The sequence below is a fragment of the Macrotis lagotis genome, chromosome 1 (assembly GCF_037893015.1).
Source record: "Macrotis lagotis isolate mMagLag1 chromosome 1, bilby.v1.9.chrom.fasta, whole genome shotgun sequence".
NCBI lineage: Eukaryota > Metazoa > Chordata > Mammalia > Peramelemorphia > Peramelidae > Macrotis > Macrotis lagotis.
Genome location: NC_133658.1, coordinates 861,088,478 through 861,232,656, shown reverse-complemented (window position 1 = coordinate 861,232,656; position 144,179 = coordinate 861,088,478). Strand labels below are relative to the sequence as shown.

General features: G+C 39.4%; 1 long non-coding RNA gene and 1 pseudogene across 1 annotated transcript; one reads left to right on the top strand and one right to left on the bottom strand.

The window, feature by feature from the left end:
- Window positions 1-41,947: 41,947 nt before the first annotated feature.
- LOC141490993 (BCL2/adenovirus E1B 19 kDa protein-interacting protein 3-like) lies at window positions 41,948-42,596 on the bottom strand (annotated as a pseudogene).
- A 25,998-nt stretch (window positions 42,597-68,594) lies between these two features.
- On the top strand, window positions 68,595-136,658 carry LOC141490989 (uncharacterized). Its single transcript, XR_012469416.1, has 4 exons — window positions 68,595-68,779; window positions 71,972-72,036; window positions 76,837-76,961; window positions 136,452-136,658. It is a non-coding gene; the product is annotated as an uncharacterized LOC141490989 (long non-coding RNA).
- The last annotated feature ends 7,521 nt before the right edge of the window (window positions 136,659-144,179 follow it).

Genomic DNA, 144,179 nt, shown 5'->3' with positions numbered 1-144,179 from the left:
TGTCCCATAGGGATCCTAAACTTAAAACTTCCAAAATAGAACTTAATACCCTTTTCTGCAAACATACTTTCTCTTCCAATGTACTCTCTTATTGACAAGGGAGCTACCAACCTTCCTGACTCTCAAATTTTCAACCTCAATGTATAGATATCCTTCTCTCCACTCAAACATCCACAACCCTAGTTCAGACCTTCATTAATTCATGCTTACTGGTTGGGATCCCTATTTCAAGCTTTCTAACTATCCACCACATTCATCTGGCAAAGTGTTTTTCCTTAAGCCCAGGTCTAATCATAACAACCATTCCTCCCTCAAAGAACTCCCAATTAATTGCAGGATCAAATATAAAATCCTTTGATATGTCTCTTCTTCCTTTCCTAGGATTTTTATTACTTCTTCCCATGCATTTCCGATCCATTATCTATACTGATTTACTTGTTGTTTCTCACATAGAGCATTTATCTCTTGCCTTGGTGACTGGACTGGTCTCATGCTTGGAAGCCTCTTTTTCTCCTTCAGTACCAGAATCCCCGGGTTCCTAAAGAAATTACCTCAAATCTCAACTTCTGCAGCAGAAGTCTTGGCCCAATTCTCCTAACTGCAAGCATTTTCTACTCCAGAGTTCTCCAGTGTGTATGATAACCCTATTATTTTTCATGTCTCCCCAATTTGAATGTAAGGGTTAGTTCCCTACTTTTTCTGTATTCCAAGAACTTAGCACAGTACAAACATTTAACATTGATTATTGAGATGTATGGATGAAACCTATTGTTTCAACCCTATCAAGTTGATAGATCTTGGTTCTGAAAACCAATATATCAACTCTCCCTCCTTAGATTCATATCATCTCTAAATTTGTTTAGCATTCCTTCATTCAAGCCATTGATTGAAATACCAACTGATATGGAGTCCAAGAGACATTCCTGGGACTGCCCTAGAGACTCCTCTCCACAGAAAGGGCTCTGGGGCCACAATATGGTGGTCAGTGTGAGAATACAATTCCGGAAGCCTGGTCCTTCCCAGATTTTATTTTATTTACCTGGTTGGTTGGTTGGTTCTTGTTTTTTGTTATCAAAGAAGACCAAAATGACATCACTATGTTTGATACAAATTACATTGTGTCTGACTGTGACTTTAGAGACCAACATGAACTCAGAATGCTCTATCACAGATTGGGTACAATAGTTCATGTGAACACCTGGAGTGGCTACTCCAGAATTAGGTATCTTATGTTTCCTTTGCGCTATGCAATTCTGGCTTCCTCATAGAATGCAGCACCCTCACAAGAAACCTCAAATGAAGGGAGAGATTGGTGTCTTTATCAGATCTGCCATCTTGCTCTCACAGTTCAATTTCCTTGCTTCCCTTATTGTGGCAGCAGCCTCATTACTTCTCCTCTCCTTACAGTGCAGGGCTACTATTCCTTTCTCTTAGGATACTGAGTGCTGTGTAGACTTTGCCTCCAGATGCATCTTCAATTGCAATTGTGTTTATATTTCATTCCTGACACTACATCTGGTTTTTATTCAAATGACTAGCAGGGGGAGGAGGAAATTATGATCTATACAAAAGATGAGCTGTGCGAGGTGAGGCGTGTTTTTCCCCCTAAACTTTTCTGTCATCTCTTAAACGAAATGCAAGGTAATTAAATTTAACGTAGTTTTCTTTTTACACTTCAATAAATATCATCTATGAAAATCAATTGGCATTTTCTGTACTTAACGCATAATAACTAGTCTTATAAATCTAAATTATCCTCATAAATCTAAATTAAATGCCTAGGTTTAAATGTATTTAGGACATTAATTAATAAAGTGCTAGCACATAACCATTACTAATCTGTTTACTTCAAGCCCGACTTTCATTTCCAAAGGATTTATTTCTTTGCAGTGTGTGGGTGGCAGGAAAGAAGGTTGTGCCAGGGGTACCAACCAGTTCCACTACTGTTTTACTTAGCACAGACTGCCTCCTTATTCCTCTCCATGGCTTGGAGGGCTTCTTATTACTTGGGGGGAAATCATACACAGCTTGGAGAAAGAGAGAGATAACGAAAAGAACTTGGAATTTGAAGTCAGGGAACTTTGATTCTGCTACTTGTTCAGTGTGCCTACAGTGTGACCTTGAAGTCACTTGCCTCTCTGGACCTATATTTTCTTATCTGTGAAAGAAGAGGGTTGAATTCATTGATCTCATCTTTCTGTTGTGATCATTTAGCCTTCTTTGCTCTAGGCTTTCTCCCATCTCTAACATTCAATTCTCTTCCTTTACTCTCTTAGGATCTCTCTCTCTCTCTCTCTCTCTCTCTCTCTCTCTCTCTCTCTCTCTCAAAGTAATGGGGTTAAATGACTTTCCAGAGCTCTTATACGGAGTATATATCAAGTGTCTGAGATTGGATTTGAACTCAGGTTCTTCTCTCTCCAGAGCTGGTCGCTTATCCACTGCACTACCTAGCTACCCCAGGAGCTCTCATTTCCTCAAAAATTTAGGTTAAATGCAAGATATCCTTAGGAGCTCTTTTTCCATTCCATCACTCCCCTGTACCTCCCCCCCAACCCATCCTATCACCCTGTCTTTATTTTATATGTGTGTGTATTGTGTGTATACATAGTATGTGTAATTTATTATATATTATAAATATATGTATATATACACACACATGCATATATACATATATATATATATGCGTGTGTGTGTGTATGTGTGTGTGTGTGTGTGTGTGTGTGTGTGTGTGTATTTCAGTTTTACATATTGTCCTGACCATTAGAATGCAAGCTTTGGTAGGCAAGGACAATTTGAATTTTTATCTTTGGATCTCAGCACCTAGCCTAGCACCTTCTAAGTAGTTTCTTAAACATTATTAGTTGATATGATGGGCATGGCTCCTCTCAGCAGTTTATTGATCAAGGGCAATCCTGAAAGACTTGGGATGGATAATGCCATCTATATCTAGAGCAAAAAAGCTATGGAGCCCGAATGCACAGGAATTATGTTCATTTTTTAAAAATTTCTTTTATGTTTTTCCTTTTTTTCTCCTTAGTTCTAAGTCCTCTTTCACAACATGACCAATATGGAAATATGTTAAGCACGATTATACACGTGCAACCTATATAATATTGCTCACTGCCATGGGGATGGGGAGTGAAGGAAGGGTGATAGAAGAATGTGGAATTCAAAAGCTTGGAAAAGGATCAAAGTTGAACATTATCTTTGCATCTAATTTGAAAAAAATAAAGGAAAATGCAAGACTGATTGGAACATTCTTTGTTCTGATATTCACTGTTCTAAGCTCTCTTCTCTCTCACATTCTGTTTCAATGGTCTAACATTTGTCATTGCAGCATTCCTTTCTCTCAAATACCATCCAAATACAATCAAATACCATCAGCATTCTATTTTTTAATTCTAATATTCTATAGCAGTCTATACTCTAGGCTACCATACATCTAGTATTTAATGTCTTAGGGAGCATCCCTACTCTAAGATTCTGTGTTCTAACATTACAACCCAGTGAGGAGAGTGTTGGAACTAGAGTGGGGTTGGTCTGAGTTCATCATTCTACATCCTCCAGAACTAAAAAACCACAGAAAAGTCATTTGAAGCTCCCAAGCCTCAGTTTCCTCATCAGTGAACTAGTAATAGTAATACTCATAATATCTATCCTCCCAATATTATAGAGAGGCTCAAATGGGATAAAAGAGTCCTTAGAAGATTTTTCAAGGCACTAGATCAATGCCAGTTATGGTTATGTTTCCATTTTCCAAGGTCCTTGCTTAGATGTGGGCAGAAGGACCTCTCTTATTCTAGATATGGATGGGAAGTGATCAAATGTATTTGTTGAATACTTGTCTAAATCAGATAAGTATTTATCACTGGATATTACTAGACTTGATCCTGAATCAATGTAAGTTAGAGATCATTCAATCCAACCCCCTTATTTTGTAAAATTCGTCACTTGTAAGTGAGGAAAATGAGACATAGATGGTTTGAGTGACTTACCCAGGTTCATGTGGCTAAGAAGTAGCTGAAGTAGGATTTGAACTCAAGTCTTCTTGACATCAGTTCCAGTAGCTGAATTCACCCTATCAGATCAGGTTGCTTCAAGGAGTGAGCCTGAATCAAAGACTACAGAATGAGGGAGCTGAGAGGGCCAGATACATGGAGATACAGTGCCAGCAGGAGCATTTGCTCTTATTCTTTTCTGCCAGAGAAAGAGTTGGCCATAGAAGAAGGGGCTGGCACCCCTCCACTTACCCTCATCCCCCCACTGAGACTTATCATCTCCCTGGGTTCCAGCCCTGTATTTGTCTCCCTTGTTTGACACCCTCCTGATATTTTCTGTGATTGAGATAATTTATTTGCTCCCATGCTAACTTTTATTGCTTATTGATTTTCTCCAGCTTGCGGAGGAGGCCGAAGCATTGGCTTTTATCTGCTTAAAGCTGTAGAAATCACATAGTGGAAAGAGTAGGGTGTAAAATTCTACCACTATAAGAACTGGCCCCAGTCCATATTAATGGGACTGTGATGACTCTGGGTGTTTGATCACAGTTTGGCTGATTCTGCCATCACTTCTGCTGTCACAAGTCCTAAGGAAGGCAAGACATCAGGTCAGGGCCAACCAGGATGGGTTAGAACCAGGATTCCAGTTGGGTAATCTGGCAGACAAGAAGACCAGAGGTTATTTTTCAAAGAAATAAAGAAGCAGGAATATAAAAGGTTAATCAATAACAAAATTAATTAATTCAAGTTGAAAGGAGGTGAAGTTCATTTTTGGGAGCATCAGAACCTTCACTATTAGGAAAGAAACCAGCATTTGTATATCAAGAATTTACTCATATTTCATTTGATCTTCACAACAACCTTGAAAGGAAGTTGCTATTGTAATCCCCATTTTACAGTTGAAGAAACTTAGGCAGACAGATATTAAGTGACTTGTCTAGTTTCACACAATTAGTAAGTATTTGAGACAGGATTTGAACACAGGTCTTTCTAATTTCAAGCAATCTCTCCACTATACCACTTATGAAGAATAGGATATAACAAGATGAGCTCCAGACCTAGGACAGAAGCTGTTTTCTCTGGTCAGCTTTAGCTACTAAAACAGGTATGGATATCCTTGAGACCTCATTCATTCATTCATTCATTCAATATTCCTTGAATACTTACTATGTGCAAATCTATATCTTAGAACTAAACACATAAACTTGCACATAGTAGGTAGTCAGAGAATATTGAATGAATGCGTGAATGGATGAATGAGTGAATGAATACATGAGAACTTATGATGAGGCACTTTGGCAGGAGCTGGGAACAGAAAGACAAAAATGAAATAATTCTAGCCCTTGAAGAATGTGCATTCTAAATGGGGAGGAGAGAACAACAGAAATGGGTAAAGTGATAGAAACTTGTGCTCCCTAAATATTTGTTGAAATGATTTGACCCTTAAAGGACAGAGACTGGGACCTTGAGTAATTAGATTGGGTATTTTGGTTGGTTCATTAGAAGATGAAGAGGAAAAAACTCTGGGTTTGGAGCCAAAGAGCATGGGTTCAAATCCTACCTCTTCTAGCTTGACCATGGAGGAGTCATGTTCCCTCTCCTAGGCTCTGTTTCCTCTCCCTTACAATGAGAGGCTTTAACTAGATGACCTTTGAAGACTTTCCCCATCCTAAGTCTGATAGTCTGACTCGGGCCTCACCACTCAGCTCTGTCGCCCAGTAGACCCCACTGATCAGCTGTCATTTGTTTTACAGCAATATTGACCTTTTCTCACTAAGTGGCAATATTTTTCCTATTCCCTGAAACTCAAAATCACAAGTGCTGAGCTCAATAGACAAAGATAAATGCCAATGCCCTGGTTGCTCCACTCTGGGGTATAGCAGCTTAATTCTTACACAGCTCTCACATGGAGCATCAGCTGAGTCAGAAATGTCAGATCAGAGGTAGTCTTGCTCTACTGGGTTAGATGTGTGGCACAGTTCAAAGAATGTAAGCTTTGGGGACAGGATTTGAATCCAGGCCCTATCACTTATCACCTGTGTTGCCTTAGGAGTCACTTTATTTCTCTGGAACTTAGGTTACCCAACAGTAAATGAAAATATGGGTTTATATGACCTCTGAAATCCCTTTCAACTCAAAATCTATGATCCTATGATGCTTCTCTATGTCAGAACTAAGGTTTGGGCAATGGTAAGATGGGTCAGAGCATGGACCATAAGGGCTAGGCAGCAAAATGGAAGGGAAGAGCAAAGGAATCAGGTTTGAGAGTTGAAATACAGCCAGGAAGCGATTATTTTAGCTACAGTCCAAGGACATATGAATGCAAAGGTATATGGGAAGAGGGAAAGGAAGGGAATATGCATTTATTTATTCTGTGCTAAGGGTTTTATAAGTATTACTTTATTTGATCCTCATAAAAACCATGGCTTCTTATTATCCTTATTTTACTGTTGAGGAAACTGAGGCAGTAAGTGACTCAAGGTCAGGTATAGTGCAAGTGTCTGAGGCAGAATTCCAATTCAGGTCTTTCTGATTCTAGGGTTCCTATCCACTGAACCACCAAACTGCCTCAAACAGGAAACTTGACAGTCCTGTTCTTTGTTTGAAAAATGGACCAATGACATCCCAGTATTGGGGTAAAATAGTGGATAATAGGTGTGTCTTGAATTGCAAGTAAATTGGATTTAAGTGAGCCACAGTACCACAAAAATCATCAGCTTTACTTTCTCTTCCAGAGTTGTCCAAGTCCAGTAGAAAGACAGAGGTCAAGGTGACTGGTGATGACCCAGGATGCTGTGGTTGATCTTGGCTTCTTCGATGTGTGACCAATCTCTAACTTTCTAAGCAGGACAGCTAGGTGGCACAGTGGGTAGGCCATTATCCCTGGAGTCAGGAGGACCTGAGCTCAAATCTGACCTCAGACATTTACTAACAGTGTGACCCTGGGCAAATCACTTAACCCTGATTATACCAAATCCAGTCTTCTTGATTCATATCTGGCTACTAGACCCAGCTGACTCTGGAGGAGAAAGTGAGGCTGATGATTTAGCACAGCACCCTTTCTCTAATCCAATTCACTTGTTTGTCATTGGCAATACCTCCCTGATGTCATGGTCTTTTTTTGAGAATGAGGGACAAGCAACAACCACAAGCAACTGCTTCACCTGCCTTCACGGTTGTTGGAACAAACTGCCCCTTGGAATGTAAGCTATTTTGCAAGTAAGTATTGTTTCATTCATTGTATTTGTATTCCCAGGACCTAGCATTGTATCTTAAACACAATATATAGAATTCATTCCTTAACCTGGCTAATAGAGACCTGGTTCTTTAAAGCCCTAAAGGCTCTTGGGACCAGAGGGACATTAATTAGTTACCTAGACCCAACCACTGCTCCATCCCCAATCTTCTTGACTTTATTCCTGCTAGGCAATCATCCAGATATTGGAGAACTTCAGTAAAAAGGTCACTAGAGGCAACCTGATTCCATAGTTAGACTATTCTAATCTAATTCCTTAGATGGAGCCAAAACCTGCTTTTTTTTTGTAACATCTACCCATTAGTCCTAGTTTTGTCCTATGAGATCAAGTAGAATATATTTAATTTCTCTTCTATGCCACAGTCCTTCAAATACTTGAGGTCAAACTCCTCTCCACACAACCTCCTCTCCTCTCCTCATCTCTTTTCTCCATCCAGGTCTTCACTTTTCCTTTTTTAGGTACGAGGGAAGTCGGCTAGTCCAGGAACCAACTATTGCCATAGCATGAGCAGAAAAGGAAGCTCCCTGAATGATGCACAGTGCCAAGTAGGGGTGGGGGAGGCAGGGGGGCAGCAGCAGCAACATAGGCACACAGATGTGGAGCAGTAGCCTGGAGGATGTGGGAAAGCTGCCAAGATTAGCAAATCATCATGGGGTACAATTTTCTGGGCAGCTTTAGGGCTCAGAGGGAAGGGAATCCTGATTGCTGCATCAAACAGCTGTGGTCCTGTTCAATGCCCTTTAGCCTGGAAGCATCTGGGACAGCATCAGGGACCTTCCCTTTAGCATCCTGAGACAGGAGAGACTGTGGTGGCAAGGAACATCTCCACCTGGTGGGTTAAGCATTGCCCTCTCCTGGTATCTTCAAATCAATTGGAAATAGAGTGCAGGTTCGCCTCTACTGCTCTAATTGGATTAAATTGATGATGGGCCGATTGGGGCCATAGGGCCAATGAGGGAGTGGGGATGCAAGACAAACAGGAACTTAATTGGTTCCAGTCAGGGAAAATGCTGATATCCTGATTCTATTCTGGTTTGGAGAAAGATACAATTCAGTTCCAAATCTAAGCTGTGCCTGTGGAATAAAGTCGAAACTTCTTTGGTTGGCATGCAAAGTCCTTTATGACCTGACTCTGAGGACCATGGATCAGCTGAAACAACTGGGACTATATAGCTTAGTGAAGAGAAGGCCTTGAAGTATAGTGAATTCTAGATAGAAGGAATAACAGGAAACTTTTAGACACATCTCCTTTTACAGAAAAGGAAATGGAGTCCCTGGAGGGGGAAGTGACTTGACTATATCAGAGAAAGGATTTGAACCAGGATTTCTGATAACAAAACCCATCTCTTTGCAAGGACTGTGTTGCGGACATAGGAGTAATTGTTTGACTTTCATTCCTGAAGAAGACCATAACACCAGAGAGGTGATACTATGATATACAAGTGATCTGGATCTAAGTGAAGGAGGGTAGTGTTACATTCAACTTCAGAGTCATCTAGGTCCAGTGGCCAGATATGGATCAAGTTGACTGGAGATGGCCTTTGATGCAGTGGGACTTTGGTCTTTTTGAGCTAAGGCCTTTCCCAGGTCTCATTTTGCCTGAGGCAATGGCCATTCAATGATTAAGGCTAGGTAAAAATGAGACAAAGAATGGCTTATTTTACCTCATCAAAAACAAACAAATAAATGAATAAATGAATGAATGAATAAATAAATAAATGAGCAAACAAACAAGCAAATAAATAAAATAAATCTAAGGGGGGGGTAGACCTTCAGATTTCTGTCTGTTCTTACCACATGAAAGGCCCCATGCAAACCCCATAACTTAGCTCATACTGTTTATTAACACTTCAAATACTGTCCCCTTCTATTCCTCAGATACAATCCTACTTATCCCAAATTGCCCCAAATAAGTCCTTTTTCCTCAGCAAAGTCTTTTTTGATCACAGCGGTCCACACTGATCTCTCCTTGATCACATGTAGCTCGGACAGCTCACTGGTCACTCACTATGGACTTCTTTATGTTTTTATGTCTATTAAAGAAGCCCCAAACAGACTATGAACTCTATAAGGACAGGAACTGTGTTATAGTCTAATTCAGCTTTCCCAGTATTGATCACAGGGACGTTCACGTGGTTGGTGTTTAGTAAACATTTGTTTATTGACTAATTTGGGGATGGAGAGGATGGTGAAAATCTTTACAATTTATAAAACTTTATAATTCAACAAAAGAAAATTTTTCTCTCACCTAAATTCACATTACAATTTCTACTGTTCTCATAAAGTCTTATCATCCCTATCATAATTATAACTGCCACGATCATGTCTATCTCTGCCATTATTTCCATGGACATTCTTATACCTGATACAATCCATCTCTATTCCCATTCTTACTACAACTACTTCCATTGTCATAATCGTCATTGCTACCACCACCACAAACATCACCAGCATCAGAATCATGGCCCCCAAGAATAGTATTTCCATTTTCACCATCATCATTCAGATCATAACAACCACCACCATCCCTATCCCTACCATAACCATCAACATTCCTAAACACATCATCTCCACCAGCATTATCACCTCCACCACCATAGTTAACCTCAGGTTCATTATCATTGAGTCTGCATACTTCATTTAATGCTTTAAAGTCCAATTAGTGCTTTCTTCATAATATCTCTTTGAAGCAGGGAGAGCAAGTTATCATTGCCTTAGTTTATAAATGAGGTGATGTCTCATGAGGGAAAGTGTCTAGAACATAACTCTGAGTTTAGTGCTGTTTCTTTTAATTATATTTCATTGCCCCCATAATCATTAGCATTGCTATCATCATCCACCAGCACCATCACTACCAACACCATTCCTACCACCACCATCATAATCACTACTACCACCATCATCATCACCTCTCCCCTATATGATTAATTTCTATACTTAATCCATTTGTCACCAAATCTAAGTAATCCAGGGATATGTTTAAATATTTTCTTATTAATTAACAAAATTGCAAAGCCTCTTTGTCGTTAATTAATTAATTGGTTTGAATCTCTACCTCATTTTATTATTTATTACATAAATTGGATTAACCTGTTTTGAATGGTAATCATCTTCATATTAAATGCCTTAATTTCCTATAATTATATAACATTAAAATCACTAAATAGATATTTTATCATCAATGAACTGAAATAAATAAAAATAATATATTTTCTATTATTTTGGCTATGAAAAATATCAAGAAAAAGTTAAATACATTCTCTTAGGGAAGAAAATAGTTAGTTTTTTTCTTTTTCATATGTTTTGCCATCACAGTGAATTCAAAATGCATTATAAACTGTCAAATCTTCATCGGCTTTTCACAGAATTTTCCTTATATTTGTAGAAAGGACTGATATCCATATGTGGCATGGGGGTGTCATTGTGTGACTTAAAGAGAGATAGAATAGCCTCTCCTCCCTCCACCTTTTTTCAAGGTAGGCTAACTCCTTCCAGGAGAGGAAGCAATGGATTGGGACCAAACGCTTGGACACTTTTTCTCAGGTAGAGGGGGAAACTGGGCTAGAGGTATATCTATTAGCCCCCTTAAATATTATTGGTCCAGGCCAGGGAAGGATTCCTTTTTATTTCTTCCAAGGGCCATTTGGATATTTATATCATAATTCTAGATCTATATTTGGTCAAACATTTAATTAATTCACCCCTAAAAAGCTGCTAGCTCTATTGAATTTTGAGTTCTACCTGTGGCTGCCTTGTCAATGACACAACAAAATGATGTTTTTTTTTTCTTTTTTGCTTAAAGATAAACTTTATTTTTAATTTTTTGCAATTGTATGTAAAGATAGTTTTCAATGTTGCTTTTTTGTGTGAGATTTTGAGTTCCACATTTTTCTTTCCATGATAGTGAGGAATCTAATATCGGTTTTACATGAGCAACCATACTAAACTAATTTCTAAATTAGTCATGTTGTGAATGAAGAATCAGTGAAAAAGGGAAAAAATGAGAAAGAAAAAATACAATAAATTTTAAAAAGTGAAAATAGAATGTTCTGGTCTGCTTTCAGGTTTCATAGTCCTTTCTCTGGATGCTGTTTTCATTTTCCATCCTTTTCCATCTTTTAGAATTGTCTTTGCTCACTGTACTCCTAAGAAGAGGCAAGTCTATCATAGTTGATCATCACATACTGTTGCTGCTAAGGTATACAGTGATTTCTTGATTCTGCTGACTTCACTCAGCATCAGTTCATGTAAGTCTTTCCAGGTTTTTCTGATATCCACCTGATCATGATTTCTTACAGAACAATAGCATTCCATCACATTCATATACCATAATTATTTGTTCAGTCATTCCCTAATTGATATGCATAGGGGATATGATTTTCAAGGTTTCAGATAAGTTTCTTACTAATTAAGATTCTAATTAATTAATTAGAATTAATACTTAATTCTAATTAATTAATAAGTAAGTTCATTAATGGGGAAAGGAGGTTCCAAGCTATATGTCCAAAATGTGACCCCCCTTTTCCACCAGATCTCAATTTCACAATGAACACACATAGCAAGTAAAGAAAGGCATTTATCCAAGTTGATAGCAAATGCACATATTTCTGGGAAGAAATGAGAAAGTACATTTATCATAGATGCCAGATTAAAAGGGTTCTTAGAAAATGTACTGTTCGAGCTGGGAGGGACCTTAGAACAGAGTTTCAGAATTAGGACATAAAATATCAGATCTGGGAGGGTCCTTAAAACAGAGAATGTCAGAGTGGAGAACAGAAAATATCAGAAGTAGAAGGGATTTTTAAGGTTAAACATTTTATATCAGTGAAAGAGTCCCAAAGGAGTTAAATAGCTTAAGACCAGACAACTAGACAGTGGAAGAATCAGCTCCCAGTAAAAAGATTTTGGGGGGAATGTTATGATGGTTGGGAGGTGAGATGGGCTGTCCCAGGACATTGCCACATAGTTACAAGTATTTTCCTGTTATTGCTACAGCTTGTTACTGTTTCTGGCTGACTTCTTAGTTCCTGACTGTGACCTCAGGCCTAACCAACGATTGTCTTTTCAATGTCTACTTTGGATAGAGTATGTGTGGGAAGTTCACCTAGGGTATGACTAATAGGACTAATTATTCTTTTAAGTAAATCAAGCATAAACTCAGTTGTTTCTACTTGCAGGAGTACTAAAGCCATCTAAATGGGGGTCAATGTCTTTTGCAGACACCCTCGCTGGCTCCTGGTTAGGGCTTTAGTTTCCTTGGAGCTCTTGGATCACTCTTCATCACTGAGCCCTCTCCCTTCCCCTCTGGAGCCAACTAGGGTATCCCTACCCAGGCCTCTTCCCTTGTACCTCTGGGTTTCCTGGTCTTCAGGCTCCTCTTCCTGGCACTTCCATTCACTGTAAAATCTTGTGTCATTATTTTCTGTTAATAAAGTGGGACAAACTTAAGATGCTTAAGTGTTGATTAAAGGCTTTGATCTCAGCAAGTGAGATGAGAGTCCATCTGCTGAAAAGGTTCGCTTTGTGAAATGCATATTCTGAGTTTGCATAATCTCCCCTGTTAATGTGGTGTCAGAGCTGGTGTTTTATTAGTAGAACACGACTGCCTTCCCTCCCTGCTTGTCGGCTCTCTCTCTTGTTTTCTCTTGATCCGGGCCCTGCAGTCAGTATGGGTTATGGAAATCAGCTTGTGGCCTGCCTTGGATACTCATCATCAGGGCCTCTGTGACTCTCCAGTCTGGACCTTTTCCTTCCCTATTTATCTGATCGTGTGAAGCAAGTGCGACTAGATGTTTTGCACCACTGGCAGGAGCTGTGTGGGAGTGACAAAGACTGGAGCAAAAATGAATGCAAGGCCACAGAGGTGTCTGGGGAAGGCTGGACCTGGCTCAGGAAGGACCTAGAGAGCCAGTTCTAGGGGAAACAGTGGCTCAAGAAGGAGGTTGGAGACAGAAATGTCAGTGCCTTAGAATGTCAGAACAGGAGGGACCTTAGAACATGGAATGTCAGAGCTGGGAGGAGTCCTTAGAACACAAAATGTCAGAGCCAGGAGGATCCTTAGAACAGAGAATGTCAGAGCTGGGAGGGGTCTTAGAACAAGGAATGTCAGAGCTGGGAGGGGTCTTAGAACAAGGAATGTCAGAGCTGGGAGGAGTCTTAGAACAAGGAATGTCAGAGCTGGGAGGGGTCTTAGAACATGGAATGTTAGAGCGAATGGGACCCTAGAAAGAATGACAGAGCTAGTGGGACCTTAGAATATTAAACTATCAGAGCTGACCTTAGAGCACAGAATGTCATAACTGGTAGGACCTTAGATTATAGAATGAGGGGCCTTAGAACACAGAACATTAGAGCTGAAATGAACAGATCAATTCAGTTTTTTTTAAATCAATCCTATTTATAGTTAGTTTAATTAGTCTTATCACTGTCTAAGCCATGTTTTTTTAAATTTCTGAACTTCTTTCAGAAATTTTGCAAGTCTATAATGAGTTAAGTTTAGAACTACAGTATTCCTGATGACTATTCTATTCTTACCTCAAGGAAATCTGTTATCCTTGAGGATGCACTTGGATACCAGAGAGTATGGTCTAGTATATTTACCCCACCAAGCTATCCTTCAAGGATGTCTAGTTGGCTATCCAAAGAAGTCTGGTCTGCTAACCTTGCAGGTGGACTTACATGAAGGACATATTTTAGTCATTGGAGGGCAGGAGGGGGTTGTTACTAGCACCTTGATTCTCATCTTCCAGTCAATCATATTGTCCCCTATGCTTAAGCTCTGTAACCAATCATGCTGCTCTCACCATTCATGATGCTGAATTCTATCCAATAATAACTTTTCCTCACCTACAAAGTTCTGTTCTTTGTTCTGTACTAAAAGCTATAAAGGAAGCTATTCCCCCCTCTTTTGTAATCTTAGCTTTTCTGAGGCAGCTAAGCTCTTATTTATTGGTAAATTTGTGCTTTATTAATAATAAATTGATAGTGCTTAGAACTTTGTGCATCAATCTACCATAATTTGAATATTATAGTGCCAAGAGGGATCTTAGAAGCCAGACTGTTAGAGCTGGGAGAGTCCTTAGAACACAGCATGTCAGAACTGGTAGAGCCTTTAGAACATAGATTGTTGGAACTGGGAGGGATCCTGGAACACAAAATGTGAAATCTGAAAACTTTTAGACCATAGAATTTCAAATCTAGAAGGTCTCATCATTATATCATAGATTTAAAACCCAAAGGAAACTTAGAACTGGAAGGAATTTTAGAATATAATGTAGGCTCTGGCTTTCCTTTCCCAGAATTCTGCCATATTTAGTCCTTAGTGTTCTAGGTTCATCCTAAATATCTGGAGGAATTTCTTTTGTAATTAATTGACTGGATTCCAACCTCTCTAAGTAATGACTAAGTAGTGCCCCAGGTCCATATGATGACCTCACATCAAATAGCTTTTTCAAAGAAATATTTACTTTGATATAAAAGTGCAAGCATCCTTCCCTCTCTCCCCAGCATACACCCCAGGGCCATACTCCCCCTTATCCCTCCACAGTCATTTGAGAGAGTGAATTCATACATATCTAAATTCCTACATAGCATGGGTTCAATTAAGTTCACACTCAAATGTAATATCACTACTGGATGTACTTTGTCTCAACTGCCATTTTACTAAGACCAATGATCAGTCCTAACAGTTCAAACCATTGGTACTGGACTGGTTGCAAAACTGGGATTCCAGAGTTTGTTTTCCTGACCTTTTGAAAACTTTTAAAGCCAGAATTTCTAATCATTTCATGCAGAGGGGAAAAGAATAATGGCAGAGGCACCATTAGGCCTTAGAGAAAAGAAGGTCTATAGACTTTCTCCTTATAACTTTATCTCTCATTGATTGGTTGATTGGTTGTTGTCCTTTGTTGTTGAAGAGGACCAAAATAACATCACAATGTTGGAATTAAGGTACAGTGTGACCAAATATGACTGATCAGACCCATATAAGTTCAGAAGACATCACCACATATAAACATTTAGAGTGGAGATATCTCTAAATTTGTACATCTTCTGTTTCCTTTGAGTTCCTGCAATTCTTCTTTGCCCATGGAACTCAGTGCTTTCTTTGATGTGGACACACCATACTGGGCAGTCCTGTGCCAGTGTCTTCCATATCTCATAACTGATTCCAATATTCTTCAGAGAGATCTTGAAAGAGTCTTGTATTGCTTCTTTTGATCTCCTTATGAGCATTTACCTTGTCTGAGTTCTCCCTGTATTAGGCAAATATACATTTGGCATTTGAACAACATTGTCAGTTGGACACTGGCAGCAATGGAATCAAACTGAGAGAAAGCAGCCCAAGAGGATAATGATCAAAACTGTGGTCAAAGTTTAAGATGCCAATCTGAGCATAGTGGTTGGGGTAGTTTCATGTAGAAGTCCAGGAGGGGTGGGCAACAATTAGAACAGCATGGCCTTAAGGTAGATGCTTCTCTAGGCCAGTAAAACTGTTGGCAAGGCTGGGGAGGAGCTGGAGTGATAATAGGGAGAAATGATGTTCATGATCACACAATCCAACTTCCTCATTTCTCAGGTCAAGAAACTGTGGTTCAGAAAAGAAAATGATTTCTCCAGAATTATCTATGTAGTAAGTAGCAGAACCACAATTAGAATCCAGGCCTCCTGTCTTTCCATGAAATTCCTGTCTCTCAACCACCTTTTTTTTCAGACCTTAGTTTTTATGCAACTAGTTGGGCACATTGGTTAAAGTAAAGACTTGAACCTGAACTTGAATCCCGCTTCTTAACTTTGGGATCCTGGGTAATTCCTCTAAGCTCTCTCTGACTCAATTTCCTCATTTGTAAAATAGGGATAATAATTACATCTATCTCTCATAGAATTATTGTGAGAATCAAATGAGTTAGCTTCTTATAAGAAGTCTTTACTCACTCTAAATAAGTGCTAGCTATGATAATTAGTACCTTGTATGACTCTTCCTGATGGGCATACTACAAGTTTGGTCCCAATGTTCTGTCTCTGTCTCTTTCTCTATTTCTTCCAGCTCCTGGCCTTGTTGTGTCCTAGGCTGGCTTGAGGGTCTGGACTCTAGCAGCAACCCTGGCTCTCTTCCCACTTGGGGGCTTTTGGTCCCAAAGTTATTTCCTCAAAGGACTTGTCTCTGGATCAGGGTCCATTGGGGACTTTCCCTTGTGAGATCTTTTCCATTGGGGGTGGCAGGAACCCCATTATTGTGTAGAAAATAAAGAGTACCTTGGCAGCAGTTTGTAATTACTCTTCCCAAACCAATGGGCTATTAATTTCCACGGTTAGCTAAGGACCATAAAACAACAGGGTGGTTTTACACAGCTCTTGTCACCAGTTAAAATGGAGACATAACGTGAAATATAAGCAAGTTGGAAAAGAGAGGGGCTGGAGACAGGCTTGGAGAGGCTGTAAACCAGCTGCTAGTTGGAAAGAGGAAACAATAAGGGGTGAGGTTTAGTCCCAGAGAGCCCTTGTAGCAGACAGTGGTGCTGGGCAGGCTCAGGATTTGAAGTATTCAAATGGAATACCGATATGCAATCTTAGAGCAATCAGACAATAGATCAGGTTGTCTTGTGTTTTAGGTAGTGAGTCCTACATCAAAGATCAGGTGACTGTCTTTAGGGATGCTATTGGAGAGGTTGGTATGGTGAGAAAAGAAGTAGACTAGTGTTTGGGGATAATTCTTTGCCAGGAAGGATGTATGGGTAAGGGTGGAGGGAGGGAGGGAAGGCAAAATCTGAAGATAAACCCTTACTCAGATTTGATGTCTGATATACCTGTATGGGATTTTTTGAGAGAGAGAATGTTATAGTGAATAGAGAGTGAGACTTGGAGTCAAAAAGTCTTGAGTTTAAAACCTAGCTCTCATGCCAACTCACAGGAAAACCATAGATTATTACCCTATACTCTCTCACTGAGTTGTGATTAACATGGGTAGAAGGAATTTCCATCCTGGGAGTTACTTATAATGGTGATTCACAGAACTAGGTCACACACTGACAAAAACAGAACTTTTTATTATTTTTTAAAAGTGCTTTCATATAGGCATCATAGGTATCTTGGTGCCAGTCTCATCTTTCTGAGTCTGGTCAAGTCACTTAATCTCGTTTGTCTTAGTTTCCTTACCTGTCAAATGAGCTGGAGGAGAAAATTCCTGTATCTTTGCCAAGAAAATCCCAAATGGGATCACAAAGAGTCAGATACTATTGAACAACAAATTCATATATATACATATATATATATATATTTTCCTCACAACAATTTTCCAGGTATGGAAATCATCCATCAGATATTATTATGCCTATTTTATATATGAAGAAACTGAATCTCAGAGAAGTTAAATGACTTCTTCAGAGTACTGGGAATGATTAGTAGCAGAAGTGGGACTGAAATCCACTAGCATTTTAGTGTTATTTGGATTCCAGCATACCAATGCCCTTGTTGTGAGATCTTAGTTCCCAAGTAGTCATCCAATCTGAATATTGAATATTTCTAGTAATGAAGAGCTTACTACCCAGAATGCACAGTAGTCCCTTTCATTGTGGGATAGAGAGACACAATGCTTCCAATTTCCCCTTCTCCAATCTAACCCGCATATAGCTTCCAATTTGATATTCTGAAATACAGATAAGACCATTTTGTCCTGCTGTCCAAAAAATAATCTTCAATGGATCCCTAATACTTCTAAGCAAAAGTACATAATCCTTAGCTTGGTCTCTATGATCTCATTCTCAACTACTTTTTCCAGTTTATTTCATATTATTTCCCTTTATATGGTTTCCATTTTAGTCAAGCTGACCTGCTAACTGTTGTCTCTACTTATCATTCTGTTTCTTGACTAAGTTAAAATAGTTGTTCCTCAGTTATTTTCAGTCATGCCCAACTCTTTGTGATCCTTTTTGGAGTATTACTGTCAAAGATACTGGAGTGCTTTGCTATTTCCTTCTCCAACTCATTTTACAAATTAGGAAACTGAAGTAAACAGGGTTAAGTGACTTGCCCAGGGTCACATAGCTGGTAAATATCCTAAGGAAGAAGAGTTTTCCTGAACTCCACACCTGGCACTCTTCCCTCTATGAGTTGACTCAGTCCCTTTGCATAAGTGATCTTTAAAGTTTGGAATTAACTCCCTTTTCCCGTTAGCTTCACAGGATCCCTAACTTCTTTCAAAGTATTGTTCAGATTCCTTCTCCTACTTGGGTCTTTTCCAGACCTTTTTTTCCTTTGTACCAACTCCAGTCTTCCCTATTATATCAGTTTTCCTGAACATCTAGCATATGTATATATGCTATATACATACATATATATATATATATATATATATGTATACCTATGTAAATTTAATCTCTTGTAAGCTTCTGGATAGCAGGGACTGTTTCATTTTTGCTTTTGTATATCTCTAGTGCCTTGACTTAATAAATAGAAATAGTCCTTATGGAATGAAGATGATAGAATGTCTTAAATTTATACTAAATGAGGATAATTCAAAGGAACTGAAGCAATGAAGGAGAGAAGGTTCACAGAGATATAGCAGTTGTTTTTGTCTAGCTCAAAGACTGTCATTAGGGAAAGGAATTTAAACTGTGGTTGACCCCAGAGAACAGAACAATCGAATGAATAAAAGAAGGAATGAATGAAAAAACCCCATCAAGTATTTATTATGTGCCAAACACTAGGGATTCAAAGAAAAAAAGCAATAGTCCCTATTTTCAAAGAGATCGCATTGTAATTATGAGAGACAACATGTATTAAGGAGGGTTAGTTGCAGGTTGGATGGAAGAGTCTTAAATCCTAAGGCTTAGGAATACTCTGCAGGACAAATGGCAAGGTCCAGATTATTTTTTTAGCTTTTGCAAGGCAATGGGGTTAAGTGATTTGCCAAGGTCCAGATTTCTTTAGGGTGCATTGACAGTGCAATGTCAATGCCTGAGAGGGTGGTAAGAGGGTGAATGGTAAGACCTGTGTATCTTAGAACCTAGTGGGACAGATAATAAGGTACAGTTTATGGGAGGTTTTGTTGTAGGTGACTTCCTGATCATCTAAACAATGTGAACAGCCATGTCTACAGATAGGTAGGGAGAGGGGATGTGGCTGAAATAGTCTGGCCTGCCAACACTGGGAAGGAGAGACTGAGTACAGTGGCTGGAATGGGAATAAGGATCAGTATTTAGCCAGGATGTAAGGGAGATGTTTGAGTGGGAAAACTTTGTATCTGGGATGATAAGGAGGTTGATTGGGTTGTAAGAAGGGAACTCCATCCGTGGGTTCTAAAGGGTCCTCTGGATAAGCAAAAACAGCAATGGTTGAAATTGCAAAAAGATAAGTGGAGTAGAGCTTCATTGTATTCATTCTAGATAGAAGCACAATATCTGGGACAGATAAGTAAGCAATAAATAAAGGATTTTTCATTCCTTCATTCATTTGTTGGTTCATTTATTTATTCATTCACTCATTCAGTTATGGGTGAGGCTTTCCACAAACATTTGTTTGTGGATACCATTTTATTGATTTGTCAAGTCCCAGAACACTGCAGAGCTACCTAAATTATACTTTATAATCATTCAAAAGAATTTGGCCTCACTATCTCCATAGGACAAACCAAGTGGATAAAGAATTCATATTGTTCAGACAGTTAAATGCATTTGGATGGACAAGCTATAGAATTCATCCATCAGCACACGTAGCAAATGGACAATGAATTAGGGCTAGATTTTAATAGAGAAGAAAAGTGGACTGCTTTGCCTTTTGGAAATTGCCTGATAATTTCAATGCCCATCTTTTAATATCAATGTTCTTCAGTTATGGAACACACCAGGATCCTAGATAATAGAAGCTGATAGTCACTCAAAAGGAAGGAGAGACTCTCTTGATGAGAATGAGAAAGATGTGACAAAATACAAGTAAGTAAATGCATAGCAGAGGCATCTTTTAAAGGATTTTATTGTTCAAAATTTTGAGAAAAGGAAGGATTAGTACCTCCCCTACCTTTCTCCTCTCCACCTCCTATTCATTTTTTTTGTGTGTTATCTTTCCCCATTAGATTGTAAACTCCTTGAGGGCAGGGATTGTCTTTTTGTATTGGTATAATGTTTAATAACTGTTTATTGCCTTTGACTAGGATCAAATCAGCAAGACAAGTCAACCTATATTTAATAAATACCCACTCTATTTCAGGTACCAAAATACTTGTTAGATGTGTAATAGATAGGATTCATTTTCAGGAATGAGACTAGATGACTTCTGACATCCCTCCCAACTCTGAATTTCATTTTTTTTTAAGGTTTTCCCAAGGCCACACAGCTAGGTAATTATTAAGTGTCTGAGATCAGATTTGAACCCAGGTACTCCTGACTCCAGGGCTGGTGCTTTATCTACTGTGTCACCTAGCTGCCCCCCCAACTCTGAATTTCTATGAGTTATGATTTTGATGCTGAGAATCCCATTCTAATATTCAACTCTACAATCTAACCTGAGGTCAACTTTTTTTTAGTGATAAAAGTTGTGCCTGGTCCTTCAGATCTCTCAGTTATTTATGTTAGGAATTGAGACAATAGAAATCTGGGAAACAGAGGTTCCCTGTACCCTCATTCGCAATGACCAAGAAGTCATATAGAAGATGGAGACATGGTGCTGCCTCAAAGAGAAAGCCTGGAGTTGGAAGGTGGCAGATAGGAATAGGAAACTGAGATCTCTCTTAACAAAGCACAAGTACAACACTGGCATGTTGTAGATACTTAAGAAATATTTATTGATCGCTTCTTTCCTTTGCTCTTGGGAAAAATTTTCTCCAGAAAGGGATGGGGGAAAGGAACAGGGAGATAAGTTTACAATTCTGGCAAAAAGAGGTGTGAAGCCATGGTGTGTAGATTGACATTGCAGGCACCACTAATGGCACACCCCAGCTCATCCTCTATGTGTGACTTAATGAACTAGGAAGAATTTCCCAGGGTACCCAACCATGGAGCCCTGGTACAAGTACTGGAGCACAGACATAGTCTGCTACTATGATGGCAAGGATCAATGTCCAGCACTGGAATGGAGGTAGAAAACATCAACAGCACATGAGATGGAAGGAAGGAGAACAATTTTCTTTCTTCTTTTGTCTCTCTCTTTCTATGTCTGTATCTGTCTCTCTCTCTACCTTTGTCTCTTTCTCACTCTGTGTCTTTCTCTGATTATTTCTCTTTTCCTCTCCTCTCTGATATGTATCTGACTCTAAGACTCAGAAGGCTCACAGGCATACAGAATTTTCCCCCTCCCCAATTCTTCTCCAATGGTGGTTAAGCTAGGACAGCTCCATGGAAGAAGGCCTAAATTTTAGGAGATGATTGGAGACACTTTCCTGTGGTTTTCATTTTGTACAGAAAAAAAATGATGACATGACCAGGCAACACTGATCATCTGTTTTTTATGAATGTTGGGGTGGAGCTTGATTAAGAAGGAAAAATCACAGCTGTGGGGTGGGGGCATAGCAAGACAGAAATTTCCCTATACTTAGAAATTCTGGAATCATATGTCACCTACTCTAGATCAATTTCAAAACTAGGCAATGGTTTTCACTCTCCCATATCTACTCCAGGTTGCCCAGCTGGCTGCCTCACCCAGTAGGAGTAGAAAATACTGGGCAAAACCTCAGAGAAACCTTGACAAGACCATTGGATTAGTGCCATGAGTAGAGTCCCACCTAGTGGGCAAATTTTACATTCTACTGTCTCACTGTTCAGTTAATAAAATTACACTCTGTCTTCCCACAGGCTTAAGGAAGGACACACATGAGCTGGTGCAGACCATTCTCACTACTTCAGTTTTGCAAGGGTCACATGGGATACTTATGGAATGCATACAAATCCTACCCACCTGTCATGGTAGTTAACAACCAGCTGAGGATGTGTCTTTGAGCCCCCTAGTACCATACAGATAGACACACACCCACACAGACCTGCAAAGGACTTTACTCTTCTGGGAATGTGAAAGACAAGACTGATTTCCCTTGGATCAATGCCCAGGGTACCTGCCCAGAAAGAAAAACATAGACTCATAATATAGGAGGAAGGTATGGGACACCAGAAAAGAGTGTCCTTAGTTTAATGGATACAAACATTAGTGCCCCAGCTCTTTATCACTCAAAACACAGCTTTGCAATATTCTCTAGCAAGACTGGAGAACAGCCCAGCCAGATAACCTGTACAGGAAGAAGAGTACATTTTGCTGTGCTATCATTTATGAAAGGGAACAGGGACTTCCTTGCAGTCATTGGGCATGAATAGTCATTTTCCTGTCTGTTCTAAAATAGTGAGTCTTGTTTGACTAATCAGAGGCTACCAACCACTATGAGAATGTTAAACTCTTCTCCTGACAGTTCTGGCTAACCTGGCTTACCTGATCCTTCTCTAACCTTCCTTACTGGATTTAAACCCTTCCAAGGCCAAGCAGGGCTACTATTGGTCATCTCCCTACCTTTGAACAACACAACCTGTCTCTCCAGTGGGTTCATGATCTGATCCATGTGGGTTCTTCCTGCAACAAAGTGAATTCCAGTTCATCCATGCCTGCCCATTGCATGTGACTTTCATTCATATTTCACTGTAAGTTTCCCAAAGGGGACACATCTAACATTCCAGGCAATTTCCTCATATTCCCTTGACATTATATGAATACCAATGGAGCATTTAAGGTTTCTTTTATTTATTACTAAGCAATCAACCTTTTTTTCCCCCCTGAATCCTGCATTTCTCAGATGGAATCCTTTTCAATGCTTCTTTTGCATAACTCCTCATGTATAATGTGTTGCAGCCTGTCCATCCCCTCAAGAATATCTCTTGAATGATCCTCAATTTCTGTTCTTTGGAAACTACTACTTGTACAATATTACTAGCAGAATATTACCATGACAAAGATTGGCCTTTGTTTCATGAAGAAGACTGAGGGACATGAAAAGATCATTAGAATTTCCCAAAGGCATTCCAGTCTATTGCCATCCTTCAAATTCTGTTCTAGCTTATTAGTCACTTGTTATGTTCATCTAAGGTACTGTACTGATAAACTATTTGAGACAAAAATATCTTGAATCTATTGGTTGATCTAAATTTCTGGTTTGGAATCCAGAGCTTTCCTCCCTCTCCCTCTCCCCCATCCCCTTCCCAAAGTGTAGGTATATTACTGTTAACTATATCCACAAGAGTATGATGTCAGATGAAACAACATTAGTAGGTACAGCTAGTTCTAAAGGAAGTAAGATAAGTGGAGTAGAATTGGAGGTCCCTGGGTGGGGATGTTATAGTTGGAGCATAGCATGTTATGGTTGGGTGTTGTGACTTCAATATTTTAATACTCCCTGCATGGTTGGAGGAAGTACCCACACCAATGAAATCACAACAGCTTAAGGTATTTATACACTTTGTAATAACATCATTTGGGCAACACTATGTGGGCTGTATCTGTATTCTATTCTATAATTCAATCAGTGGCTTTAGGTTTGAAAGAGTTTACTTATAAGAGAGCAAACAAAGGAAATCGGTAGAACACCCATTTCTTCTCTGCCACCCCTGCACGTCATGCTAAAGATTACAATCATTAGCAAACAATTAAGATTGATGTTCCAGCTTTCTCTAACTTCACTCCAGCAAAAACAACAACAAAACCAAAAAAACCCACCAAAAAAACAAATATCATCTCCAGCTGTGGGAAGGGGGGGATGGGGTTCTGACAATGTAGAATGTCAGACTGACTCAAGAATTAATCTCATCAATTAACATTGATTGTTGTAAATTAAAACTAAAGAAAAATAATTGGTTGTATGTAGCCATTAGTGTTTAATGCAGATTAAAGAAATGAGATTTTTACAGATCAGAGATACGACAATTGTCTCTTTGAATGACTTGGCCACGTTCTCTCTTTTTGCCTTCCGATTACAGACTCTGCTTCCTGTGACTCATTTTGGCTGCAGATGATCTAGAGTTCTTGAAAGTTCTACCAGTGTGTTAAACAAAGAGATGGATTAATGGTCTTTGCAGGTCAAGGAACAGCTAGGCTAATCTCTTAGCTGACAGGTGAGGTTTAAAAGGCTCACCCTGAATTACACAGCTAGTAAATGGCTGAGAGGAGATTGGAACTTGGGTTTTCCTGATTCAGAGACCAACATCTCATCTACTAGGTCATGTTATACCTCAGCCCCTCTAAAGTTTAAGAAGCCCTGGCAAATCCTGTCAACCTAGAAAAGCTTTGGCTCAGCTCTTGATCATAGAATTTAGAACTGATTAGGCATTAACTACTCCATTCTTCTCACTTTACTGATGGAGAAATTGAAGCCCCCTGAGGAAGGAAACAAATATTCATCAAGAGCCCATTTACAAATGTTATTTTATTTTTCCCTCAAAACAACCCTGGGAAGAAGATACTATTCTAATAACCATTTTTATTGTTATGGAAACTTAGTCAGACAGAGATTAAGTAACTTGTCTAATTGGTGACTTAGGATGGATTTGAACTCAGATATGTCTGACTCCAGGTTTTGACCTCTACCCACTGTATCACCTTATTGCTTCTCAGGGTGGTGAAATGACTTGCCCACAGATGGTATAATGGCAGGTAGGAATTAACCTCACAGTTTGCTCTCAATCTTGCAAAGAGTTTACAATTTCCCACATGACTATGGTAAAGATGTGTGCACATGTGACTATGATTTCTTTTAGTTGGAGATAAATAAAATAAATAAGGAAGAGCTCCAGGCAAAGAACAAGAAGAAGTATTTTAATAAGGGTTAGGGAGAAGTCATGGAAGACTTCTTGAAAAAGATGGTTATGAGTTGGGCTTTGAAAGATACAAAGGACTTTAAAGCATAGAAATGTGATGTTTTGGGGGAGACCCTGACAGGCCTAGGGGAGCATTCAATCTATCAGTATTGATTAATCACCTAAGTGCAAGGCACTGTGCTTAGTTCAAAAAAGAGGTAAAAGGCAATCCTTGCCTCAAGGAACTCCCAATCTATTGGGGAAGACAATATACATACAACTATATGTGAACAAGCTATATACAGGATAAACAGGAAGTAATTAACAGACAGAAGGCACTAGAATTAAAATAGGTTGGGAAAGTCTTTCTGTAAAAGATGGGATTTTAGTTTGGGCTTCAAGGAAATCATGGAATATGAGAACAGAGATTTGGGGATGGAAGAAGACAGCATAGGAATGGACAAGAGTCAGAGAATAGACCGATCAACTAGAATATGTGAAAACATTCCTGACAGCCCTTCAGAAACCTGAAGAGATTAATCATATGTCTCACATCTTGTCTCCAAAATAAACATTCCTGTTGCTTTCAATTGGAACTTTCTTGGATTCTATCCCTTTCATGGATACTTTCCCGAGTTTATTTCATCAATGTTTCTCTTAAAATAAGGGACCTATATCTGAAGGCAGCAATCTTTATGTGGTTCACCTATGGCAGTGCTAGCATCTTTCTTGGGCAGATTTGTGGCATAGTGGATACATGGGCTTGGGGCCAGGAAGACTTGAGTTCAGATCCAGCCTCAGAGCTTAGCTGTGTGACCCTGGGCAAGTCACTTAACCCTGTTTGCCTCAGTTTCTGCATTTGTAAAATGAACTAGAGAAGGAAATGGCAAACTGCACTTAGCAGTGTCTGGCAAGAAAGCCCCAAATGAGGTCATGAAGAGTCGGACACGACTAAACAGTTACAGCTAGCTTCTCTCTCATTGTGGGCACTCTGACTATTTTTTCAGACTAAGAGAGCAGTAATTATTTTGGCTACCATGTCACCTTGTTGTTACAGGACACTAAAATGTATATATGGTCCTCTCACAAAGTGTTGTCTATCCATTTTGTCATCATGCAATTGATATTCTAAACCAAAGTGTAGTGATTTCATCTTATTAAATTTAGTCTATGGTGTGACTTTGTTAAAAATCCTTATGTCTTTCATACAGTAGATTAGATATCCCTCCAAGCCTTGCTGTCTTCAAGCTTGATAAGCATATCAGTCATGCCTCCATTCATGTCTAAGTTTAATGGCTAAGAATAATGTACCTTGCAATTCTGGGACATATTCCTTAGACTATCCCACCAGGATGACAGAGACTGGTGACTCTTTGCATCATCATTCAGCTAGTTCTGAACACATCTAACTGCTCTGCTTTGGTTGCTGTTACTACTACCTACAAGGTCTAAATAATTGTCCTGAGATAGTTTGTCCAAGGTTTTGCTGAAACCTAGTTCTGCCAGTTCCTTCTAGGTTACTTTACCTGTTCAAAAACTCAGCAACTAGGTGACAGAGTCCTGGACCTGAATTCAAAATCAATACCAATTAGATGTGTGATCCTGGAAAATTCACTTAACCTATACCTGCTTCAGTTCCCTCATCTGTCAAATGGGAATAATAATAATCCCTATCTTCTAGGATGGTGGTTTGGCTCAAATGAGATGTTTGACAAATGCCTAGTATGTAGTGAATACTGTATCAATGCTAGTTTTTATTGCTACTTCTGCTGTTGCGACTACTACTTCTATTTCTCTTCTGACTCTTTCTTTCTTTCTTTCTTTCTTTCTTTCTTTCTTTCTTTCTTTCTTTCTTTCTTTCTTTCTTTCTTTCTTTCTTTCTTCCCTCCCTCCCTCCTTCCTTCCTTTTCTTTCTTTCTTCTCCTCCTCCTCCTTCTTCTTCTACTACCACTACTACTAGTACTACTAATTCTATTGCTAATCTATTACTATTACTTCTATTTCTACTACTATTAATTCTATTACTAATACTTCTACTATTACTATTATTACTATGGTTGCTATTACTATTACTTCTACTACTACTATTATTATTACTACTGCTATTACTTCTACTATTTCTACTATTACTATTACCATCCCTTCATTCTTCTTCTTCTTCTTAATAATAATAATAATAATGATGATAATGATAGAAGTAGTAGTAGTAGTAATAATAGAATGAATGGTAGTAGTACTATTACTTCCATTACCATTACTTCTCTTACTACTGCTACCACTACACTACTATTATTTCTGCTTCTACTACATCTATAACTATTACTACTACTTCTAGTATTGCAACTATTACTTCTACTACTATAACTACTGCTATTACTATTATTACTTCTAATATTATTAATACTACTATTGCCACTCCTATTAACTTTACAAGAAGGAAATGTGATTTGGATGGCATGATGTGTTCTTCATAAACCTAATGTGACTTGAAGAAATCAAGAGTTCACTTTCTGAAGGCTCAGTACCTATCCCTTGAATTTGTTATCATAATTATTCTGTCACTAGTTCACTCTGTGACCTGGGGTAGGTATCTATTTCTCTCTGGGATCTCACTTATTGACAGTAAAGAAGATGGAGGGGTTGGACTTAGAGTCAGATAGGCCTGGGTTCAAATCCTCTTTTAGACACTTCTTAGCTATGAGATCCTGGGCAGGTCATTTGACCTGTTTCGGGCTGTTTCCTCATCTGTAACTTGGAGATAAAGATGCCACCTATTTCATGGGGTTGTCATGAGAATCAAATGAGATAATATTTGTAAAATGATTGCAAAGAACTATAGGAATGCTAGCTATTATTATTACCTATAAAAATGAGTTTGGATGAAATGATTCCTTTCTTGCTCTAATATGTTATAAGTCTTTGAAAGAAGTTGTCTATGACAGTGGCAATGTCTATACAATATCAATCACACCTAGTCATTTGTATCTTGATGCCCAAATCAGATTTTTCATTGTGATTCCTTGGAATATAGACCTCAGTGTCTCAGGTTGCTTAGGTAATGCCATTTAGCCTCTGGTTTGGGGGAACCCTGCTCTTTTTCTGGTACTTTTATCGATCACCTGGTTACTTCTCAGGTATATAGGTCACTCACCCTCCCCTAAAACCATGCTTATAGAATCACCTAGAGCAAAAGGGGCAGCTCTTTCACCCAGAAAAAGGTATCATAAAGGATAGCTGATATTTTCTACCTGAAGTAAATCCCAAATGCCTCAGTTAACTCAGTAAGGTTTTATGGAGGGGGGTAATGAGGGGAACTTGTTTTACTCTGGGCTGTTCATGCAGAAAATGTTTTTGGCAAGGCTGGAGTTATCTGAAGTTATCTACCACTCTTTTGGTGGTAGAGAATTCACCCCTTCTGCCTTTTGACTTCATGTATCCTAAAAAAAATCTTGAGGTTATGCTGTTGTATATAACAGTGAAGAAGTTTGTATGGTGATGTTCAAACTTCTGACACTCCAATTAATATTACTAAAAGAATATTCTAATAGTCTAATAACTTTATCATGTACAATAATAATAATAATAATTATTATTATCTAGCGTTTACATTTGGGGGCATTTAAGTGGCACAATGGATAGATTGCCAGGCTTGGAGTAAGAAAAACTCATTTTCCTGAATTCAAATCTGGCATCAGATGCTCAGACCAACTGTGTGACACTGGGCAAGTCACTTATTCCAGTTTGTCTCAGTTTCCTCATCTGAAAAATGATCAGGAGAAGAAAATGGATAAATGTCTCTAATATCTTTTTCCAAGAAAGCCACAAATAGTGTCATGAGAGTTGGATGTGATTGAACAACACCAATATAGTTTTAAGGTTTGAAGATATGTTATTTCACTAGATCCTCACAACAATCTTTGAGATAGATGCCATCATGGTCTTTAGTTTATAGATAAGAAAATTGAGGACAGAGTTGAAGTGGCTTGTTGAAGTGGTCTAATAAGTATCTGAGGTAGGATTATAACTCAGATTTTCCTCATTCTATCCATCTAGCTGCCTCAACGGCTCTTTGATTGAACTACAGAGTCAAGTAATCACTCTCAAGGGAAGAAGATATGGGCAATGCATCAATTAATTACATCAAATAATCAATTAAAAGTATACACTAGGGAAGAAAGAAGATGATGGCCACTTATGAAATGTCTTATGGCTAATTGAAGAGAATCACTCATCCCTTGGAGGACTTGAATAATATTTGGAGATTTTTGTTGGTAATGCAGTATTCCAAAACCAAGTCGACCTAATGGTGAAGATGCTCCAGTCAAAATTACTTGGGAGGAAAATGGAGGAAAGAATCTCTGTGTGGTAAAGAGGAATGTGAAGATTCATCTTCCTGTGTTCAAATCTGATCTCAGACATTTACTAACTGGGTGATCCTGGATAAGTCACTTCACCCTGTTTGCCTTAGCTTTCTCATCTGTAAAATGAGCTAGAGAAGGAAGTGGCAAAGCACTCTAGTATCTTTTGTCAAGAAAATCCCCAGAGTGAGACATAACTAAACAATAAAAATCCTGAGACTTTATGAGAAATACATAGAACATCAGACTCAGTTGTTCAGGATTATCCCTAAAATTTATATCAGAGAAGTGTGTAGTCTCTGGAGATTCATCCTTCCAGTTGGAAAGGAATGGGATATATGGTCTCAAAGAGAATGTCAATAAGGTTGGAAAGATAGTTGGGGACAGGTTGTCCAAGACTTTAAAAAAACCAAAGGGGGTGGTGTATATTTTATTCTAGAAACAGTAGCAAGTCCCTGAGGTTTATTGAATAGGAGATTTTATGGTCAGATTGGCACTTTAGTGCTAATGACTTGAGCAAATGTGGGGAGGATGGATTGGAAAGGGGAGAAGTTTGAGGCAAGGGGACCAAGTAGGAAACTGTTTTAATAGTTTAGGAGAGAGAGAGAGAGGTGATGAATTAGGAAGTGACTGTGTAAATAGAGATGAATGGACAGATTGGCAAGACAAAGAACACAGAAGAGCCAGAAGTCAAGATGGAATAAATGGGGGTCAGAGATAGGTAAATAGACAGAAGAGCAGTTCATTGGAAAGAAAGAGTGAGAGGATCTGGGTTTGAAATCTGTCTTTGAGACCACTTAAGGGACCATGGTCAAGTTATCCAATCTCTCTGGGCCTCAGTTTCCTCATTTATAAAATAAGGGTTTGGGCCTCAACTGTCTCTGAGGCCCCTGTCAGCTATGAGCTATCACTATTTATGGAGTCTGGAAAGGAAGAAAAAAGTATGGAGAGGCATGGAGACAAACTTAACCAGTTACACAAAATTTGAAATGGGGGCAGAATTGCTCTCAAGTTCCTACTGTTTGTTCTTTCTTGAAGATTTTGACATGAGGGAGGTGATGCCATGACATACATGTGAATTGAATTTAAGAGTGGGAGAGCTATTCAGAGTCGTCATCTTCACTTTCTCATCTGGAGCCATCTGGGTTTAGCAGTTAAATATGGATCAGGATAGCTAGAGATGGCCCTTGACGGCAACAGGAGACCTTCCCCTTTTTAAGCTAAGGTCTTTCCAAGGTCTCAATTTGATGATTACCTCTAACCTTTAGGGCAAACATCTCTTACTTCTTCACTTTCTCTTACCCTTGACTCTATCCTTTTCTCCTCTTCCATTTCTGCTTAAGACCAGCTGGCAGTCCCCTTTGGAGCCCAGCAGTTACTCATCCACAAAATCAAGGCTGGTTAGCCTGGCATCTCACCATCTGCAGCCTCTAGCCTCCAGCATCCTATGGGAGGGAAACTAAGCTCATCTGCTTTAAGCAATTGCTCCCTAGCCAAACAGTCCCTAAGGTCATCCACTGAGGTCAATTTTATCTTCTTTCCATTTATCCTTCTTGCTGCCCAGGATTTTTCTCAATGTTATAATGTTAGGTAGGGTATAAGGCTGGATGATTTCAAAGGTCTCTCTTAGCTCTAAGACCATTATTTATTGGTTCTGAACTGATCTCTCTCCCATAATAGAGGGGAAGAAAGCAGAAAAATGGACCCCTTCTATTTCCTTCACAATTTTACAGGATGCATTTACAGGTGCCTTATTAATGTATTATTCCTCAAACAATATATTCTACACAATAAAGTAATCAGAATTCCACTGAACTAAGGCTAAAATGGGATCAGGTCAGGAAATCAAGAGACCTGTATTAAAATCCCAACTTGACGACTAACATTCTTTGTGATCTTGGAGACGTTAACTCCTGTTTCTTCCCATTCCTGTAAAATGTGGGGCTTGGGTTAGATGGTCTTGAAGTTACCTTCAAACTTAATCTGTGAGCCTCCTAAGTCTCTGAGTAAGATTGGGTGCGTTAGTGAATATAAGTTGGGGAAAATTGTATAAGAAGGGTGCATGATGATTTCTACTATCTGTAAACACCAAATTCAAAAGTCTTCAAATTTGAGAATTCCAGCACTGGACCTACTGTAAAGAAAAAAAATTCTGCCCCTTGGAGAATTAAGAAACCAGTTCACAGGCTTCCATAGGCTATCCTAGTTAAGAGAAAAAACAATCAATTTTTCATATGTTTATGAAAAGGGACTTTGCTCACCAAGTAAGCTCCAATGCATGTTTAACTTTGGTGGGGAAGAAGGTTAGATTATGACTTTTACGGGTCCCATATAGGGCTCTGAGGAAAAGAGATATCAGAATGTTAAGAGTCTGATGTGATGTGATGAACTCTTGGTGTCTCTAAGCCTGGATATATATTCATAGAATCCTGTGAATTTTTTTGTGTCTTATACATTCTCTGTGCGAGGTGAAAAATTTTTATCCCATGGTCCATTCCCACATTATGTACACACTGAGTACCTATAAGATTTGGAGTCATGCCAACATTAAGACACCAGCTATATTTGTCTTTTGATCTCTGAGTCTATCCAAGTGGGAACAACAATGAAGAGAAGAAAGAGGGTCAACTACCTATATCAGATTGCTATCTGTTAGGAGAGGGAAGGAGAAAAAAATGGGAAACATGATCTTACAAAAAGGATTGTTGAAAATCATCTTTCATGTAGTTGGAAAAATAAATAATATTTTGGAAATAATTTGGAAAAAATATATATATTTATATATTTTAAAAGGAAAGAAAGAGGGACAAAAGGAGACTGAACATTTAGGGTCATCCACCCTAGAGACCATATGAACCCAGAGGTCTTAAACAGGAGGAAGAGAGCCCTTCATAAAGAACTCTGCTAGAATCAGTGGAATCAATCATTTGCAGTAGAAAGGGTTGAAAGAGAATTTTAGAACTGTAATGTTCCTTAGGGGATAGAATATTAGAACTGAAAGGACTGTTAGAATCATTCAGTGAATGTGCATTTATTATGCACTTAGTGTATGCGCCACTATAAAGACATTATCCTAAGAGCTGGGGACACAAATATAAGCAAAAAAGATAGTCCCTGCCCTCAGAGAATGAGGGAAAAACATATGAAAGGAAACTAGAAAGTGGTAACAAAGGGACTCAGGTTAAGGAAATGATAAAGGAGGGATTTGAAGAGGAATGAGACAAGGCTGACCTGGATGTCCTCCTTAAAAGAGGATTCTGGGCAGAGGCATTCCAATCTTGGGGGGAAGAGAGTCTCTGGAAGAGATCTTAGAGATAATCTTTTGTGACCCTTTATTTTACAGATGAGGAAATTGAGGTGCAGGGGGAGGTAAGTGACCAGGAATAGCTAGGATGAATATTTCTATCTCCTGACTCCATGTCTCATGCTTTGACCCATTCTATCAGAAGACTTCTCCTTCAAGCAGGGGGAAGGAACATGAGTTGGAGTAGGAATCTTGACATTTTGTTCCACTGGGGGGGACATGAATGTCCAGGTTTATCTAGACCTTGGGCCAGGAAGAATTCGAGATTTCAGTATTCTACAGGAATTAAATTGCTTCTTCTCCATCTTACAACTGGGTAATGAAATCCATATAAGTACCTTTTCTTTTCCAATAAAATGTTAAAGATTGTTCATTTCAACCTCCTCATTTTATAGAAAGGGAAACTGAGGTCTAGAGCGGAGAAGCAACTTAGACAGGGTCACTCAGCTAGTCAGTAACGGAGCTGAGACTGGATTCCAGGACTTCCAGCTTTGGAGATGGCCTCTTTTCCTGCAGCATAATGCTCCCTTCATAGTTCTCCTTATGCTTGGCAAAAATCTGCAAGTATTTGTTGGTCTTTTATAAGAACTTATGTTTCCCCCCCTCTCCATTATCAATCATTCCATTGTTCCTTGGCAGGATTGGGACTCTTTGGAAAATGAAGACTTTATGGATTGGCCATTAATTGAAAACCACTCTAAACCCTTTGAGGATTAAGGAAAACTGATGTTTGAAGAGTAGATTCCCTGCATGGTCTCCCCTTTGACTGGCTGGAATCATAGAGGGGCCAGGAGAGGTATTAGATTGGGAGAGAGAAAAAAATGATTTTTGCAAAAAGCACTCTTGTCAAGTAATTGTAAATAAAGACCCAGAAGAACTCAATGCTCTTGGGACTGACATGAAGGAGAGGCAGCAAGATGGATGTAGTCATTGATTGCATCCACTCAGCTTGCCAAGATTGTGGGGAGGGGAAGGAGCACAACTTCCCTTGATCATCCCTCCAGGCATAGAATTATGGATGATCAGAGATGGAAGCATCCTTAGGACATAGAATGTCAGAGCTTTGGGGAGCAGAGTTAAAAAGTGGACCCTCAGAGCTGTAACAGACAATAGAACATGGAGTGTCAGAGCTGAGAGAAACCTTTGAACAGATCTTGATATAGGATCCATTCATTTAAAAAAATGATAAATAAATTCCAATTTAATTGGTTTCCTTTGTAATCCTATTTGTTTTATTTTATTTATTTAAAAATATTCTGAAAAAGAGTTCATAAGTTGCACCAAACTACCAAAGAGATCCAATAGTACAAAAATTGTTTAAGAAAATCTTGGGACATCTCAGAGCTGGGTGAAGCCTGTCAGACCTAGAGGGTCCTTAGAAAACAGAATGGCAGAATTTGGAGGGCCTTAGAACAGAGGATGTCAGAGCTGGAGGACACTTAGAACACAGAATGTTGGAGCTGAGAGGAATTTTAGAACACATCCATCAGAACTGACAAAGCCCTTAGAACAGAGAATGTAAGAACTGGAATGGACTTGAGAACATAATATCAGAGCAGGGAGGGACCTTAAAACAAAGACTATTGGAGCTGGGAAGGTCCCTAGAACACAGAATATCAGAACTTGGAAGTGATCTCAGAACAGAAAATCTTCACTTTGGCCTCTGGCGGGGAAAGGGAGTGAATGGCAAAACTCTGATGATAAGGTAGAAAAGTTTAGTGAGTGATTTGGGTGGGGAGAAAGAACTTTTTATTCCCTAAATGGGTGGGGCAACTTAGTGCTATGGTCCTATGATCCCCTGTTAGATCTGGTTCCCCAGATCTGCTGGATGAAGTCTATTCTAGCTTCCTGATTGTAGGGCTGTTGAGATGAAAACCCAGATTGAAAGAGAATGGGGTAGTATAAAGTTTGCTGATCTCATCTGGGGTTTTATTTGCAAAAATACTACAATTGTTTGCCATTCCCTTCTCTAGGTAATTTTACAGATGAGGAAACAGAGATAGAGAGAGTCAAGTGACTTGCTCAGGGTCACACTGTTTAGGAAGTGTCTGAGACTTCATTTGAACTCAAGTCTTCCTAAATCTACACCAGCATAGTCTCATACTTTAAAGAGTGAGGAGTTAGGAGTTATTTATTTATTTAGTTTAGTTATTTAGTTATTTAGTTATTTAGAGCTAGGAGACCCAAATTCAAATTCTGACTTGCTCTCTGCACCATGTTGGATAAATCACTCTCCTCAATCTGAGTCTGGAGCAGATGAACTCCAAATCACTTCTAGTTTTAGCTAGGATGCTGAAGCTCTCATTGAGACCTAACCCTGGCTAGAAAGCAGTTTCCTGGTTAGAAAGTTGCTGCTTGAAAAGAGGGAATTTTTGTTCAAAGAAATAAAACTTGTTAGTGTTATAGAGGGATACTTGGGCAAGAGAGATAGGGATATAGGAGATAGGTCCTAATATGCCAAATGAAAGTTGAAATTCTGGGTCCTCTATAGTGCTTGGAATAGTTAGAATTTGCTTCATTCACTCATTCATTCATTCATTCATTCATTCATTCATTCTCTGACTTTGCCTTCTCCCATTCTTCTCATCCTCTCTAAATCTTATTCATCCTTTTAGGTCCAGTTCAGCTATTCCCCACAGGAAGCTGGACCTCAGGAACATCTAGGTTTAGATGCTGCCTTGAATTTTTATTAAATCTGATCCTGATGTGCACATCATAAAACCCCTCTGGGCTTCATTTGCCTTATCTGTAATACAGGGGAGATGAACTGGGCAGCCTCCAAAGGTCTTCTCAGAACTAGATCTGTGAATCCTCTTTTGTCTGACCTCATATAGCAAGGACAGAAACCCATCATTGAGCCTTTATTTTTGTATAATCTTTTCTTCTATAATTGTACTGCGAGCATATTTTTCTAGTCTTCTCAACAAAATTATGAATTTCCCCAGAGCAAGAGCTATGGTTTACACATTGTTTTTTTAATCCTTTAGAGCTTTCCACAGGGCTGCTCACAAAGTAGGCTCATGATACATATAATTGTGAATTAGGTCCACAGAATGGAGTCGGGTAGACCATAGAATGTCAATAGGATAGAAGTGATTTGAGACCTGGGAATGACCTTAGAATACCTGTGTGACCTTGGGCAAGTTACTTCATCTCCCTGAGTCTCAATTTTCTTATTTTTAAATGAAGAGGTGGGGGAGATGGACTCTGAGGCCCCTTTTAGCTCAAGATCGAGGATTCTGTGAGCCCATGAAGATAAAATGCCAGAGCTGGAAGGGATCTTAGTACAAAGAATGGTGGAGCTGGAAGGTGCTGTAGAGCATAGTTTGTCAGAGCTGGGAGACCGTTTGAACACAGACAATCAGAGTTGGAAGGGACCTTAGAACATGCAACATCACAGCTGAGAGGAATCTTAGAGAGGACAAGGTTAGAATTGATAAACATCTTGGAGACCATATATTCTAATTCCTTCATTTTATAAAAACAGGAAACTAAGACCAAATGCAGTCACTTGCACCATCACACAAGTAAGTATCTTAACTGGGAGTAGAACACAGTCTTCCTGATCCTTAGACCCAAGCTCTTTCCACTGCCAATACAACTTCCTTGACTCTTCAGAATTCTCTGATTTCCTTCTTCGTTGAGAAGGAAATCCTTTTTTCTAAAAGTGAAGTTATATGGTTTAGAAGCTAGAGATAACTCCAGTTCTTTTGGCTTTCCATCTAATAATAGGGTTCCCAAGAAAGAAATAATCCCTAGGAAGGCCAGTTTTCATACTTTAAGCCTAATACTTTCCTAGAAAGAGCTTACCTTTTGGTGTCACAGAGGAAATAATGAGAGACTTAGAAAGTGATTATTAAAAATTTGCTATGTATTAGGGATACAGCTACAAAACTAAGACAGTCCCTGCCCTTGGGAAGCTTATGTTCCCACAGAGAAAGGGCTGTTCTAACAGAAAAGGGAGCATTGGGTCTTAGCTGTTGTAGGGATTTGAAGTTGAACCATGGGACAGTTGATTGCCATATCCATTCTGGTCCCAGTGGTGATATTCATTTTTTATCTTCTCAGAACACATGAAAAGGAGAGGTGGACAGTTAGGATTGGGCAAGAAGGTTTGTGTGCATCTCTAGAGTAGATGACAAGATGCCTCGATAGGTCCTGTTTCTTCCATGGTCTTTGGCCAGTTTTAACTTGATCTAGTACATTTTCAGGAGTGAGTACTGCACAATTGAGAAAAAAAAGAAAAATTACATTATGTAATTTGGGTTTCATCCTAACCCTATAAGGTAGATATTCTAAGACTTAATATTTCCATTTGCTGAGAGTGCCAATGGTGACACTTTCAGTAAGTGCCAGAGGCAGGTTTTCAAACCTAGATCTTCCCAATTCTGATTTCAGCTCTCTATTCACTCTGTCATGCTTCTATTTTTTAAACCTTTCCTATGTCTTCCCCTTTGTTTCCTTTCCCCTTCACTCACCTAGGAATGCTCTCCATCTCCCTTTATACTTATTATATTTCTTCCTAAATTCTACCTCCTCCAGCCTTTCCTCTCACACAGTACATTGGTGGCATGTCCCCAATGTCCTTGTTGTGTAATTTTGTGTATTTTCTTTTTTTCTGTTTATTATTTTATATTATTACAATAACCTTGTTGTGAGAATAATCAAAAATCCTCCTCATCCCTCCAAAAGATGAGAAACCTCAAGAAAAGTGAGAGAGAAAAAAAAAATGTACTTCAGTCTGTGTTCAGATTCCATTGGCTCTGTCTCTGGGATAAGTTGCCTTCCCCATCATAGCCACCAGATAAGTTGCTTCAATATTTTTCCCCACAGTTGTTATTACTAGCTGTATTTCCCTCCACTCTTTTCCTCCCCACTCTCACCTATTCCATTCTCTCCTTTAATCTTGTCCCTTGTTCAGAAGTGTGTTGTATCTGAGTACCCTCTCCCATGATCTTCCCTCTCTTCTATCACTTTTCCTCCTCCCATTCTCTCTTATCCCATCCCTTTCTTCCCATTTTTCTCAAGGATAAGACAGATTTCCATATTAAGTGTGTATGTTATTTCCTCTCTGAGACATTTCTGATGAGAATGAAGGCTCACTCATTCCCCCTTTCCTTACCCCATTGCACTCCATTGTAAAAGCTTTATTTTGACTCTTATCTGAAATATCTTAGCCCCTTCTTCCTCTATTTTCTCTTCCTCCCAGTACTTTCCTTTATCACCCATTGACTTCATCTTTTTACTGTATTATACCATTATATTCAGCTCCTTATATATGCTCCTTCTAACTGCTCTTATAAACGGGAGAGTTTATATGAGTTATCAGTATCTTCTTCCTATGCAGGAATACAAGCAATTCAACATCTTTAAGTTCCTCATCATTAGTCCTTCTCATCTGCCCCCTCCATGGTCTCCCTGAGTCCTGTACTTGGAGATCAAATTTTCTGTTTAGCCCTGGTTATTTCAAAAGGCAAGTCTGAAAGTCCCCTATTTCATTGAAAGTCCACTTTTTTTCCGTGAAAGAGGATGTTAAGTTTTGCTGGGTAATTGATTCTCGGTGGTAAACCAAGATCTTTTGCCTTCCAGAATATCATATTCCAAGCCCTACAAGCCCTTAATGTAGATGCTGCCAAATCCTGTATAATCCTGACTAAAAAGCCATGGTAGTTGAATTGATTGTTCTTGGCAGTTTTTAGTATTTTCTCTTTGACTTGGGAGTTTTGGAAATTGGCTATAATATGCCTGGAAGTTTTTCTTTTGGAATCTCTTTTAGGAGGTGATTGGTGAATTCCCTCAATTTCTATTTTACCTTCTGCTTCTAGGATCTCAGGGCAATTTTGCTGTATTATTTCTTGAAAAATGAAATCTAGGCTCTTTTCCTGGTCATGACTTTCAAGTAGCCCAGTAATTTTAAAATTATCTCTTCTGGATCTGTTTTCAAGGCCAGTTGTTTTTTCAAATGAGATATTTCACATTTGCTTCTAATTTTAGTTTTTTTTTTTTGGTATAATTTTATTTCCTCCCGAGTTCTTGCAAAGTCATCAGCTCCCTTTAGTTCCATTCTGCATTTGAAGGATTTATTTTCTTCAGAGAGCTTGTTTATCTCCTTTTCTAGCTGGCAATTCTGTTTTTGAAGGCATTCTTCTCATTTGCCTTCTGTGTTGTTTTTTTTCCATTTGCCCTAAACTGGTTTTTACTATATTTTCTTCAGTATTTTTTTTGTATTTCTTTCACCAAGCTGCTATTTAGGTTTCATGATTTATCTGCATTGCTCTCATGTCTCCTCACAATTTTTCCTCTACTTCTCTTAATTGCTTTTCAAAGTCTTTTTTTGAGCTCATCCATAACCTGAGCTATTTCCTATTTCTCTTGGAGGTTTTGGATAAAGAAACTTTGATTTTGTCATCATCTGAGCATGTATTTTGATCCTCTATGGGACCAAAGTAATTTTCTATGGTCAGATTCTTCTTTATTTATGTTGTTTGCTCATTTCTTTGGTCTATGACTGATTTACCACACTTCAAAGGCTTTGGGGTTTTTTTTTTTGAGACAACCCACAGGGACCTTAATTCCTTCAAGGTCTTATGAGAGGCTCTGACTGCTCTCTTGCCTGTGTTCAGGCCCTCCTCCCTGCCCTAGTTTTGTGGGTGCCCAGATTGCAACTTGATTCTGAATGTGGGAAAACAGCTGAGTCTTGCCCCAGGGAGAGCAGAGAGAGACCAGAGCTCTGGATGTGCTTGGTGTCTCTGCTGACTCCTGATGCAGGTATGCATCACAGGGCTGCTCTGAGGCCAAATGCTCTGCTCTGCTTTGCACTCACTCTGGTGAGGCAGAGTTCTCTCACCACTCCTTCTGATTGTTCCTATGATCCCCAGTCTGGAAACCTTCCCCTTTGCTACAGATCCAGGCACTTGGCCTGGCTGTGCTTTGCTGCCACTGTGCTGTGCTGTGGCTGTGCTGCACTGTTGTTGTGGCTGTGCTGTGGCTTTTTCCAACCTCCAACCTGGTGGAACAGATCTTTCCTGCGGAACTTCTAAGTTGTCTTGTACTGGGAAATTGTATCACTCATTCTTTCAGTGAGTTCTGTCCCTCTAAATTTTGGCTAGAATCATAATTTGATGGTTTTGGGGGTTTCTGGGAATTCTTGCCTTCACATGGCTATCTTGGCTCCACTCCCACCATCTTGACTCTGCCCAATTTTGTGCATTTTCATTATAATGTTGTGTATTTTCATTACCAATTGCAGTGATGCAGTTGATAGAACACTGGTCTTGGAGTCAAGAGGATGAGAGTTCAAATCCAGTCTCATGTACTAGTTGTGTGACCTTGGACAAGTCACTTAACCCTGATTGCTTTGCATCCAGGGCCATCTCCAGTCATCCTGATTCTATCTGGTCATAGAACCCAAATGGCCCTGGAGGAGAAAGTGAGGCTGGTGACTTAGCACAACACCCCTTTACTCAAATCCAATTCTTGTACTTGTCATTCTACCTTGTACTTATTACCTCCCTGATGTGATGGTCTTTGAGAATGACAAATATCATTTTTCATTACCAATATCTATATCTTTCCTTCCTATAAGTGACTGCAAGCACTATAAGGGCAGGAAACTACACCGTTTCAAAATCTAGTCCTCATACACTTCTCCTTATGCTCCCAATTGACTACCACAGTGTTTTGCATACAGCTGGTATTCACTGAATGTTTATAGCTTGAACAGTAGCTTGTAAAAGTATTTTAAAAAGTGATTCAGCGGCTGGTAGGTTGTGCAGAAACTAAGATGCTTCACTGGGTAATCCAGCAAAAATGTAGGGAGCCATTTGGGTAACTTTCTTCTTAGCATGGCTGAGTTGCCTTTTTCCACACAAACCTTTCTTGATCATCCCAGTCATCAGTGTCTACTTTGAATTGAAATTTCATTATATACAATTTTCATGTAATTATCAATGCATATATTGTACTACCCTGTAGAATGGAATCTTTTTGAGGTGGGAGATATTTCCAATGGATAGTCCAGCACTTCTTCTTCTTCTTCTTCTTCTTTTTTTTTTTTTTGGCTGAAATGCTCCTTTATTCTGTTACAAGAAGTGGTTGAAAGGGTAGGAGAGGGACTAACTACTTAGGACAAAGGGAATAGAAAACAAAAGATCCTTCATTTTGTTTAAGGTGCCGGGGCCCAGCAATCACTCCACTTAATTATTGGCTGGCCATCTGAAGAGGGGACTGGCCAAAGATGGGGCCTCGCTTTCTGAATCACTCTTCCTTCCCTTGGCTTACAAAGTGCTGTGTCTGAGGCAACCCCTCCATGGGCTTTGACCAAAGCAGGGGAGCCCAGTGGCTGGGCTGGGAAGGGCGATAAGCACCTGGGCCACCTTTGCAGTGGAGGAAGAGGTGGAGGGCAAAGTAGAGGGGCTTGCTTTTCAATTTGGAAGGTTGATTATTTCATTCCCAGATGGGGTGGGGGGCTAGGGGGGTCATCAGGGACAGGTATAAACAAATGTTGAGTGTGTCCAGCACAGCAAAGATATGGCCTCCTTTCAGAAAATAATTTGCGCCAAGGAAAATGGTGGGCTCACGACACTGGTGAACTGGACCTGGAGACAGGCACCTTGGGGAATTTGGCAAACACAGAATTCTTCTCATTCTGGCTGTGGTGGCTGAAATTGACAAAGGACAGGGCCAAGAAGCATGGTAGGGACCTAGTGGGGAGCATGGGGAAGCAAGCAGGCTTAGTGGGGGCAGCTGCCCAGACACGTTGCAGGCCACACCAAGCTCTAGGAGGGAAAACAAGGGGAGGACCCAGAGACTTCAACGTCAGGGTTGGTTGGACCACCTTGGGGGCTTCCTCTCTTCCCATCTGCCCAGGAAGACCACCAAGCAGAATGGAGGAGAGACTTCCCTAAGTGGTTGCTCCAACCAGGGCAAACAGTCATGGGGGTCTTCTGGGACCACAAGCCCCTAACAATCATGCTGTTAAAAATGACACGATTCACTTGTCCAAAGGAGTAGCCCCTGTGTGGGGAACTGGGAAGTGTGGGGACTTCCTGGAGTCCAGGGAGCCTCAGGATGGGGAGAACTCGAGGGGCTATGCCTACAGGGAGGAGAGGCCAATCAGTCGGACCTGCTCCCCATGTGGTGCCCAGGGAATGAAGACAGCTACTATCCTCCCCTTCTACTGAACTAGGAACACAACATTTACACAACAGATGAGCACAAGTCGCAGGAACCATCCCGGACTCCCGGCCAGATGCATGGCCTTCCTGTGGTAACCACCCTGCATGCTCAGAGATGGCAGCCTGCTGCTTGGCCAGACTCCTAGCCCCACTGCCCTAGAAGGTACTGGTGGAGGTGGTGAGACGCCTTCCAATGTAGATCCCCAGCCCAATGGCGAGGAAGTGAGAGAGCAGCAGGGACGTGAGGAAAACGTTCAAAAACTCTGCTGAGAAGATGCCCCCCTTTTTCATGACGCTGGTGTTTCTCATGCTGAGAGTGGCCGAACACTTCCGGTGCTTAAAAAGAAACTCCTTTGGGGGGATATTTTCAGACCTACTGGACCAGTCCCAGATCCAGTCTGAGTTTTTCTTCAGGATGCTCTCCACTTCTTTCTGTCTTTCCACGTAGTCTTCTTCAGACTGGGAGCTGTTCTTTTCTCCAATGCTGTGAGTATCCGTTTCAGAAATTCGGTTAATATCTTGGTGTGTCTGTGACCGAGGTGGGCTGTCACAGTGAGAACTCTTGGAGCTGCTCTGTCCAGACTCATGCTGGGCATACAGAAGAATCTTTTCCATGTCGCCATTATAGGCTGAAATTGAGGATGGCGCTGCACTATGACTGTTGCCATTACTGCTGAAGTGCAATGCCACCCAAGAGCCCTGCAGGTTCTCCTGGGGGGACATTGGCTGGCAGCTCTATGCCATGGCGGGGCCCCCGGGCTGCTGCCGCCGCTGGGGGGGTCCTCGTGCCAGCATCCCCAGAGCGCTGCCCTGCCGCTGCTGCTGCCGCCACTGTCGCCGCTGTCACCACTAGTCCAGCACTTCTATCAATTCAGTTTTCTTTTCTTTATATGGCATTGCTCCAGTGCTATTAGACTGGAAGCTCCTTGAGGGCTAGGATTGTTTTTATTTGGTTTTGGACCCCTAGCATCTAACACAGTGCTTGGCCCAAGAGCAGGAACGTAATCATTATTTCTTGGTTGATAAGAATGCAAGTCTCCTTGATTTTGGAGAAGCTAAATAAACACAGCTAAATCCCCTACACTAAATCCCAGCAGAGGAGGCAGGAGGGGGGGAGAAATATTTGGATTATAGCAGTGATGAGAATTAAATTGCAAGAGACAGTCTTTTGGAGACCTGGGCCAGGGCATGTGGTAGAATTGGAAGGGAAGGGGGAAAAAAGAGAAGATGCATCCAGAAATCTCTCAACAAAGGCACAGGGGAGGCCTCACTCTTCAAGAAGGAAGCCAAAGGAACACCTGGACTTCAGGGTAGTCAGACGTGATTTTCCTAACTGTCCCTTTATTATTCCCTTTACCACAATGAGAAAGATATATGTCTGTAAAGGAGTGTGGGCCAGTGGCTAGCCACAGAGAACATGGGGTCCCCTGAGCCATCTCTAGGGAAATATGCGGTTCAAGGCTTGTTCTAGGATTGTATGGTCTCAGGGTCATCTCTCTAGAGGGAAAAATGTGTGAGTTTAAGGCTGTTTTTAAGGTTTATAGCCAACTCTCAGGAGTGAAAGGACCAGAGTCTTCCCTAAGGGAGTATGGGACTCAAGCCGTTCTCCTCAGGGTTAGTCCTAGGGACCCAGAGCTATCCTTAAAGATTAAGGGTTCAGTGACCATCTCTAGAATATGGAATTTGGGCTAACCCAATGAGAGTGCAGAATCCAGGGCTATTCTTAGAGGTTATGAGGTCTGGGTCAGGTCTAGGAGCATATGTAGTCCACAGTCACCTCCAGGAGACTGTGGAGCCCATGATTGTTCTTAAGGATGTTGGGGACCCAAGGGTTTTCCCTGGGTGAGCTATTTATGTGGGGTTCAAGATATCTCTAGGCACTGTGGACCTCAGGGCTGTTTCTCAGAGGATGGCCCCAAAGGATCATGACCCCAAAGGAGTGGGTCCTGAGACTGATGGCCTTGGGACAGATGTGAACCCAGGGAATAAGGGCTTACTTTTTAATTTCAGAGATTGGGGGGCAGGGGAAGGAAAATACCAATAAAAAAGAGACTGAAGATGGAGGAGAAGAAAAGGAATGCAGAGCCACCTCCCAGTCCTGTCCCAAAGTTCCCCCGATGTGGAGGAAGGGCTGCTCTGGCAGGAAGCTAAGCGGTGCCTTGGCTCCCCCCCACACCTCCATCAGCTGAAAAAAGCACAATCTTTGCAAGGAGAACTGAAATGTTCAAGGGCATGAGATTGTCAAATGTGGTCGTTTAAAGCATCTTTAAGTCTTATTTAAGAGGGAGAGAGAAAGAGCAGAAGAAGGGGAGGAGGTTGTTGTAAGTACTCGGGTGAGGGCCTCCTCACTGACACTCACCTTTAATTAGTGGAGGCCTTGTACTCCTGCCCTGGAATCTCCTGATTAGGCAGCAAGGACCCATGCAGCTAGAGATGGCTGCTCAGCCAGGCCTCAGCGGTTCTTAGCAGCCTTAAGAACAAGCTTCATCTTTGATCCCTAGGTTTTCCAGCTTAGCAAAGTGGATTTTTCCTCATTAAGCAGCATTTACACACAAAGTTGCATGCTCCAAAGTTCAACTTATTTCCGCTTAGTGGAATGAACAACCAAAAAAGAAAAAAAAAAAATCTACAAAATAAAGGTCACAGATTCTAGTTCATAATTCCTTTCCTGCCCCCATTATCCCCTTCTTGCCCAAATTAAGTCTTTCTTTCTTCCTTTCTTTTGCTTCCTCCCTCCTTCCTTTCCTTCCTTCCTTCCTTCCTTCCTTCCTTCCTTCCTTCTTCCTTTCTCTCTCTCTCTCTCTCTCTCTCTCTCTCTCTCTCTCTCTCTCTCTCTCTCTCTCTCCTTCCTTCCTTCCTTCTTTTGCTTTCTTTATTTTTTTACAGATTCAAAGATAAACCAGCAACAAAATTATGGAGTTACATTAATTTATCCATCCATCCATCCATCCATCTATCCATCCATCCATTCATGAAGTCTTATGATATCAATCACCAATCACTGATTAAGCAACACTGATGGGCCAGGTATTATAGTTGGTGATGGGTCACAAGGACAAAAAAATAAAGCAATTCCTTCTTCCAAAAGTTAATCACTAGGAGGAAGGGCACTACATTTTCAGTTAGAGATTCCTATCAGAGCTTTAAATTCTGACTTCTCTTGCCATCTGGGTAAGTCATTTAACATCTATGTTCCTGGGTTTCCTCATTTGTGAAATGAGGGGTTGGGTGAGATGACATTTAAGGCCCCTTTCAACTCTAGCTTGTTGAAAAAAATAAAGAATGGTGTAATTCCTGCTGTACCTCAAGGAATCTACAATCTAGAATAAGGGCCAAAAATGTTTGTTATGAGTCAGTGAGATCAGGGTTAACGTCTTATTTCTGCTGTAAGACCATGGGTAAATCACTTAATCTCTCTGAGAGGATAATTTATAGATAAATTGTAACCTGCATTGGTGGTAATTTCAATGCCCACAAACTTACTGACTATATCACTTCCCTATGCAATAAATTCTAGAGATTCCCTGTTACATCCAGATCAAATAAAATCTTCAGTTAGGCTTTTAAAGTCTTGGCTAAGCTGGACTCCTCCCATATCGGTCCTATTATATAGTCTGGTGATAGCAGCTTTTTGCTGGTCCTTGAACCCCATATTTAATCACCCATCTTTGAGGGCTTTCACCAGACTGTGCCTCATGGCTGAAATGCTCTCTCTGCTGCTCATCTCTACCTCCTGACCTCCAATCTACAATGTAGATAATTTCTCTCTGTCAATTATCTCCAATTTAATCTCTCCATATCTTCTTTATATATGACTTTTTGCATGTTGTCTCCACCAATACAATGAAAGCTCCTGGAGGACCGTCACTTTATTCTTTGTAGCCCTAGTCCTTAGCACAGGGCTTGGATCAGAGCAGATACTTAAATAAATGCTTAGGTAGCAAAGTTGTTTAAGTAGTAACTCTGGAGTCAGAAGGACCTGATTTCAAATTCACCCTCTAGCTTTGTGACCCTGGGCAAGTTCACTTAACCTCAATTGCCTTCAAAAAACATAACAGAATTGCCTCAAAAAATGAGAAAATAAAATAAATGCTTTTTGATCGACAGGTCACTGACATATTGACAATGATCCATTGTATTTATATAATAAAATATGATCAAATATAGAATTTTTGAGGGTGGTTTGAATGTTATTTTATTTTACAAATATAGAATTTGAAATAGGTAAGGGGTAGATACCAAAAAAATACCGTATGAAGATTTGGGTCAGGACAGATTATTTTTCTTTTTGGCAGATATGGTATCAAGAGAGATTTCATAGAGTAGATGACCTGTGACCTGGGCCTTTAGAATTATTATATGTGTGGAGCCGGGGTTGTTGGAGGGAGGATCCATTTTAGGCATAGGAGAGCGTCTGCAATAATATAGGGAAGTAGAAGAGGGCAGGAGGAAATCAAGGAGCTAGTACTATAGTTTGATTAGATTTCTGTAGAGTCATTTCAGTCATGTCTGACTATTTATGACCTATTTGGGGTTTTCTAACAACAATGCTGGAGTGGTTTGCCATTTCTTTCTCCAGTTCATTTTACACATGAAGAAAGAGAAGCAAACAGGTTTAGGTGACTTGCCTAGGGTCACACAATTAATAAGTAACTGAGATCAGATTTGAGTTCAAGTAGTCCTGACTCCTGGGCTGGCTCTCTCTCTCTACCAAAATACCACCTAGCTGCCTGGTTGGAGTGTAGAGTAGGTGAATGAGGAATATAAAAAAAGGCTTGAAGGGCACATTAGAGCCTGGATGTAAAGGGTCTTAAATACCCATGTTAGAGAGTCTGTATTTTATGTTAGAGACAATAGGGAATGAGTGATCAGGAGAGGGAAAGAAGGATGACTTGGGAGTCAGAGGAAGGCATTGTAAGCCAAGTCTGACACGCCAAATAAAATCTAATCAAGGACAAGACAGTGAGACTGTCACCTCCCTTGTTTTGGACATTAGGTTTCTATTATTGTAGCTTTGGATGGCACCTAAACTAATTAACACAAGCTTAGTGAGAGATTGCTGTGCCCCCTGGAGCTATGTAATGCTAGGCAATGAAGGGGAATAGACAGAGCTGGAAGGGATTTTGGAAAGCAGCTGGTTCGACCCTCTCATTTTACAAAGTTGGAAACCAGGACCTCGAAGAATTAAGTGACTAGCCAAAGTCACCCAGGAACAAGAGGCAGAGGTGAGATTCGAGGTCAGGTTCTTAAGCACCTTATTTGGTGACCTTCCCAGGGCAAGATTCTGTTCCAAAGGGAAAGATTTTACCTCTCAGGATCTCAAGTCTGGTTGGGCAAATCAACCTTACCACATATGGATAATCTGTGTCAAACTGCTTATCTTCAATTGGGGGGTGGAGAGGGAGGGAGAGAATTTGAAATTTGATTTTAAAAAGAATGTTGAAAGTTGTTTATACACACACACACACATATATAACTGAGGGAAAATAAAATGCTAAAGAAAGTCTAAAAAAAAGGATGAGAACACAAAGCATTATAGGATCCTAGCTTTAGATCTGGAAGGGAACTTGGAGGTCATGGAATCCAAACTCCTAATTTTACATATTTGAAAACTGACACCCAGAAAAGTTATGTAGTTCCTCAGCATCACACGACTAATGAAAAGATTAAACACAAGTCTTCCTTCTTTTAAGACTAGTGCTATATCCTCAAAATCAACCTCCTGCTCTAATTCTCAGTGAGTAGTCTAGACTCTAGGCAGCTAAGTGGGGCAATGGATAGGGTCAGAAAGACCTGAATTCAAATATGAACTGAAATGCTTACTAGCTATATGACCCTGCACAATTACTTAACCTAGTGCCACCTTGAAATTGTAATCCTCAACCAAAGAGTCCCTTGGGTCCTTGAGAGAAAGGCCACTATGGTATGATAGACTCTTCTATCATACTGAATTTAAGATCAATGACCTTAGTTCAAGCAAGCAGCATGAATACAGATCAGAGGGACCGAGTTCAAATTCCATTCAGTGCAATCTAGACCAAGGTGCTTAATTTCCTTGGGTCTTTATTTCCTTCTGTGTCAAATGAGGTAGGTGATGGGGTTTTAGGGTAGTATTAAATGACCTCTGAGTTTCCTTCTGCCTCTGAATCTAGATCCCAAGTACTTCTGTTTGACTTTGGGTCAGTCATTGAAATTTAGAGTCAGTTTCAACATCTGAAAAATGGGGGGAAAAGTAAGTTTCCTGACTAGTCTGTATTCAATACACAGCACAGTAAGCTGAGGCCTACTACAGCAATCATTGCAGTTAGTAGTAGAGTTAATATTATCCTAAAGGGGCCAGTATCTGGGGAACCATAGCTTCTTTGGTCATCAAAGTATGCATTGTACCAGCATTCCTCAAACCAGCTGCCCTGTATCACAGGGTCTGGGTCTCATTCTAAGCCTCATCATCCAGACATGATTGTGGGCCTCTCAGGAGTCATTGCCCAAGGAGGCCGGATTGGGGTCATTAAGTTTCCCATTAGGTCTCAAGGAGACATCTCATGGCCAGAGCTAAAGAAATTGTCTCATCACAGGTTTCTAGCTGGATTTATCACTCTCGCTGGGGATCTAGTCAAGGACAAGGCTCTCTTCAGAGATGCTTGGTTAATACTGTGTGAATGGGGGGGGAGAAGAACTTTCTCTTTAGGTGGGTGCCAGCCCTAGAGGTACCCAGTGGGTCTCCAATAAAATAGCAAAAATCTTAGATTGTGAATCAGGGGATCAGGATTCTAGTCCCACTCTGTAGGACTCATTTTCCTCATCTGTAAAACTAGAGGCTTGGACTAAAGAAATTTTTTTCTATTGGCAAAATTTGGTGTTCTAAAGTCACTTCCATCTCTGGCATTCTATAATCTAAGTTTCCTTCAAGCACTGATGTTTGTTGTTTTCTCATTCTTGTGTTCTTATGTCCCTCCAGATTCTGACATGCTATATTCTCAGGTTCCTTCCAGTTCCTGTCCTCTACATTCTAAGATCCCTTTGGACTCTACCTTCCTGTGACCTTTGATCTTCACCCACTCTGACATCCAATAATGTATCCTAAAGCATAACATATAATTTCCAACATAAATGATTCAATGATTCATGTCCCCTTCCTTGAAGGCAGCTTCTGAAACCGCTGAGGCAGCTCAAGGGAGGCAGTCATACCACATGAGGGGCCACTCATCTCCTCCGGTAACTTTAGGCCACGGGCTATGGTTCCGATAGGCTGCCTCCCTTGGCCCCCTCCTGGTATCAATATCTACAACCCCAGCCAATTACACCCAAGGACTTGGGGGTGGCAGGGATTGGGGGCGTGGGAATGGCGGCTCTGAAAATTGCAAACTGACTGCTTGGTGAGAGAAAAACGGAAGGTCTTCTGGGTCACTGCATAAAGTCCTAGCAAGGCCACTGATACAATCATTTTACACTAGAGAATAGAAGTAATGGATGGGCTCTGGATTTCAATTATCTTCAGATAATTCCAATGAGCCCAAATAGATAGCTGACCTACTAAAACTCAGCTCTGCTTCCGATCTCCCATTCACTGTCCAATTCAGATAACTATTTGATCTAGCTTTTTCCCTCATTTTATGGAACAGTAAAATTGTTAATAACTAAGAGCGAGTTTGTGGGCTTTCTGGACTTCTAAGCAAGGAATTAAATCTGAGGGGGGCCTCCCTTAACAGGTACTGATAGAGTTGAGGTGGGAGAGAGGGACCCTCCTTTGGGCCTCAGGCTTCTGTGAACACTAGACTTAAAAACAGCAGATGGAAGAATGATGGGGGTCACAATAGTGATATGTAGGTGATGTCTTTTCTTGACTCTTTTTGGCAAACTACTAATGATAGAAGGCAGGAAGGCATCATACAAAAATATAATCAGGGAGTTATGGTTCATGGTCTGGATTTAGTTCCTGACTCTGGTCTTCAGTTTCTTCCTCTGCAATATGAAGCTTGTAGAGTATTTCAGCTGACTTTACAGGTTCAAGTCTCTCAAGATAAATTACATTCTCAGGTACTGATGGAGATGGTAGATGGGGTTGGATTTCTGATCCATTATTAGGAAACTTTGAAATACCATGGAGGAAAAGAGATGCATTTATAGAATGCACCAAAGATTATTTTAATTGTTATAAAAGATCTAGGTAGCACAATGGACAGAGGGCTGGGCCTAGAGTCTGGAAGAGATGGGTTAAAATTTGGGTTCAGACTGTGTGACCCTGTGAAAGTAACTTAACACAATTTGTCTTAGTTTACTCATTTATAAAATGAACTGGAGAAGGAAATGGAAAACCACTCTAGAATCTTTGTCAAGAAAACCCTAAATGGGTTCATAAAAAGTCAGTCATGATTGAAATAACCGAATGGCAATGAAAGCACAATATAAACACTAGTTATTATTATCATCATTATTATTACTTATTTGGTGTTACAGTAGGCGGAGTTCTGGCTTTGAATATCTGAGTTAATATCCTGATCAAATAGTTGCTCTGCAACTATATATAGAAAAGCAACTTAACTTCTCAGCTTCAATATTCTTATCTGTTAAATGATGATAATAATATCATCTATTTCACATGTGAGGATTAAATAAGATAATTGTGGAAATGATACATCTTAAAATTCTATTAGTAATATTATTTCCTGATAAAATTCTAGAACATATTGCTCAAGGGATGGCTAATGAGTGACTAGAAAAGGAAGTGGTGATCTCAAAGATTCAGCATGGATCTTGTCAAGAACAAGTCATACAAGATTGTCTTCCTTTATGATCTTTTTGTTTTTGTTTTGGTTTGTAATAAGGTTACTTGATGGATAGATCAGGGAAACATAGCGAAGTTTACCTAGATTTTTAGCAAAATATATGAAAAGCAAATTCTCAAGTTATTCTCAAGACCAAATGGTAGACTACATTTTGCATTTAGAACTAGGCCAGACTTAATGAGTAGCTATGAATGGTTTACCATCAACTTGGAAGGAGGTCTCCAGTGGAGTGCCCCCAGAATCTGTTCATGTCCCTTCCCTCTTTGATATTTTTATCAGTGACTTGGAAAAAGGTCTAGATTGTTGTGATTGTCAGACTTGCAGGTGACACACAGCTGAGCCAATATATTGTAGGACAGAGATTAAAAAAAATCTTCACAATCTAGGAATTGGGCCAAATTTCATAGGAGAAAATTAAATGGAATTAAACACTGCTTTTACATTTGTCTTCAATAAATTTCAGAAGTTCAGGAGATGGTGTAGCTTGAAAAATAGTTTTAATAGTTTCATTTTACAGATAGTGAAACTGAGGGCACAGCAGGGAAAAATAATTCTCCCCAGTCATACACATAGTAAGTGTTAGAGATAGGATTTTAATCCCATCCTCTAGGAATCAAACTGGCTGTACTTTCCACTACAGCACAGTTTCTCTGCTAGCTGGGAAGGAGGTATAGGACCTGGGAATCTTTTTTTTTTTTTTTTTTTTTTTTTGCTTCTTCAGAGGTATGAGATGAAACAAATCACCCAGACCTATCCAGAAGAATGTCTGCTCTGTGCAAGGGTTATGCTTGACTGTTTTGATAAGGATGCCCATAGGAACCAATTCCTTCTCACTGTCTCCTGATTCTATATGGGGGAACAACACATTCATATGGGAAAAATGACTACAGAAGGAAGTCAGCATGTGATAAAGGGGAAAGTAGCTACTTATTAGGAGATAGGTACTGTGATGTTGGAAGGTCTTACCCTTATTTTACCTTTGTCACTCATTTACAATGATACCATTAGAAACCCCTTTCCTCTCTGTAAAAATGAAGGGGTTGGACAAAGTAATGCCTCTTTTTAACTCGCAAAAATAGTCTATGAATTCTGTTTTGTTTTTTTTTAGGTTTTTGCAAGGCAAACGGGGTTAAGTGGCTTGCCCAAGGCCACACAGCTAGGTGATTATTAAGTGTCTGAGGTCGGATTTGAACCCGGGTACTCCTGACTCCAAGCCCATTGCTTTATCCACTACGCCACCTAGCCGCTCTATGAATTCTAATAATACCAAGAATAAGTAAGAGGATCAGGGAGCTAAGAGGAAATGACTGATGATCAGAGAAGATTTCAAGAAGGAGATGTTTGATTTGACCCTGAAAAAATAAATAAGTAGGAGTAATTGGGTGGATTTGACTAAATGATCTCTAAGGACCCATCTAGTTATTTTTTAAAATTATTTTTTAATGAATAAAAATGTCTTTTCTTCCTCTTAGCTGCAACAATATATTGAAAAAGAAAGAAAATCCTTTGAACAAATACGCATAATCAGGCAAAATAAATTCCCACGTCGACCTTGTACAAAAATATATTTCTCATTCTACACTCACCTTTGTCAGAAAGTAGGTAGCATGTTTTATCTTCAGTGCTCTGAAATCATGTTTAGTTATTGCATTGATCAGAATTTTTCAAAGTTGCTTGCCTTTATACTACTGTTATTATTTTATATACTATTCTCCTGGTCTGCCCATCTCAATCTGCATCAGTTCATTCAAATCCTTCACCCCAAGAAAGATTGGCTCAATCTATATTTTTACCAACAGTACATTAACATGCCTATTTTCCTCCAACCCCTTCCACATTATTATTTTTCTTTTCTGTCATTTTTGCCAGTCTGATGGGTTATATGGAGTAACAACAGAGTCACTTTAATTGGAATTATTCTATGTATTAGTATTTGGAGCACTATTTTTATTCAACTATTTATAGTTTGGATTTTTTTTTTTTAGTTTTTGCAAGGTAATGGGGTTAAGTGGCTTGCCCGAGGTCACACAGCTAGGTAATTATTAAGTGCCTGAGGCCACATTTGAACTCAGGTACTCCTGACTCCAGGGCTGGTGCTCTATCCACTGCACCACCTAACTGCCCCTTAGATTTCTTCTTTTGAAAAATGCCACTTAATATTTTTGATCTTATAAAAATTGAGGAATTTGTCTTATTATAATTTTGAATATCTTTGAAATTAAACTCTTAGAGAAATTTGATATACAAATGGTTCCCTGGTTATCTGTTTCCTTTTTAATTTTAGCTACATTGGTTTTGCTTATGTCAAACCTTTAAAAATTTTAAATTATTGGAAGTGCTTATTTTATCTTTTGGATTCATTGGCCTATCAATCTGAAAAGTAATTTCTTTCTTTCTCCTCAAATTTTCTTTTTATACAAACTTCTTAGTCTTTCTTATCTCTAATTAGAATTTGTCTTGGTACATTTGGTGTGAAGTGTTGGTTTCAATCTCATTTCTTCCAGATTATTTTCTAGTTTTTGTTGAATAGTGAGTACCTATTATCTTGGAGTTTTTTGAACTATTGAAAAATACTGAGTTCATTTGCTTCTCTGTGTTGGTTACCTGATCAGTTCCTCTAGATAAACTTCTCTTTTTTTAAACCAGGACCAGACTTTTTCCAGTATTTCCTGAGATTCTTAACTTTTTCAGAAATGTGCTGCAACCAGCTTGAGCTAGCTCCTGAGTTGATTGTTAAATTTTTAGTATGTGAACTTTGTATAGCTTGGAAATAATCAAACTCTACAAATCAGAACTTGATTTGTTTTGTTTATATCTAGGCTTTAGAAAATAATGGATAAAATGTTAATAATGCAGATTATACAAAAGTATGATGCACATGAATTTTTCCAGAGAGACAATTATTAAACATTTACTGTCTTCAGATTAATTTTGTTAATATTTTTTCTAATTCTGTAATCACTTGGTAGTTTAATTGGTATGATATTAAATAATTAATTAATTTAGGTATAATAGTTTTTTTATTATATTATCTCAACATATCTATGAGTAATTAAGTTCTGTTTTGTTTTTTCCCTTTTTTTCTTTTTTGGTTTTTGCAAGGGTTAAATGACATGCCTAAGGTCACACAACTAAGTAAGTATTAGGTGTCTGAGGTCAGATTTGAATTCAGGTCCTCCAGAGCAGATGCTTTAGCCATATTGCTATTCCAAGTTCTGTTCAGTTTCAACATTTTTCTGAATCATGTTTAATAGATTGTTGATGTTAGCATCAAGAAACCAGGATTTGAGATTTGTCTCTTGTACTTGCAGATTGTCACCTTTGAAAAGGTACTTGCCCAAGATATGACTAATATCATATCCCTTTTTTGACAGGGTTAGTGGAAAGGCATAACAAGGAAATGTGGTATACATAATTTACCAATTTTTTAGCAAAGTGCTCCAGCAACCTAAGATTGCTGCATAGCATTATATAGGGATCAGAAAATTGGCAGATCTATTTCAGTGGAGGGAATTTCCATAACAGATGTTTATTACAGAAATATAACCACAGATGTGAATGAAAAGGAGAAGAGAGGAATAGGGAGAAGAGGAGAGGAGGAAAGAAGAAGAAAGGAGAGGAACACAATTCTTATAGAGAGAAAATGATCACAATTGAATCATTCCCCCTGCAAGTCTGATTTTGGAGAATCTGGAATTTGATTGGCTACAAATCATCTCTTGACAAAGCCCATTTTGTGCTGAAAATGAGGTGCAGTGGAAGCAATCAATTCTATTCATGGGTTTGACCTGGCAGTGGACATAGGACTTTTACATATTTGAAGAGTTGGGAAGTCTGAGATGGACAAGAGAAGTCCATTCTGCTTCATATGCCAGGAGAGTTCATTTATGCCACAAGAAATGTTATCTGCTGGGAATATAACTATTCAAGGTATATCCTAGATGATTATTGACCTTTAATGAATCAGTAAGGCGGAAATTAAGGACAATTGGAGAAATTTTTATAATTTGAAGTTGGCACCATGAATGGCATGCCTATCATCCTGTATTATACTTGATGATGGTATGATAGATGGCATGCCCTTCTTCCTTGTACCAGACTCTTGAGGAACCCAACAAAGACTGAATTTTTGAAGGACTCTAGGGATGTATCTGTATTAGTACCAAGTCAGAGCATATCTGCTGTAGGGATAGACTCAGTATGAGTACCAATCTCTCTGAGCTAGGGCTTCCAGCAACCTTATCACAGAGATCACAAATTTCAGAGAGGAAAATACCTTAGAAATCATCGAGTTAAATGCTCTAATTTTGTTGTTGCTATCTATTGTTATTTTTATTATTGTCATCATTTTCAGTTGTGTCTGACTCTGTGGGACCCTGTTTGAGGGTTTCTTGGCAAAGATACTGAAGTGGCTTGTCATTTCCTTCTCCAGCTCATTATACAGATGAAGAAACTGAGGTAAACATGGTTAAGTGACTTGTTCATACAATTAATAAATGTCTGAGGTCAGATTTAAACTCAGGAAGATAAATATTCTTGACTCCAGGTCTGGCATTTTATCAACTTCAGCCCTTATCAGACCATTTCACAGAAGTGAAAAATGAATTTCAGAGACAAGATTTGTCTTAGGTCACTCAGGTAGAGAAGAGCAAGGTTTTCCTTGCTGTTCTTTGTGGTTTTAACTCTAATCATGATCTTTAGTAAAGGAAGAGACTTGGGTAGGATTTAGGTGAGCAGAGTTATAGGGATAAGGCATTCTGGATCTCTCTCTTCCTTTTTGCTTATGGATGTATTGCTACCACTGCTGTGAGAATGCCAGAGATTTAATTGTGATGAAACTGTATCACAAGGTCAGTGAAACCTGTGTCCTTGAAAATCACTTCTGAGCCACTATATGGCATAGGGTAAAAAAAAAAACACTTGTGATTTTGAAGTTAAAGAGTAGAATTCTGCCCCTACTCTTGACAATCAGTATGACCTTATGCAAATTACTCATCTTCTCTGAGCTTCACTTTCCTTATTTATTTAAGAAAGGAGGGGATGACCTAATTGACCTTCCTAACCATTTTTCAGTTCTAAAATTAGACTTACCTTTTCTTAAGCTAGAGCATGCCAGAGGTCAGAGGAATCAGCTCCCTTTCAGATGATCCTGATGCGTGTCACTATAGTAAGGATCTTTGTTTCTGTGACAATAGGCACTAACACAGCTGGAACCTCTTCTATGTCTTGGCAGATGACCTTGGTCAGTTCCAAGGCTTAAAATTTCATCAGACATAAGCATCTTGCAAATGCATTTATCTCTGCTGTGCTAGGTTTGGTGGTTGGTCAATGGACCTCACTGTACTACAGGGCTTGCTATCCAAGCTTTTCCAGATTTGTTGAACCTAACAGAGCATGTACTTTTCTCAGAGTTTTCTTGAAAACCCACATCCAATTCTTCTCCATGTTGAGGAATGAAAATAGAACATCAGGGTTCTCAAAATATAGTGTGGGGTGATAACAAATCTTTTTTTTGTTCTATGCGAATAGTGATCTTTTAAAGGAAACATGTACCAAGATGCCAGCACCTGTCTATTGGATACTGGGATTGGCGGTTAGCATTGAGCAGTGCCAGTATTGGCATGGTCGAGTAATTACTGGCGGTAGTCTCATGAAATGATATGAATGATTTTCAATATTATCAGCTGAGTACCTATGAGTTGGGAGGGAAGGGTGCTGTGTATGCCAACTCTTGCAACTGGTCTAGCTCCCTCTGGCAGGAGGAAGCAAGAAGGGGGCATGGTGATCTGCCAAAGCAAATGGGCAAGCTAACCATCTGGGCCATGCACAGCAGTGTTTCCAACCCCTGGTTTACATCATTCCAACCAAACTCATGGAATGCCAGTGCTGAAAGGGACCATGGAGGTCATTTGGTTTAAATTCTAGACAAATAGATTCAGAGAGGGGAAGTAGTTCAATGGAGTCTGAGGACATGGGTTCAAATCCAGCCTCTATCAATTACTATCTTTGTGACCATGGGAAAGTCACTTCTTTCTGGGCCTCAGTTTTTCCTTTTGTAAATTGAAGGTGATAGGTTGAACTAAATGGCCTCTGAGTGCCCATTTGGTTCTATTTTTAGAATTCAGTAGTTTGACAAAGATCTCACAAATAGTCAGTGGAAGATCTGGATCTTAAAATTAGCTCTAGATTGGTTTATATTTCTCCGATAGGAAAGATTCTTTTTCTTCTTTTTTTAAAGTATTGACTCTTGGGGTGGCTAGGTGGAGTAGTGGATAAAGCACTGGCCTTGGAGTCAGGAGTACCTGGGTTCAAATCCGGTCTCAGACACTTAATAATTTCCTAGCTGTGTGGCCTTGGGCAAGCCGCTTAACCCCATTTGCCTTGCAAAAATCTAAAAAAAAAAAGAATAAAGTATTGAGTCGGTTTTGCTCTGAAAATGTTTTCTCAAGTAACTCAGAATGCTAGCCTGGCCTCTTCCTTAGACTCTTAAATTCTATTGGTTTGGGGTTGTCAGGGTTGGGAAGATGGTGGACAGCTCCATGGAGATGGATCAAGGTGGTTGAGAGTTGGGAGTTGGATCATTGGTCTGGTCTCCACAAGTGTTAGAGTAGAAGGTTAAAGTAATTGGTTGTTTGAATGATCAATGTAGGTCATCTAGGAGCCAAATAGCAAAGAGCTATGGCAGGAATCTAATGATAATAATCCTTCACATTTATTTTGTACTTCCAAGTTCCTCTCTCTGGGCAGAACTATAAGTAGCAAAGTTTGTCTTGGGTCAAATGTAGGTGATGGTAGGGTGATCCAGGATGCAGCCTTGGGGAGGGGGAGAGAAGGATGTCATGGGAGACCCTGAGGTATCTGTTGTTCAGTTTTTTTCAGTTATTTTGATTCTTTGTAACCCCATTTGTGATTTTTTGTGGCAAAGATCCTGGAGTTGTTTGCCATTTCCTTCTCCAGTTCACTTTACAGATTAGGAAACTGAGACAAATAGACTTGCCCAGAATCACAAAGTTAGTAAATATCTGAGGCCATATTTGAATTCAAGAAGATGAGTCTTTCTGAGTCCAGGTCTGGCACTCTAGCAAGTGTATCATTTAGTTGCTGATGCCAGCTAGTAGAGGTATTTATTCTACTGAATGTGGGGCTGTGGGACTTGGAAGAAGGATAATGGTAGACAAAATCAGCTTCAGGACAAAGAGGGGGATAAGTCCACCACTACTCTTTTGGGGAATGGATTTTGTAGGGGATCTAAGGGAGGAAGTTGGAAGAGGGGCATAGTTGTGGTAGGAATTGGAATAGTGTAGGTAGGAAAGAAAGACTTAGGAACTGGAGCCAGAAGTTCAAATTCTCCTTTTACTGTTCATTGTTTGTGTAAATGTGCTGCCTTCATTTGGCAATTGGAATTGATGCTTCTGAGGTCCCTTCTCAGGCTCCTTTTAGATTTATGAGCCTTCAAACGCCCCTACTCTGCTGCCCACTAAAGTCTTCTAAATTAACTCTTATTCTGTCCTCTTATTTTGGAGAAAGGAATTAAGGTTGATCCTTCTGCCTGTGCCTTGCTCGATCAATCAGTCACTTCTCAATCATCTGTAATCTTTAATCTTTTCCTTTTCCTACCTTTTGGTGACTCTTTCCCTTCATCTCTCTCTCTCTCTCTCTCTCTCTCTCTCTCTCTCTCTCTCTCTCTCTCTCTCTCTCTCTCTCTCTCTCTCCCCCTGTGCATCCAAGTATAATCTCCTTTCCTTCATTGCTAATCTTTTAAAAATATTGTTCAGTTTTTAAAAAATAAATATTTTATTGACATATATATTTTCAAACCTCAATAACTCCTCAAACTTATGCCCTAACTGAACCTATCTTGGAGGTAGTTGAACAAAGTTGACCAATCATTGCTGAAGAAACCCCTTTAAGAAAGGGTGTGAGGCAGTTAGGTGGCACAGTGGATAAGGCACCAGTCCTTTAGACAGGAGGACCTGAGTTCAAATCAGGCCTCAGACACTTAATAATTACCTAGCTGTGTGATCTTTGGTAAACCAATTAACCCTATTGCCTTAAATAATTAAAATTTAAAAAAAGAAATGGTGTGGCCTGGAAACCTCTACCTTCATGTCAACCATTGGTTTCATCAACCTCTAGCAATCTGTCTCCTATTTTCACCATGAAATTGAAGCATCTGCATTTGAGGTAGTGTGGCCTAGTGAACAGCTTTTAGAATTGAAATCAGAAGTGCTGGGTTCAAATAATGTTTTAGATGAGTACTTAGTGACCCTGGGCAAGCCACTTAATTTCCTTTTTCTCTAAAAACTATGATCCTAAAATACTTTTTTTAAGGATACCAGAGACCATCAAATTGTTTTTTTAATGATCTCCAACTTTCTTGACCTCTTTGTAGCATATTACAAAGTTGAATCAAAGATTAATTGACAAACACTTAAGATCTGACATGATAGGGAGTGGGAGTGCAGAGGCAAAAAGATCTCACATTTCCTGACTATATGGAGCTTAAATTATAGAGACAAATACAAATAACTCAATTTGTAAAATAAATAAAGATGGAGCCTGCAGCAGAGATTTCATTGGTATAAGGGACTCTCATAAGAGGAAAGCCCTGATTCAGGTTGGCATCTTCTTTCTTCTTTATATCTTTAGAGAGTTTCCTAGAATTGAAGAGATGAAAGGACTTGCCCAGAACCACATAGAAGGAATGTATCAGAGGCAGGACTTACTGGTTCCAAGATCCCATTATCTCTATAAAAAATGAATATGTTATTTGTGTGGCTGGGGCAGAGGGAATAAGGATTTATAAAGTACCTATTATCTGACAGGCACCATGTTGAATACTTTATAATACTATCGAATTTGATCCTCAAAATGCCGTTGGGACATAATAACAATTTTTATTCTCATTTTATAGTTGAAGAAATTGAGGTAGGCCAAGCAACTTGCCTGGGTCACAGAGTTAGTAAATATTTTGAACTGGATTTGTACTCAGATCTTCCTATCTCCAAGTTCATTGCTCTATACACTGTGACATCAGCCTCTTGTTGGCAACTCTAACTTTCCTGGTTCTTATTCTACCTTTCTAATTATTCTTTCTCTGTTTCCTTTGTCAGGTTCTCATTCTCTTCCTTAAACAGGAGTTCTCTAGGCTTCTGTTTGCAACCTTCTTGTCTTGTTCTTTCCCCTCACTCTCATGACTTCAATGATTGCCTGTAGGCCAAGGAATCCTTTTCTAGCTCTGAAATCTCTCCTGAACTATGGTCACCTAAAACTGCCTACAAGACATCCCACTGTGCTTCTAACAAAACTGAGCTCATTATCTTTCTAAATTCCCTTTGGATAGATGGGGAAATTGAGATTTGAAGAGAGAAATTAACTTGCTTAAGGTCACATAGTTTAGGAAATGATAGAGGTGATTCAGGAATCAAACTCAGGTCTTTCTTCTGCAAGGTCAACATACATTTCACAGTCCTTTATGGATTACAATGTACTTTGCATTCATTAGCTCATTTGAGCTGCATAACAAACCTGGAAGACAGGTACCACAAATATTATCATTCTAGAGGCCTGTTCTGAAGAACTTAATTCTTTTATTTTTAGAAGTCCTACCCTGGGGCACACTGTCCTATCTGAGGAGTGTCTCAAGTGGCCCAGTGTATCTGGCTAGACAAGGTCCAGACATGCTTCACTTGTCTCCTGGTAGTCTCAGTGGCTGTCTTGCATAATCAAATCAATTTTGCTACTGTTATTGAAATGGGTTTATCTATCTCTAATTGCCAGTCTTAAAAATTTAGACCAAAATACTACTTCTTTATGTGTTATCTGCTCCTATTGGGAGGGAGAGAATTATCTTAGCTTTTGCATTTATGGCCTTGGTCCTTAGCATAGTAAGCAATAAACATTTTTTTCATCCATTCACCTGTCCATCCATCCATCCATCCATCCATCCATCCATCCATCCATCCATCCATCCATCCATCATTCATTTATCAAGGGGTGTACTGGTGCCATTTAGAATAATAGATCCTATTTTTACATTTTCATGATTTCTTCCTCAGAAATAAACAAATACTACCAATAAGGATTTGATTTACTGTTTTGCTGATTGTATGGATTTAAGAAAATATGGAGAAAATGTAATAATGTAGATTGAACTTAAAAGTGTCTCATATTTACATTTTTTTCAGTCAACCAATTGCACCCAACCCAGTTTTGCCAACGAGGAAACTGAGACTCAGAGAATTTGTTGCCCACAGTATATATATATTTGGAATTGGGAGAGATCTTTGACATGTTCTAGTCCAACTCCCTCATTTTCCATTTGGGGAAACTGAGGCACAGAAACATTAAGTGACTTATTCAAAGTCACATAGGAAGTAAGTGGACCCAGATCTTTTGCCTTCAAAACCAGCATTCTTCCCATTGTAACATATCTCCTAGAGCAAGGCTCCAACCTTTTAACTCTTCTGGGCCACATTATCCAACAAAGACTTGTCAACATAAGTGACCCTTGAAATGCTTTCTTTCTTTGTTTTGCAAGGCAAAGGGGTTAAAGTGACTTGCCTAAGGTCACACAGCTAGGTAAGTATTGTGTCTGAGGTCACATTTGAACTCAGGTCCTCCTTACTCCAGGGCCAGTGTTCTATCTACCACACTATCTAGCTGTCCTGTTGAGATGAAGTCATTGTGTGATGAGGCTGAGTTAAACAGCTAGATAGGTTAGAATCTATAGCCCTTTGTTTACTAGTCAATACTTTCTCTGATGAGAAAGTAGGTTCAGAGAAGGGAAGATTATAAGATCAGTCGACCTAGCACATGTTCAAGACTCCTTCCACTACATTGAACTTCTTAGCTCCTCGAAAAGGAGCAGCACCAATAAGAAGGAATTCTATTCTGGGTCTGATTCTTACTAATAGGGAGGAACTGACTTCTTAGGTGCTTACTAATGGGCCAGGTAGGTGGTGCCATAGTGGACAGAATGCAGATCCTGAATTCAGGAAGACTCATCTTTCTGAGTTCAAATCTGGTCTCAGACATTTCTTTCGCTGGGAAACTGGACATGTCTGAGTAACCCCATTTGTCTCAATTTTCTCATTTATAAAGTAAGTTGGAGAAGGAAATGGCAGACTATTTCAGTATCTTTGCCAAGAAAACCCCAAATGGGATCATGGAAGTTAGACATGACTGAAAAACAACAATCAAACAGGTGCTTACTAAATGCTTGCTGATTATTTTGATTGATTGAAATGGAAATGAGGGTTTGAGTGCAGAACACTCAAGTCAGTTGTGATGTTGGAGCAGAATGACATGGATCAAAGGAATCACCAGGGAGATTGGAACAACTTTCTGATTATCTATTTCAGGGACCAGTCCTACTCTTTGGATGACAATGAGTCAGGTATCTGAGGGATCTGGGAGACCTTGATTTCTCCTAGAGGAGATAGATTGTCCATGATCTTGGCCTCTGGACATTAAACTCTGCTCTTTTTCTTTTGTGCTTCCCCCCCCCCCCCAGTTTATCTTAGTTTTGAATTTTCAATATCCAGTACCTTTTCAATAGGTAATGAAAAGGATCACAGAAATGTCATAGATTTCAGGCTTAGAAAGACCTTAGATGCTTAAATTTCTCATTTTATAGATGAAAAAACTGAAAGCTTGAGATGTATAGTGACTTACCCGAGGTCACCCCAACATTGAGGAAATGGAAAAGCTTGCATTTGAATCTAGGTCCTGACTCCAACAAAAGCAGGGCAGCGGCTCAATATTGCATGCTGGCTTCTGAAATCAGAAACCTGTATTCTTGGCTTCTAGTCAGTCTCTTAGAGCTTCATCAACATGTCTGGTATTCCCATTAATTTATCTAGAAAGTCTTACAGATCCACATCACCAAGTTTCAATAAATTGATATTTCCAACAACCTCACCCTATCTGCCATCAGAGCTAAGCTTGAAGGTTTGAAGCAATATTTCCTATGCCCAGTGAAGGGTGTTTGTTTTCTTAGAACTGAAGAAGAATCTTATCACCAGAATGAACCTCAGAGGACATTTTGCCCAATCTAGACCTGACCAGGAATATTGCCCTATTATATCCCCAACAAATGATTATCCTGTCTCTGTCTCCAGACTTGAAACAATGGGTATCTTATTATCCTCCAAGAGAGCTCATTTCACTTCTGGACATTTCTAATGGTAAAGAAAGTGTCTCTTATACTGACTCAAAATCTATTTCTCTAAAAGATTTTTACCCATTGTTCCTATTTCTATCTCCTGGGGCCAAGCAAAAAGAACAAAGCTGAACCTCCTTCCTCATAATTCCCTTTGTCACTACCTGCATAGTCTTGGGTAAGTCATTTACCTTTTCTACTAATCTGTAAAATGGACAAAGTTGAATTTGATGAAATTTAAAGTCCCTTATAGTTTTAAATCTATAATTCTGCAAAAATATTTTAGGGAGACAAATAACTTGTCTCTACCATGTTTTCTCTTCTCTAAGTTAAACATCCTTAGTTGTTTAAATTAGTCTCAGGAAAGCATGTTTTGAGGTCCTGTATCATCTGGTCTCCCTCCTCTGGACACTCTCCAGTTTATCAGTATCCTAATGAACATTGCCCAGAGCTGAACACAAGTATCCAGATGTGGTCTGGCCAGGGTAACATATGTTCTGAATATCAAATCCCTCGTTATGGTCAAGATGCCTCTCAATACAGCTTAAGACCCCATTGATTTCTTTGCCTTCCAAGTCCCACTGTTGACTTCAAGCTAGGATTAATTGAACTAGAGATATTTAACCTGAAAAAAGTGAAGATTGGGGTATATGGGGGGAGGGGGGAGGGCATGATTATGTTGACACATATGAAGGGGTGTTATGTGGAAGATGATCAGGCTTGTTAGGCAGCTAGGTAACAGAAAGAGATTGCTATTCTTGGATGCCTCAGACAGCTGCTCTTGGACAAGTCCATCCTCTGAGTCTTAGTTTCCTTATCTGTAAAATTTAGATAGTTATAGTACTTTCCTTTCAGGGTTGTTATAAGGATGGAATGATATAACATATACAATGTACTTTTAAGATCTTACAATACTCTATTGCCTGTTTGCCTCACTGTATATATGCTAATTCTTCTTCTTCTTCTTCTTCTTCTTCTTTTTCTCCTTCTCTTCCTCCTCCTTCTCCTCCTCCTCCTCTCCCTCCTCCTCCTCCTCTTCCTCCTCCTCCTCCACTTCCTTCTCCTCCTCCTCCTTTCTTCTTCTCCTTTCTTTTTTTTTCTCATTTTCATGCTCTCTAGTTCCAAAGGTGAGAATAATTATCAGTGGGTGAAACTAAGATTCAAAGAAAGGAAGGTATCACTCTACGTTGGTAGAAAGAATCTCTTTATCTAGGATGAAATCACAGGTCCAGTCCCTGTCATCTTTATCCTATCACATTCTTAGCAAAATAAAAAGTTAAAAAAAGGAAAAGACTCTTGCTTACCAGCTCCATTTGCAAGCAGCTGCTGCCTCTGCAAAGCTCATCATTTCCATCATTTATTCTCATGGATTTGTTTGCCATCCAGGGGGTCTCAGTGGCCCCCAGGTAAATATTAATAACATGCTTTTGTGTTCATTGGCTGAGATACTGATGAATCATTTCCTCTTCTCCCTCTACATTTGGGACTGGCTTTTGTTGCTAACAACACTCTGGATATTCTGAGCAGCTGCAACGGAAGCCAAGCTAATCCAGGTTCAACTGGACTGTGGGCAGAAGAGAGGGAGATAGAATGGAGCAAGGCAGGCCTTGTGAGTAGGCATGGGAGTAGTGCTAACTGGAGAGATAAAAGAACTCTGAATTTAGAGGTTGAATAATTGGGATCAAGTTGTGGTTTTTTTTCCTTTACCAGTTGTGTGATTTTACAAGTAACAGTAACCAATTAATAAATGTTTTATCTGTCAATCTATCTTGGCTGTTAACCCTTCCTCTCTTTGTGACTCAGTTTCTTCAGCAATGAAAATGGGTATAAGACTCCATAGTATTTAGGGTTCCTTCCAACACTGACATGCCATGATCTTACATCCATTAAAGCTTGTAGAATCATGGATCTGGAACCTGGAAACAACTTTAGGAATCATCTAGTCTTATTTTTCCATATGAGGAATCTAAGGCTCAGATAAGTTCAATGACTTGCCAAAGTCCCCATATAGGTATTAGCAGAACAAAATCTCAACCCACTTCCCCTGAGTCCAAATTCAGGGTTTTTTCCCCATTATAAACACATTGCCTTCCTCAACATTTTATTTTCCTAAGGTCCCTTCAGTACTCAGAGACTCCTTTCACCTCTAACTTTCCATGAGCCAAGGTCCTTTCTTGTTGGATGGTTTCATCTACCTCTGACCACCTATGGTATTCTAAGGTCCTTTTACTATTTGCTGTTCTATGATTCTAGGCCTTAGTTGGAATAAATAGGCTGAGTTGAACCCAGCACAGACTTTGAGTGAATTAAAGGAAAGGGGATCAAGCCGGAGAGCCCCAGAGCTCAGTGATTAGTATGCGAGGAGGCTTCGGTAGGCAAAGCTGTTCCAAAATAAATGGTTCAGAGCTCTCTACAAATATGTAAAATCCCATGTTCCCAGGCAGGTCAAACAGCTGAATATCTTTGATTGCTTCCACAGATCTGCTCAGTGTTGGTGGAGCATCACAGCATGGGCTTTGTCAAATGGAGATTTATAGCTAATCAACCCCCAGAGTGTCCTCACTTTTAGAAAATAGCAGGACCAAAGTAGCTTCTTTTCTGAGGGGGGGATGGTTTGCCCCACCTGAAAGAGTCATGGTGCATGAGATGTTAGACATGGCAAATATATTAGAAGAGTGAATCCAGAAGTAGAAGTGACCTTAGAATGTACAATGATCGAACAAGGATCTTTTGACATAAAATGGTAGAACACAGAATGATAGGACTGGGAAGGCCCTTACAACACAGAATATCATATCTGAGAGGGGTCTTAGAACACAGAATGTCAGGACTGGGAGGGCTCTAGAACACAGAATGTTAGAGGTGGGAAGGCCTTTAGAACAGAGAATGTTAGACTTGGGAGGGGGCTTAGAACACAATGTTAGAGTTGGTAGGACTCATAGAACAGAGAATGTCAGACCTGGGAGAGCCCTCAGAACACAGAATGTTAGAGCAAAGAATCTTGGAACTGGGAAGGTCCTTAGATTATAGAATGTTAGAGTTGAGAGGGGACTTAGAACATATAATGATAGAGCTGGAAAGGTCATAGAATACAAAATTTCAGAGCTTGGAAGGGCCTCAGAACAGAGAACATGAGAACATGGGTTATGAATGGGATGGACTCTGGAACATAAAATAGGTTCAAAACATTTATAACAAGAAGAGACCTTGGAGATCATCTAATCCAAAACATTTATTTTAAACAGATCCCAGGTAGGAAAACGACTTGTCCACCTTGACATAGTAAGTTAATTGTAGGGCCAGGGGATGAATCCTGGACCCCCTGAATTCACAGTTTAAGGTTGTGATTCCTATCAGAAGATAATTCCTTTTCCTGAAAGTGGTCATCTGAGATCATTTAAGAAGAATTCCTTGTCATCCTGGGCTGGGCTGTGAGGTCAGTGCTTAGGTCACAGTCCAGGGAGTCCAGAAGATATTGGCTTTAGCTCAAGGAAGACTCCCTGGGCTGTGACTCAGGTACTGTTCTTCCTGTAACCTACAATTCTCTTCTTTCAATAGAGCAGTGAAAGGCAGCAGAGTAGGAGGAGAGGGTGGGCATAGGAAGAAGGAAGGAATTGTCACCAGGGAGTCAGTGCCTGGACTTTAATGGGGTTATGGGACTTTTGAAGGCAAGGAAGACACTGAGTGAGATTTAATAAAGCTCTTTGGGAAGACAGAGTCTATCCCTCCTGTACCGTGGGAGAGAGAGAAGGAAGGAAACAATTATAGGTGAGTGACAGGCAGCTTCAGCCTCCACAAGCAACTTTGCCCTAGAAAATGAAATTCTGCATTGGATTTGTTAGTGGGTCAGACTGTAGACAAACCATTTCCCTGGGTCAGAGTGGGCCTAGAGGCAGGGCAGTTGGGAAAAGACCCGATGGGAAGAAAGGCAGAGCTGAGTCACAAATAACTTGCACTATGTTGGAGGAACAAGATGAGGAAATTGGAGGCCAGACTACTTGAGGTATAATACCAGCGAGTAGCACCAACCAAAGGTATTGGGGACATTTTTCTAGAGAATAGATGACTTAGGAAGACATGATAACTTTCTCTATTTATTTGAAGAGCTGTAATATAGAGATGAGCCTTGGAGGACAGAATCAGGAACATTAGGAATTGGAGGAGAGTAGATTCTAGGGAGGCAGATTTCAGCTCAGTGGAGGTGGGGGAAGGAGAGGGGAGAATTTATTGTTGTCCAATGATGAAACCTTTCGAGGTTTCATCACTGGAGATTTCAAAGTACAGAATGGCTGGTACCCTTCCTGGGTACTCTCTAGTATAGGAGTAAATATTAGATTTGCAAAGTTCCACCTAGGTCTGAGTTGCTAATGTGGAAGCTCCCCTTTTGTAAGGTTCTAGAGATGAGCCTGTGCCCTGGGATGAAGGTGAATGATTCTCTGTGCTTTCTCTTTTTTCCTGTTTCTTTGGTCTGAATCCCAGAGGTCTAGCACTTTCACATTGCAGCTCCCCCCGACCCCATCTCCAACCTATGGCTCCTTTTCCTTTATCCTTTCCTCCACCAGCATTCCTGGGTCGTATCCATTCTCCACTCTCCTCTTCTTTCTTTCTCAGTGACAGCAGGACAGTAATGCCCGAATGAGATGACCTCATCCTCGCTAATGCATTAGTTGAAGAAGGTGTGAGTTTGCCTAGGAAACAGAGAGCTTAGCCTAGGGAAAAGTCTCATGATTCCAAAAGGCCCTTCAGAAACCATGCTGGGAATTTCTGACTTAGGGAAGATTGGTGAGGGAGACCACAGACCTATCATTTCTAGGTATAAGAGACCTTAGGCATCATCTAATTGAACCCTTTCCTTGTATTTATGAGGAAACTGAGACTCAGAGAGGTAATATTTGTCCATGATCATATAGGCAGTAAGTATGCAAGTGAGGGTGAGATCTTTCATGATCAGCTTCTGAGTGTCTTATTTTATCTTTTATATTCATTTGATTCTTGGTAAAGGAAAGACCTGTATTCAGAAGGTCCTAAATAAATATTTGCTCATAGAATCATAGATTTTATGTTTGGAAGATAAGTGTTTGGTCTAATCCCTTTATTTATCAGAGAAGAAAATAAGCTGAGATTAAGTGATCCTTCCCAGAAATACTAAGAAGCAGCCTGGATTTGAAGCCAGTTCCTTTGACTATTGCTCTCTGTACTTCTGTTTACCTAGCTTGGTTGGTTCTTGTCCTTCGTTATCAAAGAAGACCAAAAATAACATCTCTGTGTTTGAGACAAATTACAGTGTATTCGAATGTGACTGATCAGATCCTCTAACTTATTGTGTGGTTGGAGGGCAGGTTATTTTGTGATTCTGGGCTTTGATTTCCTCATCTGTAAGATGGGGTTCACATTTCTTTCTCTAGAGGTCTGTCTGCTTGGAGAAAAATGAGGAAGTAGCAGGCATTATAATTTTTGAAAGGTGAAAAAAATTTAAGGGCAGACTTGCTTGTTCTGACATCCTGCCCAGAACCCATTTAGCTGTCTCCAGAGGTTCAGAGGCCATGGTCTAAGGGCACTGAAGCTACATCCCTCCCCAGGGATTGAATAAGACATGGTCTCTTCCCCTCAGGCCCTCAGAGTTTCCCAGATATTCTCTGTCTTAGAATCCATCTGACTGGGGTGGCAGTCAGTCGATAAGCATTTATTAAGAGCTTACTGTCTGCCTGTTGCTGTGTTAAATGTTGGGGTTACAAAAAAAGGCCAAAGCCAGTAGGGTCTGAGAAATGTGGTTTTCCCCTCTGTTTACAGACATGTGCAAGGGAGAAGTCAACCCAGCTACCTTGAGGGTGTCTGAATCTCTCCTCCTGCCTGCCCCACAGCACTCAAAATAAGCACAGATGCAGCTCCTCAGTGGTCAGAGGCCCACATCTGGTCACTTCCCTGCTCTACCAGAGAAAGAGAAACAGCCACAGCAAGGAATTCATCTTGGTTTCCTAGTGTGTGCATGAATATATTTGCTTTGCTTTACCTTTTTTCTGTTTTGGCTTCCCTCCCTTTTTTATCCTCCTTCTTCTGTTCCTTTTCTCTGTCTTCCACTTTCTCTCTGTTCTCTAGTTCTCTCCTTCCCTGTTCTTCCTCTTTTCTTCCCATCTCCTTTTTTATCGGATTTCCCTTCTTCTTCTTCTTCTTCCCTAAAATTCCCATTTTTCTCCCATCTCCTTCCCTTTCAGTGTCTTATTCTTCTCCCTCTTCATTCTCTTCTTCCTCATATCCACTTTCCTTCTCCCTTTTCTCTCCTCCACATCCTCCTTCTCCCTTTCCTTTTCATCCCCTCCCCTTTCCTTTCCCCTCTTCTTCCTCTTCCTCCCTCTTTCTTTTCACATCTTTTCCTCCTCTTCTTGCCCACTCTTCCTCCCCTTCTCATCTCCCTTCCTCCTCCTCATTTCCTCTCCAGACTCCTTCCCCTTTTCCTCCCATCCTCCTCCTCCTCATTCCCCCATTCTTCTTCCGTCTTTCGCTTTCTCCTCTCCCATCCTCAACCCCTTCCTTTTCCTCTTCTTTCTCCTTCCCTTTTCCTCTTCTCCCATTCTCTCTCCCCTCTCCTTCCTCCCCTCCCCTTTACCTTTCTTCTCCTCCTTTTCATGCCCACTCTCTCCTTGTTTCCCTTCCTCCTCCTCATTTTCTCCCCAGACTTCTTCCTCCCAACTTTCCTCAGCCTTTCCCTTCTTTCTCTTCCCCTTCTCCTCCCCTCTCCTTGCTCACTCTTCGTCTCCTTCTCATCTGCCTTTTTCTCCTCATTTCCTCCCCAGACTTTCCCCCTTTCCTTCATCTCCCCCTTTCCCCCCTCTCCTTCCTTTCCCTTCCTCCTTCCCTTCTTGCCCTCTTTTCCTCCCTTTCTTCTCATTTCTTCTCCAGACCCCCCCCCCTTTTCCTCCTCCCATGCCCCCCTCCCTCTCTCCCTTTCTCTGCCTGGCTCCTTTGAATTTGTGAGAGCTGCCTTCACAGGCTTTGGCAGGGCTGAGCCCAGTCTGTGTAAACCTCATATATTTGATGTGAGGAGAGGGAGAGAGATTGGGAGCAGCTGAACAGAATGAGATCCTGGAGGGGAGAGAAAGGGGTTGGGGAGGAGAAATGACTTGGAGACTGGAGGGGCAAGAACCAAGCCATAGAATTTCCCGTCTTTTAAAAACAATAAATGACCTGTTGCCTTCATCTATGGACTGTGCTCTGCCTATTGATTTCCCCTTCGCCAGGGGAGGATAGAGCTGAGTGCCCCCTCCCTGGGGAGCCAGTTCCGTTTGTCCCCAGCTGCTCACCCTGACCCCTTGTCAAGCAGCTCCTCTCCTCCAAAGCCTCCAGCACCCCACACTGCTGGCTGCCTGGCTCCAGAGGAAAATCCAATAAACAAAAACCCAAATAAGGTTCATTAGAACCATGGGGTCAGAGATGCATAGGATGTCTGAGAATGGCAGTTAGAAACCTAAGAAGGTAACTGAAATGCTGAGAGAGAGAGAGAGAGAGAGAGAGAGAGAGAGACAGAGAGACAGAGAGAGACAGAGACAGAGAGACAGTGAGACAGACAGAGACAGGGAGGCAGAGAAACAGAGAGAGAGAGATAGATTCAGAGAGACTAACAGACTGAGAGACAAAGAAACGGACAGAAAAAAGAGACAGAGATAGAGAAAGAGAGCGACACAGAGAAACAGAGATAGACAAAGAGATAGAGATGGACAGAGACAGAGTCAGAGACAGAGACAGAGACAGAAAGGAGAAGCAATTTGTTTTGGGGCAAAGGAAACCTACTTCCACCATGCCTCCTCAGATTCTGATAGAGTCTAAGAATCTGAGACCAAGAATCCCAGGAATAGCACTCAGTACATCTCAAGTGGTTACATCAGAAATGAATGTATTTTTTTCTTGAATAAATGCAGATTCTTGAGATCTGCAGTTGAAACCTCATCCACATGTTCTCTTCTTTATTAGAAGGTGAGTTTCTTGAGGTCAGGGGCTGATTTGTTTTTCTATGAGCTTAGCACAAAGCTTTGCAAATAAAAGTGCTTAAAATGCCTTTTAAAAATTAATCTGTCAAATACCAGCATTGGGAGGCCATTAGAACAAGGAATATTAGGGCTAAGAAACAATTTAGAAAAGACAGGAAATTTAAAACAAGAGAACATGAGAACTAGAAAGGACCCTTTTCTCTGCTCTCAAGTTCCATCTACTTCTGACATTTTAGGCTCCAAGGCCCTTTCCAGATATGACATTCTATTCTCCAAGAACACTTTTGAATTTCTGATAAATTCTAAAATTCAGTCCCTTTCAGTTCTGACAATCTGGGTTCTAAGACTTCACTCAGATCTGACATTCTATGTTCTAAGGACTCTTTCAGATCAAATAATCTACATTCTAAGAGCCGTTTCCACTCTCAAATTCTAGAATGACATTTTTTGTTCATTCATTCATCATTTATACAGGATACTTTTTTTTATTAGAACATAGTAGGTTACAGCTGGAAGTATCCTTGGAGACCACCTCATTCTACTCACTCTTTTTTGCCCAAATAAAATTTTATTATTATCTTTGGTTTTCACATCTACATTTCCCAATTTTACACCCTCCCTCTCCTAGGGAGTCATCCATTATTGTAAGGTTAAAAAGCTACCACTCTATTTAAAGAGGCCAAAGCTGAAACTTATAAGAAATGATAAAGATTTAATCCTGAATATTAGGCCTAGTGTACAAAAGATGGCTCACCCACTCATTAGCTCTGCCTATTAGAACTTCAGGAGATCATTTATTCTGGCTCAGAAGTCACCTTGCACCTGTCTCTCCTAAGCAAATTTCCTTAATCTCTGAATCTCTATTGGAGATATCAAGGTTCTGGAACCTGCCTATCTGCCCATTAGTCCTTGGAACCTCAGACTTTCTCTCTCTCTCTCTCTCTCTCTCTCTCTCTCTCTCTCTCTCTGTCTGTCTTTTCCCCTCTGTCTCAGTCACTCTGTTTCTGTCTCTGTCTCTCTGTCTCTGTTTCCCCTATCTTTGTCTCTCAGCTTCAGAAATGGAGATTTCTTTGCTTGGTCTTTTTTTCCTAGATACTTCAACCCTCTTCTACTTATGGTGCTTGTTTGCCAGGTGTCTTTCCTTATACTCATCCCCTTCTTTCCCTTCTGCACCTTCTCTCTACCTAGTCTGGACCACAGGAATGCTTGTGGGATACATTTACAAGAGGAAGAGGAATTTAAGCCCCTTGAGGGTAAGGGATTGTTTAATTTTTTGCCTTAATATTCCTAGTACTGATACAGTTGCTTAGTTGGTGCTTAATAAAAGCTAATTGGTCAATCAATACACAATTTCATAAAGGATACATGGCAATTATAAAATTAATAATGAAACTTGGGCGGGGCAGTGGATAAAGCACCAGTTCTGGAGTCAGGAAGATCTGAGTTCAAATCCATCCCCACATACTTACTAGTTGTGTGACCTTGGGCATGTCACTTAATCTCTGCCTCATTTTTCTCATCTATAAAATGGAGGCAATAACAGTACCTACCTTCCCAGAGATACTATGGGTATTGAATGAGATAGTATTTGTTAAAGTGCTTAGCTTTAGATAATAGGCAGCACATAAAATATTAACTTTAATCTTAAATTTATTAGCTCATTATTATACTTGCTGAGAAGAGCAAACAAGAAACTGATCTCCTTCCACTCTGATTGGCCCTAAACTCCCCAAGATATCTTAGATGGAAGGTCCTCCAAGTTTGTCCTCATAATCTTGGTTCTTCTCTGGGCCAGGAGGTAAAAGTCTTTTGTTTAAACCACATACTCTTGGAATTTGGAATTCTCCAACCTGTATGCTCTCAGGATAGAGTTTACTGGTCCTTGTTTTTCAACCCCTCTTTTCTCTTTCCAGAAAATTAGGAAATTTCCAACTGTGGGGTATTCTTCATCTCCATCCAGCATTAATGTGAGACCTTACCCAACTCCACCTCCCTTCCTCAATGGTTCCATAAGGGGAAATATAAGCAGTTAAATGGAACAGTTTCCATCAAAGTTAGTAGAAAATGCTCACTAAATTTTAGAGGCAGAGGAGCTGGGTTCTAATCCTTTTGATGATTGCTACCTATGTGATCTTGGTTAAGTTGCTTTCCCTCTATGGGATTTAGTTTCCTCATCTATAAAATAAGGGGATTGAACCATTATGGAATAGCAGAATTTAAAAGTTGAAAGGATCCACGAAAGTCATTGAAGGATGATAAATCCCCTCAACATGGCTCATTATACCCAACAAAGCATTCCCCACCTTTTGCTACAACTGAGGAAGGAGGAAGGAAGACTGATCCCTTAACTCTTTCTAAGCTCCAGACCCTATGTTTCTATGACCACATATCCTCTCAGTTCACGAAGATGCTCCATTTCTCACAGGGCTGAGAGAGGGAAAGTGCCTTGATTTAGCTCACCCAGCTAGGGTCTAGGGGCAGGACTGAGACTAGAACTCAAGGACCTCAATTCCCAGGCTAGGGTTTTGCATATTGGAACTTGCTAACCCAAGTTAACATATATTATGCACTTAAAATATGTTTGCTGACTTGGATAGAATTTTAGACTTCCCACTACACACTTCCCAGGTAAGTAGCACAGTCACTAAAGCAGGTGACATGTGATAAGGTTAAGCAGGCAATAACCAGGGGTCCATGCAGCCTCCCCTCACTGGTGAGCATCTTAGCCTATGCTGATGTCCAGAGGGGAGGGGACCTCGACTAGCAGTCATCTTTGATCACTGAAAATCTCCCAGTTTGACCTAGTCAAGCACAAGACTTCGACTATTAACTGCAATTCTGTCCCTAGTGCTCACATGTCAACAGGCAGCTCACTCACTCAAGCTCAGAGACACAGCTTGATAGCCCTGCCTTCTCATCACTGAAGCCATCTGAGCATGCCATATCTGTATCCTCTTCCCTCCCCCTCCCTTTTCTTTCTTTCCTTCTCTTTTCTTCAATATCCTTTTCTTCTCCAAATTTCTTCCTCCTCTTCCCTCTATTTTACTTTCTTTCTTCTCTTTGTCCTTCCTGCCCTCACCATGCATCACTTCCTTGATCTTTCCTGTTCTCTTCTTTATTTCTCCCTTCCTTCTTTTCCTCACTTCTCTCTCTTTCCTTCTCTCATCTCTCTTTCCCCTTTCTCCTTTTGTTCATTTCTCTTTTTGTCTTTTATCCTCTGATCTCTCTCTGATGTCTTTTTCTTCCCTCTCCTCATATTCTTTTTTCCTTTCTCATTTTCTCCTCTCCCTCTTCCCTTTCTTTTTCCCCCTCTCTCCTTTCCCTCCTTTCCTTCCTAATCTATTTTATCCCTTTTTCATCTCCCTCTCACATTTCCCTTTTCCTTTTGCCTCACATCCTTTCTTCCTTCTCTCTCTCATTCTTTCATCTTTTTATTCTTCTTTCTTTCCTTTCATTTATGCTCCTCATTCTTTCCCTCACTTTTTCTCCCTCATCCTCCCATATCTGTTTCCTAAAGCTCTGGATCCCTCTTTTCCCTCTGGCTGATCTCAGCTGAGGCTTTTGATATGACTCTTAATTGTCATTAAAGCTGCTAGGGCCAGTCTGGGGGTGGGTTTAGGGGGGCTGGGTGGGGACTCTGGCTTGTAAGAGATTATACTGCCATCTTCAGACAGGCATGGATGGGAAAGCAGCAGCAATCCTGGTCTCAGAAAGAAGAAAATAAAGCAATCTGTTCTTTCCATGGAGATGAAAACACAACTCCAATCTCCTTCAAAATGAACCTTGTGCCAAAGATTTGTGGCCTTCTGGCCCATCCAAGGTTTTTTTTTTTTTTTTGACCAATATGCAATCAACACCTATCATGATGGAAATTAAGCACAAAGCCTTTTCTTGATAATGATGCCTCTGAAACAAGTAAATAAGCTTAGCTCTTCCTATTCATATATCTCCTTTTACTCTATTATTTATTGATTTCTAAATCTTTTTATAGCTCTGACATCCTGTGACCTAAAGGTCCTGGGACCTTTAGAACATTCTGTGTTCTAAGGGTCTTTCCAGCTCTGATATTCTGCATTATAAGGCCCTCCTAGCTCTGACATTCTGTGTCCCATGTCCCAAAGGCACCCCCCCCCCAGCTGATAATCACTTTGCTAAGATCCCTTCCAGCTTTGACATTCTTGGTACTAAGGGCCCTCTCAGTTCTTACATTTTGTGTTCTGAGGTGTAACATCCTGTGACCTAAGGGTCCTCCCAACACTGAAATTTTGTTTTAAAGCCCTTTCAACTCTGATATTCTATTCTCCCTCTTATATCTCATATTCTATATTCTAACATTTTAGGATGTAACATATCTTCAAATTCCAATGATCTATATTCAAGGATTTCTTCCAGCTCTGACTTTCTATGTTCCAACACTGTTCTAATTTAGGGTCCTTCTAGGTCTTAAAATGATAATTCTCAGATCTTATTTGATATCTATAATCACTGTGAGGGGTGGGTGCTATTATTAACCCCATTTTATAGATAAGAAAACTGAGGAAGACAGAGGTTAAGAGACTTGACCAAGGTTACACAAGTAAGAAATGCCTGAGGTCAACCTAAAACTCAGGACTGTCTAATTCGAAGCCCACCTAAATCACTTGGCTATCTCTAAGACTGTGACTGGTTCTTTACAATAGCCCTATGGGTATTTAGATCAAGGCTGTCTTCTCCTTTCTAAACTGAGAGGAATCAGGACTAGATAATTTTCAGGTCTAATAAGAAAGTATTTAAAATACAGTTTCATTGTCATTCCTCCTCCTTGATAGCTGAGGTCTCACTGTAAAACTGTGGGGTGATGGGGAAAAGCTCTAGTCTTGGTCTCAGAAGATCTGATTTTGAGTCTCATCTCTACTGTAGCTTCATATTTCAAATTTAATCTAATCTGGTACAAATCCTTGACTTAAAGTGGATATGTCAAATGATATGATAAATGTTAGATATTTGTGACTCACATTGGCCTTCCAGGGTCTGCAAATGCTCATACAATCCACCTTGATGGAGACTTTCCTTCAGAGCCAAGGAGCATTCAAGTGGAATGAGTTACAAACTCCTTATTACCATGATGCCTGCCCATCCAAGGGCCCGCCTCTATATTCTAGACCATCCATCTGAGGAAAGTTCCTTACTGACTCAAGACAACCACCACACTTGTTAATCAACTGGGACTTTCTGGTCTATCACACTTGGGCAAGTAACTGAAGCTCCCTGCTCTTGTTCTTTCATTTGGGGAATGGTATTCACAACACTCATGTTATTTTCCTTGGGAATAAGCATGGTGGAATGAAGAGATATGGATTCAGAGAACTGAAGACCTATGTTTGAGTCATGTTTCAGACAAATAATGTATCAATGTTAACTCACTTACCAACTTAATCCTCCAGGCAACTTTCTTATATACCCCTTCCACATGAAGACTTTCCTTGTTCCACCAGCTTCTACTGTCTCCCTCCCCCCCAAAAAATCACCTAGTATTTATTTTCTGCACATTCAAATATGTACAAATTGTTTCTACCACGAAACAAAATATAAGCTATTGCTTGAGGGTAAGATGTGCTTGATTTTGTTGTTGTATCTGTAGCCCCTAGTATAATGTTTGGCTCCTAATAAATGCTTACTTAAGAACCTCCTTATTGGTTGACCAACTGTACACTTTGATCTGCTTTGGTAGACAAAGTTTTCTCACCAGAAATTTCTAAAACTATTAAAATAAAGGGACAGCCCTTTCCCAATCAATAAAACAAAGCAAAAATCTACTTAAATGACTAAGTTCTGGTGAAGATTGTATAAAATATAGTGTTAGTTATTTTGTAACCTTCAGTGGGAAGTCTTATATAAAGAATTCTTGTAAGAATAAGAATTACTGCTATTAATATTTATATTAATAATTCAAAGAAACTTTCACCTGATATCATGGAAACTTTTAAATTGCTGCAATTGTTTATGACTTCAACACCTGAGGAACCAAATCTTGTGGCATCTGAACCTCTCCATCTCTGTTTAATATCCATCAGGGAGTGAAGTTCATCCCAATTTCTAGATGACTCATTATCCAAACTGGAGGAAATATGTGCTGGACACCCACTCAGTCAATGACCTTTCTGCAGAGGTCAAGTTCTACTCATTTACTGAAGAAATGGTAATCCTTGGTGACAATTAGCATTTGACAGTACCATCTGAGTATTCATATTATGAGCTTATGTTCTAGAATGAAGATTCAGAAATCAAAATGTAATTGGAAAGCGGAGAGAAGGGGAGGGGTAAGCTGAGGGATGGTTGTGCTTATCTCCAGGAATGGAGAAGGATGCTCAGTAGGAAATTAGGCAGGAAAATGACTAGGAGTCATACATGTATATCTCTGTCCACATCTATGGGATGCAAGTGGGGTGAATGTTATTATTGCTGGAAGACATGCTCCCCAGATTATCTCCCTAGCATCATGTAAGCTCCTTCAGGGTAGAGACTGTTTTGGATTTGTTCTTTGTAGCCCCAGTGTTTAGTATAAATCTTTGTACATAGTAGGTGCTCAACAAATGCTGACTGTATTTTAGGAGGGGGATACTATCCATTATGGCTTGATCAGATACTTGCTTCTTTTTTCTCCTTGGGCAAGGTAGGTTTTGACTCCATTGTTGTCCTGGAACTCACTGATGCTCAAGATTGGTTCAAGATTATGGACCAGCCTGATATGTATACAGACTTGATGGCAATCTATTTTATTTATAAGAAAATTTAGTTCCCCTCTAGCCTGAAAAGATTAAGTCTTTGAGCTACCACCCCTTATCTACATATCCCTAATTACTTCATCTCTGCTCTCTGAGTTACTGCCCTATCAATGAATACCTGATAACCTGTCTTCCTTCCCCTTTAAAAGCTCACTCTCTACTCAAATGAGTTGCTTGTCTTCCTTTGGGAAGTCAGTCCACTCTTGGGGAAGTCATGCCCCAAATCTCCTGTCTTTATTCCCTTCCTTACTATTGATTCCTTCATGGCAGTTACTGTTACTGGTGCTGCTAATCTTGCCCTTAAATTAATACCTAAATAAATATTTTTTGTTCCTTAAAAAGAAAAAAAAAAGAAAGAAAACTTAGGTCCAGAGTGAGAACCCTAGCAGGATAAAACAAGAGAAATGGCTTGATATAAAGAGGAAAATTTTATCTTCTAGTATTAATGAAAGAACTTAAAAAAACCTGATCTGAACTGTTCAAAAATGTAATGGTTTGCTACTTTATAGAATGGTGAGTTCCCCATTTATGAAGATGTTCATATAGAGGCTAATTTATTACCTTTCCAGGAGATTGTAAAACAGGGATTCCTAACATTTTTGGGGGGTATTTTATTATCTCTTACTTAGTTTTAATACAAAGGGGGTTTGTTATCTACATTTCTAATGGAAAGTAATATTAAATTTTAGTTAAAGATTAGTGCAAATAAAGATGCATTTTTTTCTCCTTCCAAATCCATGAATACAAAAATAAATCTATCCATGGACTGCAGAATTCCTCTTTTGTGAATACTCATTCAAGTATGAATTGACCTGGATGATGTCTAAGGTTCCTCTGAGTGCTGAAACTTTGTAATTCTTTGATTTTTATGATTCTAATGGGAAAGGAAAATTCTTATAGTAGTCACCTATTTAGGTAACTCTTCCTTGGGAGGGGCGTTGTGCCTTTGTACCATCCTCCATTTATGATTTCTACTGGTTTACAATAATACAAAGAATAACAAATAATAGCATTTTATGCCAAATTATCAATTACAAATAACTTGATGTATTATTTCATTTGATCATCAAAACAACCCCTGTGGTATAGGTGCTGTTTTATGCCCATTTGACAGAATTGGAACTGAGGCACAGAGAAGTTAAATGACTTGCCCAGGTTCACATCATTATTATGTATTTGAGGCAGATTTGAGCAAAGGTTTTTTCTAACTCAAAATGGCAGTTTATCCACTATACTATACTACCTAAGGAATACCCATTCATGTTACTTAGGCTAAATGTACCAAAGCCACTTTATACCAAGTGGATGGATGAATCAAGATGTAAATTCTATCTGGGTTGATATTTATAGGTACACAGAGTGGTTACAGAGTCCAACTTTTTTGATATGAAGAAAGAAATCTTAGAGATGTCATAGTTGTGAATCCACCTCCATGCTCCACCTCTTTCTAGTCATGTGATCCTCCTATACCTGAATTTTTCTGATTGGAGAGTACTTGACTAGATTTGGTCTTATTTTGAAAGGCACCTTTCTCCCTCTCTCTGTCTCCTCATTTTCTCTCTTTTATTCTACATTTCTTTCTCTACTATATGTGCACCTATGTATCTATCATCTATCTAGCCATCCATCCATCATTTATCTATTATCCGTCCATCCATCTATGTATTTTCAAGCTATGTTTCTTGATGCAGATAATCCTTTCTGAAAATATTGTCTAGTTTGGATCATCACATTTTAGGAATGACATTAACAAACTGAAGTATGTCCATAGGAGATGACCCCACGATGGGACTTGGGGAAAAAAGCAAATCATTGTTGTATGGGATTGGGATGTTTAACTTGAAGAAAACTAAAGGGGAGGCCATGCAAACTGTCTTCAATGATCTGAATGACCTTCAAAATGATGAAATATTCTTTTTTTTCTGTTTGGTTCCAGAGGTCTTAATCAGGAGTGATGGATAAAAGTTAAAGGGAGGCAGATTTTGGCTTTATGTAAGGAAAATATCTTCTTAACAATTAGAGCTGTCCAAAAATGTAATTTTAATTCCAGAAATCATAGCTGCCTAGTGGCTTTCCGCCCTGGATTGAATGAGCCCTTGTTAGGGGCCCATGTTTTAATGTGGATTCTTGATCATTCATGCTAATATGGCCTCCATGAACTTCCCTAATGCTGAGTTACTGTGATCCTGTGAATCTTTCCCAGGCGTGGAGGGGTTCCATCAGCCTTGGAGATCCAGACACTAGCTTCAAAGTGTCATTATCGACAGCTAGCATAGGCAGGCAAGTGAAGGGCTATTGAATAGAAGCAAGAGGTCAGGAATTAGAGAGAGAAGCCAGTGAAAGATCACCAGTTTTGCCAGAAGTAAGGGAAAGTTAAAGATACAAAATCTATGAAATAGTAAAAACTCATATTTTCTTAAATTTTTCATTATACTTTTCTTACTATGAAACCACTAAGTAGGGAATATAAGTATTATTAGTTTCATTGTATAAATGAGAAAACAAACTCTATGACATGTTGGCTTTCAACTTTAGTAGGTAAATAACTTTAAGGTGTTAAAAATCAACTAACTTTTGAGGAAAAAACTGACATGACCTAGGTCCTCATATGATACAGAACTATGATGAATAGGATTTTGTCTTAGGGGACCAGCATATTTGAAGGGTACTTCATCCCCATAGTGTTTTGGAGAAACCCATCCCCACCTTCCCTCTCTGTCCTCTGCTTCATGACAAAACTAACTTTATTACCTGGAACCATCGCCAGGATCCCATCTCTCTGTTGGGGTCTTTTTCCTCATTAATCCTTATGATGTCCCAGAGAAGACTCCCTGGAGCAGTATTTTCCCCAATGTTGCTACTACTGTGGTTAGAATCTATACTGTCACTGTTCCTTTCACTAGCAGACTTGTATTCTCTCCCACCACTCCTAACTGTTTTAATCCTAAGTCAAATCATTATTTGTTTTGGTTAGAATATACTTCATATCAAGGCAGGGATTGGTTAATAACAACAGTAATGATGATGATGGTGATGAAGAAAAAGGAAAAGGAGGAGGAAAAGGAGAAAGAGGGGGAAAAGGAGGAGGAGGTAGAAGAGGAAAAGAAGGAGGAGGAGAAGAAAGAAGAGGAGCATGAACTTTTGTAGTATTATATATTGTATTTATGACAAGTCTGGGAGGCAGGTGCTAACATTATCTCCACTATCTCCATTATATCCAGAGAGAGGTTAAGTGACTTGGCTAAGATCACCCAGCTACTTAATATCTGAGGACCAGATTAAATTCAGGTCTTCCTGACTCTAGGTTCTGTGCTTTATCCAGTGGGCCACCTAGCTGCCTCCAGGTGGTAAGGCTTGGTCTTAAATTACAGTTACCTCCAGCTTAGATTTGTAGGGCAGCTGTATGGCACAGTGGATACAGCAGTGGCCTTGGAGTCAGGAAGATGGGAGTTTGAAAATGGCCTCAGGCACTTGATACTTACTAGCTCTATGACCTTCAGCAAGCCACTTAACCCCCGATTGCCTCGCATCCAGGACCATCTCCAGTCATTCTGATTCATGCCTGGCCACTGGACCCAAATGACTCTGGAGGAGAAAGTGAGGCTGGTGACTTTGCACAGCACCCTCTTATTCAACTCTAACTCATGTTCTTGTCATGGTATCATCTCCCTGATGTCATGGTCTACTTTGAGAGAGCTCTATAGAGCTTGCAGCTTTTCAAAGTGCATTCACTTGTAATATTTCATTGGTTGGTTTAATTGGAAGAGCAATTCAACATGATTGGGTTGAGAGTTATTAACCCAAGTCCCCTCCCAGGTGTCTCCCTGATTTTCTAAGACTACACTTCAGTTACCTTCCTTATCACCCAGGGCCTCCTCACCCTGGAGCATCCCTCTATCATACAGGGTCCTCTCTGCCCATTGTTAAAATCTCCCCCAAGGCTTACATTTTGGAAAGGGGTACAGGGTGGCCTGTAGGCTATGCACCCAAGTTTCTGAACTTCAGCATTATGTCCTTCATTTCCACCTTCCTTCTGCCTTTCCAAGTCCTTTTTGTGTTTTGGCATCTTTCTTTAGAATGTGAGCTCTCTGAGGGTAAGAACTGTCTTTTTGGTTCTATTTGTCCCTTCAGTATTTATCAAAGTGACTGATAAAAAGTCAGAGCTTAATAAATGCTTGTTGCCTGCCCATGAGAAAGCAAGATTAAAAATGGGTCTTGATCACAGTCTTCACTCAGTTAAAACATTGATCCATATATAATTAAGAATAGCATCATTAATAGATGTTGCCTTACTGAATTTTCACAAACTACTTAGGATAAAAAGCTCTCAAAATAGAGACCAAGAAAAAAAATCACCATCACATGAGAACAGAAAGACACTTATGACAACCGCTGAAGTCTAGAAAATCAGTGGCACATCCAGAAGAAGACTCAAGTTCACAATACTTCCCCCAAATGTGCTGAGTTGCTCCTCCAATTGAACCAACCAGTAATATCCTTGAGAGCAAGGATTGTTTCATTTTTGTATTCATATCTTCAAGGTCTAGCACAGTATCTGGCATTCAGTGGGTCCTTAATAAATGCTTATGATTGTTTATAAATTGATCACCAATGTCTTATCTGCTACTGGAGTTGTTTTGAAGATGTTTTCCAATGCCCCTACAGAAGATAAGCTTTTAGTCCGATGCTGATATTAATTTACACTAAGCAATTATGCTATCTCCTGTGCAATAGTCCACTGACCATCAAATGTAAAAGAATAGGAAGAGAATAGTGACTTGTTCCATTTCTATCTGAACTTCACCAAAGATACCATAAGAATGAAAATAATTATAAGTCACATTTCTGTCATGTTTTAAGGTTTACAAAGTACCTTTCTCACAAAATTGAGATAGGTTCAAATATCAGTGTCATACAAACTTAAATAAATTCAACAAGCATTATTTAAATGCCTTCTGTTTACAGGGTACTTGCTAGTTGCTGAAGATGAAAAAATAAAGAAAACACAATCAGTCCCTACTCCAAAAGAGCTTGTTGTCTACAAGGCTTGGGGAAGGGGGTGGGTGGGAGAAAGGGACATTGTGTCTAAGGATCAGCAATACTCTTGGAAAATTTAAGAATGGCAGAGAATTTGTGAAAAAAAAGAATCAAAATAGGGATAGATAAATTTGAGAAACAGTAAATGATCCTATTTGGTGGGAATATACAGAATGTGAAAGAAAGAATCTTTAAATAAGTCTGAAAAGGCAAACCAATGCCAGAAGATTGCATAAGGACTTTAATGTTAGGGTAAGGAACGTGTATTTTATTCTATAGACAATAGAGTGACTCAGAAGTTTTTGGAGCATAGAAGTGATATGGTAAGACCTATTATTGTTGTTCAGTCATTTTGAACTCTTCATGACCTCATTTGGGGTTTTCTTAGCCAAGATACTGTAGTGGTTTGCCATTTCCTTCTCTGATGCATTTTACAGATGAAGAAACTGAGGCAAGCAGGGTGAAGTGACTTGTCTATGGTCATATAACTAGTAAATGTCTAAGACCACATTTGAACTAAGGAAGATGGGCCTTCTTGACTGTAGGCCAGCTCTTAGCATTATGGCACCACCTAGCTGCCATGGTAAGACTTGTACACGAAGAACATTGTATTGACCATAATATGAAAGATGAATTTGAAGAGGAAGGGTTGATTAGAGAGACAGGGAGACTGGCCAGGAGGACATTATAATAGAAAGCAAGAGCAAGGTCCTAACCAGTGTAGTTATGCAAAGAGTTATAGATTTAGAGCTAGGGAGCATCTTTATTTTACCAATAAGAAAATTGAAAGAGAAGGTAGGTGAATTTAACCACAACTCTACAATTAGTGCTTGAGAAGGGATCTGAATTTAGCTCTTCCTGACTCCTAGTCCCATGCCCTAACTACAATGCCCCCACCTCCCAGTTGTCTGTGAGGAAAGATATAAAAATGAATGCAAAAGATATTGCTAAGATAAAATCACTAAAACTTGGTATTTGATTCAGAAATAGAAGGGCAAGGAAAAGAGTCAGGCATGACTCCAAAGTACCAAATGACTAGGAGAATAGTGATAGAAATAGGAATTTACAGAGGCAAGAACACAGATGCCAGCATCCCCTATGGCTTTGACCTGTGGAAATCTTTCCTGAAATCTTTCATCTCCAACACCCACCAAGCCATCAGAGTCTGAATCTAAACACCCACCAACTAGAGTAAATATTTGATAATCGTCTCTAAGCTTGCTTGCTATAGCAACACAGAGCCACTAAGTCCCATTTAAATTAAAACTGCCTTCCAGATCAAGAATCACAAATACAGACAAGTTAGAAAAAATGGGAAGAATAAGGGAGGAGGGTCATGATGGATACATATATTTTTAATTATTACAAAGAAAAAGGAAAAATCTCAGATTGGATCTATCTGCTTCTCAGTATCTCCTTGGGCTCTCTCTTCCCTTCTCTACTCACATATTCCTCCAGATTTGTTTAGCAAATTAAAGGTCTGCTGATAATTGGATGATTTACTGGTCTCCCAATCCTCTCTGACAGGCAGAGTACTCTAGCAGGAGAAAAGGCCGACCAACTTAGTTGGGTCCCAAACCTAAGGGGAAACATCTCTTGCTAATAGATTAGCAATCAAGAGGGGAGAAAACACATTTAAGATGATCAAGTGGAACTTTTGGAGATGACCTTGTTGGGAGAATAGGGCCAATTGCTCTATTTCACATAAAGAATTAAAAGAGCTCTGAGTCCCAGATGCATTGAACTACTTACCCATCCCTTGAATATCAGGGTACAGGAAAGAGCCCTGGACATTAGATATATTCTGCTACTAACTCATGGGTATGACACAACACAAATCCTTTCTCCTCTTTGAGCCTTAATTATCTTCTCTATAAAATGTGGTTTTATAAATGATGTTTAAGGATGGTCTTGACAATCTTTCTGGAAAAGTCTCTAGTTCTCTGAAATGCCTGACCAACTCCTCTAGGGACCCTGTGCCCCCAGCGCCATTATTCCTGGGGATTATCTAACTGCATCCATTCCCTCTGATGATCCTGAAGAGTTCTTGTCTCTTTTATCTTGCCTGTTTCTTGTATGTATTTATTTGTGTGTATGTTGCCTCACCCATTAGACAGTGAGCTTCTTGTGGGCAAGCACTAGTTTTGCCTTTGTATCCCTTTTGTATACCTTGTCAACTCTTAATAAGTACTTGTGGACTTCATGCTTCCGATCTTTTGTTCCTGTTTAATGTCCCCCCTCCCATTAATATATGTTGATTGACTAAAATTCTACTCTCTGCCTATGAATTTCACTGATTTTTTAATTTATAAGCTGAGATAACCAACTGGGTTTGTACTTAATAGCTGAGCTAACTATTTCTGAGCTAAGATGACCAGTGCTATATACATTCTTGTGTTCTATCTTATGATTCATAGAATTGTACAATGCTAAAGCTGGGAATGTACCTTAGAACAAAGAATGTTAGGTATGGAAGGGACCTCAGAACAAGAATGACAGGACTTAGAATATAAAACAATAACATAAGAGGAGATTGGAGCAGCTAGGTGGTGCAGTGGATAGAGCACTGGTCCTGGAGTCAGGAGGACCTAAGTTCAAATCTTACCTCAGACACTTAATACTTTCTTAGCTGTGTGAACTTGAGCAAGTCATTTAACCCTATTTTCTTGCCTTCCCTTCCAAAATAAAACAACCAAAAAAAATTGGAGGAGATTAAAAGTCAGAGAAAGAAGAGAAAGGAGTAAAAACAAATTCAGCATGACTCTATTAAGATCAAGTCATGCCAGACTAACGTCATTTTCTTTTTTTGCCAGTGTTACTAGACTAGCATTTCAAAAGAGGGAAGGAGGTGTAGTTTCCTTAGATTTTAGCAAAACATTGGAAAAAAGTTTCTTATTCAGTTGTTGTTTAGAGAGATATGTACTGGATACTAGTATGGTAAAGATGATCCAGAACCAGATGAAAGACTGAACCCAAAGATTATCAATGGTATGACACTCCCATGGAGTGTCACAGTGTTTCTCTTAACAGAAATGTTAAAGAGCCCAGGACCAAGAGATAACATGTACACAAGTTTGTGAATACAAGATCTATGCAACTATGTGACTTGTATTAAAGTCAGAGTTGATATGATTATTATCTCTGGAATGAAGACAAAACACAAAGAAATAATTTAGAACATAGAATGCTAGGCATGTAAGGGCCTTAGGACATAGAATGTTAGCACTAAAAAGGACTTAGAATATAAAATATTAGAGATGGATAAGATCGAAAGGTGTAACAGAGTTAAGGTCCAAAAAGCTAGAATGCTGGGACTTGATTCTAGTGGCATAACATCTAACAGGTATGAATGCTATATTTTGTAATGGTATTCAAAATATTGATTTCACATATAAGATGTAAGGAAGTCCTTACATAGTAACTTATCTGAAGAAAGATCTGGGGGAGGGGTTAATGCACTACAAGCTCAAAATGAGCCAATGGTTAGGGTTAGCCAATTAACTAGCATTTATTAATATCTAATCAATAACTTTCTCCCAAAGCTCCTCATATCATAGGGTTCAGAATTTTTCAACCAACTCTTCATTTCCCATGTTTTGCTCAGCTTGATTTAAACTCCCCCAATATCATGCCCCTACCCTAAGTAAAATCTGGATGCAAATCTTATGCTTTTCAGTTTGCTTTTTTATAATCATGTTCCCCTATTAGATTATAAACTTCTTAAGATATTTTCTTATTATATTATTCATAATTATATGTAAATATACTATTATAAACTTCTTATTTGTATCTCTAGTACTTAGCATTGGCACATAGTAGGATCTTTAACCATCTACTTTGAGTTTGTCATTGTGCACAGCACTAAGGGATACAGCAAAAGGAAAAAACAACAGCAGCAACAATAACCAATACTTTCAAGGAGTTTACAGTGTGCTTTGATAGCCTTTGAACTAATCCTGTCTTAGGCTTCATTTAGAGAATAGCATTCAAAGAAGGAGTTAGCTAGTTTTAGAGATGAACTTGGAGAGGGGAAGATTTGAGTTCAAATCCAGTCTCAGATATTTGCTAGATATGTGATCCTGGCAAGTCACTTAATTTCAATTTTCCCAACCATAAAATCAAGATAATAACAGCACCTACTTCCCAGGGTCATTGGGAAGATTAAATGAGATAATATTGAAAATTATTCAAGGTTTAGCACAGCCCTTGGCAATATTTCTTTCCTCCTTGTTGGAACCCATCTGTGCTCATTTCTGGCTCCCACTCTACTCCAAATTATGCCAGTAGTTATTTTAACAAGTGGCTCTCCCTCATTAAAAATTGAACATAGGACAGCTTTTAAAATTTAATTGGTATTATTAGCACTTTCTCTATCACTTTTTAAAGTCTCAACAAAACAATAAATCAAATTCTGATTTGAAGTATTTGCTGATTTCTCTGGTATCAGAACACATTTTGAAAATTTAACTATTGGCTCTTCTTAGACAATTTGGGGAGGCACCAACACATCCTTGGCATCCAATCCTTCCCTCCCCCATTTTAGGAAGCAAGATAATCTGGAGGACATTCAGAGGAGCATGGGCCATACTGGAGATGAACATTAAGATCATATCCTAAAAGGATTGATTGAAGGAAGTGGGCACATTTAGCCTGGAGAAGAGAAGACATAGAGTGACCATCTTAGTTGCCTTCCTATATATTAAGGGTTTGCAGGGAAGAACAGAGAATCTTGTTCTGTTTGTCCCCAAAGGGCTGAATGAGGAGTGATGAATGGCTAGAAGTGTCAGAAAAGTATATTTAGAGCTGGCACAAGGGGGAAAAGGCCCGCAAAATTACAAGAAAAACTAACCAAGTCAGCAAAAGCATAAAAGACATTTCTAAGAACAAGAAGAAAAGATGACTAATAGATAGCCTGTGCATTACACTGGTATTTTTTTAATATTAAGGGAAAGAGAGGAAGCATCTCCTCTGAGCAGTGGGAATTGAAGGGACATTGTCAAGGGGGGTGGGCAAGGATGGAGAGGAGGCATCCTTTATCATTGGAGGGAATATCCATAGCAATGGAATCACAGATCATTTGGGAGTAATATAATACAATAAACTTAACAGCTAGAGCTTCCTAACAATAGAATGAACTATTTTAAAAGTTTTGGATCTGTACTCTTCCCCTTCTGTATGGCCTGGATTCTGGGTGGCCCTGTCTTAGGAATATATGCTAAAAGTAATTCTATTGAATTATGGGTTGAACTAGATGATCCCTTAAAACACTGAGATTCTGTGACAAATGGGATGAGATCAAGTCACAGAGAAAGAAAGACTACATATGAACCTGGAGTCTGTATCTCTACATGGTTCCTACAGGAGAACATGTGAACTTAATGGAACATGACCTGATGGAGAAATAGAGTATCAGAACCTTGATGATGGAGATGGAAGGGGATCTGGAACATTGTGATAAATAATGTGGGGGGGCGGCTAGGTGGTGCAGTGGATAGAGCACTGGCCTTGGAGTTAGGAGTACCTGAGTTTAAATCCAGCCTCAGACATTTAATAATTACCTAACCATGTGGCCTTGAGCAAGCCACTTAACCCCATTGCCTTGCAAAAATCTAAATAGCAATGTGGTTCCATTTCCAGTAAGACCAAGGGAACCACTGTAGTTTTAGACTCTTTGGGGAGTGAAAGGGGCAACACTGCAATAGCATTTTGAAGGAGAAATCAGTGATGGTAGTTTGTTGTCAATGGATTACTAATAGGCATCTCATGTAGGGATAACTGACACAAACATTTTGGATTAGTTTGGTTTTTTGGTAGATGTAACTAGGTGACAAGATAGAATGTTGAACTTGGAAGTTAGGAAGAACAGACACCTCCTAGCGGTGTGAACCTAAGAAAGTCATTTTCCTTTTTCATTCTTAGTTTTCTCATTTGTATAGTGGGGATTAGTATAGCACCTACCTCAAAGGATTGTTATAAGAATCAAATGCAAAATGATATGTACAATACTTTACAAACCTTAAAAATGCTAACTAATAATAATAATAGTATCTAGGTGTATCACGCAATGTAGGTGATCACTAATTCTGCCTATCTTTAAAAATTTTCTCCAGAGTGCTTTGGAATCTCTGGACAGTGGGGAAACAGATGCCTGCAATGCTGCACTCGGCTGTGGTTATATTAGCAGGTTGACGCCAAAGGTGGGATGCCCGTCCATGAATTTTCTCTGTTAATTGCACATACCAGCCATGATAAATCACTGCGGTTCCCCTCTGGACACACTGGGAAAGGAGAGGGAGCCAAAGGCCCTGGCGCATTTGTGAGAGAGCCCTTCTCCAATGCCTAATGATTTTCCCGGCCTCGGCAGAGGAAGGACGTGCATAATTACCAAATTGAGCTTGCAACAGCTCTTCCTTCTCTGAAATGGACACTTGGGTCATTTCAGCTGAAAAATTGGGTTGGGGAAAAATAAATAAATAGAAATTGGCCTCTTTCAGGAAATTATCCTGGAAATTGAAAGAGATGAGAGTTCAGGGTTGCTCTCTCTCTCTCTCTCTCTCTCTCTCTTTCCCTCCTCTGTTTCTCTCTTAGTCTCTCTCATCTCAGTCTCTGTCTCTTTTTTTTCCTTTTTTTTTAGATTTTTTTTTCAAGGCAATGGGGTTAAGTGGCACAGCTAGGTAATTATTAAGTGTCTGAGGTCAGATTTGAACCCAGGTACTCCTTACTCCAAGGCCGGTGCTCTATCCACTGAGCCACCTAGCCGCCCTCTCTCTTTCTGTCTGTTTCTGTCTGTCTCTCCCCCCTCCTTCTCTCAGTTTCTCTTAGTTTCTTAGTCTCTCTCAGTCTCTCTCTGGTTTTCTTGTCTCTGTCTCTATATTTCTGTCTCTCTGTCTGTCTCTCTCTCTGTCTCTGTCTGTCTGTCTATCTGTCTCTCTCTCTCTCTCTCTCTCTCTCTCTCTCTCTCTCTCTCTCTCTTATCTCTCTCCTTCCTCTCAGTCTCTCTCTCTTTCTTTCTCTATCTCTGTGTGTCTGTCTGGCTCTCTCTTTCTTTCCTTTCCCCTGTCTCCCCCTCTTTCGCTGTGTTTCCATGTCTCTATTGATACTTAATCACCTGTGTTCAGATACTGAGGCCCCACAGGCTAGAATAGAGAGCTAACATGGGCCATACAGAGAGAGCCAGACAGGGAGAGGAGAGGAGAAGGAAAAAGTTTCTTTTCAGAACCTCATGCTGAGCAAATCTTCACAAGAGCAGGCCACCCAGCTGAGGAGGAGATTGAGGGGAATAAGCCTGGTTTTAATGGTCTGAAAGGAAAAGTCAGCTGCAGAAGGTAAGATGTGACTGCAGCTTTGACCATTGAGAGGGGCTGCCCTTCCATACAGGAGTAGGGAGAGGCTGTCAGGACTCCCACATAGCTCATCCTATCCTCTGACCCTCATCCCTTAGCCTTATCTCTTAAATATGTCCTTGTTTAAAGAGACTTTGCTTTCCTTAGTGGGTCCATAGACTTATTTAGAGCCCCCTCCTCTCTAGGATACAAGAACATAAGCCTAAGGCAGCTAGGTAGTATAGTAGATAAAATATTGGACTTAGAACATGAAATCAGGAAGACATGAGTTCAAATCCATCCTCAGATAGTTAGCATCTGTGCAATCCAGAACAAGTCGACTGACCTCTCCTAGCTTCAGTTTTCTAATCTATAAAATAGGGATCATAACAACACCGTCTTCACAGGGTTCCTGAGAGGATTAAACAAGATATGAAAGGTAAAGTTTATTGCAAACCTTATAAATGCTAGCCATATTCACATCAAAAGATAAAGGATTGACATAAGGGTAGAATATTGATCCACAAGCCAGGAAACCTGACGTTTAGCTTCAACTGCAACATTTCTAGGCCGTCTCAAAACTGACCCCTTTCTTTGAGAGTAATACTCTAGCTTATAGTAAAGAACTGTCCATTAGCAATTAATTTAGTGGAAGCCAAACCACTGGTTTCAGGTAGGCAAGAAGACAAGGGGCCATACTCTCATGTACAGGCGTTGGGCTTGGGGCCACCCAAAATGCTACCAATTAGAGGCAGAACTCAGACTATCTTCACCTTCCAAAATTGCCTTTTTTGCCTGAACCCTAGTCCACATCTCTTCACTGACTTCTTAGGCTCTTGTTAATGGAATTCATTCTGGCATCAGTCCAGGAGGTGGCTTTTGCCTCAGCAGGAGGCATCCCTGATTCCACAACATCCATCCAACGTATAAAGTCCCCTGTCTTGGGCCATAACCTTCCCCAACTTCCCAACTGAAGAAATCTGAACCTGAATATTCCCCTATTCTTTTAAGGATCCTCTTATGACCTAGCAATTTCCCCCTTAAACTCAGTCCTCTTCTTGATTTCTCTGTTGTGTCCAAGTCATCCAGTTTCACAGCTTTGGGGTCCTCCTCTCTCCTGAATCCAAAATCTTGTCTAATCTATCTCCATCAATCTTTCAAATCCCTTTTCTACTCATAGGACCCACCATTCTGGTTCAAGTCCCCATTCTTCTTGCCTGGACTATGACAATGGTTTTCTACAATAGCTTTCTTTTTTATTTTCAATTTTTTTTGCAAGGAAATGGGTTAAATGATTTGACCAAGGTCACACAGTTAAGAATTAAGTGCCTGAGGGCAGCTTGGTGGTACAGTGGATAGAGCACCAACCCTGGAGTCGGGAGGACCTGAGTTCAAATTTGACCCCAGACACTTAATCCTTTTTTGTTGTTGTTTGCATCTTTGTTTATTTATTCATTTATTTGTTTATTTGTTTTGTTTGTTTGTTTGTTTTCAAGGCAATGAGGTTAAGTGGCTTGCCCAAGGCCACACAGCTAGGTAATTATTAAGTGTCTGAGGCCAGATTGGAATTCAGGTCCTCCGGACTCCAGGGCTGGTGCTCTATCCACTGCACCACCGTGCTGCCCCTACAATAACCTTCTTATAAGTAGTGTTCTTCATCCCTCCAATCTGCCTAGACATATGTCTGACTATATCAACCTATTCTCCATATATTCCATGATGGGACTCTATCATCTCTAAGATCAAATATAGCTTCCCTATCATGTTAAAGCCTATCACAACCTAGTTGTAATTTAACTTTTCCAACCTTATTATATACTCTTCTTCATATATTCTGCATTATAATTCTTTCCCATCTCTCTGAACCTCCCCCTTCTCTTTGTTTTTTAGGAACCTTAATTTTCTGCAAAGCTCAGATTACGTAACATGTATGTGCACATTTTCTTGACACTTTTCTGCCCATCTCCCACTATTAGTGCTGCCCTTCAGTTATCTTGTATTAAGAGGTATTTATGTGGTACAGTGAATACAACATGCTAGGACTGGATTTAGGAAGACCTGAGTTCAAATATGGCTTGTAGCTGTGTGACTCTGGGTATGTCACTTAATTTTTGTCTGCTTGAATTTCTCCATTTTATCCAGGGGATAATAATAGAACCTACCTCTCAGGGTTGTAAGGATCAAATGAGAAAATATTTGTAAGCTACTTTGTAAACTTCAAAGCTATATGGAAATGTTTAATATTAGTATCTTATTTTAATATATTTTGCATATATATATGTGTATATATATATATATATATATATATATATATATATATATATATAATTTCCTATAGAACATAAGCTCTTTGAAGGCAGGAATTCTTTCATCTCATTATCTCATTGTGTCTACAGTGTCTGGCACAGTGTCTGATACACAGCAGACACCTAATAAATGGTTATTGATTGAGTGAATAAGTGATTCTAATTTCCTCATCCTTCTGGTAGTTTCTCTAGATATGCTCTATTTTTATCAAAATCCTTCCTCAGGTGTGGAATAAAATGTACTAATAAATAGCTGTGGTCTGATTATGGAAGAATAGAGTAGAAATCTTATCTCCCTCATTCTGAATATTAATTGGAGTCTATTCAAGTACCTTAGCTTTTTATGCTAAGTCTCATTGTTGATTTATAATGAGCCTGCTATCTGGGCTTGTAAAAAAAATACCCAGCCTTTCTCTGAATGACCTGCTGTTTGGCTATATCTTCCTAAAACTATCATTTAAGGTATTTGATTTTTTGAGCCCAATTGTTGAACTTTACATTCATCTCTAATTCCATCCATTGCTTTACCTCTCAGATTTTTTTGCATCCTGATTGATAATGGTGCCTTGGCTATCTATCTCTCCCAGTTTCTTGCCATCTATTTAATGATAGAGGCTTAGACTGTCTTCCTGGTGAGTCAGTGCACAGGTAGACCACACAGAAGACCTATAGATTGGAAGACAGCAGGCTAACTCCCTAACTGTCATTGTGCCTCTTTCTGAAGATGGAACTTATTAAAGTTAGCTGCCCTCCTTCCTGCTAACACAAATTTGTCTAAGACATCAGAGTTGTGGCCAGTCTTATATTCACCAGGAATAGAACCTCCCTCCTTTCTCCTTAAATACCCTAGCTGTTTATTGCTTCAGGTCAGTTTTTGTTGTACTGATTCTGGACAAGGGCTGTATAAGAGCTAGGAGAGACTTTGGATATTTAATTTAACTCTCTCATTTAATAGACAAGGAAACAGGCTCATGTTGGTCACATGTGGACTTAGAGTTTAAAGGGTCAGACTTCAGAGACCATCAAGACCAATTCCTTTCATTTTACTAGTGAGGGAACTGAGATTCAAGGAAGTTAAGAAACTCGACTAAAGTTCACTAGATTGTAATAGACAGTCAGAATTGGAACCCCATGACCTCTGTCTCTGGAATCAGAGCTCTTAAGTGACTCTATAACCAGAATTAAATCTTGATGTAAAACTCCAAATTCATCACTCTCTCCAATAAACCTCATATTTCTTTCTTTTTCTCCTCCTCCTCCTCCTCCTCCTTCTCCTTCCCCTTCTCCTTCCCCTTCTCCTCCTCCTCCTTCTCCTTCTCTTCTTCTCCTCCTCCTCCTCCTTCTTTCTCCTCCTCCTCCTTCTCTTCTTCTTCTCTTCCTCCTCCTTCTTCTTTCTCCTCCTCCTCCTCCTCCTCCTCCTCCTCCTCCTCCTCCTCCTCCTCCTTCTTCTCCTCCTCCTTCTTTTTCTTTTTCTTCCTTCTTCTTTGCAAGGCAATGGGGTTAAGTGACTTGCCAAGGCCACACAGCTAGGTAATTATTAAGTATCGGAGGTCTGATTTGAACTCAGGTCCTCTCCTCTCCAGGGCTGGTGCTCTATCCACTGTGCCACCTATCTGCCCCAAACTTCATATTTCTTAACACACCATTGTGAAAATCAGCCAAACTTGGTGATCAGGCAGCCCTGGTAATAAGTGAGAGATAATTTAAAAGAAAAAAGCAAAATGACCACCACAATTCTATGAAATTTGTCTTTAGCGGTGTCACTATTTTTATATTACTAAAATTATTTTCTGATTCTTCTAGTCACCAAATTAAAGCATCTTTTGTATAACAAAAGAAAACATCTACTCCATCTTTTTACCATCCTTTCTTGCTCATAAATGAGTTTTATAAAATAAAAAGAGTTCAATCTCCACCCATATAAATGGGTCTTCATATAAATGATTTTGTCCCTATTGGCTACCCCTTTCTCATGGACACTTTTTTTCTGCCTCAGTATCCATAAGCTTTCACTGGTAATCCATCCCTATGTCTTTTCTCCTAACTGGATGTCCTACAAGGCTGGGTCCTGAACTTTCTTCTCTCCCCTCTCTGTATCCTCTCTCTTTCCCCTAAATAGAATGGGCAGATGAGAACAATTTGTTAATTTGTTTCAACAACCACAAAAATGACTAAAGCAGACAAAATCTAGCACTTAGAGCTTGGTCAGACATCGAAGATGCCAGTGTTATCTACTGGATTCTGGGCCATTGTCAGTTATCTCGACTTCCATCCCATCATTGGAATCCAATAATTCTGGAAGAGTGAGGCTAATTCTGTGAAGCTGTCTTTCTAGGTTCATATATCTAACCAATATGTGTCTCCAGAATCTCAGTCCTAACTTCCTGATGAGCAGCTAGTTTCACCCAAGGATATGCTAGATACTGATAACCTAATATGAGGATTTACGCTTCATAATTCTGGGCATTGTACAAATCAGGACTTGATTTATTATTTTGTTGATTGTCTAAACCTAAGAAAGTGATGGAGAAAATGACAATAAAAAACAGCTAAAGAGTATATTGTATGTACTCTTTCTTACAGAATAGGTTGTTAAATATTTACAAGCACAAAATTGAGTCCACCCCCTTTTTTTCCTTCTCCTTACTCCCTTTTTCAGCACATCCCCCTCCTGAGTCAGTCTGGTCCCTTGGGCTTCATATTCTCTAATGCCAGATTGATGAAGTGCCAGCAAAACTGAATCTCAAAGAATTGTAGGTGAAATTTGGAGAGATTGATGCCAATATTATACCTGGCAATTGGAGGGATGAGTTTAGGTTTTTCCACTTATGAATGACTTTGGGCAATTCATTTCCTTCTTGGGGCTTCATTGGATCATAGATTTAAAACTTACATTAGAAATAAGCAATATGAGACTTGGAGATAATAAATGACTTCCTCAAGGTTATGTAAATAGCTAACAGGATTTGAACTGAGAGTCCAAATCCAGAGCTTTGCCCTTGTGTCATTTTGCTTCATTTATGAATTGAATATATTGTTATAGCAAAATAAATACTGCCTCTGAAATCACAGGATCTGAGTTCACAATCCTGCCTCTGACCCTTATGACCTTGGAAAAGGCACTAAATAGCCTCTCTGGGTCCCAGTTTCCTGATCTATAAAATGAAAGTTCAGCTCCAAGGGGAAATCATTTAAATTTTAATCATATTGGTTTGCTCATGTGTCAAACTTGGGCTTTTATTAGAGGGTGCTTTAGTGTTCTTTTAACTTTGACATCCATGCTTCAGAATGTTGGGTGAATGACTAATTTAATGACTCATTAGTGATAGATTTTCAGATGCCATTGGGGGAGATATTTTTGGACAAGGCAACCTTTCTCAAACCCTTTCCACCACAAAGGTGGATGATTACCTAAGTGTATAGCGTCCTACCCATCCTAGAGTCATACATATCAGATGAGACCTTGGAAACAACCTAATCCTCACCCCATCATTTCCATTCCTGATTTTCCCCCCACTGTCTTCCATCACTTTCTACGATAAGGAAATTGGCTCCTTGAGAAGGAAACAAAGGTAAATAAATATTTATTAAGTCAGGAAGAGACTCATTTTCCTGGGTAAAAATATGATCTCAGATATTTTTACTAGCTGGATGATTCTGCAAATTACTTTACTTTGATTGTCTCAGTTTCCTCATTTGTAAAATAAGCTGGAGAAGAAAATGGCAAACCACTTCGGTATCTTTGTTAAGAAAACTCAAATGAGATCATGAAGAGTTCATTACAACTGAAAAATGACTGAAAAACTCAGTCACTATGCAAAGCATTTTACATATATCATTTCCTTAGTCTTCCAAACAACTCTGTAGGGTAATTGCTATTATAATACTCATTTTTACAATTAAAAAAATTGAGGTAGACAGTTTATATGTCTATACAGCTTGTGTCTGAGACAAGATTTAAATTTAGCTCTTGCTGATTTTAGGCCTAGTCCTTTAGTCTCTGCACCATTTAACTGCTCCCTAGAAGGGAAGGACATCAAAAATTAAGTTCTAAGGCTCTTCAGATGACATCAAACCCAACCATTACTTGAAGCTGAATCTTCAAATTTCCTGGTCAGTGGTCATCCAGTCTTATTGCCTCTAGGGGTAACTCATTACACTTTTGGACTTCTCTAATTTGTAGAAAAATTCCTGAAACCCCCAGATTTCTAGAGTGAAGAAAATTTCAAAGATGCTCAAACCCAATCACTTCCTTTTACAACAAAAAGAAGCTGAAATTCAGAAAGAAAAAATAGCTTGCTCAAAGTCATACATAGGGAGTTGGTGGCAAAGCAAAGTCTTGGTCTCTGGATTCCTTACGTCTTCCTCTTGCCAGTAGGACACTGTTTCTAATCAGAGGCATTGACACTACACCATCACCCCCATGCCAGGCTCAACCTCAGTCTCATGATTTCATTTGTTTCCTTTCCTGTCCTCCCCTACCCCCCACCCCCAATCTGGAACTGGCATTTAGAAAGACTTCTTAGCAAATGCCTGGAAAACCTGTGGCAAGCCCCCTTGGGGTAGATTCTGGAGTTCTGAGGTCAGTCACAGGGTTTTGTTGAAAATTAGTTCTACATAACATGTGTGTTAACAGGTTTCTGGAACCCAAGGGATGTGCTGTTAACCAGTATTAATCAGGTACAGAGCAAGCTTGTTGGTTTTGTCTCTTGCCCACTCTTGCTTCTCTAGAGTTCCCAAGGGCTAAAGTTTTACACTTGCTCAGGACAGAACCCACAATAAGCATTTCTTAAATGTTTGACCCCAAGCTGAATCTGATGGAAAGAGTCTGCCTGACTGCTTTGGGGATCCTCCATGAGCTGGAGCAGGAGGGCAGGGTAGTCAACTGATCCATATTTCAGCATTGACTTTGTTACCCTGCTTCTTCCAGAGGGAATGGCATTCGATGCCTCTATGGGCAGTTTTGCTCTGACTTGCCAAGGAGGCAGAGGAATGGGGACTGGAAGAAGGATGGATGGGGGAGGGGGCTTGGCTTTCTTTTTGCTTGTTAATAGAAATCTCCAAGCCTCTCTGCTCTGAGCTCCTGTTGTTTTCCTGATCTAATTAGCAGTAAGGAGAATTAAACTCCACACTCTGACACTGGGCCTCCTCCCCCTGAGAGCATTCCAACCTAATACTGTTTAAATATGAAACAGTTCCTGTCCTCCCTGCGAGAGGCAAGGAGGCATAAACTATGGACGAGAGCGGTAATTACCACCTCTGATTAAGCAGAGCTAGTTATTAAAAAAATAATTATTATTTTAAAACACTAAGTTACCAACATGCTATTTTTTTAAAGGAGCCAAGACCCATGGATTTGGGCTTCATGACCTCATTTTTCTGTTATTGGGCAGTCTATCTTACAAGAAGTCTGAAGATTTAGAACTAGAAGTAGCTGTAGAGATTGGGAGCTTATATAGTCCAAACTTATCATTTCATGGGCAATGAGCCTGAGGACCCAAAGAGGTCAAGGGGCTTTCTAAATGTCATAGATGGAGAATAATTAAATATAATCACTGGGATTTCAGTCTTTGTCTTCTGGCTTCAAATGGAGGATTTTCCCAACCATACCAGGCTGACTCTCCTAAGCAAAATAGACATTCTTTAGTTTATACATGTCTCTGGGCAGTTAGCATACATCCTTTTTGATAGAAGAAGAATTCATAGAAGTATAATTCTCAAGAGCCATGAACAACCTTATATCATAATCATAAAGTTTAACAGACATTTATTAAGTGCTAGTTATACATCCAGTCATTCTGTTAACCTGGCTCAAGGACCATATTGTCTACCAAGAAGATTCCATGTGGCAGCTTCTACTGCAAGGGTATAAGGATGAATAAATACAAAGCAATGCAAAAATCTCACAACGTTCTTTTTCTTTATAAACATCAAAGAAAATTTAAAAAAGTGAACACAATATGTTTTGCTCTGCATTAAGAATCCATAGTTTTTTCCCTCTGGAAGTGGGTGGTATTTTCCTTAACAGGTCTTTCAGAATTGTCCTTGATCACTGAACTTTAGAGAGAAGTTCCTTCTATCACAGTTGATCATCTCTCAATGTTGTGTTTATGTGTACAATGTTCTCTTGGATCTGCTGTTTTCATTCAGCATCAGTTTGTGCAAGTCTTTCCAGGCTTTTCTGAAGTCAGGCTACTCATGGATTTCTTTTAGAACAATAATATTCCACAGCTTGTTCCTCATTCCCCAGTTCCCCAAATAATTCCCCAGTCATTCTCTAAATGATGGGGATTATAAATATTTCACAAAATTTCATAAAAACATTGATTAGCCTTAGTTTTACAATGTCTTTCTCCTTCCTCACCCTTTTAAATTAGAACTATTTTTGATTTTGCTTTGTCTGAGATCAGAATTGTTACCCATGCTTTTTTTTAACTTTACCTGAAGTGTAATATATTCTGCTCCAGTCTTTTACCTTTACCCTGTATGCATTTCTCTACCTCAAATTCTTGTAAACAACATAATGTAGGATTGTGGGTTTTAATCCATTCTGCTATCCACTCTGTTTTATGAGAGAGTTCATCCCATTCATATTCACAGTTAACTAATTCTGTGTTTCCTTTCATATTATCTTTCTCCCTTTGTACTGCTCTCTTTCCTTTTCCCTTAGCTTTCCTCACCAATGATTTTTTCTCTAAATGCTGCACCTGTTCTCCCTTCTACTAACCCTCTTCCCTTTACTTTTCCTTTTCTTTTTACTTTAATTTTACCTTTATTTTTACTTATTCTTTCCCTTGTATCAGTCTCACTTTCTCCCCCAACTTCTCCGAAAGATAGGATAAATTTCTAAACTCAATTGAGAATATATTACACCTTCTTTGAGTTAAATCTGTTGAGAGTAAGATTTGCACCCTCCCTTCTTTCCCTTTACTATAATAGGCTATTTGTATGTCATCATGTGGTGTTATTTATCCTCTAATGCATTCTTCTACCAATATGATCCTTTTTCATGCCTTATTTTTTCCTATCTTGTACCCATAGCCTCTGTTAAAGTATGTGCCTTTCCACTGTCTTGATAGAAGTACAATTCTCAAGAGCCATGATAATTTTTATGTCATAATCAATTTAATTCACATCCTCTTTTCAAGAACCATTACTTCAATTGTCTGAATATAAATAAATCCTTAAGAGCTAAAAGTATGATCACCTCACATTGAATTTATACTTATAGTTTCTGTATATATATATATATATATATATATATATATATATATATATATGTTCTTTTCAATTGTCCTAAGAGAAATACAGTTCTCTAGAGTTAACTAACATTTCCTCCCTCCTCATTTCCATTTACCTTTTTATGCATGTCTTGAGTTTTATAGTTGAACATTAAAATTTTCTGTTCAATTTTGTTATTTTTGTTAGGTTAAGTTTTAAAATCCTCTTTTTGAAAGTCCATCTTTTCCCCTGAAAGAATATGCTTCAAGACAATTGATGTCAGTTAAAGCTGATAAATCCTGTCTAACCCTGTTAAATTGCTTCTTTTTTGACGACTTGTAGTATTTTCTCCTTTAGTTGAGAATTTTGAAATTTGGCCATAATATTCCTTGGAGTTGTTATTTTGGTATCTCTTTCTGGGTGTGATTGATGGATTCTTTCAAGGACTATTTTATCTTCTTGTACTAGATTATTAGGGTAGTTTTCCATGGTACTTTCTTGCATGATATTTTTCATGTTCTTTTTCTAATTGTGTCTTTTGAGTAGAACGATAATTCATAAATTATCTCTCCTGGATCTATTTTTCAGATTGGTTATTTTCCTAAGAGGTAATTTATATTTTCTTTTCTTTTTTCAGCATTTTGTTTTTTTGTTTGTTGAATGTTTGGTGTCATTCATTTTCAATTGTCCAATTCTAGTTTTTATGGTTTTATTTTCTTCAGGTAGCTTTTTTGTTTCCTTTTCTAGTTGGGTAATTTTATTCTCTAACTAGTCAATTTTACTTTTAAAATTATTGCTTTCTTCAGTTATTTTTTCATTATTCTCCTTCATGATTTTTATTTTTTCCATTTTTCTTTTTTCTCTTTCTTCTTTGTTTTTTTTAAATCCTCTTCTGAGATGGTGTTTTATTGTCCCTACCAGAATAGTAGCTGACAATGGTTAGCACATTTTTTGGTTTTTTATAGCCTTTTTGTCAGTTAAGCTCTGTTCCTATTGTATAGAATGGATAGTACCAAGTTTTATTTTTTTATTTGTTTTTTTTTTGCTGGGGGCCAGTGTTCTGGTCCTGCATTTCCCTTGCATTCCCATGTTTTCCATTTGCTTCTTGTGCTAGGATAGCCCATGACTGTACCTGCTTGTTGGAGCTCAAAACCTTGCTTTTTGATTGGGGTTGGAACCTTCTATACTTGTGGACTTGTGCTGAGACTGTAGCTAAATTGTGACTAAAAGCCTCTGACTGGCTTCCCAGCTCTCCTGCCTCATTGGGTTATATTCCTTCTTTATCCACACATCATATTTTTTCCCAATAGTTCCTCTAATATATCTCAATGAAAAGTTGTTTCATTGTTTTGTTTATTTGTTTTTGGTAGGTTCTGTTGCTTTAGGATCGTTGTTTAGGGAAAAGCTCCTAATTTCATGCTACTATCTTGACTATATGCTGGAAGTCCTCTCACACAGCTTTCTTGAGAGTGGCATGATAGACATTGTTATCCTTATTTTGCAGATGAGGAAATTATGGTCCAGTGGCTAAAACTTACTCATGCTCATATTGCTACTAAATATCCCTTAGTGGCACTTAAGTTTGGATCGTTTATAATCTGGGTCTAACATTTTATCCCCATGCCAAGACATCTCTCTAACCCAACAGTCGTAAGACCTGAGGGAAGAGTAGAAAGGTCCCTGACTGCCAGGAGATAGAGTTTACAAAGAGAGACCAAGAGGACACCAGTTAAGAGAACAGAAATGTGGTTATTATGGTTGTTGTTGCTGTTATTGATGATGATGATGATGGTGGTGGTGATGATGATGATGTTGTTGTTGTTGAGGAAAACAGGTTTAAGAGAAAACCAGTTGAAGTTACATAGGGACTTATGAACAGTCAGGATAGCATGTGTGCCCTGGTACTGAGGAGAAAAAATGGTAGGAAATTGGAAATGAGAGGGGAACATGGTAAGTCACCATGTGCTTCATAATTTCATTGCTGCCTCTGCTGTCACCATTGACCTCCCAACAAAAAAGCCTCAGAGATGTTGCTATTAGATATATTAAACCTTTCCAGTTTCTTCAAGCAATCCCAATATGAATGGTTTCCAATTCCTTCTTGCTTAGACATTTTGACAGCTGAGGAGACTTACTGGTGAGTCCCTTCAACCAATCTACATTATCACTCTCATATACTTTATATACTTTCCCATTCTGGCCCAAAAGTACTGAGAAAGGAGAGCATGGGAGGCTCTTCTTCCTGGACTATTTTTGACTTTCCTGATTTCCTTCATATCTTAGTCAAAAGTTCATTTTGGAAAAACAGCCTTTCCATAATGAGTGATTTTCTGATCATCAAGGAAAGTTCCCTATGGAATTACCCAGTATATAACTTGTATATACATGTTATCTCTCCCATTACAGCTTCAGTCACTTCAATGTTTGCTCTTAAGATATTTTTTCCCTACAATAAGGAATATGGTGAGTACAAATACATTGGTTCCGTTATTGTTAACTATGTAAATTTTTTTCAGTCATATTCAGTTTTGTCTGACCCTTCATGACACCATTTGGGGTTTTCTTGGCAAAGAAATTAGAGTGGTTTGTCATTTCTTTCTTTAACTCATTATACAGATGAGAAAACTGAGACAAATATGTTAAGTGACTTGCCCAGGGTCACACAGCTAGTATGTGTATGCTACCGAATTTGAACTCATGAAGATAAATCTTCCTGATTCCAGATTCAGCAATCTATCTAATCACTCTACCACCTAGCTGCTCCAATTAAATAATAGAACTCCATAAAAAAGCTGATAGAGCTGTTCCATTTTGTATTTCAGTGTTATCCTCTGATTTCAACTACCGATATTATTCCCAAGATGATCTGGCTTATCAAGATATCATGCCTGCGTACATGACTACTTGCGTACTTGCTTCATTGTAAGAGGCTACATTTCATAGGCTTTTGCCAAAATACTTTGAAATAGTTTTACAAATGACCTTGAAGGTATCTTGTTGACTTTGGTTGTCATATCTTTGCCAGGCAAGAAATTCCAGAATAATAATAATGGATGAGATCTCCTTCGTAAAGGAATTCTACCTGAAAGCTTCTACCTGAACAAAGATCCTTTCCACCACCTGCCTGAGAAGTCATCACTCAGCTTCTGCCTCCTGAGGAAACCTCTTTCATTTTGCATTAACTATAATCCTTAACAAGTTTTTCTTTGTGTTAAACCCAAACTTATCTCTCTGCTACTTCCACCCACGGCTCTGTCTTCTGCTTCCTGAATCCAATGAGAACAAACTAGTTTCCTTTTCTACAGGTCATCCTTTCACATTCTTGAAGAGACCTATTATGTTAGCTCCATTCTTGTCCCAACTTCATAATACTCCCAAGTCTTTTTTTTTCTATAGATAAGACTTTTTCCTATCTCTGCTTGAGATGCTTATTTAGCTATTTTTAGTTAGTCTTTTTTTTTTTTTTTTGGCAAGGCAAACTGGGTTAAGTAACTTGCCCAAGGTCACACAGCCAGGTAATTATTAAGTGTTTGAGACCATATTTGAACCCAGGTACTCCTGACTCCAGGGCCGGTGCTTTATCCACTATGCCACCTAGCCGCCCCTTATTTAGCTATTTTTGACCCTAAAAGTCACTTTATTCTCTGAGCTTTAAATAATAATAGCAACTACTTCTTAGGTTACTGTCTGTTAGGGACTCTTGTGTGTGGGAGTGCTGTGAATCTTCATCACTCGGTGCCCTTGAGCACCAGAGCCTTATTTTACTAAGTACCACAGGAGTGGGAATGTATTAGAGACTGGGAGGGATATTTAAGCACTTTGTTTTGGTGAATAAATGGAGACCTTGGAGTATTTGGGGATCTTGGAGAACTTGTCATCCTTGTCTTCCTTGTCTTCCTGGTCTTCCTTGTCTCCCTCCCCTTCAATGCTTGACTGGGGAAGATTGAGGGGGTCCAGAGAGGGACTCAACATATTGCACACATGCAGGGACAGGAAGGCAGAGTTATCTGAGTGAAGTCTGGGATAAGGACCAGCAGATACAAGCAAGGAAAAATTCCAGGCGACATTCAAAAGACTTTGGAGAAGGAAACAAGTTTACCATGGGGCTGATGTTAAGGAAGTTAATACAAGGAGGTGTGGAGGAAAGCAAGGGTAAAGAGAAAGTGTATTCACATCCATGGCCTGAGGCAGAAGAAATTAAGAAATATTATCTAGAAAAGCCTAGGATCAGCCCTACAGCACCTAGGGAAGAGACTTCAGCAGTACAAAAGGCCATCGAAAAAGCAAAAGATCAGGGAGACAGTTTGATGGATTTAGGAACTGAGTTTCAGTCATATCCTGTTACTGAGGAGCCAGATCCTTTTAATCCAAGAAATCTTATGTGAAGACATAAGCCACTAGATATAAAAGCAGTCAGAGACTTAAAGAAGGCTGTGGGGGGATATGGGCCAAGATTACCTTTTGTCTGGCTACAGTTGGATACTCTTGCATACTCCATATTAGTATGTAATGATTGGAAGCAGATAGTTAAAGCATGTTTGTCACCTGGACAATTTGTTTTTTGGATGATGGAGTTTATAGAACAATGTAGACAGATGGCTTTGAAGCATGCACAAGGTCCCAATGCCACCACATATTATGAACAATTAAGTAACACAGGTCAATTTTTCAACAATGCAGGCCAACTATATTATGGGTTAGAGACATATGAATGAATTGCTACCTGTGTAAAGAAGGCTTGGGGACATATTCCAATACAAAATGAAAAGAAAGAACCATTTGCACTTATCAGAAAAAGAAATGAGGCTTTTGTAGATTTCTTTGCCCGGTTACAGGAGGCAGTAGGAAGAACCTTAGGAGGTGTAGCAAGAAGAGATGTATTAATAAAACAATTAGCATGGGCTAATGCAAATGCTGATTGTCAGAAAGCAATGATTAGCTTAAGAAGGGATACAGCCATTGAGGAAATGATTCAAAGTTGTGACAGAGTAGGTTCTCAAGAGTATCATACAGAATTAGTGACAGAGGTATTTGCTAATATGCACATGAGAAATAAAGAGAAATGGACTTGCTTCGTTTGTGGAAAATCTGGACATTTAAAGAAAGATTGTTGGAGTACCCAAGGAGCTAAACCCAGAAAGGTCAGGGCACATCATCCTAAAACTCAGTGCCTAAAGTGCAAAAAGGTAGGACACTGGGCATCAGAATGTAGACAAGGAAATTTAAATGGGGAAAGGGGGGCCTCCCCTGGGGTCCCTCAAAAACACTCATGGGGTATTAAAGTTCAGGACCAGCAGGAGATGGAATGGAAAAACCAGTATGCAGTTTTGGCAGCAAGCTGACCCATATCAAACTATTGATGGTCAAAAGTGCTGGGGAATTTAAGGTGCCTCCATATGCTTCTACTGAAGTACCTATTCACCCTCTGTGATTAATGGATGAGGAGTTTGCAATCATTTTGGCTCCACCTAATCTGGAATACACTCACATTATACCTTTAGTAAAGCATGTGAGTGTGGAAATTTTCTCTATTGCAATAATGAATGCTAATGATGATGATAGCTACATAAATGAGAACCAATGTTTACCCTAGTTATGTGTTTTTTCAAGATCTGGTATAAATAGGATGGAAAGTGAGTTAAAAAGGGGGCCAAAACAGAGAAACCACAATGAAATTATGTTTACAACTATGATTTCTTCAGAAAAACCTCTTTGTGTTATCCAAGTAGAAGGAACTGCTTTCTTAGGCTTGATTGACACTGGGGCAGATCAGACTGTGTTCCCCATACAGAACTGGCCACAAGCTTGGCCTAAACAGGCTGCCCATACTAACCTAGTAGGCATTGGAGGTAGACAGGACATAGAAATTTATTGTCATTCCTTGAAATTGAGAAAAGAAGATAAAGCAGGGACTGTAACTCCTTTCATAGTTGACGGATTCCCTACAATATTATGGGGATATTATGTCAATTAGGGGCTAGAATTAGCATAGATTATCTGATTGGGGCTGCTGTTGAGTTGGGAAGCGGAGTCTCTGAGGCAGTGCCACAGGGGACTGAGCTTCCTTAAGCAGCAGTCCACTGCCAAGAGCTAGCACCATGACTGGGGTGCAGAGAACCTGCTTGCCCTTCTTTTTGGCTGCTGCTGCCTGCCTGATTGCATTATGCATGTTAAACCTGACCCTGATGCAGACCCTGACCCCTACTTTGACCCAGATTCTGATGCAGACACTGACTCCTACAATGAATTTCACTTAATTAGACACAACAAGTTTCATTTTCTAGCCTACAGTAGGGCAACCTCAGTCACTGATCAGGCACCACGGGGCTGTGAATTGTACACTAACTGTACTTCCTCTGTTGAGAGCAAAAATAGTAATGGTGTTGACTACTGTTTAGAAAATACAACTTCCAATTTGTACAGTTGTCAACAACTCAAGAAATTGCAAATGCTCTCTCTCATTCTCTGGTGCTCCCACCCTCTGCAGAGGAAGGGGGGGAGGAAGAAGGGAAAGGGGGGAGTTGGGTAATGACTATGTTTTCCAATAGGTTACTGATTTGGAAATTTTGTGGTTCAATTAGTTAAGAGAAAAGGGGAAGATTTTTTTCTGGGACTGGGAAATTTAGATTTTGTCTTTCAAATGAAGCTTGTGCGTATGGCTAATATTTTTGTGTGTTATGTGTGTATATGTGTATTTAAACATCTATAGGACATTTTACATCTCTCTACTGGTCTGGAGAGGTGGGGAAATGTTTATATATTCTGAGATCTGGTACTGACCAGGGTATCAATCGCAGATTGGTAAATGTGATACGAGAGAGTTGTTTCTGTGTTTGTGCTAATGTCTAAACTCCTGTGTGTGTATAATTTAGATCTGAAATAGTTAAATGTTACCTGAGTTAAAAGTTACTCCTTTTAGTTTGGATTTTGAATTTGATTGCTTTGAAAGGTTTTTTGGTTGACAAAAGAAAAAGCTTTGTAATCTTTGTCTGTTTGTAAGTTGGGGATAAAATGTATTTCAAGGAATTTGGGAATATTGGTTTTTGCTAATGTTTAATTGACATTTGTTTATATTATTTTTGAATGTTTGTTTACAACATATATGGCATCCATTATGTAATAATTTTGTTTTAAAAAAGACACTAAGGGGGATATATTAGGGACTGTTGTGTATGGGAGTGCTGTGGACCTTTATCACCTTGTGCCCTTGAACACCAGAGCCTTGTTTTACTAAGTGCCACAGGAGTGGGAGTGGATTAGAGACTGGGAGGGATATTTAAGCACTTGTGTTTTGGTGAATAAATGGAGACCATGGAGTACTTGGGGATCTTGGAGAATTTGTCATCCTTGTCTTCCTTGTCTCCCACCCCTTCAATGCTCACCTGGGGAAGACTGAGGGAGTCCAGAAAGGGACTCAACATATGACATCCAGAAAGGGATTCAATAACTGTCAAGATCAAATGAGATAACTCATGAAAAGTGCTTTGCCAACCTCAAATTGCTATTTAAAAGCTAATTATTATTAATTATTAAGATGACAGAGAAGAATTTAACTTGCCTCCAGAAAACTTCCTGATTCAATTCAATAAGCATTTATTAGGTATCTACCACATTCCAGGCATTGTTATTAGTATTAATATTATTATTAGCATTATGATTCCAGTCTTCTGGTACCTCTCCTGAAGATTATCAATGATGTTGGTGCCTTGTTCTTGAAGAAGACCATGACGTCAGGGAAGTGATGCCATGACAAGTGCATGAATTGGATTTGGGTGTGGGGGTGCTGTGTTAAGTCACCAGCCTCACTTTCTCCTTCTGTCCCTGTTGTTGCCAGATTTGAATCTGGACATTGTGAAGATTATCAAGAATGACCCTTTAATTGTACAGACTCAAAGTAATTGAATGGACATATCAGACCGGGACCAGCTGAAAACAGGAAATGAGACAGATTATTAAAATACAGCAGGTGATCTGGAAAGTGCCTAAGTCATTGCAACCTGAAGTGAGAATGGACAAGTAGAACAATAAAGGTCTGGAATGAAGACAACTGTTAGGAGGCCACCCATTACTTCTTGAGGCAGCTTCCTCTCCCTTCTTACTACTCTTAACTTCCTGTTAATTAGTTCCATCCTAAAGCAGCATGGGTATAAGTCAACTAGAGACCTCTGAAGTCACTTCCAATTCAGAGATTCTGTGATTTTGTGACAAGCTTCCTGCTGTCGGTCTGCCTAGATCTCTGCAGGTTGGTGACTGTCCTGCTCCCCAGGTACTCCAATCACCTGCCAACATGTCCTCCTCCTGGGGCCTTCCCAGATACCTGTCCTGGTTCAGTAGCTCTGTCTACTTTCTGACTCCCAGGTGTCTCTGATCTGACATACTTTTTGCATGTCAATGGGAAATTCCCTTTGGACAGGAATAAACAATTTTCAAAAGAATTACAAACCATCAAAAAGTGTTTAAAAAAATTATCCAAATCACTAATGAGAGATATGCAAATATGAGTAACTCTGAGGTCTCCCCTCATATTCATCTAATTGGTAAAGAGGATAAAAGATGGTGGTGGGAAGAAATACACTAACAAATTGTTGGAGGCAAATAGTGAATAAAGTGCTTAGAGTCACAGTTCAAAGACATTTACTAGATGTGTGACCCTGGGCAAGTCTCTTACCTTGTTTTCCTCAGTTTACTCAATCATAAAATAGTACTTAACTCCTTGAGTTTTTTTCAGGATTGAATGAGATAATCTTTGTAAAGCACACAACATAGTGCATAGCTATGCTATCATCATCATCAGCATCATCATCATCATCATTAATTCTGACTAATCTGAAAAACAATTTAAAATTATGTGAGAAAAATCACTACCTTCAGACTTAATTATCTTTCAATCACCCATACAACCCCAAAGTGTCAAATAAAGAATCAAAATACTTTAACAATATAATAGTAATAATAATAATAATAATAATAATAATAATAATAATAATAATAAAACATTTGTGGTAATAAAAAGGCAAAAACAAAAAAAAACCCTGAAAATGAAGTAGATACATATCCATTGGAAAATGACTGACTCAATAATGTACTATAACTGTAATTCAATATTATTGTGCTTCAGGAAATGAGAAATGTGAAGAATTCAGGGAAATGTGGGAAGACTTCTTTGAAGTGATGCAGAGTGAAGGAAGCAGAACTAGGAAAACTAGAGATGAAATGACCATAATAATGTAAAGGAACACAATATTAGAGGACAGCTAAAGTCAGATTAAATGGAAAAATTGACTATTATTTGGTGCTATAAGACTGATAAGAATGTTGGATTCAGAGTCAGTAGACCTGACCTGGGTTCAAATCTTATCTTCCCATTTACTACTTCTGTGACCTTAAGCAAATCTCTCTGCATTTGAGTTTGTTGTTGCTGTTTAATCATTTCTGAATCTTTATTATCCAATGTGGGCTTTTCTTGACAAAAATACTGAAGTGGATTACCATTTTCTTTACCAGTCCATTTAACAGTTGAAGAAACGAGGCCAAAAGGTGACTTGGTCAGGGTCACACAGCTTGTAAGTGTCTAAAGTTGGAATTGAACTGATGAAGATGAGTCTTCATGACTATGGATCCCATTCGCTATGTGCTACGGTGCTACCTAACTGCTTGGCATCTTAGTTTTTTCAACTGCATAATGAGGGGAACTGAACTATATGAGCTTCCACTTCTCAATCTATGGGCCTATGATGTTATGATAAGGATCAAAGATAAATCTGCTCTCTCAATATGTGAAGGGCTAAGGGAAGTATAGGCATCTAAAGGTAGCTCTTTGGGACAAACACTGAGTGTTGAGGAGGTTGGCTTTGCTTGAGTTTGTTTTTGTCTCAGAAAAGTAGGTTTAGTGGGAAGGAGGAATGGATAGAAAAACTCACCAAACAATTAGAATGGGAGGAAAAGGAGGAAGGGATAGAAAGAGAAAGAAAGAAAGAAAGAAAGAAAGAAAGAAAGAAAGAAAGAAAGAAAGAAAGAAAGAAAGAAAGAAAGGAAGGAAGGAAGGAAGGAAGGAAGGAAGGAAAGAAGGAAGAAAGAAAGAAAGAAAGAAAAAGAAAGAAAGGAAGGAAGAAAAAGGAGAGAGAGAGAGAGAGAGAGAGAGAGAGAGAGAGAGAGAGAGAGAGAGAGAGAGAGAGAGAGATTACCTCTGCTTTCTCATATCCTTGCAGGATCTGAAATCCTCAGTCCTGTCTCTTATTTTTACCTTGAGTCCATGGGCCAGACCAGGGTCTTCCTAGGCAAGGCTTTATCTCTAAGAATTATTTAATTTCTTAGAAGATTTTGCAGCTTCTTCTTCAGATAAGATGTTACTTTTTCCCTCACTGAGTTACCCTTTGAGCTGTAATTAGCTAATTCTACTTAAAAAACTTGTCTGTAAAATAAAGGGGTCATATTAGATGACCTCTACTGTCTCTTCCAGCTTTAAATACACTAATCCTAAAACATGTATGAAGTGTTGCAAAAAAAAGAAGCAACAGAGCATTATATACAATAGCTACAACTATGTAAATCAAAATAACAATGATAATAAAGCTGAATGCAGTATAATTATCATGGCTAATCTTGGCTGTGGAAAAGAAACTTTGCCCTTCATCTTTTCTTTGCAAACTATAGGTGTGGAGTGTTGAATTCTTCAAATGCTGTCAAAAAGCCAGTGGTTCTCTTTCTTTTCCTTCCTTCCTTCCTTCCTTCCTTCCTTCCTTCCTTCCTTCCTTCCTTCCTTCCTTCCTTCCTTCCTTCCTTCCTTCCTTCCTCTCTCTCTCTCTCTCTCTCTCTCTCTCTCTCTCTGTCTCTCTCTGTCTCTCTCTCTCCCTTTCTTCCTTTCTTTATGTCTTTCTTTCTTTCATTTTATTTCTTTCTTTCCTTGCTTCCTTTTTTTCCCCACAGGGTCATAATGGTCTTTTTCTCACAAGAAAAATATAAGTTTTTCTTAAGAAGTTTGTTCACTATTTACCTTCCTATAGTTTTTTCAGGAAAAAATCCTCAGCATAAATTAGCTATGACTCAAGTCTAGGATCTCTCCCCTCCAAAACAATTAATAGAGTCCTTTGTAGAAAGGTACATACCATAAATGTATGTGGTAGCTGTAGCTACTGACAGTTTCTTTTCATCCATCAGAGAAATGCTTAAAACCCATCATAAGTACTTATTGGCATTTACTCAAAAAACCCCCATAACCTATAACTTCGGTTATTGTAAAATGGAAAAGTTTTATGGCTAGGGAAGGGTCTACTCCAAAATGATGGTTAGATAAAAACAAAAGACATCTCTGAAACTCTTTTATAATTGCCACAGTCTTTGCAGATTTCTCCTTAATCAAAGTCATTCATCAGAGTAGAATTTGAACCCAATGCTCTTTCCACTACTTTGACTCTCCACTCATCCAGAGTTTTAAATTGGTTTGTTTGCAGATCCTTTGCCCTTTAAATCTTTTTTCATGTTACCCCAGACTCCTCCTCTCAAGGCAAGATAAAATAATCTCTGACAAGAGATCTGAGACATTGTATAGGAATTTGTATTAGGAAGGAAAGATCAATAAATTAAATCATGAGTAAATCTCTACTGATGGAATTTCAGGCACCAGTGAGATGTGATAGGTGGAAAAATATGATGTCCAGAGTTGGGGGTGGGGTAGGAGGACATTTTTTTTGCCTACTCTTTCTACCTGAAATAAGGCCAGTTCCTCAAAGAACTTAACAGTGCCAACAAGATTTGATTTCCTAATGTTGTTTCTGAAAAACTAGAAATGACTTCATATTTATTTCCAAAAGTGCCTTTCCTTACCTTGCATGGTAACTCTCTGATGAGATTAAAAGGCCTTAGTGTCAGAAGTCCCTGAGATAAATTGTCTGTCATTGGTCTTCTCAGGGCAGTCTCTGAAGTGGAAACTTCCCCTGGTCAAAGTGGAGGGAGGTAGGAGCTGTCTGGGGACAAATGGACAGCCTGGCCTTGTACTGGCTCAAGCCCTTGGGTGCCAGTGTCGTGAGGACCTGGCCTTGGCTTGTCAGTTAGAGATTTATATGTTCTCTAGCAGCCCTTGCAATAGTCTGGGTAAATTCAGGGAGCTGTCTCTGCAAGTGCAGAGGGGAATGTATTATTATTATTTTTTAAAACAGAAAAAGAAAAAATAAAATGAGGGTGGGTTATGGTTATCCAAAGGGATGACTCTGCAAGGAATTCTAAATTAGGGGAGACTTTGGGTAGATTGTATAGGGAGAGCAGGGGATCTTGCTGGTGTTTCTATACCATTCCATTTTTTTTTGTATCTTATCCTCTATGAGGTAGGTATTATGCTTGTTTTAAAGAAGGGGAAAAGAAAAAAGGCCTCAGAGAGGTTAAACTTTTCTATTTCTACTGGCAGTTAGAGTAATCCCTTACACATAGTAAGTTCTTAAAAAATGTTTGTCTTTGGAGGGAAACTGAGGCCAAGAGAGATTAGGCAAATTGTCCAAGGTCATACAGTGAGGGGGTTTCTGAGATGAAATTGGAATTCAGGTTTTTGTTTGCATCACACTTATCTATCCACTGTCCTAAACTGTCTCCTATATTAGCTGCACAGGATAAAATTCTTAAAATTTCAGGATGTTGGGTAGAGGCTCTGCGTAACATCTATGGAGAACCTCAGATTGGTATACACTATGAAACCATGTGGATCAGTTAGGATTTGTACTGGAGGTAGGAGGACTCACATTGATGGAATGATGGACCATTGATGGATCGCCAATTTGTTCAAAGTCCCAGTAGATTTACATCTGGAGGAAATTTGAGAGGACATTGAACCTAATGTCCTCTTTGGATCCATCTCACAGTGAACTTGATTCTGACTGTAATTGGCATTTTAGATCTTCTACCCTTTGAATCATGACGGGGATAAAAAGTCCCAGACCTGGGAAGGTACCTGATTATATAGAATCATCATTGAAGGCTTGAAACGAGAAAGGGGTGAATGCTGAGGTTGTGAGGGAGAGAAATGATATAGACCATGGGTGGAGGCACTGATTGTTATGAAAATGGAGACTGTGGAGCAAAGCCTTTGAGTTGCACTGGTGCTATTCAGAATATCACAGTCAAGAAGTTTGTAAAGTCTTCTAGAGACCTGAGCCCTGCCCAGAATGTCATATTCTTTCACAAGTTTCATGCATTAGGGCCTCAAGATTAATGTTCCTTAGAATAGAGAGAAGAAAAGAGAGGATGAAGGAAGCTGATCTCAAAACCTCTATATTCTTTGAGCAGACCTCCTTTCCTCCCATCTGTATTTTATAAACTAGGGCAGATTAGGTTGTGCTTGGTGACCCCCCACTCCTGCCTTGGGTGACCTTAATCTGTCATAAGCAACCTTGGACAGTGCTAATGAGAAAAGTAGACTGCCAAGCTTCTTGCTTAAAGCTTTCCAGTGATAGTACTTCATTCATTCATTCATTCATTCAAATAAGATCTGGTAATTGTTTTCATTTTTATGTCACACTCTTTTCCAGATCTTCACTACACTATTATTACCCCAAAATAAAAAAAAAATTGTCTTTTACTGAATAAACAATTAAGCAAAAAAGAATCAGCATAATAATCCCCCCTGAAAAAAATGGATATATGTTTTATTATCTATTCTCTGGAACTATTGCTGTTTTTTTCATTTAATCAGTTTGGCTCCTTTTTTTTTGGGGGGGGGAACTTCATTTACATTATCATGGTCATTATATCTATTTATGTTGGTGCAGTGGATAAAGTGACCAGTCCTGGAGTCAGGAAGACTCATCTTCCCCAGTTCAAATCTGACCTCAGTCATTCACTAGCTGTGTGACCCTGGGTAAGAGAGTCAAACCTGTTTGCCTCAGTTTCCTTATTTGTAAAAATGAGCTGGAGAAGGAAATATGTTCCAGTATCTTTACCAAGAAAACCCACAAAGGGTCACAAAGAGTCAGACATGATTGAACAACACTACATGTCAGAAACTATGCTAGATATCGAGGATAAAAACCAAAAATGAAGCAGCGCCAGCAGTTAAGGAGCTATCCTGTGGGTAAAATAAGTATAGTAATATGGAGTCCCGATCTAGATCTGGAAACAAATTCCAATGTTCTCAGAGAAGAAAATATCCAATATATTCAAAGTAAATATTAAGTAATTGTCTGGGACTCTTGCAGAGCTGGCCTGAGCCCTACCCATGGGCAGCCAAAGCAAATCTAACAACTTTCAACTTGTGCCCAGAGGAAGCACTGGAGCCAGTGCTGCATCTATAGATGATGTAGTGGTCTCACCAATCTTCCAATCCAATCACTCCTAGGTATGATTCCTGACTTTGCTATCAGCTTGCCAGATGACCTCATGTCCTGACCTCTATTGTCTTTTCTCTTTTAATAAGGTCTCTGGAAGGTCCAGTGGCATGCTGGAGCCAACTTGTACTGACTCATTGACAATTGATTGCTAAATTTTTAGTGATTACTAAATTTAGAACTTGGAAATAAACAAATGCCTCAAATCAGGCCTTGATTTATTGTTTTGATCATCTAGACTTAAGAAAGTCATTGAGAAAATTTTAATAATGCAGATTAAATTTAAATTGTGCATTTGCTATATATTAATGGCCTTTTCCTTTTTCAGGAGAGCTGGTTGTTAAATATTTACAAGCATGATGCTAGGAATGTCTCTTTGGGCTCTAATTTCAGTAATTTTATAATGATCTCATTACTGGGAATACCATCTTCTAATATGAATAAACCAGGGACTTGGCAGGAACCTGGAGATAAGACCTTTAAACCTGTTGTGAATTTAGGGTCACGGGAGAAGTCCTCTCTCTACTCTCCTCAAAAGTCTCCTGGACCTGGCTTGCTTTCATCTGGAATGCCCTTCTTTCCCCTTGTTAAAGTGCAAGTCAGCTCTTCTTCCTTCCCCAGACATTAAACTTTCATAGTCATCTACACTGTTCATTTCTTCCTATCCTTATGTTGTTCTGTTCTCTACTGTCTGGGGCTTCTGATTATATTGCTCTTTGTGTCTTGAGTGCCCTTCCTTCAATATCGCCTATAGAAATAGTTCTTATTTTTCAGGTCCAACTGAAATTCCTCCTCTATGAAGTCTTCCTTGATTAATTTTGTCCTTTGAACTCACAAAAAACTGAATAGCTTATGGAGTCAAATGAACCCTGAGCTTGGAGACAGATAATTGTTGTTTGAATCCTAGCCCTTCCATTTCACTCTCTAGATGACCTTGGGCAAATTACCTAACCTCTCTTCTTCTCCTTCTCTCCTCTGTAGAGTGAGGAGTTGCTAGTGTTCAGTAGTGACCAGCTTTCCATGACTCCACTTGGGGTTTTCTTGGCAAACATTGTGTAGTAGTTTGCCATTTCCATTTCCATTTTACAGCTGAGGAAACTGAGGCAAATAGGTTTGAGTGATTTGCCCAGGATCACCCAGCTAGTGAGTGATCAAGGCTGGATTTGAACTCATGAGGATGAGTCTTTATGATCCCAGGTCTAGCACTCTGTGAACTATGGCACCCAGCTTCAGACATAATGAGGAAATTAGTCAAATACGAGTTCTCTTCCACTTCTAAATCTATGATCTTGCTATTTCTCTCCTATTTCTGTACAAGTCTCTTTTTTTTAACCTTTTTTAAAGGGTGTAAATGGGGATTTAAGTGAGTTGTCCAAGGTAGCACAGCTAGGTAATTATCAAGTGTCTGAGGATAGATTTGAACTCAGGTCCTCCTGACTCCAGGGCTGGTGCTCTATCCACTGCGCCATCTAGCAGCCTCTAAACCCATTTTTGTAAAGTGCTACACGTCTGTCTGTATGTTTTGATCTTATCTCTTCTGCTAGATTATAAGCCTCATGTGGTTGTGGGCAGTTGTTATTCATTCTTTTGTGTTCACCAGCATCAAGTGCTTGGGACAACAAAAGTAAATACTTAATAAATAAGCTAATAAGTAAATGAAACACTGATTTAGTCTAGTTTTAAACTTACCTTCCTTTGAAATCACTGCCAAGTCCCCAGTTATCTTATCTTCAGTCTTCTCATATATAAAATGGGCATAATATTTGTCTAATGTAGCTGTAATTAGAATTCTTGATAATTGGAGTAACCCTTGAATCAACTTATCAAGTCAAGTTCATTCAGGAGGGGAATTCATTTCAGGATTCTTGGGGAGAAATTCAGTATAAGTGCCCTCTAAATTTCATCTCCTTGAGGCAAAGACTGTTATCCCACCCCTGTAGCAGCTTTGCTACTCTTTATCTCAGAAGTCTATCTTCAAAAAAATTACGTTGTTAACCATAAAATTATGGAGATGGGAAATAGGAAGGAAACAAATATTTATGAAGTTTCTACTATGCACATCTTCACAGCAAGCCTAAGACATAGGTGCTAATATTATATCCATTTTAATAGATGAGGAAACTAAGGCAGACAAATGTCAAGTGACTTGCCCAGGGTCACACAGTAAGTGTCTATACCCAGATCTGAACTTGGTTTTTCCTGACTGCTGATCCATTATATAATGTGCCACCCAGCTGCCTCTAACATGTACCCTCTAAAATTATATAATTATTGATTTGGGGAGGGTATAAATAAGACTTGTGATTTCACTAGGATGAAAAATCCCTAGTTAGGAAACTCTTTTACTAGTGCAGATCTGTACTTGCTCTCTCCAACTTATATAATCTTACTTGCCTGGGCTCACTAAAGTTGTGACTTACTCAGGGTCACCTAGTCAATAAATATCAGAGTTGGACTTGGGTTCAAATCCTCCTGACTCTGAGGTTAGAGTTCAAGACACTAACACTGTGTATAGTCAAATATAATTTTAAAAAAATTCTTGAATGCATTTAGGCCTTGCTATGATGGAGGAAATCATAGGTTTTGTTTTGTTTTTTTTTATATCTTCAACATCTAGCCTAGTGTGTGGTAAAATGCAATCACTTACCAAAAAAAAAAACCCCTTTTATTTTGATGAGCAGATGAGGGGAGCAGAGATTTGATCAGCTAATAGGGAGGAGAATAAAGGAAAGTGATATAGGAAAGAGGCAGCATGATAAAGGGGATAAAGCCTGGTCTCCAGATTCAAGTCCCATTTCTGATGCAAACTGATTGCCATCTTGGACAAGTCACTTAACCTCAGTGTCCTGAGCCATTCTCTTAGACAAAATGTAGATCTACATTGGAGTTTCTTCTGGAGAATTTCTTAACTTAATAAAGTCATATTTCACTGGATTTCTTTCGGCAATTTGATTTTGAAATAGACCCCAGTAGGGAACTTGCAGCCTGAGATGAAGCTGGGTAGCTGACAGCTCCCCATCTCCCAGGCTTTCATTGAGTTCACTCTCACACTACAGGAGGTAGATGGCCTTGGCTAGCAAAATCTCAATGCAGGCATAGTCTCGACTCCCTCCTCCTCTGGGGGCTCTTACCAAAGCTCCTACAACCAGTCTCTGCTTGCAGACTCCAGGGCTCCCATCAGTTTATCTGCACTGACTCAGTAGGATGCCCAGCCCACTGCAGGCACTTGATATCTTGGACTAATCAGAGGATCTTAGAGCTGAGCTCTCTGTGTCTGTGCCTGACAAGGACTCTTGTATGATCTTAAATATATTCATGAGAGGATGCTTGTGGGAGAAAAGACTTTCAAGTTGCATTTTGGTCTACCAAGGGTCAAATGCTTTTTTTGTCATCTGACGAGAAGAGAGGGTGATGCTCATCATCCTTACACTTTTCTATGAATGTATGACTGCAAAAGTATATTTGAAAAAGTCTGCCTGCTTCCTTTTTAGGGTTTTCAAGGCAAGGCAGAGTGGTTCAATGGAGACAGCTCAGGACCAGCAGCCTTAGAGTTGAGTCTCACCCTGATGCTTGATTTACCATTGGAGATATCCCTTGACCAGTCTGGGTTTTCATTTCCTGGCCCTTGGGCAGAATCATCTCCAAGAATGCTTATCTGCTCAAAATCTCTGATTTTATGGTCTTAAGGACTTTGCTTCCTATGTAAACTTTGGGATCATTCTGGGGTCAAAGGACCTGCTTGAGGTTTATTAGCTTGGTGAACTTGGAGTCTCAGTTTCTTCATTTGTAAAATTAAGGGCCTTGATGGCCTCTGAGATTTCTTTTCAGTTTTAGCTGTATGGTGAATGAATGAAACACTGATTAAGCATTTGCTGCATAACAAGCACTGGGAAAGCTACATCCTTGAAACATGAATAGATCATTCATAAGAAAGACAGGCTATAGATCAGTATTTGCTGATAAATTTATTTTGGTGGGGGAATAATAGTAATCTCTTTTTCACATGTAAGGGATAATTCAGTCTTCTTAGATATGTTTTTAAATTGCACCTCTGTGTGCATTGCATCTTTATTATTAATTATTCAATTACTTGGTATGATAGGATCAACGGACAGAAGAGCTGCTTTAATAGTTCATCATGGTGTGGTTATGACCTTGAGTTCTTTTTTGTTTTTTAAAAATTACTTTTGTTTATTTATGTTTATTCATTCATTCATTTATTTATTTTTATCCATATGCTCGTGTATATTTTTGAGTTACAAAGTTTCCTTCCATCCCCCTCTTCCCACCCCATCTCCTCCGAGGTGAACAGTCAGATTAACATTGTATATTCATATTTTTAATAAACATGTTTATAGATTAGTTATTTTTGGTATGAGGAATTAGGATTAAGGGAAAGAGATACATAAGAGATTATTTTTATAAAGTGTTCAGATTCTGAAGGGTTGATTTGTGTGTGTGTGTGTGTGTGTGTGTGTGTGTGTGTGTGTGTTTCCCTCTGGATGGGGATAACATTGTCTGTAGCTAGTCTAATACAGTTGTCCTAGCTCTCTGAACTGCTGAGAGCAGCTGCTTTCCAGCAAGGTTGTTCATCTTATAATGTTTTTGTTAATGTGTTCTCTTGGTTCTGCTCCCTTCACTTAGCATCAGATCTTATAATTCATTCCATGCTTCTCTAGAGTCTGATCATTTATGATTTTTTTATGGAACAATAGTATTCCATAGTATTCATGTACCATAATTTATTTAGCCATTCCCCAACTGATGGTCATTTCCTTAATTTCCAATTAAAGAACTGTTTTCCTTTTTATATAATTTATTCAGGATATAAACCTAGAATTGGAATTGCTGGGTCAAAGGGTATGAACAACTTTATTCTCTTTGGGCATAGTCACATACTGCTCTCCAGGACCCTGAGTTCTTTAAGGCCAAGACAGAGAACAAATCTTGGGAACTGTAAAGTTGAAAGAACCCTTGATTTGGAGAAGAATGGATCTATCACTTAGCACCTGTGGGACCTTAGTCAAATTACATAACTTCTTTAGACTTCGGTTTCCTAATCTGAAAGTTAAGGAGGCTAGGTGAGATGGCCTCAATATTTCCTTCCATCTTTGTCTTTATGGTCTTATGTTGGCAAAGCACTGTGACTCCACAAGTCTGGAAAGGCTTTGAGTAAAAGAAGTTTTAACTAACAATTCTTCCTGGGGCAAGCTCTCCATAATGAACCCAGGGTTGTCATAAAAAACATAAATCAACTTGTTATTGTGTGAAGTAATTGGAGCCAAGTGACTTGCCCAGTGTCACACAGTTAGTGTCAAGTGTCTGAAGTCACATTAGAACTCAGGTCTTCCTGACACCAGTTTCAGTGTTCTATATACTGCAGCATGTAACTCCCCCACACTCAACTCTTAAAACAAATTCTATTAGTGGCAGCCCCTGAACTCCTTTGGCAGCCTCCTGGGTGGAAAGCCCCTGGAACAATGTCCTATGAATGTGTGGCAGAGTCCTTGCAACATTCTCTGCCAGAGAAGTTGGTCCTGGATGGGGAGGTAGCAGTCAGGAAATTTAAATAAGCATTTATTAAACTCCTACTATGTCCCAGGCAGTGAATGCTAAGCATTGTAAAAACAGTGTCCTTGCCCATCAAGTTATTTATAATTTACTGGGGAGAGTGGTAAATAATAGAAATTTGTAAATAACTCATTACACACAATATTTATAAAGATTAGTTGAAAGGTAATTTGATGGAGGAGGTTTTGGGGGGGTGAGCTTTTGAATGCTTGGCATGATGGTGATGGACCATAAACTATGTTGGAAGAATATTGTTTGAAAGAAGAGGTTTGACTGGTCTTTGACTTTACTGAGTCATGAGTAATTTCTTTTTCTTTTTCTTTTTTCTATGAGTTCTTGAGTCACTGACCATGGTGATGAAAGACCACGTTGGAAGAGGTCTTTTTGAAAGAAGGGACTATATTTAATTTATAGTTACCCTGTTGTCAGAAGATTCCTTCTGAAAAGAGGCCAATTTTGGAGGTTTCTTTCCCAAAATCTTTCTACCCATCCCAGAGAAACAAAAAAACTTTCTCTGGATTGAGCTCCAGCACAATGAAACCCTGAGCTTGTAAGTGTCTGGTTTATTTTCTTCCTCCAAAAGACCCTTACTTGCTCATAAAGCACTCGGACAAATAAAAATATTGGATAGAGGGATTATATAAGAAAATTACCAAAAATTCTCAGACAAAAGCCTATACATACCACCATCAAAAAAACTCTTCTCCCCTCTTCGATGAAGGCCTTGAATCAACTTTCATGTATAGTGCTACTCTGTGTGCCTCAATGACTTGACCTTCTTCCTATTCAATACCTATACAGTGCGCATAGCTCAAGTTACCATTAAACATCCAAGACAGGCAATTGGTCCCTTTATTTCATGTTTCTATGTCTTATTTAACTTTAATTCTAACTTTTTTGTTCCTGAGTTTCATACTACCTTGCCACATCTGTTGTTTTTTTAATTCTTCCTCTGCCACTTTTGTAAATTAAATTGATACTAGTTCCTTTGGAGGTATGGTTAGGGTATAGAGGTGGTCAATAGTTTCCAGTGTAGACATCTATCCAATTTCCCACATGTGTCTGTTATTGCCTCCAGGTCTTCATGATGTTGTCCTCTTGCTTTTGTTAGTCCTTCCTATAAGGAAATAATTCTCAAGCATGCCACAAACATTCTCTGAGCAAGAGAGAGAGAGGAAGGGTCTTACCCCACTTTATGGGAGTATACCCAGTCTAACTAGAAGGGCTGCCATATGGAAAAAGGGGAAGAATGCTAAGTAGAAAGCTCCCTCACTATAAAACTATGATCCTATGATAAGTTGCAGGGAAGCAGATTTCTGCTCCAAAACAAAAACTAACAAACAAAAAACCCTCGTTATCATTGAGTTATGCATATATATGCAATAGGTACCTCAGGAGGCAATGAGTTTGTCATTACTTCTAGAGTTAAATAGGAGCTGGAACACCTCTGGTCAAAGATCTTGGAGATTCTGCCCAAATGTGAGATGGATTAAATGGCCTCATGCCTCTCTCAAATACCGAGATTCTATATTTTAGTTATGTATATATCAGATCATCCCACTAGACGGTGAATTCCACAGAGTCTCCAAACTTCATAATCCTGTAGTAACCAGTCTAGGTTCACTGAACTATAGGCTCTTAGTGTGTTTTGATAGAATTTAAGATAAGTCAACATATGGGAACAACATGCCTATGTTCTTTGACTCGAACCCCTAGAATATAATAGTAGTAGGGCAGTGTGTACCTTGAGCTGCTGTGTTCTGAGACCTGTTGCAAGTGATAAAAAATAGTGTGTAATTTTTGAAAAGGGCGAGGTTAGGGGAGCAGGCATAGTTATCACAAGGCACAAACTTCCAGATTTGGCAATCTCATCCATTTTCTAAAAGGAATGCCCCCATATAAGACAAGAGACCATCCAGCCTTGACATGAAGAATTCCACTGAGAAGGATTCCATTTCACTCTGCACAGGTCTAACTTTACTTTTTTTAATTCAAATCTAACTCTGCCTTTTTGTAACTCATCCATGGCTCATGTCCTCTGGAACCAAACAGAACAAATCTAATCCCTCTTAGCTATTTCAGTCCTTGATGGCAGCTATCAAATCTTTCTTGGAATATTCTCCTTTCCAGGATAGAAATCACCTTCAACTTCTTATGGGACAGTTTTCAAGGTCCTCTACCCATTCTTCTCTGGCCCTGTCCAGATAATCATTAGATTGGGAATACCTGGAGGGTAGGCAATGTCACTTGCCTTCTTTTGTATTCCCAGCACTTAAGCCAGTACATAGTAGACACTTAATAAATGTTAATTAATTATTATCAATATTCTTTCTAAAATGAAATACCCAGAACTGATAATAATATTACTAATGTGGTCATACCAGGATAGAGTACAGAGTACAACCACTTCCTCTCCTAATGCAACCCACGTCTGGATTTTTTAATATGTTATATACAATACTGACTCATTGAGCTTTCAGGCTACAATATAAACCATATTTTTTTTTTGTCGAACTCCCATCCCATACTCATGATATTGAGAAGGAGCTAGCTGTGCTTATGCCCACCTATTTCCAATTGTCACACTAAACATCCTGTGGAAAGCATCCAAAGGTCTATCTTTTAATCATTTATTTTTTAAATTGATATTTCATTTTTCCAATTACCTGCTATGATAATTTTTCAACATTCATCAATTTGCAAATTTATAAGTTACACATTTTTTAACAACTCTTCTCCCCCCCTCCTTGGCAGAAAACATTCTGGTAAAAGTTCTACATAAACATTTGAATTAAACATATTTATATATTAGTCATTTTGTGTAAGAGGTATTAGGACCAGGGGGAAAAAGAAAGAAAACCATGAGACAGGAAGGAAAAACATAAGAGAAGTTTTAAAAAAGTGAACATAGTATACATTCAGATTCTGTGGGTCTCCCCCTCCCCCAGATTCTGAATGTTAATGGCATTGTCTATGACAGGCCTCTCAGGGTTGTCCTTGGTCTCTGCACTGCTGAGAGGAGTGGATCCATCTTAGTTGATTATCTCACAATATTGTTAAGGTGTACAATGTTCTCTTGGTTCTGCTCCCAAAGGGCTATCTTTGCTTAGGTTTAGGAGGGAACAGAGTGATTTCATTGTGTTCTTCAAGGACCTGGGAAAACTTTTGTTGGTAATAACAGGTGGGAAGAACAGTCCCTGGGATTCAAGGGAGAAAAGAAAGAAAGAGATGGTGGAGATGACTTGGGATGTCATCTGTGAGATACCCCAGATCATAGCTTTGGACTCTCAGCCCTCTGCAGTTCCATTCTTTGGTCCTCTTCTCCCTGGGTCTTCTTCCTTAAACCTTACCCCCAGTGTTCTTATCCCTCCTCCCTCCCCATCTCTTGCTCAGCTTGGAGGTGGAGATGGTCTTGCTTCCACTAGGACACTGATTGTAAAGATTAGCAGAATCACTCTTAATCTGTGTGGGGGGAGGCAGAAAAATGGAGTGGGGGTTGAGGAGGGTCCTGATTCTAAGCCTGGCTCCAACTCTACACCTTTGTGAATTTAGTCATGTCATGTTTGCTATGTAGTGGCCAGAATGTAAAAATGCCAGACCTGGAACCTGGGGTACAAGTCAAAGAACATAGGCATGTTGTTCCCATATGTTGACTTATATCAAATTCTATCAAAACACACTAAGAGCCTATAGTTCAGTGATCCTAGACTGGTGATTCCAGGATTATAAAGTTGGGAGACTCCATGGAATTCACTGTCTAGTGGGAAGGGTCCAGTATATTATTTGAGCAAGAGAATTTTCCAAAATATCACTGACAAGTGGTTAACTGAGAGTCTTCTTGAAGTTCATTAGTGATGAAATACTTGACTTACCCACTCTACTTAGGACTGAAGTTCCAATTCTTTGACAGTTTTTCTATGGATCAGAAATGTGACATTATAAAGCCTACCTGTTGCTGTTATGTTCAGCCCTCTGGAGTAATGCAGGACTAATCTAAATTCCAATTCTGGCCTTTGCAGACTATGATCATTCTAGACTAAATATCTCTAGTTCTTTTCATCCCAATATACTTGGTCCCTGGTTCTCTTACCATTCAGGTCATCTTCTATACTCTCCATGGTTCTCATGCCCTTCCTAAAACTGGGTGGCTACAATATCAAAGATATGGACTGCATAGGGAAGAGTCAGTTGGATGACTATACCCATATTACATTTCTCACAAATGTTTGATTGTGAACCTCAGATTTAAAGAGGACTGTCCAGGCCAACCATGCATTTATTCCTCTCCAGGCTACATTGCTTTCTCATGTTTCTATGATTTATTCTACCATGCTGGAAGGACCACCTGCACCTCCAAGTTGACCAAAAATTGGGGAAGGAAGAGAGATAGGGATGATTCTGAGTAATTGTTTAAGAAAGAAGACCCAGAGTGAAGAGGATCAAGGAATAGAACTAGAGAGGAATGAGAGTCCAAAGCTATGGTCTGGGGAAGGGATATCTCTGCATTCTAAGCCATCTCCACCATCCTTTCCCACTCCTGTTTTTTCAGTTTTATTATCTTCCTCAATTAGAATTTAAGTTCCGTGAGGGCAAGGACTATCTTTCTTTTTATCTTTTCTGTAACTCCCAGATCACTTAGTTGCATAGGTAATACCTGGCACATATTAAGAATTGATAAATGTTTGTTGACTTGACTTGGCTAGTTAGTTGACCAACAATTATTAATAGCCCTGGCAAATCAACCAATCAACATCTATTTAGAATCTCTTAAATTCTATGCTAGGGGATAGGTATATAAATAGGAATAAGGTTCTCATTCTCCAGCTTCCATTCTATTGGAGGATCCAACTTATGGTGGCAATTGGTGACTAGGGAAGGTAGCTTTGCCTTAGAGGTCACCAAAATTCCATGTCTAGCCATAGGGTGATGGATCATTCTGATCTGTAAAACCACAAAGAGGGGTGGCTAAGTGGTGCAGTGGATAAAGCACCAGCCCTGGAGTCAGGAGTACCTGGGTTCAAATCTGGTCTCAGACACTTAATAATTACCTAGCTGTGTGGCCTTGGGCATGCCACTTAACCCCATTTGCCTTGTAACCCCCTCCCAAAAAAAGCAAAGGAACTTTTGTCCTGCAATTTTGGGGCGTCAACAATTAAAGATAGAATTTTGGGTAACTGAGATATCAAGGGCCATTGAAAGGACAAAAGAATTCGAGCTCTCTGGAATGTTAAAATTGTTCATGATTTATTATAGCTAATTATTACAAATATATAGGTTAAAATTCCTAGGAAATCAGTAACCAGTTTAAGAATAGTCTAGTGAAGTTTGAATGAGAGTGAGGGAGGAGAGAGAGAGAAATAGCCCCAGCCATTTGACATGGGGGCCTATAATGAACCACCAGGGCCTAGCTAGGGAGCACATAGCTTAGGAAGGAAAGAGAGTTATAGACATCCTGTAGGATCAGAAGATAGAATCAAGAAGAGAAAGAGAGCCCTGTTAAATATCCTTCTGTGGTAGATTGGGCAAGGGGTGGCACTTGGGGAGTGGTCTTATACCTTGGACCAGGTATCTTCCAATGGCAAACTACCTACTGGTCCTTCCTGTTCCAAAGTGCTGGAACCTCAAGTTCAACATTTCATTTCCTGTCACACCAGCATCTATGGCCAAGGTTAGGAAAAATGGGGGACAAGAGGAAAAACAACAGGGTCAAGGGAAGACAAGATACAATAAGTAGGGGTCAGGTAACATCTCAGGAGCAAATAATCTTCCACAATTAACAAGATTTTAATAGCATTAAAAGATTGTGGATTTTGTTTCCGCTACATTCATAATTCTCTACATCAATCAGATCCTAGATGAGGTTCAAATACCTAATTTTTACAGGTCATGAAACCAATGCCCAGTAACCACTTTAAGAATAGTCTAGGTGAAGTTTGAGTGAGAGTAAGAGAGAAATAGCTTCAGCCATTTGGCATGTGGTCCCATAGTGAACCACTGGGACCTAGCTAGGGAGCACATGGTTTAGGAAGGAAAGAGAGATGTAGATATCAAGGTCACACAGCTAGTAAAGGACAAAACTGGAATTAGAATCAAGATCCTGAGATCCCCAAATGGATACATAGCCCATTGTATCATGCTGCCTCTAGACTGGCTAAGATTTATAAAGACCTGGAACTTCTAGAAATAAAATAATAATTCTTTCATCCTCTAATTCCAGGGCATCCACCCCATGATGAGCCCCAAAGCCAGTTATATAAATTCCTCTCAAAAGGTAGAGGAGGGCACAGTCTTAGAAAATTTGAAAGATCCTTGTCCTAATGAAGAGAGGGTAAGCAGAGGTAGGTCCAGGGGTAAAATGCCAATAACTAACTGGGTGTTAAGGTATAGGTATAAGGTATAGGTAAGTGAATAAACCAAGAGCTTAAGAAACCAAACCAGGTTTGCAGGGGAGGGAAAAAAGGAGTCATGAAGTCTGCAGGGAGGAGATGCTATTTCCCTGGCAGGAAGCCACTAGGAGTCCAGCTGGTCAGGTCCCAGATGAGTGGAAAGACACTGATGAGAGAAGGCATCGCTTTAACGTCTCACTGATGAAAGATCAGTGATTTTCTCTTGGGCTGAGAGAGAGGGAGAGGACAGGCTCAAGGAATTTTAAGGCGTCCCACCAGAAGACAAATGAGAACTCACCCCAGTGTGTTGTGGGGATGAATTTACAATAGAGAAAATACAATTCTCTAAGGGTCAGAGTTATGAGGTTTAATAAGATGGGGATTATATGGCCTAGACCATTTTTTTTTTCTGGCTCTCTTCCCTGAAAACTTATTCTGCAAAATGTACTGAGATCCCATCCATTTTCCCAGATGGCTTTTTAAGTGAAGCCGTTTTTTAAGTTCAGGAGAGGGAAATTGGAGTAGAGGAGAGACAGGAACAAGCTGCAGGTCCCAGGAGATAGAAGCCACAGAAAGGCCAGGTCCTTGGAAAAGTATAAAGTCATGGAATGTCAGAACTGAAAGGGACCTTAGAATACAGAATGCCAGAGTTGGGAGGGGCCTTAGAACACAGAATGTCAAAGCTGAAAAGGACCCTAGAATATAGAACCTAAGAGTCTCAGAGTTGGAAGGAGTTTTAGACCTCACCTAGACCCATACCAGAAGAAACCTAAGTCTTTTCATCCATATTCACTGTGGAATTTTTTTTTTTTAGGTTTTTTGCAGGGCAAATGGGGTTAAGTGGCTTGCCCAAGGCCACACAGCTAGGTAATTTTTAAGTGTCTGAGACCAGATTTGAACCCAGGTACTCCTGACTCCAGGGCTGGTGCTTTATCCACTGCACCACCTAGCCAGCCCTCATCCATATTCACTGAAAGGAATCATACAGCTGGTGTTTATATCCTTCAAAGATAAAGAACCTACTACCCCACCAAACCCCCCTTCCAAAGGATTCTCATTCCTCTCATTGTTGAGACTTCTTCCTTCTTCTGTAGAGTCAAAATCTATTTCCTGGTACTTCATACCTACTGAAAACAAATAGCCATTCAACAAACCTACAGTATGCAGAACATTGGAACAGCAACAATGACAACAACAGCAACACGATGAAGATGAATGCTTCTTCATAACTATCTTTTATTTTTTAGGTTTTTTGCAAGGCAAATGGGGTTAAGTGGCTTGCCCAAGGCCACACAGCTAGGGAATTCCACCTAGCTGCCCCCATAACTATCTTTCAAAGACTTGACTCTTCCACTGCTTTCCCCCTCCCCAATCTTCTCTTCGCTGGGCTAGATATAGTCATTTCCTTCAACTATTCCTAAAAGGGCACGCTCTCCAGTTCTCTTATTGTCCTCATTGTCCTCCTCTTCTTCATGCATTCACATTTATCTTAAATGTGATGGTAAGCACCATACTTCACCTGTGGATTGGTCAGCACAGGGGACAGTGGTAACTGTGGATAGGAGGGAAAGAATCTCTCTTGAATTTAGACACTTTAATATGATCTAGGATAATATTAATTTTGGGGATGGCGATGATACATTCCGCATTTTTTTATCAAACATGTGGTCCACTAAAACTTTCAGATCATTTTTAAATGAAAGGTTTATTGTCTGGTCATATTGTCCCTATCTGGTGATTGTGCAGTTTTGATGCTTTTATTTGTTTTGTTTAAAGATTCAAATGCAAGGCTTTAGCCATATCTTCAATAAATTTCCTTTTCTCTTGATGTATTACAATCGTTTTTGAAAATTGGTTTTCAGCTATGTATTATCCTAGAAATAGGACAAGCATGTCATTTCTATCTTCACCCAACATTGATGACAATGATGAACAGCATAGGACCCATGTTAGACTTTAGTCTAGTCAAATTCCTTTATATAAGAAAACTGAGGCAAAGATTAGGCAGATGACATGCAAAATTACATAATCAATCAAGAAAAGAATCAAGAATAGACCTGGGAGTCTTAAATTCCCAGGATTCTTATGCTCCCAAAGTCATGGAATTTCAGAGAGGGAAATTTTCCTAGTTACATCTTGTTCAATAAAGATTAATAAAGATTCCTACCATGATACCTGCTTCTGTAGAAGTTTGTTTTTTTTTTTTAACTATCTCAAGTGAGTGGCAATTTACTACCTGGAGAGAAAGTTAGAGGGCATTGAACATAGAATCATAGGCAGGAGGCCCTGACTTTGAATTTATTTGTATTTTCCTGGGCAAATTAACCAGCTTCAGTTTTCTCATCTGTAAAATGGGATAGTAATAGCATTAAACTTAATAGGGTTATTGTAAGATTAATGAGCAAAGATTTTAGACTATACATATATAAATGCTAGCTATCATTATCTCCCAGAGAAGCCTTTCCTCTTTTCAATAGCTCTCTGAAGATAAGGAAAATTTTCATGACATCTGTCCTAAATTTGCCTTTTTTTTTTTTTTGCAAATTCTTGCACCTGTTTCTTCTCTCTAGGACAAAGAGATCAAGTCTTATCCTTCCTCCAAGTACCTGTCAGACATTTGAAGTTTTCATACCCTCCATGAATCTTGTCTTCTCCAGTTAAAAATTCTCCATTCCTCAGGGGGTCGATAGGTAATGCAGTGGATAGAGCACAGGCCCTGAGTTCACATACGACCTCAGACACTTAATAATTGCCTAGCTGTGTGACCTTGGCCAAGTCACTTAACCCCATTGCCTTGAAAAATATAAAATAAAAAGTCCCAGTTCCTTCAACTGATTCCCATAAGCTATGGGCTCAAGGCCATACACCAAACTGGTTAGCTCTCCCATCTTGCCAATGCCCTTGCTAAATCATGGCCTAAAAAAACAGAATAGAAGACTACAGATGTGGTCTACATGATTTATCAGCCACAAGCCACAAGCCATCTTTGGAGTCTGGTGAAATCATGGATAGGCAGCCAGCCCTGACCTCAAAACATTTTTATAGGGCAGAGAACCCCAAGTCTGAGACTGCTCTAATAAGACCCACCCACCCGGTCAATTCTCCTTGAGGCTCTCAAAGTTCCAACATAATGAGGACAATGGCAGAGGCCTGTTAGAGAAAGAGAAATTGGGGTCATGTCAGATGACTCCCCCCTCCCCTCAGCTGCCCCATTTGATCTATTTGCTTACCACACCTCCTCCTCTTCCTTTCACATTCCCTTTTGTTTTTCCCTTTTCTGCCTTCCTTATTATTCATCAGCAAGGATGGTTTGGCTCTCTTGACAGAATTGTGTTCTAAAAGGCTTTGATGTATGGAAGCACCATCTTGGGATATTAGCTATCGTATGTTACCATACACTGCGAGCATCAACAGCCCTTTGTTTACATGGGGAAGGCCCAGTGAATGAGTCTGAACAGGACTAAGGAAGAAAAGACTCAAGGAAAGGAGATCAGAGACAGCAAGGCTGATGGGGGAGGGTTGGGCGGGCTCCCCTGCCTGCCTGGCCCTCTTCCAGTTGAGTAATTATGTTCTGTTTGCCTTCAGTTTTTTTCCCCTGGCTTCAAATACAAATCTATATCTCTATTTTCTTCCTGTGTGATCCCCAGGGGCCAGGTGGCTCTGCTCCGCTTAGCAGCAGTCTCCAAATCAGGGGAAACAAGGACTCCTTAAACAATGAATCAGAGAACTGGAATCTCAGAGCCAGAAATCATTTCAGGGGGCTCTCAGGCCAATAGCTATGTGAGAAAGACTTCTGCAGCATCCCCAGAAGAGCTTCTCTGGGCTTGAAGACCTTCAGTGATGGGAAACTTGCTCCCTCCTGAGGGAGCCAGTCCATTTCCCTTTTCCAAAGCCTGATTTTTGGGAAATTCTCCTATTATGGAAACAAAGCAAAACAAAAAATATCTGCCTTTTTTGTAACTTCCATTCTCTGCTTCTGATTTTGGCCTTTTGGGGTCAAATTAAACAAGTGCAATCTTTCTTCCACATGACAGGCCTTAAATACTTGCAGACTGCTTTGTTTTTCTTTGCCACCCCTATTTGACCACAAGATTTCCCTTCAGGCTAAGCTGTCAGTTCAGTGAATAATAAACATTTGTTTAGAGCCTACTATGTGCTAGGTGAGTTGGTGACATGTCTTTAATTTTGATATGGGGGTGACCCAGGTGTGTGGATCCTTTGAATTCAAGAGTTCTGTGCTATAGGAGGACTACAGTGGACCAGGTATCCTCACTCAGAGCAGGTTCAACATGGGTAGGAGGAGGGGAAACTGGGCTGAGTAAGAAGGGCTGATCCAGCATTGTTTGGAAAAGGAGCAAGTCAAAGCTTCTATGTTGATTGGCCAAGGGATGGGGTGCTGCTGGGAGAGATAGGGAGTCCTCTCTCAAAAGCAAGAACAGCCATAAAATTCTACTTCTGTCTACTACTATGCCAAGAAGGGGCTTCTGGGAGAAACGACATAAACAGGATTTAGAATGAGAAGACCAGGGTTCATATCCTCTCACTGCCATTTACTAACTCTATGACCTTGGGTCAATCACTTTTCTATGATTCAGACTTCTTTTTTCAAATTTTAAAAAATTTATTTTCATCCATAGGCACATGTATATTTTTAAGTTAGAAAATTTCCTTCCACCATCTCTTCCCATCCCCCTCCCCTCAGGAGTGAACAGGTTAGTACTGTAAATACATATTTTTGATAAACAATGTTTACAGATTAGTCATCCAGACTTCTTCTTTTTTTTGGCAAAATGTGGAAGCTAGACAAAAGGGTCCCTAAGAGGAAGGTGCTTTGGTAAATGTCTAACAATCTGCTGGATGTGATGATGTTCAAATGGCATAATTTTAAAATGAATTTATCTTATTATTTCCCCATAACTTTCTTAAGGCTAGATAATCAACAAAATCCTTAATTCAACTCCTAATTTGTGACACTTGCCAATTTCTAAGGTGTAAATGCTCACTTTGAAATCTAAATTGAGGATTCTCCCAAGTCAATGGAGTAGAGCCAAGCTCATCTCTACTCTAAGGTTCCTTCCCACTCATATTCCATATTCTTGTAAGCGTGGCTCTGCCACCTACTATTTATGTCACCCTAGCCAAGTCACTGTCTCCCTGAAGGCTTTTGCAACTTCATCTGAAAAACGAGGGGTTTAGATCCTAGGATTAAGAGATTAAGAACTGAAGAGTACTTTAGAGTACCAACCTCCCCACTTTACAGAAGAGGAAATTTAGTCTCAGAGAAGGAAAGGGAGTTCACTCAAGGTATGAGAGCTTGTATTTCAACTGGATCCAAGGTTCATTTTCTTATATCAAATATTCTTTCAGTAATGCTCCTATGGGAAGGATGCGTTGGCAGACACAGCCAAAGTGACAGATGTATCTATGTTGTTGTTGCTGTTTCAGTTGTTTTCAGTTGTGTCTGACTCTTCATGACCCCATTTGGGGTTTACTTGGCAAAGATACTAAAAAGATTTGCCATTTCCTTCTCCAGCTCATTTTATAGATGGGGGATAGAGGCAAACAGGATGAGGTGACTTGTCCAGGGTCACACAACTAGTAAAAGTGTCTGAGGCTGGAATTGAATTTAGTTCTGCCTAATTCCAAATCTGAAGCCTCTATAGATAGATAGATATGCCTTTATAGATATATAAATGTATCTAAAGATGACCCTAATTCAATTTAATCCAGAAAATATTGATTAGATGTCTACTATGTGTTGCTCACTGCACTATGCACTGAGGATACAAAAAATATAAAAAGCAAGCCAGTTTTGCCTTCAAGGTAACCTCAAGGGGTGGTGTTGAGTATGATGCTATGATACTAAGTATCATAGAAATTATGCTATCCTTGATGCTTCTGATCTGTTTGTAGTATAGTAGAAAAAATTATTGCTGGTTCTTGAGTTTCAGGAATAAATGATAATTCAAATCATGACTCAGTCACTTATTACTTATTTCACTGTGAGTAAATCAATTTTCCTGGGCCTCAGTTTCCCCATCTGTAACATTTTGCACTCTATTATGCAATTCTTCCTCTGAAGACAGGACCATTGGACATTAGATTTAGAGATGGAAGGGACCTTGGAAGTTACTTAGTTCAACCTTATCCACATTATTACCTTAGTGATTCTCAGAGTAACCCCAGAAGGTAGGTGATACTGTATTGCCCCCACCAAGAGGAAGTTGAAGCTCAGAGAAATTATTTGTCCAGAATCAAATATCTAATAATTCTGATCAACATTATTTGACCCCCACATCTCACTTCCTCCAAGGTCAGCACTCTATTATGCAAGTGCCTCTGAAGGCAGGACCATTGGCTACTAGATTTAGAGATGGAAGGGACCTTGGATGTCACTTAGTTCAATTCTCTTTTTTTTTACAGAGGAGGAAACTGAGCTTCAGTAACTTGAAGAGTTTGCTTCAAGCTACACAACTAGTAAGTGGAAAAGTTGGGAGCCAGACTTATGTCCTTTGACTCCAAATCTGTATCCACTTTACTATCCTATCTCTAAAAATAGTTTATTTCCATACCTCTAAGACAATGTCTCCTCCTTTTACCTTCCCCTTCAGTTCAGGGGGGAGAAGTGGGTCATTTGTGATCAATCTGTAGTCCTGGAAATGTTGGCAATCCCCTGACTGAACTTCACATCTAATGTGGCATTTCCTGAATTCTAGATAAAAGGGACCCATGGTGGCCGTGTTATAAGCTGCCATATGTCTCTCTCTAGCCTTTGTTTTGATAGCAATAACTTGTAAGTAGATAAATTCACTGTGAATGTGAGCTTGTATCTCTCTTACTTGAATATAGAAACCACCTGCTCCAATGTAGTTAAACTGGACAGCAGGAAGGAATAATAGCTGACATTTATATAGCATACTAAAGCTTGAAAAGCCCTTAGTACAGATTGCTAGCCCCTCTGATCCTTACAACAGTCCTTTAAGGTGGGTACCAATATTATCAGCATTTTTCAGAAGAAGAAACTGAACATCAGAGAAGTCTAGGGGCTTTCCCAGGGTCACACGGCAAGTAGAAGTTCCAATGTGGGCTCTTTCTGATATTGAGTTCAGTTATCCAGTCCTTATTGGGATAGTAGGAAACAAGTGGTAGTTGGAATCAAGAGACTCAAGAGAATGGCTTTGTCCTTACGTCTCCTAGGCACCTTGCACATAGTAGGCACTTGCTAATTTAGCTTAGAGGGAGATATGTGCTATATGGAAACTCATGAAACTTGGATTCAGGATCCTTTGAATCATACCTCAGATACTAGTATGACTCTAGGTCAGTGAACCTCAGTTTCCTCCTCTTTAATATAAGGATAAAAATAACTTACCTCCCAAGGTTGTTTGTGAGGATAAAACTAACTAAAAATGTGTAATGTACTTGCATACCTGAATCCACTTTGTTGTAGGAGTTAAACTATTTTTCAGTCATGTTGGAATCTCCATAGTCCAATTTAGGTTTTTCTTGGTAGAGATACTAGACTGGTTTGCCTTATCCTTCTCCAGATCATTTTACAGAGGAAAAAACTGAGGCAAAATGACTTGCCCAGTGTCAAGCAAGTAGTGAGTGTCTGAGATCAGATTTGAACTCATGAAAATGGCCTTTTCAGATCCAAGTCCAGTGTGGTATCCAACACCCCCCACTTAACTGTCCCATCATAATCAATCATCATCATCATTAATCATCATCATCATCACCATCATCATCACCACCATCACCTTCATCATCAATTATTCACTTAATTAATGAATTAATCACTTAGAATTTCCTAATGTGTTCTGTCTCTGACATTAGTTTGCTTTTTTTTGCCACTTGACAAATAATTTAACTTCTCTGATCCTCAGTGTCCTCTTCTGTAAACTACACATAAATCCCAAAATATCTATTCCAAAGGATTATTGTGAAGAACTTGGAAAACATAACAGTGTAACTGTATATGAATTAGTTATTTTTATGCTTTTAAGTCCTTTCACCATAGTCTAGAACTATAACTAAGGTGGGATGACTCAAACTGAGCTCCAGATTGCTAAAATTTAGAAGGGATTGACATTTCTTTTTAATTGTCAACATGTAATTTATTATCTAGTTAACAAAAATAAGTAAAGTCCCAAACTACTAGCAATTCCTTCCCTGTTCCTACAGTGAATTCTACCTAAGCTTAGCTTTGCTATTTCTCTCTCTCTGTAACCCCCCCCCCCCCCCCCGCAACCCAAGTGACTCTGGGATGGTCTTTATCTTCCCCTCGTGTGTTGGTTTAGCAGGATCTGGATTTGGATTTGTCTTTAAAAATATGATTTCAGCATTTATTTTGTTACTTGTTTATTCTAGCTGCAAAAAAATAAAAAAAATTTTGAAGGTTGGTAATGGTTTTGTTACCATCCTATCCACCATGCTTTGGAATATTCTGTTAAGTAGAGTGATATCCATCTGGGAAACAGAGAACAACACTAGCAACAAAAATAGTTGACTGGGAATTGAAACACATCTGACGAACTGTGCAATCCCACCTTCTTTACTCCATCCATTACCATCACCCCATGAACCTCAACTCAAGCATTAGCCCTCCTACCCTCTCACTGCAAGGAAATACTGGTCATATACAATCCACTTGTATAAAATGTTAAGGTACACAAAGCACTCTTCATTTATTTATTTAGTCATGGTGTTTTATTTTTTTCCAATTTCATGTAAAGACAATTTTAACATTAATATCTTAATAAGATTTTGAGTTCCAAATTTTTCTCCCTCTATTCCTCTCCCCTCTTCCTTTTGGCAGTAAGCAATTTAATCATTTAAGCATATTTCCATGTTAGTCATGCACAAAAACTTTTCATAGGTTTTCTCATTCAATCCTCAGAACAACACTATGAGGTAGGTAATATCATTATTCCATTTTTATAGTTGAGGAAAATGGAGGTTAAATGCTTTGTCTATGGTCACATAGCTAATCAGTATCCTGAGGCTGGATTTGAATTCAGATCCTTTCCTCATTATTGTAGTTAAACAGATCTTGGGTTTGTTGTATAGGATTTAATGGTTCAAACCTTCCTTGATTATTATGAGAGTAAAGTGGATGAGCTTCCTCTTTCCTTTCCACACCCTGGAAAGGTTTGTCAGCTCTTTCTACCTCATGGACCTCCCATCTGAGTGGGAATAGGTTGTTCCTCTTAACCCCGACTCTCCTGAATAAATATTAGGTGAATAGAATCTGGCTGTGATATGTTGTCATTGAGGAACTGGGAGGGAGAAGTGGTTCTGAGTCATCATTGAGTCCAACCTCTCTCATTTTGTAAATGAGTAAGCCCTAGAGAGAGACAAGTGGATTTGTCCAGGGAAATCAAATGCTACTATACCTTGAAAATAGTCTGGGCCTGGAGGGAGAGAAATCCAACAACTGTTCTTCCAGGGGTGCATTCTCTCTTTGTTCCAAGGTAAAAGTTCTGCTGCTGACTCCCTGGAGAACCAGGAGAAAGCCTCAAAAGTCACTCCTTTTGTCTTCATCTGAATAATGAGGGGTTTACTGATGGAGGGGATGAAGAGTGTCCAAAGGCAAGATATGGGCTATGTAGTAGTAGCTCTTGATAGAGTCTTTTTTCACTTAGTGACTTCAAAGCACCTCTCTTTGCTCCCAGCCTTCAGAGGTACTCTGTGTGTGTGTGTGTGTGTGTGTGTGTGTGTGTGTGTGTGTGTGTGTGTGAGTGTGAGTGTGTGTGTGTGAGTTGTGTGTGTGTGTGTGTGTGTGTGTGTGTGTGTGTGTGTGTGTGTGTGTGTGTGAAAGCCTCTAGGATTCTTCATTCAAGGGCCAATATTCAATATCAGCAAAAGAGGAGTGGAAGATGATCATGAACAAGGCAATGTCCTATGGACACTCCAAGAGCTGATCTGGAGTTATCCAAAGGTCTTCTGTGTTATAGATAGATGCATTATGTTGGATGAACAGAAAGATATGCTTAAATATCATGCAGAATGGGAGGGCAGAGAAGAGCTGAGACTCAAACTGATGTCCTCATCACTGGGTTATCATAATATCAGAAAGATGATTATATTTGCCTTTCATTCTCAAAGAAGACCATGCTATCAGGGAGATGATGTCGTGACAAGTACATGGATTGGATTTGGGGGGGGGGGCTGTGCTAAGTCACCAGCCTCTCTTACTCCTTCAGAGTCATCTGAGTCCAGTGGCCAAATATGAAGCAGGATGACTGGAGATGACCCTCGATGTGAGGCAATCAGGATTAAGTAACTTGCCCAAGCTAGCAAGTATCAGGTGTCTGACACTGCATTCAACCTCCCATTCTCCTGACTCCAAGGTTAGTGCTCTATCCACTAGGTCACCTGCCTGCCAAAGAGATACTATGAAGAGAGACAACATGGTAGAATACATTTGGTACATATCCTGGAGTTAGGAAGACTTGGGTTCAAATATTGACTCTGGGACTCTGTGTGTGTGTGTGTGTGTGTGTGTGTGTGTGTGTGAGAGAGAGAGAGAGAGAGAGAGAGAGAGAGAGAGAGAGAGAGAGAGAGAGCACTTTGCTGGGAGTATACCATCCAACTTCCAGCATTCCACTGAGATAGGCCTCTAAGGTCAGGGATTCCAAACTCACCAGGACCCACCCTGAACCTCTTAAGTTCTCCTCCTAGCTACCAGGATACATATCTCTCCCCTCCTCCCTCCAGGGATTTGATGGAAATTGTCTTTTTCTCTATTAGAAAACCAAGGAAGAGATGTCAAGAATGAAGAAAGATCCCATCCTGGGAAACAGCACCCAGAGTGGAGTATGTCCATTAGGGTATGAATGTGCCCCTAACCACACAGGCTCCCAGGGAGACATTGAGAAAATTGCTACAAGGACAGCAAAGAGAATGGAAAATCTATCAACCTGAGGCACAGAGGGACAAGGCTGCTGCAAGAGATGGGTGGCACTGATGCTGATGGAGGGAATGAAGAGTGTCCAAGGGCATTATATGGGCTGTTTGCTTTTCACTCGTTACTCCTGGTAGAGTCTTCTTTCATTCTGATAATGGGAAGCAGTAGGACAAACCCTAGAGATCATTTGGTTCAATTCCCTCATTTTACAGATGAAGAAACTGAGGCTCAAAGAGAGGAAAATGATTTGCCCAAGGTCATATAAGAAGAAAGTAGAAGAGTTAGAATTTAAACTCAGATCTTTTCACATGTTGGGGGCTCCCCCTTTATCCATACCCTCACCCCAGACTTCCATTCTTTCCCCCAAAGGCATGGTATTTAGTGGATAAATCTAATTGGAGGATATTGTGATAACTAAAGAGCTGAAGCTGGGACACCTAGGATTATAAAGTAGCTCTGTGTGAAACTGGACATGCTATTTAACATCACTGGACCTTAGTTTCCAATAACAACAGCACCAACAGGCGTGTAGAACTTAAAAGTCTGCAATATTTTATATGTCTTATTTCATTTGATCCTCATAAGGGCAATTGTTATTTCATTTTATGGATGAGGAAACCAAAGGAAAGTTAAGTGACTTGCCCAGGGTCCACACAACCAGTAAATGTCTAAGGTCAAATTTAGACTCAGGTCCTCCTATCTTCAAACCTGATGTCCAGGTGTCCACTGTGCCACCTCTCTGTGTCTGGTTAGAGTGGACTTAGCCTAAGGTGAAATCCACTATAGATACTTTCTAGCTATTTTATGGCAGACAGCTCACTTCACTTTTCTCAGTTTCAGTTTCCTTATCTGTAAAATGGAAATAATAATTCCCAGAGCTGTTGTCAAGATCAAATGAGATAGAATTTGTAATAGTGTGTATAAATGTTACCTCTTCCCATTATTTTACATCAGAAGCTAGAGATGTCTCATAGATTATAAGGAGGCAATTATTTTAGATATTAGAAACTGGAGAAAAAGGCATAGGAAGAAGACAGTAGAAAAGCAGGAAAAAAACTGCACAATAAATGGGTTTAAGAGTAGGATATCTGGAAGGACCACTACAGGAGCAGATGGCAGAGAAGCATTTTTCTCAGCAGGTGACAACATACTACAATTTGTTCTATAAAGAGCACCAGGGCATGAAAGACTGCTGCCCACAATCATGAGTTGCCCCAAAGAATGTAGATTTCTCTACTCATGTTCCTCCTTGCTAGCTTTTTTTAAATAAGTATATGCCCATTATTCCCTATGGACACTATATACAGTGATGGAAGAGTATGAACCAGGTTGATGGGTGGACTGTTATATTTTTATTATTCCTGCTTTTGTCTTCTATTGAATAAATGTTATGATTATTCCTGCTCCTGCCTTCCATTGAGTAAATGTTATAAATGTTATGATTATTTCTGCTCCTGCCTTTTGTTGAGTAAATGTTATGACTATTCCTACTTTTACTTCTATTGAGTAAAGGTTATGATTATTCCTGCTTTTGCCTTCTATTGAGTAAATGTTATGATTATTTCTGTTCTTGCCTTTTATTGAATAAATGTTATGTTCGTTCCCGCTTTTTATTTTTAATGTTATTGCCTTTTTTTTTAGCTTAGTAATTGTTTCATGTTTCTGCATCAAGGGTGTTATTGTGACTGATTGATTTTGGGTAAATAAGAAGCTCACTAGTGGGGGCTCAGACACTATAGTGAGAAGCAATAGGAGTATATATTTTTGCTCACTAGGGTTACCCCTAGGACTGTGAGAGAGTGTTTAAGTGGTAGTAATGTGGCACGCCACCAGTCCGGGAACCCCACATTTTCTAGCTTGAATATAGTTTGTTGAATGAGCTGTCCCCAACTGTAAATCAATATTATACCTAAGATACACTTATTTCTTACTTTTATACATTGTGTGTTCCTGCTGTCTCCCTCCTTCAGAATGAAAGCTTGTTGAGAGCAAGGATTATTACATTTCTCTTTATTTATATCTAATACAGGGCACCTGGAACACAACAGACATTTAATAATTTTCTTTTGCAAAAAATACCACTTTTTCATTTTATTTTTTCACTATTAAGTGAAATACTATTAAGTATTTGATTTTTCCAGTTACATGTAAAGATAGTTTTCAACATCCATTTTTGTAAGATTTTTGATTTCCAAATTTTTCTTTCTTCCTTATATCCTACTCCCTCCCTAAGATAGCAAACAATCTGATATAGGTTATTCATGCACAATAATATTAAACATATTTCCATATAAGTTGTGCTATGAAAGAAAAATCATAAAAAGGAAAAAACCATAAGAAATATAAATTCTTGTTGACTGATTGATTGCCTCTACCTTATGAGAAACAGATGGATAACTTTACACATATAGGGACTGGGATGTTTAGCCCAGAAAGGAGGGATGTGATATCTTTTCTTAATTATTTAAAAGACTGTCGCATGAAAGAAGAATTAGATTTAGGATCGTAGAATTATAGATTTAGAACTAGAAGGGATCTTAAGAGTTTACCTTGTCCAAACATTTTGCAGTCAAAGAAACAGATTCATAGGGATAAAGTGATTTGTCTATAGCTAAAAAAAAAGGTCAGAGGCAGGTTTTGAATCTAGATTCTCTTGTGTTCTGTTTGATGTTAGAGGGAGTCATCAAAGCCACTCAGGTGAAGGGAAGTAAATTTTGCTTTATCCTAAGGGAGAACTTTCTAAAAAAATATTATAATAGTTTGGCTTTGGAAAAGAGTCTTGGCTTTTGAGGTAGAAACCCAAATTCAAATACTACTGTTGCTACTTTAACCTTGTGAGACCATAAATAAATCACTTCCCCACTCTGACCTCAGTTTTCTCATCTATAAAATTGAAGGGGTTGGACCAGGTAGTCAATAATATGCCAGGAAATAAAAGGGAGACAGATGTTGGCTCCAAACAAAGATACACTCCCAAATAATCAGAGCTGTCCACCAAAGGATTGAGATTCTCAGGAGATAGTAAATTCTTCATCAATTGAAATATTCAAGAGGATTCTTTATGAACACTCAATGGAGAGGCTATAGAAAAATTCTGTTCAGGTATGTATTTCACTACTGGACCTTCTATAGGGTCCTTTAAAATCTTGTGTTATAAATTTCCTTCCAGTTTTGAAATTCTGTTAGTCATTTTGATCCTGGATTTCCTCAAGTCAGTTTTGGGATTTTAAGGAACATAGATCAAATCTTATACTAACCTTATCTATTGGTAAATAGGTCTTACCAATTGAAAAATAGACATTAGTAAATATACAAACTATGGTAGAGGGGTATACTCACTCCATGTATATGTATACACACACAAACATATCTATATATCTATATATCTATATCTATATCTATATATATCTATAGTCTGCATTTTTATATATCCCTGTCCTTTGCTGCTTCCCCATATTTTCCTTGCCTTCATACTCTAACTTCACCTAGATTGCTGGTTCTCTAAGTCGAAAAAATAGACTTATTGGTAAATATACAAACTATAATAGATGGATGTACTTACTCACCCAAGAACAAATATATATATATGTCTGTATTTTTATACATCCTTGTCCTTTTCTGGTCCCCCATATTTTTCATGCTGCACACTCTAATTTTACCTAGATTGCTGGCTTTCTAAGTCTAAAAATAGACTTATTGGTAAACATAAAACTATAGAAGATGGATCCACTCACCTAATGTATATGTGTGTATAGTGTATATATCTGTATCTATGTATGTCTATATTTATATTTATATATCAATATTTTTATATCTACCTGTCCTTTTCTGGTCCCCCATATTTTTTCTTGTTACATCTTCTAATTTCACCTAAATTGCTGACTCTCTCCAATCAATCAACCAATCAGTCAACGAACATTTATTAAGTTAGGACAAATACATATTAGGACAGAGCACTTTGATGACCCTGATTTCTAGGAACTGAGGAGTCTTACCCTGGATTAGACAAAGAAAGCTGTGGCTCTTTCTCCTGGTCTAGTCTCATGTAGGGAAAATAAAGTTGATAGATTGCTTTTGGAGTGAAAGGTTGTATTTATGGATACTTCTCCCCACTCTCGCCATTTCAATCTCTATGCTCACTCATCCTTCTTAGAGTGAAGGGGCCTGGTCTAATAGTCCAGAAACTAAGGAGTCGCCTATCTTTTTTCTCTCTTTTAATTGTATAGAGAATGTTAATTAGGCTTTCAGGAACACAGACCCACTACCTCAGCCCCTCTAAGATAATTTATTTTAGGGTTATACTGGCTCCAAATAATTTTTCTCCTTCCCAACCTCTCCCTAGCAATGGAAGAATTAGGCTGAAATAACAGTTAAGGCTAGGGGAGGCTAAAGATGGAATGACCTGAGATCCTTCTTAGCCCAGTAACCAATGATATTGGAATTATAAAAGTTAAGAATAATGTCAATTTATGTAATTATTGAAAAAATATTGCTAAGCAAACTGGTAAACAGTAGGTACTTACAATGTTTATTGATTGACTCAATAATAATACTAGCTAGCATTTTATATATGTGCCAGACACTATGCTAATGTTACAAATACTATCTTATTTATCCTTACCACAAACCTATGAAGTAGGCTTATTATCCCAATTTTACAATTGAGGAAACAATTTGTAAGTGTGTGAGGTCAGATTTGAACTCATGTCTTTCCAGTTCTCTATTACTGTGCCACTCAGCTAATTCTAATTGATTGAGAACTTCATGATTTATACTTTCTAGAAATTAGACCGAATTGTTTTTTTTTTTTCCTTAACCTCCCGGCTTCCTAAGAAGGGGACTATACATATTTTCCAGGCAGGTGTATATATGAAAACAAATCCGTAATTGTCAAAGTGGTCAATCGCTTGAAAAAAAGTTCTGAGGATCTTAGAGGACAACAAGCTCAATAAGAGTTACTGGTCTGACATGACATTACAATTTTTAAAAGTGAATACAATCTTTGACTTCATTAAGAAAGGTAGTTTTCAGAAGGAGAAAGGTCACAGTCTCAATGCCCTTTGTCCTCCTCAGAACACAGTTAGGGGAGAAGTTCCATTTATTCAGTCAAACATTTTTTTTTTCTGGCTATCACATTTTAGAAAAGACATTGATAAACCAGAGTATCCAGAGGATAGTCATAAGGGATGGACTCGGGATTGTTCATTTTAGCAATCAGATAAAAGAACCAGGAAAGTTTAGCCTGAAGGATAGAAAATTGAGCAGAATCATAAGAGCTGTCTTCAAGTATTTGAACAATTGTTATATGGAAGAGGGATCTGACTTTTTCTGCTTGTCTCCAGTAGGCTGAACCTGCAGTGATGAATACGAGACATGGAACACATTGACTGACCGAGCACCACTGGGTTGAGAACATAGAAATTTCTGACCTTTGCCAATGCTTGTCCTTTACTCGTCTTCATAGTCTGCCCCTGGTTTAATACTCTGTAGTTGCCAGTTTTCTTAAAAAGGAATCTGATTTCTAAATCTAACTATTTCAGATTCCTGAAGAACTATTCATTTGGGGCTCAGGTTTAAGGGGTTCACTGACAGGTGGCAGAATAAAAGGGTAGGCAGAGTACAAATGTGAATCAAGTATGGAACTGACAGTTTTATTCCCACCTAGAAAAGGGAATGCCAAGCAATAAAGAATCAAGAAATGATTACAGTTAGAAGAGAGGCTAGAACTCAAGGTTTTGGGGATATTTGTAAAAGACTGCTTATGAACTTTCTAACTTTCATTTTCATTGAAGATAGCCAAGGTCAACATCAAATAGCTTCTTTCCCTCTAAAGGTTTATTTTTCTATCTATGTCTGTCTTGCTGTCTCTGTCTCTGTCTCTCTCTGTCTTTGTCTCCTATTTCTATCTTTGCCTTTCTTTCCTTCTCCTCTCCCATGTCTGTCTCTTCTCTCTCTCTCTCTCTCTCTCTCTCTCTCTCTCTCTCTCTCTCTCTCTCTCTGCAAGGCAATGGGGTTAAGTGGTTTGCCCAAGGCCACACAACTAGGTAATTATTATGTGTCTGAGGCTGGATTTGAGCTCAGGTCCTCCTGACTCCAGGGCCGGTGCTCTATCCACTGCACCACCTAGCTGCCCCCTCTTCTCTCTTTCCCTGACTCCTCATTTCTGCTCTACTTGTCTGTCTCTCTGTCTTTCTCTGCCTCTATCTCCTCATCTCTATCTATGCCTCTCTCTGTCTCTGTCTCTCTGTCTGTCTCTGTTTCTATTTTTTACACTTCAAGGCCAGCAGACACTGCCCCTTTAGTATATGTGCAGAATTCTTGCTCCTCAACTCATTAAAGAATCCTCATAAGTGATAGAAAGCAGAGGATATCTCTTCTTGTCCTGAAATTTATTTGTTTGTTAGCTAGCTTTTTTTTGGCAAGGAGGACCACTCCATTACATATCTCCAAAGGGATGCTGCTCTCCAAATGAGTAATATTTAGGCTAGATATGAGGGGAAATTATAACAAAAATGTCATCAAAAAGAAAGAGAAGAAAATGAAATAGGTTTTCATGAGACATTGAGGTCCTCACTAGAAATCTAGCTGAAGTTGAATGAGCGTTCTTTTTTTTTTTTCCCTCTAGGAAAACTTGAGTTTAAATCTGGCCTCCAGAATAAGTTGTGAGACCTAGGGCAAGTCACTTTTCTTCTGTTTGCCTCCATTTCCTCAATTGTGAAACAGGAATAATAACAGAACCTACCTCCTAGGGGCGCTATGAGGGTCAAATGAGACAGAATAGCACCAAATAAATAATAAGTGTCATATAGATGTTAGCCATTATTATATAGGGGATTCTTGGTCAGGTCTAGGGAGTTTATGAAGTCTTTCATTATTCCTTTTTTCTTGAGAGTGGTCTTCCTATTTCTCTTTCAAGGCTGGAAGTACAGTGGACTTTCATTCATCAACCCAAGTCCCACTGCTGAATAACAGGAAATATTTACCTGCTCTGCTTTCAATATGGGATGATTGACGCCTTTTTAGTCAGAGTAGTGTCCTCAACTTCCAGGAGTTCACCATGTAGGTGGCAGAATTAGCATGGACACTCCACTGGCTTTCAATATAACTCTCAAACTCAAGTGATTCATAAACCTCAGTTTCTCCAGGAACTAGGATTATAAGCATTCACCATTATACTCTGCATTGAGGACCTTCATAATTCTGAGATTCTGTGATTCAGTCTTTGGGTTCATGCAGACAATCTTGTGGCCAAGGTAGACAATGTTGGGACCAAATTGGAATACAAATAGGCAGAGTGGCGGTGTCAGGAGCTGTCTGATGGAAGACATTTGAAGTGGTAATTTTTCTTGGATCATTGAAGGCCTTGGTTCTTAGACATGGTGAAGCCTTTCCAGAGAGAGCAGAGAGGGAAACAAGCCTTCCTTGCTAAATATGCATTTTGGACAGTAAATGAATATTTGTATTATGCAAACAGATATAACTGGCTTGTATAATGTAAAGGACAATCACCTCCCACACAATAATTCCACTAGATTAGGGAACAGTAATTGAGGTTCCCTTGAATGTCTCCC